Below are 132,064 nucleotides of genomic sequence, written 5' to 3' on the forward strand. Positions count from 1 at the left end.
TCTGTTTTATATGAATATGTTTGACTGTATGCATTGTGCCATTATTTTTATAGGGCAAATAATGATAGATTAAAAAGAGATTGCAAGTCTAGCTGTTATTGGAAATCGTTTCAGTGCTTTTACAAAAATTCTGGGATTTTACTAAAGTAATGGAGCTTGTACCAGGAAATAGGAATCAAAGAGAAAGAAGGAAAAGATTACTCATATCTAGCATTGTAGTGTCTCTTCCACTACATCAACAAAAATTATAAGTCACTGGGATGTGAAAGTGGAATATTTTTAACTACCAAATCAAATACAGGGCAATTCTCCTAATAGCCTTTACTTTTAAATGGGGCTTCAATGATTTCTGTAAAATGAAGTCTAGCAACTGTAGAGAAAAATCTTTAGTTTTTAATAAATTTGCTGAAATAATTGAACCTGAAAGAATTGAGCCAAACATTTAAACAATGTTCTCTATGTTTTGAGGGCCACATTTTTGTGCTTCTAGTTGGGGTAACATAATTTTCGGTCTTATTTACAAATTTTATTTTTGGAGATTGCTCATCACCTGAAAATGATAAGTTTAAGACTTTGTTTTAGCTAGCATTTTAATTGCTGACAAAAATAGTCTACACTTTCTATTTTTTCCTTTTGTAAGAAAAACTTAAAAACATGTATTTTTGGTAGAACTGAGGTTGTGGATAGGAAGTGTGTGTCATTAGAAGATCTTTAGTTACACTACAATGAATTGGTCTTGCTGGATTTTGCTGACACTGCACAGGAAGAAAGGCACTAGCACTTCTTTTCTGCAATCTTTTTTTCAATATAACTGGTCAGCTGTAAATGAAAATATACCTGGACTGTAAAATAAGCAATGAAAATGATCCCTAGATAGCTATTAAAAATTTGTCCTGTAGAATCTGTCTTGTTGTGATAAAGATGGCAGGAGCGGAATCAATTGTAAGACCTTTCAGAAAAATGACAGATTTCAGAGATAAATATGAATATCTGGAGGGTGGAGAAAGTTTAAGTTAGAAAACGTAATTTCTAGCACTTCCTTTTCATATCTCTGTAGGCAGAACTGGAGTGATGGCAGCTGTCATCGAGCTTGCACATAAATGGCAATATCATCTTATGGAAATTAGTATGTTCTGTGACTTCTAAGACTTCTGCTTGTGGAGTCTTTGATCCTAAGCTGTAATTGCAATTAATTACTTATAAAGCTATAAATTTTTAATTATTGCTTTTTAAAGAAATAATTCAGTGCTTTTTTAATGAGATTCAAGGTGATGTCTATCACAACTTACATAAAATTAATTCTGGGAAGCTTAGTTGTATGACTGGGAAAATAACCTATAAGATGTGCACTGCTAAGATCCAAAATTAAGCTTTAAGTATTGCCCTGATCAAAAATGAAGCTTGTCAGCTCTTTCATAGACAAAGAAGTGATCCATTTAAAGGATGATAAATTTAGCAGTGGTTGATAGAGTAAATCACTTGGAGTGAGGGCAGGACCAAGAGTCCTCAGGGGCTTTGTCAGCTGCTCATGGTCTATGATCCTTTTCTCCCTCTTGCTTCTGAAGCAAGTACTGCTTTATATAATGTATATCCACGTCCTCTGTACGAAAGATGTTGTGAAGCAACCAGCTAATTCCCACCTGAATTAATTTTTTTTGTGAATACTTCTGTTAGGAAAAACAGTAGAGCATGAGAAATGCTGTCTGTTAAACCTTGACATGAGCAGTGGCCACACTGCTGTGACTGGGATCATTTTCAGTATGTGTGGACTTTCTGATGTGTGAACCAAGAGTGCACTCCCACTGCAGCATCAGTACAGTTCAGTTCAGACAGCTTCTCAGAAGGCAGAAATTATAGAAGCCCAGAATTTTTCATGCCAGTGCTCAGAGGACAGCACACACAAAAGTCTGAGCACCTGATGGGGTTTGATAGCAGTGATGCATTGTACACCATTGGCATGTGCCTTCTATCTTTACCTTTTTCAAGAACAAGTAATAAGTAACTGTATTTTATAATAGTGTATTTTATACACTGCTCTGGGTTCCACATTTAGCTCAATACTGCCTGAATAACATCTAGCCAGCTGCCCCCTGTCTGTGCCTGTGTGATGTGTGTGCCCCAAACAGAAGGGAGCAAACAATATATGTGCAAAAATGGAAGTTTTCAGTTTTGAACAGGAGCAGAGGCAGGCATTCATACAGTGGGCAGCTAAATATCACCACTGAGACCTCACTGTTTTTTGACATGTCTCTACCTTTCAAGAAACCTCAGAGAGGTCACAGACAAATGCTCAGCTAATTTCTTTGAAATAAACCAGAAGATGGAGATCTGGGGAGATGCCTAGAAATAAAAATCTTTTCAACAAATCTCATTAAGAAGTTTTGACCCAAAGTACATTTCATGGACTAAAATATGTGTGTGAAAAAAAAGCTTAGTGCCAGAGGCCTGTGACAGAGCCTACCGAGACTTTGCAGAGATAGATGTCCATCACACCTTGTGATGTTTTTTGGATGGAAATTTGACCAACTGACAAACAATCTATTAAAATTTGGGATGTTGAGTCTCTCACTCAGAATAGGTAGAGTCAGAATAAGATTCAGCTTTGGGAGGTATCATTTATTAGTTCTAGGGGGCCCTGTGAGTAGAACCAGAAAAATAATTGGAATGGTGAAGAGAAGTTGCATCTATATAAAATTGAGGGTGAATTTTACAAATTTTAGCTTATCATTTTCTCCAAAAAGTTTCTGAGAACAATGATTTTCATGAAAGTTACAGTAATGATTATTGCTTGGAACCAGTTAAAAAGATATTTTTTCATTACTTCATTGGGATTTCTTGGGGGGATGATGGTTAAAAATTCCTTATCAGTTTGTACTGCTTTGCATAAAGAATGTGAACTCTCCCGCCTGCATGGCACCATACCCTCAGGGTAGGTTACTGCCTGTTATCTTATGAGGTATATTCAACTAACTCTTGGTATTAAGGCGGGAAAATAGATTATTTTTGAAGAAAGGATTGTTGTTTTCTCAGAGTTTTCCCTCCCTTTCCAGGACAGCATTTAAAAATGGACCAAATTTTGTCTGTTAGCCAAAACCTTTATTGTGTTAGTGACCAGAGCAATTGGTGAGTTAGATGTCACTGGTCAAGTGAGCTGTAGGAAGAAGCTCAGAGTACTCTGGCTTATATTTAAACCATAAAAGGAAGTGCAATAAATTACAGCAAGAGAAAAAAGGTCCATATAAAAGTGAGCTTTTAGTGTAGTTTCATGTGGCTATTCTTGGAGTCAAAAATCTCCACCTAAACAATATTCACATTAAGGTGACGTTTTTAAGGTGATAAAAAAATAGTAAAGACAAAAGTACAGAATGAGTCAGAGCTAGCCAATAGGAAAAGTGAAGGATCCACCCTGGAGGGGAATGAAATTGGTTATGACTCAAGTGTCTGATACACTGAGCTTCTATTTAAGCTCTGATTTTAATAGGAGAAAACAATGACAAGAGGTTGAGCATTTAGGCTGCAGTCTGAAACCTACTGACCTTGACAAAATTATGCTTATTAATTTGAATGCATGCTGAATTAACCTTGTGATAAATAAACATAAGGACCTAAAAAAAGAACTGTATATGAAATGTAGCCTGTCAGCCTGGTGATATGCAAATGAAGAGGACAGAACCTAGTTTACCAACTCACCATCTCTTTGTCACCCTCTTACTATTTAGATCCTTAGCTACCAGATATAATGAAGTAAATTTGTACTTAACAAATGAATTTTGATGAGGGAATGACTCATGGTTTTTAACAATTTATAGTAAAGATCATAAAGGAGGGTGCCTGATTTCATAAAGATATTACACAACTGTATGCCAAGGAATTCCTGATAATAAACCTCTTAGACATAGAGGAAAACCATTACCTGCTCTTGAGAGCTTCTAGTGCTTCCTGTGGCTTTCTCCCTGTCTTTTGACTGAAGTCTAAACTCTGAAATGTAGTTTCTTCCAGTTTTCTGGTTTTCAGCTTTGCACGACTTCTGCTTGAAGAAAACAGAAGAATTAAACGTGCTATTTGAATTTAATAATAAGGGTGCTTTCCTTTTGGCTGCTTTAAAAGCAAATTGTGTAGAAATACTTTCTGCAACCTGAACACAACAGATGATGAAGAAGCTCTCTGTGTCAAAACCTCTTTTCACAGAAAGTCCAACCTCTTTTTCTGATACAAACACTGTAACCAGTGAAGGGCACTGAATTTTCTTGAAGTGATTTATGAAAAAATGTGTCTATTAAACATTGGAATATGTGGAATGGTGAGAAATTTATTTCATGAAATAAAAGGGCCAGCTGTGTAACTTTTGGGGTTTGGGTGTTTTTCCCCCAGTTTCAATTAAAATTATGCTTGCCAATAGTAACACTGATGGTTGTTTGCAGTTACCTGATACAGTTCTTTTTTTCCTAACTCATCCTCTTTTCTCACTGATCCTCTTTTTTTTTTTTTCCCCTCTCAGGAGAGTGATTTTAAACTGATTTTGCTAAAAAAGCTTAACAAATTCTTTAACCATCAAGAAGGAAGGGATAATGAAATTGTTTCTTATATATCAGAATATATGCCTCCATTTACATTAACCCACGACTATGAAAATCTTATTCCTATTATTGACCATTGACTAAAATTTATAGGGAAAACCACTGCATGTGGGAACTCTTCCATGAAGCAGGCTTCTTCCCACCTGGCTCACAGGCAGACAACTTGAAAAAAGGCGGCCTTAACTTGGCCCCCTGTCAAACCTCTTGCTTTATCAACCATTTTAAGATATATTTTCCAAGCACATTTAGTTTGCAAAGGAAACTGGTGTTGAATTTCTCTCTCTGGGCATTTTAAACCCATTGCTTTGTTCTGAGTGCAATGTTTTCTATTGGCTATGGCAATCATTAATGTTCTATGAAGTGCTGCATTTATTTGCTTAATGTTATTCTCTAAACAGCCCTGAACCAGGCATGGCTGGCTGCCTGCCTGGAATGCTGACAAATATCAGTGTTCATGGATGGTCAGCAGAGCAATGAGCTATGCACCACCCTGTGTAGAACATACTGTATTTCTGAAAGACATAAGAACAAATGGATTTCTCTGTCAGGTGGTCCAGAATGTGAATGAGGTTTTTTAGCTGGCAATAGCAGAAATAGGTTAATTGGTACAGCAAATATGAGCTACATTTTGCTTGAGTTTTGGGCAGGGGCAGAGCAGAACACAATGACTTCCTTTCTGGCAGAAAATTCCTTTTGTACCTCATGAATTAATCAGTCAGTTAAGGCTCACTGAGAATGCACCAGAATATATAGGGGTTCTTGTTATATGTATTATACCTTCCCTAAAGCACCCATGACTCAACTGGACATGGGTAAACTGCTGCTTAACCATTTATATAAATTTCTTCTCTACTCATGTGAAAATATTTCTCTGCTTCTTCATTGGTTTGTTTGCCTGTTTTTGCAGTTGCAGCTCTAATTTGTATTCTACTGGGTAGTGATGGTGACTAAGAAATATTTTGTTAGTATATTCATTTCATGAGTTTTCACAAGTACCTGGGACTAAAAATGGGTAATGAAGTACATAATTTAAACTGATAATATTCTCTGAGATGGTTAGTCAAGGGAATTTCCTGTGTTTGTCCTGAGCAACTTATTGCTTAAAGGAAATTAATATGAAGTTTCTATCTAAAGATTTTTTTGGGAAGGAATAAAAAAAGAAAAAAAATGTAAAAGAAATGAAAAAAGAATCATATTTGATGAGTTAGCATAGTTGGCATACCCTGAAGCTTTGAGATTAGAATGGTTTGGGTTGCAAGGGACCTTTAGGATCACCCAGTTCCAAATCCCTGGCTGTGGGCTGGGACTCCTTCCACTGGATCAGGTTGCTCCAAGTCCTGTCCATGGAAACTTCCAGGGGTCTCAATTTCAACCAACAAGGCACCAGAGCTCGATGCAGCTTAGAGTAGTCTTCTCCTTGAGAGCAGACCTTCCTAAAAAGCCAGAGGAGGCAGCAAAAAGCACTGGCATGATCAGGCCAGAAGCCAACTTAATCCATCAGCCAGTGGCGCAGTGAAGGCCTGGGTTTGCCAGGGGCAGAGGCCACTGAGCTGGACTCAGGGGTGTTGGCTCTGACCCATGTGAGTGGCAGGACACGGCCCTTCACACACTAAATTCCCTGACCTCTCAAGATGTCCAAGTTTAAACTAGCTTGCTCCATGTAATTTTTTTTTAAAGAAAGGTTTATCGCTATTATTATTATGTTTAGAAACACTGTATTGACTTTGCTGCAGGCAATAGGTAGCAGGATAGCAGCACTGTGACTCAAAAAAGGATTGTTAGCAGTCAGTCAGAGTAAATGATTGCTGTTAGCATTCAGCTGGAATAAATGATTACTGCCAAGAGACAGCTATAGTGCAAGCTCTTCAGCTGTTCTGGTTCAATTGTTACTGCTTAGAGTTGGAGAGCCCTCCAAAATCCTGCATTCAGTCTTCCAGAGGAGTTAGCAGAATATGAGATTTCTACTCTTCTTGGGGACTGAATGGGGGGAAAATAAGTCTGTGTTTAGTGTTTGACATAACGAAAAAGCTGTAGTAACTTCAGCAGCCTGAGAGACAGTCCCTGCTCTAGGTTGTAGCATTATAAAGCTGCTGTCACTTATATGTTGATTAGAGGAGAAAAAGATGCTGAGAGGCTAAAGGAGAGACATGTTTGCTTGTGGATTTTTGAATGTGGTACCAAATGCAATTGGCCACCTACAGACAGAATTCATTAATAAAGAGTTTTATTTAATGTTGGAACAGCAAGAATTTACTGAAAATAATTGGGGAAAAAAAAATCCAGTCCATTTAACTCCTTTCTCAGAAAATCTTTGTTTTGAAAGCAGCTATGAATTTAAGAAAAGTGTAGGTCTCATAGTCATAGAATGGTGGCCTATTTCTAACAAAAAAAATACAAGACAATAAATTAAATCATGCTGCCATGAAGCTAGAGAGTCACTTTGTGTTGCCTCATTTACTGGGAATGAGGATTCCAATAAAGATTCCAGTGAACACACAAAATGTAATCACATGGTGCTTCCAGCTTTAATCATGCAGGTAGAACACACAGTCCTTTGCAGACTGGACTGGGGCCTCTCAAAATGCACCTTTAGCTTCTAGTGCAGGATTTAAGGACAAGGGCAGAGGCTATTGGGAGCGGCAGGCTGCCAGAGGGGGAAGATGGTTTTCTGTGGAGAATGAATCTGACTTTTCCAGCAGTGTCACCTCCCAAACAGCATCCAGCTACTGCCCATGCCCTGCTGCTGCAGGACAGAGCCAGACCCAGAGCTTGTCCCCACAGCTGGGGGGTGGCTGCTGCCAGCAGGTGCCCATGTGGCACCAGGAGCAGTGGGATTCTGCTGGCAGCTGCAGGAGGAACAAGGAGCAAAGCACTGCTCCTGATCTGTAACTATTCACAATCTAGCTCCTGTTTCCTCAGCTGTCTCTGAGCAGGCTGTGATCAAAACCCCCAGCTGTGCAGGGCTCTGGGAAGAACTGCAGGTACACTTCTTGGAACAGGAGTGTGCTTGAAAGATTATTTCAGGCTTGCAGGAGGCAAGATAGGAAAGAATAATGCAAGAAATCTTTAATAATGAAGTATATAAAAGCTTCAGTATACGATTTGGTCTGACAAGAATCTGCCAAATTTGAGGATTTACCATTACATCTAAGTGGTTTAATTTTTCTTTTGAACTCTGCAAGAAAATAACTGTTAAATGGTGTACAAAAAAGTAACTGTCAGTGTACAAGCTCATTTGACCTTCCTTACAAAAATACTTATTCCTGTTCCAGCTTTTGTTTCATTGCTGTTTTCCATAATAGTTTATTTCAACTTAAAATTATTTTCTAGCCAAAATATCTTTTTTTTTTTTTTTTAATGCAACGAATGTGGTTTTAAAGGATGTGTTAATGTATATGGCTTCTTTCTGAAACTATAAGTATGAGAAGGCTGAACTTTTAGCTCTCCTCATGCCAGCTCAAAACCACATACAATATCTAGAGGAAAAGGTAACGGTTCAAAGGCCTTTGTGAATGTACAAGATGTGTTACATATTTTTTCTTTTTCCAAAAAGATTCTTGCCAGTTATTCAGACTTAATTTTAGGCCACCAGAAACAACCTGTTTGGTTTTTGGTGGTTTTTTTTTTGTTTGTTTGTTTTGTGTTTGTGTGTTTTTTGGTTTTTTTTGTTTGGTTTTTTTTTTTTTATCCTGACAGTCAAAGAAACCTCTAATGCAACCTGTATTGGTGTGCTCTTCCCTAGGTTTTGAGCCCAGCAATTGATATTCTGAGTATGTCCTAAGTTTGTAGCAAGTGCTGAGGAAAAGAGCTGCAGAATAGAAATGAGGAGAGGGTCAGAGGGAACACTGGAGCACTGCTTTGTAGACTCAAATATATGTAGAAACCTTTTTGCATGCTGAAGGGAAGACGACAGGTTTGCAATGCCTCAGAGAGAGGAACTAAAGCATTGCACACAAAAGTAGGATCATGCATAGAGTAATGACTGTGCAGATCCTGGTGGTTTTATTAAACTACTCAAATTCAAAAACGTTAGGGCAGATTCTTGACTCAGTGGAATGATTGTCAGGAAAGGTGTTTGACTGAGGCTGGGATAGCTGTGCCTTTGGGAAGGGACTTGCATTGAACACTGATGGGAGGGCTGTAAATGTCTTTACTTTGCTCTATGACTGGCACTTCTTCCAGTATTTGTTTCCACTGCTGTTACTGCTGTTGTTTTTACCTCTGGCGGGTTGCTGCCTTCTATAATGGCAAATATATCTCAGTGTCTGTAGATGAGTGGTTTTCACTGAAAAAACATCAGGTCCTGAAAGTAGTGAGTGTTGAAGTGGCAATCTGAGATCGCACACCAGCACCTGCTGGTCTGAGATTCATTGTACCTTGTGATTCACTGTCTTAAGTAATAGTATTTCAATCAATAAATATTTGAAAACATCTTAGTCTTTCATAAAGAAAAAAATTTAGTCCCTTGAAAATGCCTTTAAATAGGCAAATTTAAATACCTTCTGACCTATTACTCAGTGCACATTGTACAATAAGATATTGCAAAGTAGTTCATGGTACATCCTTGTGTTTGAACTCACGAAAAAGGGCTTTAATAATTGTCCAGGATTCTTTGCTTCCTAGAGCATTTCAACATATTCTTTTAACAAATATCCATGATCTACATTTTTCACTTTAGAAATACTCTAGGGTGGATTGCAAAGTTAAATCACAGGCAGCTCAGTTTGTACTCTTGAGATGTACTGTAACAGCCTTGAATCAGTATTGACTTAATTTCTCAGTGTCTCATTGAAAAATGTGTTCTTTTGACATCTTGGTTAATTCTGAAGAATCCCAGGAATGAAGAGAGGAAGGACAGCTCCTACCTCTAAGCCATAATTTCTTTCCTGTGAGGCAAAACTTCATTACATATTTGTTCCTCTTCTTTCACTCTAACCTTGACCTTTTCAACTAAGTGTTTAATTCAGGATATTAATAATCTGACTATGTTCGCAATTTATGACCTTTTTGTACAGTTTGTTACACAACTTTGAGAAAATTGACTTAAGGCTTTGTGAATACATAGTCCTTTGTGCAGGAGCCTACAGTTTGTTTTTCAAGGAAACACTCTGATATTCTGTGACAATTCCCCTCTACTGAACAAATTCACAACAAGACCTTTTGGCTCCTTTGTCTGTCCTTGCTCCCAAAGAAATTCAGATTTTCAGCCAGAGGACTGGTGGCTTAACTTTACAGTTGTGTGTTTATTTCACTGGAGACTCTTTGAAGAGCCAATAGCACATTGAAAACTTTGTTAGCTTATGCAGGAAAATATGTTTAGGAATTGGGAATTTTTCAAATTATTTGATTTGTGAAGACTAACTGGATTTTATCTTTAGAAGATGTCCACAAGTTACAATCTTTTATTTGTTTTAATGCCTGGGATATTTGCAAACATTTCAGCTGTTTTATGATGCAGTGACTCAGGAAAGAGCATTCACTGGCTCCCAATGTGCATGGCTTGAGGTGCACCTGAACCACACATACTCATACCTGCCAATACTGAATATCTGAATGAAAAGAAATTGGGTGGCCAGAATTCCTTCTTACAGTAGGAATATAGGCTGCTGTTCTTGGCTTCCAGTATAGCCACAGAATTAGCTTTCCTTTCAGGTAATTCCCAGCATGTGTTTATGACCTTTTTGTATAATTTATCCTTAATTTCTTTTTATTCTTGTCTTGATTGCTAAAAATTTTTGCCTGTGGAATTTTTTTTCTTTTTCATTTTGTTTTTTCTTTATTTTTCATTATTAACTAATAAAAAACCCACACACAACCACAGTTCAGGTGGGCATGAAAAACACACTCTGAATTCTTAAAGGTTGGAGAAATTTTCAGTTGGGATCTAAGTGTCCATTTGTGTGTGGAGTCTGATCAAACTGGTATTGCATTACTGGATGCAATGGTTGAGTAATCAATCTTGTGATACAAACCCAGAAGTATGTTAAGATCATACTTAGATGATGATGAATAGCAGAACATAACTGATGAACCAGCATATTTGATTTCATCACTGTAAAAGGTATTTTAGAAAGCCTTTCAAGGCCCACAGTTGGCAATTTTCTCTTTGTAATGTTTTATGCTTTTTTTTTTCTGTTTTAAAAAGAATACTGTGTAGTATGATTAACTTGAAATTCACATTTGCAGTGTTAACAATAACTCATAGTTTTTTGACTAGAGGAAGACTACACCATATCCTGTCAAATTTTGTTTCCTGGTCTGTAACCTTTATGGTTGCTTGTTACATGGGGTGAAGTAAGACATTTGACATAAAGGGCAGCCCAAAACAGGATGAATTTGACCTTATAAATTAATGAATAGTATCCAGATGCCAACATGACATCTGTGTGAAATTCTATTCCCAATTAAGAGATTGAAGGTATTTTTATTTATATGCTTTCTGTGATTTTTTGGCAGACAGTTTTTATGGGTTTTTTAATCTGGAAGTCCTTGACAGAGAATAGGATGAAGTCTGCTTGCAAATAAGGAGGAACACCAGTTTCAATGTCTACTGACTCACCTAAATAGTCAAATGTTGAGATGCAGCATTGATAGTACTTTTGGAAATGTCAACTTTGTATTAATGAGAAAATGTAGCAGCTGTAACTGTACTGTCCTGGTATGGACAGCATAATCTGAGAGTGACACATCTCTGCTTTCTCCTAGGCACATCATGAAATATTCTAAAGCATCTATCTGTTTTAAACAAGTGGGTTTTTTAAATTCAAGATTAAATACAGTGAGCAGGAAGCCTTCAACACTTTTATAAAACGTTTCCTCTTAATAATCATCTTGGACACAAACATACTACAAGGAATATTCCATTAGGCAGACAAACTGCAGACTCCAGAGTGAGATTTTTATAGTGACAAAGTTCAGTTCCATTACTGAGAAAATGAGAACTTGGCCCTGCAATCAAATCCAAATGTGCTGACTGTAGCACTGGCCCCCAGATTTAGTGAAAGACTTTTAAAGGAGTAAGTTAAAATAAGTTGTTAGCTAGTTTTCTTATGTGGTAGTATAAGGTATGCCTAGGAATATTTACACAATTCAAAATAGATGTTTCATGTTATTTCTCAGGTATGAATTGCTTTTAATTTTAATTTGATGGAGGAGTGTTCAAGTTTAACCTGCTTGTAACAGAGGTGAGTCTTAGAAGTAAAACTTATAGTAAGGTTAATTTCCAGTTTGTGATGTCTATGGGCACTGCATATGACATAGATTTAGAACAACAACATTCCATCTGTACCATCACAGGATAAAGAATGATGGATCCAGAAGCTAAATGAGAAATTACATAACCACAATCTTTTAAGTTGTGTTAATGTAAAATGCTAGAGACGAGAGTGAATCTTTTGTTTCTTCAAAGATTAAAAGAAAAATAAAGGCTTAAACCTTGTGATGCCAAAAATAAACTTCACCACTCTATAAGGCAGCTGCGAAAGAAGAGGTAGATTTGATCTGGCAGTGAAAGCAGTTCTGTTAGGGAGCTGATTATGTACATGAATAGACAAATCCTTAGCCTTAAAAAGAGGAGGAACTGTATTTTATCTTAAAAATATTACTATCGTATATTTTTATAGAAGAAAATTCTAAATATTCTTTACAGAAGTAATGATCTGGAACATAAATGGCTGCTAACTGCACAGTAGAGTTTTCATGTGACAGATATATTGCAAAATAGGCATGGTCCTGACCAAGCAGGATTTATGGCTGTGAAGGTCAACAAATGTTGTAATAGTTTCTTTCTCATTTGAAGTTTATTGTGCTTATCTAGATTCCTGTGCCTTCCACATGGATTATAAATGGTAGTGTACAGATGTTCTCACAAGTGTTAGTGCACATTACCTCTTAAGTTATTTTAGTGTTGTTAATAGAGGTGTAAAGCTATTACAAGATCAGTATTGAAGATTCTAGAATTTCCTTCCTCATCAGTCTGGTACAGATTAAGTTGTTATTCTTTTTACAGACAGCAGGAAGACCAGGAGGGCAAAACATGCATTGATTTGTTTGAGAGTTTTATAATGTGTTTGCAATTGATGGCCTTGTTGGCAGCCAGGTTCCTCCCAGGCAGCCACAGCCTCTAGTTCAGCTGCCCTAAGCAGTTCAGTTAAAGAAAACCAACATCAAGTGACTTATCTGACTGATTGATCAAGATATCAATTTGCATATGCTTCTAAAAGAACCTGCAAGAGGCTGTTCCTATAAGCAAGAAGCACCCAGATATTCTAACTCAGGGCATCACTGGGATCTGACAATGGCTACTAATTTGCATATTGTTAAATCATGAGATATTTTCCAACCCCATGAATTTAATCTGGCATGTCCAGATATTATCTACGTATTTTCACAGTGGCTTTGTTATGCACCCTCAGAAAGCAGCTAAGGAAGTGTAGGATACTCTGCTTTGCTTCTTTTGGCAAATTACTTTGTCTGCTGAAACTGTTTTTCTGGCACCTCTGCCCCTTATGGATCAGAAAAAGCGTGGATTGTTGTACTGGCTTTGGCTGGGATGGAGTAAATTTTAACTGTGTTTTGGATTTGTGCTGAAAACAGTGTTGCTAGCACAGGGATGTTTTAGGTCCTGCTGAGCAGTTCTTGCACAGCATCAGGGCTTTTTCTCCTCTTCACCCACTGAGTTTTTTCATTTTTGATCTCCCAGTTGTCCCCCCTGTCCTTCTGGGAGAGGGTGAAGGAGTGGCTGTGTGATCCCTGGCTGCTGGCTGGGGTAAAGCTGGAACAGTGCAGGGAGCTGCACTGTGCAGGTTTTCCTTGGGATTCTGAGAGCTTTTCTGTGTCCTTCTGCTGGCAGTGACCAGAGGAGCTATGATGACATTCAGCCTGGCAACAGGCATGTCATGCTGCAGCTTTTGGCAGCCAAATCTGCTTGGACTTCCAGGGAGTCCCACTGTATTTAAATTAGACACCTGAAAAAAGAATCCAAACTTCTCAGGTGTAACCTAGAAGTCTGGCGAGCATGGAACAGTGTGACCTTCTTTTTCTATTTGGAACATAGAAGAGGATGAATTCAGACAGAATTTTTTTATGATTGAAAGATAATGAAGATTAATAGAGGTCATAGAGAAAAAGTTATGGTCCTCCTCTAATTTCTCCAATTTTTTTTACAAACAGGGCAAGGAAATATTAAAATACCACATCATGTGTTATTCTGCTAGATCTAGTAATTGCTCAGTGTCTAATTGTGCCTCAGTTATGGTGCTGGGATGGCAACAGAACTGTTTCCTATTATGCATCATCTTAAGAAAAACAAGCAAGGACTTCTGTACTTGAACTTGATATTGCTTTTATAAACGATGGAAATAGATTACTTTCATTTAGAAAAAGACTCTGGATATTTAGCTAGCTATACAGATCAATATTTTGTTAATAAATCACATTGAATAAGCAGCATAAATCTAAAAAGATCGCATATCTTCACAAAGGATGCTGTTGCACAGCAGTTGAGAAACACCCTTACACTGCTAGTGCAAAGGAAGAACCAAATCATCACCGGGAACCTGCAGGGTGCTGGTGCCTCCTGAGACTTAGCTCATGTCTGGCTCATTTCTGACTGAACTCTTAAAATGGCCAGAGACAGCTTCAAGGACTAAGCAGTAGAACAATACTTGTTTGTAAAAAGTCTTTCAGAGGGAGGTTGTCTGTTATCTCAAAGATTGAGGGGATTTTGCTGTTTAGTCTTACGTTTTTATTCACAAGAAAGCAGATTTCTTTATCTGGCTATGTGCAAGCTGTGTGGAAATTTACAGAGAATAATGAAAATTAGAATAGTTGGAGTTACATACCAGTTTTAACAATATTAATGTTTTAACAGTTTTCAAAAAAAATGAATATTGGATCCTACCCAATATAGGGTCAATATCTCTTAACTCACATGACTTTTCTTACTTATTTTCTTATTTTATGGAAGATTGGTACCATATAGGTTCAACAAAATGCAATATTTAAGGCTTGTGATCCATAAACTGCAAGGCAATTGTAATTTGAATTTTACTGATCTGTATTCCAAGCACAATATTTCTTTGTGTGACAGAACATTTGTTTGTCTGTTCCTAGTTAGCAATATGAAAAATCTGCTTCTATTCACAATTACAGTCTGTGTTGCTGTTCTGATTATAGATCAGGAACCTTGATTTGTCATGTGATAAAAGCTGCAGCTCAGAATTGAAGTTGAGGAAAAAAAAAAGTAAAAAAGCAGAAGAATGTTTGAACAACTAGAGTTCCATCTCTACTAGCTGTTATAACAGGAATAATTATACGTTTCTATTTTTGAAAGGACTGTGCTTTTTCCCAGTATTCAGCAAAAACTTTTTCCACCCTTCAGGAAAGCAGAGAAGATGAAATGCAGGTAGAAATAGGGAACTAGAAGTGATGGTACTTAGGAAGGATAAAGTTTCATAGACTACAATAATAAAAATAAAATTAAATACTTTCCCAATATTCCCAAATGACACAAAAAATACAGGATTTTGAGTAATGGAGCTCGAGTTACATGGGCTAGATCATTGCTAGGCAGCTCAGAAGTAAACACACATACAAAGAATATCCCAGGAGTCTTCATGTGAAGTGAATGCATAATATTAAGTAGATTTGGACAAAATCTACTTATATATAAGAAGCACTAATCCATTATAAGGTTTCTATCCTAATTTTTGTTAAATAGGAGACAGTACATGAAAACACCAGAATATTATCATGTGATCTGATCAAAATGTCAGAAAAAGTTATAGAAAGATTTTTTTTGTGTCTTAATTTTTGCATTCCATATCTTGTAGCTAAAGTTGATTGTGTTTTGGATCCTGCAGACATTATTTAGGGCAGTTTTTCCTGTAAGTCCTTAATACCAGCACGAATCTATTTAACTGTAAAACAGATCCAGAGAACATGCATTTTTATGAAGATAATAATATCTAGGCATGCCAGATACTTTATTGTTGTTATAAAATATTATTTGATAATTTTATGATCTTGTAAGGTTTAAGCTAATGCTGCTCTACCAGGACCCTCCTGTGTACAAAAGGAATTAGAAACTTAGCAACTTCACATCAGAGTAAATATTTGGTGAGTGAAGAAGTTTCCTGCTTTATTTTCATAATGGGTATCAGGAACAGTGGCAAAGTCCAGAATTTTCATATCACAGCACTGGAGATTATTCCCAAGCATAAACAGAGACTCATTTCTTCCTCATTTTCAAAACTTGAGCTGAGTTATAAGCTATAGAGCATAAGGAAAGCAGTCCAGGCAAGAGAGTAAATAGGACACAATGATGTGCACTAAGAGTCTGTGGGGCAGCTGTACACTGGAGCTCAAGTGGAAATAGGTTTCTGAGAAAATAACCAGAAAACCAAAACCCCAAATTGCATCATGAAGAGGGTTCTGAGAGGGATTGCAATCTCTTACTGACATATATAGATAAAGGAAATAAGAAATGTTATTATGTAGGAATAACACCATGCTGCTTCTGCAAGCTAAGTTAGAAATCAGATCTGGGCATCCATAGGCAAGAAAACACTCACAAGTCAATTGTTTTGGTGAGAAGCTTTTTCACTACAGTAAAAGCACAAAATCCAGCAACTATGAATAACAGGGAGAAGGGGAATGAATCATATTACATGTTATAATAATGCAACTCCATCTGGAATTAGGGATTATGCTGCTATTATCTCAATTAGGAAAAAATTAAAGTATGCGCTTAACTGGAATAGTTGCACTAGCAGAAAAGGTAGCAACTTTCTAGGAAGCTTCTGTGTTTTAATGGGTTTTTCCCTTTTCTTTCTACTTGGGTTTGTTCCAATGACAGTGTTGTATGTTATAAATGCCTAATTTTGTTTCATTTTATTTCATTACATTGTTTAATAGGAAAAAAAAAATCATCTAGGCCTTCATGAAGTAATTTCCTCAGATTCTTCAAATACCCAGACTAGAAACCTCCATTGTAGTGCAAAATTTGGACATGAAGAACGACTGCAAAACTTTGCTGTTTTTCAATAAGTTGAAGGCAGCAGAGCATGGGTGGAAAGGAAGAACTGAGTAAGCCACCCTAGACGTTTCAGTAAGCTAAATAAATATTAAGCAACAAACTGTTGGATTTTAACCATTTTGTATTCTTGAATAAGAACAACTGAAAAGTTACCTTGAAAGAGAAACAAACCCAGAAATATTTTCTCATCTTTTAAATTATTACATCCTGTTTCTCTTTGTTTTCTGTTTTTTCTAGTATTCAAGGTAAGAAACTTAGTGTGTTCTTGTTAGATTAAAGGGCTAAGCCAAAAGTCCACAGAAATACATTTGCAATTAAAATGTAATTTGCAGCAAAGAGAATGCTCTCACTTGAAGCAGTATTGGTTATTTATATGAATCACCTAATCAGAAACTTTAAAAAAATTACATTGCATTACTTAGTTTATTAACACCTCATACATATTTTGAACATGAAACACTTGTTATAACAACTCCAATTGATGGTCATGGATTCAGAATTGTCTGCTAAGGGATAGGATTGAACATTTCAATTGATAAAGGGAACCACAGGGAGTTTGAGAATGAACAGAGGAAAAAGTAACAGACTGTGTAGTTCAAAACAGCTCTGCATCAATGGATGTAGATGCTGCATCACTGCCAGTCTTTAGGAAAAATTAGATTCAAAAAATTTTCAGAACATGTAGCTAGGCAGGTCTGAACCTGCTTTGAGGCAGTAGAAAAAGGAATACCTTCTTCCTTAACTTCAATTTTTTGTTGCTCTAATGTTGATTTATCCATTGTTGTCTTTGTTTTGGTCAGCCTGAATGAGAGGAAGGACACTGGAACATTTTCAGCTTTGCTTTGTGCTTAATCTAAACAATGAAATGCTTTATCTGTTTGTGAACAGAAGTATATTTCTATTGAAGTTTAACAGAGGCTTGGTACCTGTCAGTAGAAGTATCAATATCACGCTATAACTTTGCAAAAAGGTTTATGAAAATGAGTTTGTTCCAAGTTTTCAAATGCTGCCATTGAGCAGGTTCTATATTGTATGAAGATGGTTTGAAAAGAGACAAGTAGCATTCCCCAACACACTCTATCTATGAAATGGGTAGTGATATTTATGAGAAAATGGAGAAATAAGATGCTTATGCTTTCTTACTGCTCTGTGTGCTGTCAGGGGGTGCATTCAGGGCAAGCACATTTGCTCTGTAGCTGGCAGCTGACTCTGTGTGCCCATACCCTGAACCAGCTGCGGTCACCTTGGCTCGAGGTGGGAGACGTGTGAGAGCTGGCACAGAGCTTTGTCTTACAGTAATGAAGTGTAACAGCTTGGGAAAATGCCTTTCTGAGGAGTTGTCTGGACTGAAAACAAGCCAGCCACATCAAAGGACCTAAATCTCTGACAAGGGGTTTGAAAAATAGGTCTGGGCACACAGAGGAGCAAGAACCTGGCAAACATAGAAGGGAATGAAAGTCCCTTAGGACTGTGCCATAGGATAATGTTAAACAAAATGTTTGAGAATGGGCACCTCTTCCTAGAATTCTGGTATCACTTCACTGAATGCTTCACTTAGAGGGGTTTCAGTCATTCCTCCTACACAGCTGCCACTTCATTTATTTCTCTCTAAAAAATACCTTTTGAGAATTAGATTGGGTTGTGTTGTTTGTCACCTTCAAGAGAATAACATCTCTTCATGAGTCAGGAAAAGTAATAAAGGATGAAGGGTTGGATTTGGAAGAGTGGCATATTTTTTTCTTATTTGTTTTCTTAGGAAACAAAAATTCAGAGCAGATATAAGTGAGCAAGGAAATAAGTAGGAAGAGTTCTGGTGCAGCAAACTGCTTTTTGACAAGGCAGCTCTAGTAAAATAATCACTAAAAAAAGATGTTTGGTTGAGTTGAATTTTGTGTAATTTTGGAGTAATGTCAAGCATTTTTGTCTATGGAAGCAGAAATAAGAAGTAATGTTTGAATTTAAAGTATTCCAACTATAGCAGTGCAATGACAAAGACATCTGAAGACACCTCCCTCCTCAAAGGCAAGCTTTTGAAATTGTGTACTCTGCATGACCTGGTTTTAAATCTGTTCCATTTGTTTATGCTAGCTCTGGAGAATTTGAGAAACAAGTAAGAAAATTGACTTGCTGTGTTTGTTGCAGTTGTTCTGACTGCAGAGAAGCAAACAGGAAAATTCTCTTTGCTAGTCCAGTATATTTTTTTCAGCTTCCATTTAGATCTACAAGCCCTTTTTTGTCAGCAGTGTGTAGCGTTTTGTTTGTTTGTGGTGATGTTTAAGGGCATTGTACTTAGTTTAGGGAATACAATTTGAACCCAAACTTCTGACATTTAAAAACTCTTTTAATTTCATATCCTTATTTCTTCTTTTCTCCACAAAATCGCAACCTATTCTTTTAATACAATTGTTTTTCAGCCATTTCCATTACATTTTAAAAGTATTTTAGGCAACTTTCCAGAGATCTTTTGGGTTTAATTGGCAGTGCTTATTAGTCAAAATTTCTCCAGCAGTTCCTTCTCTTCTGTCCTGCTTCAGTAATATTTAATACCTACCTGGTCCTGGGCACTTGGCCCAAAACTGGTTTTGATCACTTCTAATGACCTGAATTTTAAATCTGAAGGCAGTAGAAGCTGGTGGTGCTCTGAAGCTATGAAAAAATTGAAGACAAAATTTGGTAGCTTTAACATTCCTGTCTTGGTCTTTTAGTTGTGAAAAGAGTTTCGGTTTTGCCTCTGAAGAGCCCTGCAGTGACTGATCTCTCTGGCTGTGTCTGTTTTGCAGTGTGAGGTCCAGGCAGGACCAGCAGAGCTGTCAATGCTCTCCTGCCTTTTCCAGGTCACTGACAGCCTGGAACATTAGAGAGGAGCTGATTTTCAGTCCCTCTCTAATGGATTCATACACAGTTAATTACAAAGGGCCATTTTCCTGGATTGCAGCCAGAGTAAAGCTTTCTGAAAACCACTTTTCTGCAAGTGTCTGAACTCCTTGCTCCCCAAAGGTGAGAACTGTGAAGTTTGCTGTTCATCTACAGAGCAGATGGTGGCAATGCCAATTTCTATAGGAGCAGCTTGCATGAACCCTGGTGTGGAAGATCAGCTATTTGGAGTGAAATGTTAATTAAATATTGTATGCTTTGGAGTCCTTAGTTTTCTAATGATGGTGCTGATTTAGTCTCACAGTGGATTCCAATGATGCTGCTGCCTGCAGCAGCACTTACCAAGTATCTCCATGCATTATCCTTCAGACAATCAGGAGTCAGATTCTGCAATTCAGCTAGACCTATTTTTTTTTAATTTTCCGGTGAAAAATAGCCTTTGATTTTTGAAATATTCCCACTGCACGAGGCAGCTTTGGTCAGGCAGAGGTAATACTACAAAAGCATTTTGTGTCACAAAACCACTCTCTGTAGTATGAATCAAGGAGAGTACATGGTTAAAACTCTTTTAAATATGATTTTTGGCTTGTAAATGGAGAAGAAAATAATAATAGGTTTGTATTAGATTGTATTTAATTTCATAATAGGATATTGTTTTCTTATGTTAATTTCATAATATGACCCAGAAGACCAAACTGGCTATTCCCAGACCACCAGGTGTTTCATAAACACCTGAAAAGTCTCTGCAGTGGGAACAAACAATTTGCAGAGAAGCCAGAAAACACATTTTCCCAGGATAAACTTTTCCCCACTGATGAGTGTAATCCTTGAATAATCTTATGATCTTAGTGTAAGTCAATACTGCTGCTATCCAGCTATGAATTATGAATTCTCAGTAGATCCATGTCTTGAACTTCTCCACTCTAAATCAGTCTTATATTCCATTTTTCCCAATTAATTAATAATCAGGAGACTCTAGGAGCAGAATGGATTACAGAAAGCTCACAAATGAGATCAGATGCTTTTCCTAAATTAATTCACGAATAAATTTGAGATCCTTCTGTTTCTTTTGAAAAAAAAATTGTCCTATTTTTCTGTCTTCAGGAAACTAAAAATGAAGAGAAAATAGAAAAACATCAACAGTTTTAAAAACATCAACAGTTTTAAAATGAAACATTACAAATTTTTCTTCAGAGGAAAATGGAAATGTACTTTTAGATTTAGGGATTTTTATTAGTGTTGCTTCAGAACAGACAAAATATGTATACAAAATGTTTAATAGTCACACTTACTAGAAGTCTGAAGTTATACATTGCATGAAAGAATCTAGTCTAAATAGTTCAGAGGCAGAACCAATACTGATCTATATGTTATATTTGGCTATCAATATATATTGCACAATTTCAGCCTGAATCATAAGGAAAAAAAATCTTTTTTGGAGTTTGGACAAATTACTTCATTACACAAGTTGGAAAATATTACCTCTTTTAGAAAATGGGTTTATTTGTCGTTCTTGTTCTTTACAAATTACATGTTAAAAATGAGGAATATTTTGTTTCACAACTTTTAGAGTCTCCACAGCTTTACACCTTTTGTTCTTAAATTTCCAAACAACTGTAAGGGCAGGAGGATTAGGGAAGAATTTCAGTTTGGGGATTGATAATGAAGTCCTAGAAACTGATGTCAAAGATTCAGGAACACAAGTGCCAATGTTCTGCTGCATCTTCCATCAAAGTGATTTTGAGTAGTAAACAGGTCAGGGATTTGGGCTGGTGCACATATGATATAACCTGATGTGTTTCCAGTGTTAGTGAGACACTGTTCTGGTTCAGTTCTGACCTGGAGAGGATGCAGAGCTGCACTGCACTGTCAGCAGGACTGGTACTGCTGCCAGCAGGGATGTTTGGGTTTCCATGCACTGTGACAGAGCTCTGCTGGGGTCTAAGATGTGGGAGATGCTCACAGTTTGTGGGTGCATCAGTTGGGGTGCAAGGCTTCTTTATCACATTGCCATTAAGATACTTACTCTCCAGATTTGCACATTCAGACAATAAAGTTCAAATGTGCTTTTATCTACAATAGATAAAACCCCGCTTTCCCCTCCTGCAAAATTTGCTAGAGTTCTCTGTGTATCTTTAAAAAAAGGCAAATGAACTTGCCCAGTTGACATAATTGTGAATAACTGTAGGACTTGCATTGTGTCATTCTTTATTCTACAAGTAGTCCCAGGGAAAATTACAAGGGCTGCAGAATTCGTTATAAACAACTCTTTTATTCAGGAGCATTTGCAGAAAATATTTGCTGATCTGCTGTGAGGGATAGTGAGATTTTTTCACATGTTTTAATTAAACTGAATATTTCCATGTTTGCATAATAGGCTGCTTTGCTTGCTTGGTTGCTTACTGGTTTTGCTCTTTCTAATTATTTCTTATGCAAGGATCCTTTTCACCTTCTCTTTGCTCTGAGCAGTTTGTTGTTGTTCACAGTTGTATTTTCAGTGACAGCTTGCTTTGCTGTGTTTTCAGTGCATAAAGAGCAAAACATACATTTCAGTCTCAATTACTTTCATTTTAGGTTAGGAAAACTGAAATACAAAGTGAGTACAAATATAAAATCTTCATGAGAGAGAAAGCAAAGAATCTCTAAGATCTGCAGTTTAAAAAACTCTGTAAACCTTTCATCTTTAATCCTCTTATAATACTGTCACTGGCTGACAGGCAGGTGGGGAGATTTTCCATTTTATGGCACACAGAAAGGACAGATTTGTGATTAAGGCATAGATTGGGTCTCAAACAATTCTAGTTCAGTTTACATCTTTTGATATAAACTTTGTATGGGTGTCAGTTTAGAATTCACATTGCCTGTATATTTTTTTTCCTTTTCTCTGTAAGAATAGCAGTTCTCTGTCTATTTAGATGTCATAGTGTCAAAAATGTTGCCTTTTGCAGTGGAACTCAACTTTGCTGTAATGTGAAATTTAGGCCTCCAGTTCAGAGATGCAGTTGTGCACATGCCTAATCCCTCTGGGAAGTCAGACTAGCAGTGTGTTCAGAGTGTCTCCATACACCCACCTGATGCTGAAGAAGGAACAAATATCAGAGAAATTCAATGTACCAAACAATGCATCTATTAGCAATGTGAAATTTGCATAGTACAAACTTTCAGCAAATTTCAGTGTTGGGGGTGTGTTTATATTTCAGTGTATTGCTAACTCTGCACTACAAGCAAAAATGAATATTCATCTTTTTGGTGCTGCACAGACAGCAGTGGATATTTCAAGGGCAACTTCAGTAGAGTTTGAAAAGCATATCAACATTTTAAAACACTCTTATTGGAAGCTAATACTTTTTATTTATGTTGTCTGACATGAAGACAATATATTTTGATGTTCCCATTTATTTGTTGTGAGTTTATCTCATCTTTTATGCTGTTCATCTCGTCATGAAATCAGGTGCCTTTTCACCTGAGGTGAAACATGCCTTGTTTTATCTTTAAGTTTTGTACACTGGGCAGCTGTGTGATCCCTCATATCATATTCAATCTTTCAGAGTTACAGTATTAATTAAGCATAGATTTCTACACCAACAAAATAAATGAATTTGTGATGGTTTGGTAAGCAAAAAATATTTTTTTTCCAATTAGTGCAACTAGGAAGTTGTTTTTTAATTGCAAGTTAAGAAACCTTAAGTGGCTCCTTGAGAGCTATCTCATGTCCTTTACTCACAATTTTAACAGGACAGGCTAATTGTGTCTCTAGATGCTTTATCACATTTCCCAGAGTCTGTAAAATAGGTCAAGCAAGAAAAGAATCAACTGAAAGAATGGGAAAATGGAAAATCAAATGGAAAGAATGGAGAAGAGGCTTGAACAAATGGCCCTTGCATTTACCACTTCTCCCAATAGCAGTATCATCAGAAAAGTTCTTGGTAGGAGTAATTGCTTGGCAGTGTGAGGCAATTTATCCTGGTTTTGCTTGCAGATCATGGAGATTGTAGAGCAGTCTAGGTGGAAAGTTCTGTGCAGATGTCCAGGATTGCTGCAGTCTCTCCCTGGGACTTTGTCATTTTGTCCTAGACAATGCAGAAACCATCCAGTGGGTTTACATTCATTTCCTCCTTTTATTCTTCTTCAAAGGCCACTTTCAGAAATGCATTTTCTGTTCCTCGTTGCCTCCAAATATGTATTTCAGTCTTAAATGGATTAAACTCAAGGGATGGGTGTAGAGTCCACATCCTTGGTTTCTATGGTAGCAAATGGAATTTCTTCCAAGATTGCCTGCATGAGTTAATATGAGGTACAATTGAAGGGTGATCACCTGGAGGAGGATTCAGGTTTCTTGAAACTGGAAAATCTTAATTTTATGTAACATTATGAGTCAATGATTAGGGAATCAGAATGGGTACAGAGAGACTAAATCCTGGGATTTTCACTGCCCATGAGTGTTCTGTTCTGACATGTGAGATCATATTTGCCTGCTGCTGCTAAGGGACTAAAGTGATTAATTTCATAAAATAAGCTGAAAGAGCCTGAATCTTGGCTATAGGCTGCTATAGGCTCTATTAACTTGAGGTAAAGGGACATTTTAGATTCAAAATAGGAATAATGCAGTATATTTTTATAAGTCCTCCCCCAGCCTGCAAAAACCACCCAAACCAAAAACCCCTTGAGACAAAGGGGTCTGTTTCTGTCTAGAGATGGCTTTGATAGTGCTTTCCTCCTCAATGGGCTTGTGCAGTTTGCTAGACAAATTGAAAATGTAAAACAATGCTTCACCAACTCTCCAGGCAGAATGATATTTCACAAAGAATATTTGGGTAATGTTTATGAATATCATGAAATGGTTCACTTGCTCGTTTTCAATATTTACTGTAAAATATTTAGTGTGGTTAAACTGAAGATTACCTGTGAAGATGTAATTCCCAGCTGGTACTTTAACTGTTTAGTGGTAGAGCAGACATGTTAAAGGTATGAGGGAGATACAAAGTAATGAATGTTATTGACTCTTTATGCACCTTAATATTTAACTTTATATAAAAAAAGTGTTACACAGAGATGATGTATCACTGAAATGATGACTTTTTAGAATTCTGTATGCACCTGTCCAACAACCTGAGGAAAAAATGTTTGTTAACTTGTGAAGAATCTTGTACCTGTCTCCTGAATTTATCTTTTTTATGCTAATCTGTGGATCTCACTTGCCACCTATACATCTCTGTGAACTTAGGTGGAGTCAGCAAAATCCCTGACAAAATGTGACAAGTCACACCCAAGAGGTGGTTCTGCAGTTTTGGGGGTTGGTTTTGCTAACACAGGTTACAACATTGGTCTGCAGTTGTGGGCTTGTGTGGGAGATCCCAGCAGGGATTTCTTTGGTCCCTTGGGTTCCTCCACTTTACGAGGTTGGTGTTTGGGACTGAAGGCTCCTTACAGGCTTGGACACAGGAAGCAGCTCTGTCCCATGTCAGTTAAAGTCCATTTCCCCTGAGTTTTACAACATATACCAATGAAATTTCAGCTTTTTCTCTGTATAAGACCTGGAAAAAAAGTGAAGATATGAATTCCAAAGTTCCCATAGATGACTAAGTGGTAACTTGCCAAGTTACCTTTTTTGTGATCTGACTTCTCTCCTTAGGTTTTGATTGTCTAAATATACTAAGGACAGGTGGCATGAGATTTTAATTTAGAAAAAAAACTTCTGCTAAGAAAGCTTTTAAAAGAAAACTGGTGTCTTGGGCTGAACAGGAAGAAACAAAGCAAAAATGCAGATCTACAGAATTAATTACAGATGGTAACTTCACTTTTGGGTGGGGATGTATTTATTGGTAGTTGTGACATAACTCTCCAATTGTTCTAGTTTTTAAATATTAATGTATTCCAAATTAGTGGAAAAGAAAAGTGCAAACTTTGAGAATGTTAATTCTTAAAATGTGTCTAATGAGTTTTTAATTTATGGTTTCTGTTATTTTACCATATTTTCAGGGATATAGTTCTTTTGACTGCTTTCTTTTCACTTTCATTTCCTATGTAATTATTTTAATTTTTGTCTTTAGTACTCCTTTTGTATTTTAACTCTTTGAAAAGCATGTTCCTCGTAGCTCGCAGTAATTGCAGAACATCTTCAGAAACTGATGTTGTTTAGAATAAAGTGCATTGTGCTCTACTGTGGCATGAATGACTTTAGGATTCTGAATAATTTTTTTGCCTGCTACCTATGAATTAAACAGATCTTTTCAACTTAGTAAGATTTTTATATCTAAACGTGAGAAAGCAGTTGCTTTCCTTTTCTGTTTCAAAACGTTCATTGAATGCATTTTCTAGGCTACATCAGAATGTCAATCCATTTATTGGAACTATGATAAATGATTCAGATAGGATAAAATTATTTAATTGTATTAGTAATCAGAATGCTGTAAGGATCTAGTAGTGGTGCTTACAGGAATGGTCATGATGTTTCTAATCTACCTACATTAGTTTACTAAATTACTATGGTCTGAATTTTTCTAAGATGTTTACAAAGACAAAATGAGAATAAAAAATAAGCTGCCAATACTTGTATCCTTCTTTACATAGAAAAAGTTATTCCAAAGTTAATATAGAGTCTTTTAAAAAAAAAAAACTTCCTCCCAAATACTCCTTTTCCGTTCTATGGGTTTTTTTGGATGACAGAGTAAAATAAGGGCATCCTTGAAAAGGAGCATCTTCTCCCCTTGTACTTTTCCTTTCCACCACACAAGTATTCAAGAGCACTGAGATCTCATTTCTTCTGTGCCTGGATGCCAGGAGAGTGGGAGGGAAGGTAGAAGGAGCAATAACAGGGTACTTTGCATTTATTTGGCAAAATCCCCTGAAGATTTTTTACAATTATCTCAGATGTACATGGGATGTGAACTTCAGTCTGTTTACATAATCAAAACTCGTGTGTCTGCATTAACTCAGCATTATTGTCTCTTCCCCTTTGTACAGGTAGGAAAAACATCCTCTAGAGACTAAAATGCATGTTCATGCAATGAGATTGTATTCAGCTTATCCCTTAGGAAATATTACCATAGCAAATCTTATTTCAGATTTGGGATGGATTTTATTCTTAAATTACCTGTTTTATCTTAAATTCCCTGTAAAGGACCAAATTGCCAACTGAGGATAAAAAAAAAAAAGTGGATCAGATTATTTTAAAATTTCAGAGATTTTTATCAGAGCCAGCCACTTCACTGCTTTACCAGACAAGCATCCTGTGGTTTTGTTCACTTCTCAATAGCTCTAAGTTATGCAATTATGGAAGAGATGTATCATTTACACTTGGTCAATATTTGGTCCAAAATGCTGATACCAATGCTAAAAGAAACAACCAGAAGTGATGTAGAGAGAGCAAAAAAAGCTCATGGTTCCTAAAAATTACATGTAGAAACATCACTTTATGGTTTAAGTATTACAAAATAATAACACTGAACAGGTAATAAATTTTCCTGTTTATCATTGATGCTTATCCTTTCAAACCATATTACCTTTTCCACATTGTCCTGTCTCATGCTGCTCAGCACATGTGTTAGTGCACTGGTTTAGGATCAGAAGAGATAAGGGAGGAGGTGCCAATAGCATTCAAGTAATAACCCAGGCAGTGAGTGGGACCTGCCAGCTTGCACAGGCTGTAGCATACTCAATTCCTTCACAGGCAGGAGAGAAGGCTCTTTAGATTGTTTTGGAAGGAAGCCATGGTTTTGGTTAAAAAAAAAAAAAAAATCTCTGTTTTTCGGGTTCTGTCCAGTCCTACCTTCAGATGTACTTGGCATTCAGATTTGTTTCTTTGCACGCAAGTGCTGGGTATGAGGTTGACAACAGCTGGAAGGAGGAACTGCCCTACCTTTTCTTGAAAGGGAGTGCTCCAAAGGACAGAAAAGGTTTCCAGTGCCTCAAAATGGTATTTTATTAAAGCACAGACAAATGTACTAGAATGAGATGACTCTTCAAATATAGGAAGTTCTCATCAGTTATGGCAGATCATGCAGAGGAGTTTGAAACAAATGCTTTCAAGTATATTAAGAGTTTGCAAGGTGGTATTTTTAGCATAATTTTGCTTTCTATTTAACAGATTTCAGATGGATTTGTAGCTTGAGCTAATGTATTTCCCATGTGACATTCTCTCCAGGTCACCACCCATGAGTTGTTTTGGATCTGTCTGTGCAAATGCTCTGTAGGACCTGGAGGGGAGCAGAACAAAGTCACATTCACAGGCGCTCCTTCCCCTTTGTAACAAAGCCTGATTTTGGATGTTTCTACTGTAAATTTAGAAGTAAACAAATTATTTTAACAAATCAAAATTAGAGATTTGCTTAAAATTATTTATAGTTTGTTTTCATAAATTTTGGTTGTGGGTTTTTTTTTCTTTTTACTGTGGTATATTTGCAAAACAATCTGTAGAAATAAATGGGGAAAAAATCTTTTTATAACTACAAGACTGTTTCTGAAGTGGGTTTTGCTGCAGTTTAATTTTGTGGAGTGTTTTCATTTTTTACACTTATTTCTTCTCTATGCCAAATATTTGAGTTGAAGAACAAATGTTTTATCTTCATTCAAACATAACATATAGTGAACTAACTTCTGTCACGCCTGTGTTGTCTCTACCTGTGATTCTTTGATGCTGAGAATCTCCCAAGGGCCATCCAGGGTAGATTGGCCAGAGTTACCTGAGGTTTGAAAGAATTAATGACATGTGTTTTGGCATGGCCATTGTCTTGGCTTTTCCAGAAACACTCCATCTTCAGCAGCGGTAGGCAGTATCCTCAGGTGTTTGAGGGCAGCAGGACAGCTCCTACATGGGGAGGGTATGGTTTGGGTGAGTTATGCCACACCTGGAAGTTGTCAGGGCCTGCAGATTGTGCCACTGGGCACTCTGAAAACTCAGCCTAGAGGGATGGGCCTTAACATGAGCTGACATCAGCTCTCCTGAAAGCAAGTGAAATAAAGGTGAGCTTGAAGTTAGCAGTTGGTCTGTCTAACCACTTCTTTGTTTCCTGATATCAAGTCAATTAACTTTATTATTCCCTATTCTTTAGAAGAAATAGTTTTCAAATTGCAATAATTTTTCAGGGTTGAAATGGAATCACCAGTTTAGGTGAAACTGTGGGGTGGTGATTTTTGGGACAGAAGCATTTGTGCTAGAAAGATGCAGCACTGCTAAATCAGTAGGAAGCCGTCAAATTCAGGTGAATGTAACTGAGGGCAAAGGAGCTGGAAAGAGCACAAGGAAAGTGCTCTCTTCTATAAGAAGTCTCACTGTGGCAGCAGATTAAGGAGTTGTGATGGAAGGAGAACAAGAATGAGAAGCAGAAAAGCTTTTGAAATCGGAATAGGTTTGTGAGATTGTAAAAGTGCTAAGACTGTCTGTCTAGTGTTTCCCTTCTAGTCCTAAGGGGAAGCATTGAAATTAATTCTGAGAGTTGATGGATATGCATTGTTTTGTCAATAACAACATGGAGGCTTTTTTTTTATCTCAGTAAAAGCATTGTAAATGAACATAGAGGTTTATGTTTTTTATTACAGCAAAGTATCCAGCTATGCTAAATCCTCTCTAGCAGGTCTGTCTGACTTTCAAGCATTCATAGCCTGATTTGCTATTTTTATAGACATCTTGTAAATATATTATCTTTGTGGATGTCTCTGTGCTTGTGTCTCACTTTGGGAATGAAATGAAAAGTCTTGTTTTGGAGCCTTTTTGGGGAAGGGTGGTGATGTTTTTGTGGGGGTTTGGGTTTTGTTCCTTCTTTATCTATGAGTAAATTAGGATAGTTAGGCTAATAGCATGTACTTGAAAATTCTGAAGAGAGTGACGGCAGATTAAATCTCATCAGATACAGGTGTCAGTATACCAATATTAAAAAACATGTTTCTGGTGGAAAGATCAGTATTTCTAATGGTTTTCATACGGGCTGAATTAAAGCTACATTAATATTCCCTTATTTCTTGTTTTTCCTTTTCTCATTTTGATAATCAATATGAATTTTATGTGAATCCAAATGAGAATGTCCTATCCAGTCTAACATCCTGTGATCTGGGTATTTTTCCCACAGGAAAGACAACCTTTCTAATATATTTTTGTGAAGTAAATTGACATTCTGGAATGAATTATTCAAATGTGTTTGCTGACTTGTAAGCAAGCTTTTAGTTCATGTCTGTTATTCAAGATCTTTTAAAGGTCATGATCTTTCTTTTACATATTGAATAGCTATGTTTTTCATTGTAAATCTTGTCTTTAAAAAAAAGCCCCACAGTAATGTGTGAGTAGGAAGTCTAAATCTTTTCATCTACAGAATCCTTGCAAATAAGGAGGGGAAAGTGCACTGGCTCTTAATTTTTATAAATGGAACAATAGATCTCTCATGGGTATAATAAACCGACTTATCTGTGAAACTTTTCATAAGATTTAATTAAATTCTCAGCCAAGTGACTGAAATTTTGTTTGAAAGACAACACTTGCTTCTTAAAATGTTATTTTGTCCCCTGGGCTGTAATTAGGTTGCCTTTAGATGGATTCTTTGTATTTTATTTTTTTTGTTCACTCTTTACTACTGGGTTCTGCCCTGGATGTTCCCTTTGTTTAAAAGAACAGGTTTCAGTCCCTCAATTGCAGAAGCCCATGAATAGACTTTATTTTTCATGAAGACCTCATCTTGTAACTAATAATTTCCAAATAATATTACCTTTCTTCTATGCCTACACTAAATGTGGTCCTTCATGCTTGTGGATGAAGCCTTGATCCCAAAGGTACTCTATTAAAAGTTCAGAGAACTGCAACCTTCATTATTTTGGCCTTTGCAATTATTTTCTGTAGATCATTTTGCCTCTAATTTGCCTTCTTAGCTTGTTGTTCTGGGCTCCTACTTTAGTCCATTAATGTCCAAATTCTTTGGCTTGCTTGTCTAATTCAGTTCTCAGCTGCAGCCTGGATAGAGCAGGTCATCTTGACTTCAGCCTCTGTGTCATATCCAAGCCTCAGTTTCTCTCCTTAACTACCAAATTCTCCTAAAAATTCTTTTTTTCACATTGTCTTGCCTTTTGTCTGAAGCATAAACTCTTCAGCAAACCTGGAAAAGCCCTTGCTTATTGTCTTCCAATCCTTTTTTCAGCTCATCTCTACCATGGTCCTACAGAACCCAGATTTGGTGGTAAGGCAGATAATCCAAACTCTTTTTGTTCTGTATGAAACAATGCTATCCACTAAAATTTCTGCTGTTAACAGAGATTTCTTGTTCCTTTTCTGACATTATTTACTTGCCTAATGATTTTGGTTTTTTCTTTTTCTATGTGCTTTTATACTTAAGGGGTTTGGGAGCACAGATTGGCAGGAGGTCAAAATATTTGGATCTCCAATGGTTGTTGTAACAGCTGTGTCTTTGAAACTGACACATTGTTATTAGGCCAGTCCAACCACGTTATAGATTTATGTAACTATGGGAAAATGAGGTAGAGTGGATTTTAAAGACTCCTTGATTATTCTCCCCTTTTTAGTGTGTGTATTTAGCATTCTTTTTTATGCTAAAGGAGGCTAGAATAACTCCATACTTGCTTAGCAAAATATGGTTTTTTGGGGTTGGCTGACATAAAAAATATGAGAACTATTGTTGAGTCATGTGATCTCCCTGAATACCAGCTCTTTATTTACAATATGGGTTTGTAAATGTTATAAATGCATAAAGATTTATAAATGCTTTGAAGGTGTCCTGTTTTGGTGTAATCCCTGGGACAACAGTGTCTTGTCTCAGCTAGGATATTACATCCTCCTGCAATGGAAATAGCAAGTAAATAATTGTGCCACCAGAGTATACTTGATAACAACTTCCAATGCCACTCTGAACAGCCTAAGACACATCCCAGAGCAGTAGTATTTATTTGATATGTAATGAACTTGAAAACATCTCAGCAAGCCTGGTGCATCAGGAGTGAGTTTGTTCTCTGGAAAGCAACTGGGAGAGTTAGTATGTATAATGTATAAATTAGCATAATGTTTTCTTTGATATGTATACATGAACATGTCTCAAAAGCTTGGTTTCTGGGCAGTTTTCTTCTGAATAATAACACTTATCACACCCAATGTTTTGTGTACTGTGGTGGCAATCTGGCTTTACAACACAAAGGTTTTTTTCTGTATGAAAAGGTAAATAATCCCAATTGGATTATGCCAACACTTAGGTTGCACTTTGATGTCAGATCCTTTCTGGGAATTACGTGTTTTTTCATGAACAATCCTTTTGAATTTCCTCCATTCTCCCCAGAAGGAAATGACAAATCCCCTCAGTAAGTGTGGCAGGAGGGAGGTTTTTCACTGATTGGGGTCTCATTTCCTGTACTTTGTGTCATGATACACAGTGAGAAAAGTTTGTTCACCTCCTTAGGGCAGATGTGGCACACTTTTCCAGTTTGTGTGGTTTGCATTGTTTAGGTGGGGATGTATCAATTGTTAACTCCTCCCTTGCTGGAAGGAGAAGCCAAACATGCACAAGTGAGGGATTGTACCATTTGTTCGTCATTATTGCATCTGATTCATCAATACTGCAGGTTTTCTTAGGCACAGCTAACCTGTGAACTAGGCTGAGCTGGGGTAAAGTGCTTAGAGTCCCGTTAATTACACAGATCGTGACAAAAAATAATTCTATGTATGTTAACCAAAATGCACTTGGACTGAGGGCATTAAAGGGCTAGTTTGTTTCATAGTGCTTATCTGTAAAACCTATATGGGAGCAGGGAAAAATTGAAATTTTAAATATATAGCATTAGTCGCTCTTATTAATTACAAGAAAATAAAAAATATTTTTTAAATCATTGACTACTGGGGAAAAAAAATTAGACATCAGTCTATCAGTCTGGTACCAGTTAAAACACCTTCCTATATGAAAGGTTATTGGCACTCATTCAGCTAGTGGAAACTCTCTAAGTAGATAAAGGAAAGTTATTTCTCTTTGGAGTACTTCCTATTCTGTAATTTCTAATTTTTTTTTATTATAATAAGAACCTTCAAAAGAGCTAGCCTCCATTCTTTAAAGTTATATGTGAGCCATTTGACTCATACAAAATGAGACAATGCAGAGGGTTATAAGGATTATAATCACTTATATTTAGGCAGCTGATGAATCCAACTGGTCAAGCAGTCTAGTTCTTAAATCATGCTTTTAACAAACTCATCACAGAAAAACTGGAGTTGAGTGCAGTAGTTTTATTGAAAAAGTCCACAGGTGTGTGCAATTCCTTTATTAAAATGTTTTCAAATACATTGGACTAGGAGCAATTGATGATCAAGAGATATTCCTTTTTTATACATTTTTATTTCCAAAACTATACAGACATTGGAAAACTTTCCTTTTCCTCCGTGTCAATTAATAATAATTCTGTAGTGATAAGCTATAGGTCTCCCTTTTCAAGCTGCAAGCCCACTTTTCTGGAGGTGGTATTTTGCATCTTTGACAAATTAAAAAAGAAAAAAAAACAAACCATCAGTCATATTTACATGTGCTTAAGGTTGCATAATTGAGCATCATACAGGTTCTGAAAACCAGTGGTTTTCAGGTTTCACCCAGGTGGGTTGAAGGATTTAAATACATACATAACTGCATACATGTGATTTAGTAGCCGAGACACCTTCTGTTCCCTTTTGTTTTTGAGGCTATCTATAAGTTCTGTGCTAGCCATGGTAAAGGTTTGATTTAGTAAAGGTACTCACTGAGTGAAAGCAGCACTGACAACAACTATTGCTGATCAAGGACATGAATGAGCAGAGAATTGTGTGTATATACAATAGAAGGACTAATGTTCCAAAATTAACTTGAAGCTCTTATGTAAAAATAACATCTAGAATAAAAGCTATTTCCTGTACTGAATTAAAGAATAAAAGACCCCCACAAACACTCGAGTAAGGAAAAAAGTGGAGCTCCACATGGGAAAAGAACAATAGAAGCACATGGATTAAATTCGGAAGCTGATCTTGCAATGTATAATTACTGGAGATTCAGTTGAAATATAGCAACATTAACAATGGGAAATGAAGGCTACAACTGCAGAGGACACATACATTACACTTTATGAGCTATTATGTTGGCCAAACAGATTTGTCTATATGTTATTTAGTTGAATCCTTAAGGCTTCTCTAATATCTTGCATGACAGTGCTGTCTGCTTGGATCTTCCATGCATGAGGGAGAGGGGCAAGTTTTCAAGAAAAAAGAAAATTAGGTTTGTCCACATTTCAATTACAATAGCACATCCAGAGACACAAAATAAAAGACAAAACTTTATAGTACCTTTTTTCATTTATTTTGGCCCCAAAAGATGCATGCACTAGGCTTTATGTACTATAAGGTATTGAAATATTTACAGCATTGTACATGTGCTCTTAAAGGGATGGCAGAGGGAAAGGTCTGTTTTCATCTTGGTGGGAGTAGAAGTTAATTTTCCTAGCTTAATAATACCTATTCAAAGTGAGAGATGACTCTTCCAAAAAGAAAAGCCCACAGAGAATAAAGCTATAGCATAATTATAGCCAATGTTAACAAACTGTACAGCACTTTACCCGGGAATTCTCCTCTCTCTCACTCCTGTTTGGAATCCCAGTATCAACCATTAAGTGATGTTGCTCTGCTCCTCTTGTCTTGTCTGCCCTGTTTCTCTCTATTCCAGCAGGTATAGGTGTATATTACCTATCAACGTGATTTTATTTTTAAATTATTTTGGCATGTGGAATGGACATGTAATTCACAATAAGCTGATGGCAATTTTTGGACAGATGATATGACTGATATTTACGGGATTATGGCACTAAAGAATTCAGATCACTATAAAGCGCATCATAAATACTTCAAGTGGATTTAGGAAACCATCTCTCTAAGAAATTCAGTGAGTAAGGCTCATATCACTGATTTCCTGCTGCTTTTAAAGGTACAGATAGGATACCCAATAGACCAGGTTGAACAAGCAGAAGGCAGTTGGGAAGAAGATGCGGGCGTAGGAGTCCATTTTGGCGATGCGGATGTGTATTCTGCCGTGCCGCCACGCGCCCGTCCGACAATCCTCAAAGCAGCAAAAAAAACTGGCACAGTCCTTGCCATCGAGACACTCGTAGCCATACTCCTCATCCCTTTCTTGGAGGTGTGTAGCATTGTTCATTTGAATTGTAGCTGATCGGGGGCGGATGTCGATAGTAGGTGCCTAAGGTGGAGTAGCAAAAGAAGTAAAAAGATGGTAGAGGGAGAAACTTTGTTATTATCACCAGAAAAACCTAGGGAGATGATGGTCAACATGTGCATGATGGTTCTAGGGGAGGTACATGGGAAATTGCTGAGGTGTTCTAGTGGCAAAATAACCTTGAGCTTATTAAAAGCAGTTGCATCATATCCTTTAGAGGAAAGCAGCACAAACCAATCTAAAGTTAACAGCTATGGGAAATCAGCTTCAAAGCTAAACTGACTAAACATGACAGGTTAAATGAAACATCCAGGAATGTAATTGATGGTATTTTGAGTTTTTGTTTTATAGTTTATGTAGCTGCTTGATATCTGAAGGCAATTTGTGTATTGCACATGAAAGGAGCTGAATCAATTGGAAATGCAGGATTTTAAAAGGAGTGGTTCATGTTGAGAAAAAAGAATATGTATACCCAGGAAAAAGGCAAAACCTAGGTTTTTTTGAAGATTAGGAGAATCTCTGTAAGACTCTCCAATTATTTGAATATTTGCAGCTCACCACCTACTAATGTTCACCAACTAGAAGGTTCAACATGTTCTGATTTTTATATAGTAGCTGTACATGTATATATACATATATATAATTAGAATGAATTGAGCAAGTTAAGCATTTAAAATACATTCACTGGTTGAATGCTGGGATGATAAGCATTGAAATTTCATGCTGATAGTTATTAATGAAACATAACAATTCCATTCCATAAGTATGGAAATTCAATGTCATTTATTTTGTGGTTTCTTCCCCCCCGCCTCCCCACACCCTTTTTAATTTTTTTTAAAATAAAATCTCTGCATTTCTGAGTGGAGATAAGGTTTCAATATGGAACACAACTAGATATATTAGATAATTTTCTAAGTGCTTAGATCCAGTGACAACATTAAAAATCTATATGCATCTTAAACCCTTTCAAAACTCTGACTTTTTTTGCACAATGAACAGCATTTGAGTAATTGATGGTGACATTGAGTTTTTTTTCAAGTCAACATCAGAACAGCTTTGGTTTTATAATTAGGAGTGAAATCACAAAGGTTAAAAATCCAGGGTCAGAGCTGAGTTCTAAAAGGGTGTATTGCTGGTTTTAGGCTAGCTGGTGCTATTGGATCCCATGGCAAATTGAGAGAGAGGAGCAGAAATGTTTGAAACTCTCTTAATTCATGTGATCCAATCATGTTGGTCACTCCTGAACTTAGGTAAGTTCAGAACCATAGTGGTATTTGGGCTGCTGAATCAACTCTACAAATTGTTTAGCAATATGTAACCATTCTACTTAATTAGGAAGTAGCTTGAATAGTTTTCTCATTAATTAAAAGACCAGACAAAACACCACTCTCATCTAAGCTCTACTAGTTAAATTCAGCAGTCGCATGCAGTGAATTTCCATTCCAAAAAACTTTATACCTTGAAGGAAAACATCCGAAGAAGCTTTCATTTTGTAGACAGAAAAGAGAATCAGAGGGTTTTGTTTTAAATTAAAGAAAGGAAAGAAAGAGACAAAAATAATGTAAATTAAAAATATGTTTCTAAAACATGGTAAGTCAAAAATAACTAAATTTATAAAGAGATTGGGATTATAGCAATTGAAACAACTATCTGTAACATAAAATCCCCCACATTTTCAGCTTGTCACAGTCTTGTTTACATCTGGGCCAAAGACAGAAGATATCAAGCTCCTGTTAGATTTTCATATCCTGAGGGAATTCTAGTCTTTTATGCTGAACTGTTCTGAAAGAGACCACTCACAGTTTATAGAAGCACCTTTTAGAAAGAAGTCCTTTTACCTCCAGACTGTGCCCTGAACACTACTTCTATGGTTTTTAGACTCTGTGATTAGGATTTTGGCAAGCATTTTTAGTTCTGTTTCTTCCCAGATGCTCACAGATAGGCAATGTAAAAAACAAGTTATTCCTCCTCATGTGGATGCTTAAGGTGAAACAATTAAATCCAAGGTATATCTCATTTTGGTCCTTTTGGTCCTGATTGCATAAGACACACAGATGCTTTTATTTCCATCTAACACAGGACTCATCACTTGATCATTTTACTTTTTTTTTTTACAGTCTACGTCTCAGCAGATTTTAAACTTGAAATTATAGGAATATTATGTAGAGAAAGGTTCCTTAACTATTTTTTTCTTTACACATTTTTGTGATATATTTTAAAACTAAAAGAGAATATTTTCAATAGTCCTTGAATATGTTAGCAGAGTGAATACAAATTACTTTATTCTTTGTTAGATGCCTGAAATGGAGATGAAAATACTCTTTATTACTCTAAAACATTTTTCCTTTGCATTTTTCATTTTTTTTCTTTGGTTGGTTTAAGGTTGTTTTTGGGGGGTTTTTGTTCTATTTTTTTTTTAATTTGGTTTTTTGTGGGGTTTTTGTTTTATGGGGGTGTTTGGGTTTGGGGGGTTTTTGTTTTTTAGGTGTTTGGGGTTTTTTTGGTGTATGATTAGGCTAAATGTTTCGGAGATTGTAGGCAACGCATTTGTCAGCTCAGTTGCCAAAGACAAGGAGAAATCTGTCCTGGACAAAACAAACATCAAATTCTTTCCCTGTCTGGGCAAAAGCCCAAGTTGCTACTGAGGGTTTTCCCAGGATTTTTTTTACTGTTGTCATTTTTTACATTATTTTTACTATTGGGTAGCATATATCCATAGGTATCATTATAAACTACTGCAAAATCACTTTCTAAGGCAGAGAAGTAGGTAAACAAGGTAAGAAATACACAAAAAAAAGAATTTAAGGAAACAATGGAAAGGAAACAGATGCTAAGGGGAAGTTGGAGAAAGCACAGCAAAGTTTGAACATAAAAGTTTAACCGTGGTCTTGATAAGCTAGGCAGTCATGTCAATATTGTGGACATAAGTTAATGGCATAGAATATTGCTAATACTAATACAGAGAAACTGAGATATTTTCTATAAAGAGATCTCTATTTAGCATAAATAATGCCTTTTGTAGCTGTGGTTTGCAGAACACTTTGGTTGAAAAGATCATTATCCTAAAAAATTAGTTCTAGCATCCAGAAAGCTGTAATATATGAGCTTTTGATTCTCAAAGTAAATGTTTGCATTCCTATTGTTACAAAGGATGGGTATATAGGTAATAGAAAAGTATGGAAAATATGGACAGTTATTAAAAGGGATTTAAATGCTCTCTCAGAAAAACTAATTAACTTTTAGGCCTTGCTGATAAAAAGGTACGTACTGGGTTTTTCTTCTTTTTGTCTTTATCCTTGCTTGGCTTTCTGTTGCTGACAAAGTAATGCAAAGTTCCATATTCCACCAGTGCAGAGAACACAAAAATAAAGCAGACTGACACAAAAAGATCCATGGCTGTCACGTAGGAGACCTTGGGAAGAGATTTACGAGCAATTGTACTTAGGGTGGTCATTGTCAGGACCGTTGTAATTCCTGGTAAATGGATAGAGAAAAAAACAGAAATAACATTACTTCAAGTAGAAAACTGATTTTGCCAGTTATGTCTCTGAGATTGGTTTTGAAGTGTGCCTGGAGTTCAAACACACAGCAAAGGTATTCAGTAGCACATTCGAGCAGTGAAATGCCAGTTCAGTTGGAGCTCAGAGGATTAACAGGGGTAATTGACATTTTTGCATGGTCACTGCCAGTGCTGCTGTGTAGAGTACTTTGGTTAGATGAATTCTAAGAAAATTTAATTTAAGGTTTTGGTTTTGTAGTTTACTTTTGGGGAGTTTTTATTTTTATTGTAAATTGAAGTTTAGGGTTTATATGCTCAAATGCTTAAACAGAGCAAGAGAGAGACCTACAAAAGAGAGGTACTGTGTCATGCCTCACCCATTCCTTCCCTTTCAGAACATTATTGCATGTACTGTGATGTAAAAAATGTTAAAAATGCATCAGAACAGTTAAAGTCTACCACATTTTTTATTGCACTGTTGGTTTTAATTTTTTACTGGTGCAAATAGATTAATTCTCAACAGAGTGACAAGTCTGTTTTGTGTATCTAGGTAAAATTTAAAATAATAGCTGAATGCCTTTATTAATTTTGTACTTCCTTAAAGCAGATTTTATAACCTCTTTCAAAGAGGATGTGAAGAAACCAATAACATGCTTAAATCTTTTTTTATGGAAGCCACTGGTCCTCTGTTATGTTCCTTCTAGGGAGTCTGAAATGAAAATTGTGTACCCTATTTTACACTCCAGTGCTCTGTGCTGTGGTTCTGTGAAGAAATGAAAATGCAGAGGGAAAAACTGAAATAATTCTTACTTGTGTGGATTTAATGTAGAAGTAGAAAATGTGTTAAACTTTCTCTAGCTGAACGTTTCTTTGTTATTTCTTACTGTTTCAGCTGCTTTGCACAAGCAAGATTAATTTGGTCTCAGTTTATTTGTGGAGCAGTTGCTAAATGTGTAGAAATTTCTAATTCTGATTAATTGCATGACAAATATTCATGTATAAGATTTTGGATACCACCAAATTCAGTTGATTTTTTTTAGCCTGAAGTCTATACTTGATTCTTGGTTTCTAAAGTAGTCATGGTGCTACATTCTCCTCTTGTTAGCACTTGGACACACAGCCAGAAAGGTGGATTCCTTCTTAGTAATTATTTAATTTGTGTTGGCAGTCACTGTGATAGGAAAGCAGAACAAGTGAAACTAATGCACCCTGCCTGTAATCCAGCTGTGTGGCCCCATCCTCTTGATGTCCATAAAAATTCTGCTGTAATCAGAAAAAATGTGAAAGCTTTTATTGTTGACAGTCTGCAATAGTCAGAATCTGGCATGGTAAAAAAGAAGACGTGCAAATATAGCCCAGTCTGTGTTATTCTTTGGAAATTACTGCATTCCTCTAAATGAGGAGAGTTCATGTGAAGTTGTCTGTTCTCATATTTACAAACTGGTGATCTGCAGAGGTGTTGATTAAACATGGTAATGCTTGAAGGAAACAGGAAAGATCAACTCACCCAATGATGTTCTGGCTGGAACTGCATCCTTATTAATCCAGAAAGAGACCCAGGACAAGACAACAATAAGTGTGCAGGGAATGTAGGTCTGAATAGTGAAATAACCCATTCTCCTGCTCAGGTTAAAGAAGACAGACATGACTACATAGTCTCCTGTAAAACAAAAGCAGAACAAATGGAATGGTATGTTAAAAAACCAACATAAAATTTGTATGCAAGAGCTAGGGCTTTCTTGTTCCACATCTAGGGGGTGTGTGCATAAGTATTAACCTGATTGACCAGATGTGCTGATGGCAAATATACACATGCATCTTCAACACAGCTCTAGCTCCAGAACCAGTGGTTTTCCACACTAGGGAAATTAGCAGCTGTGCAGATTAACTCAGGACTAACCAAGTCATTCCTCATAACCACACCTGCCTGGTATGCGCCCCTTGCAGCAGCCCAGGGTGTGGTGGGGTCCAACCTTCCTCCAGTCCAGTGGCCCCATTACTGTGCTCCCAGCTCCACTCAAAAGTGTTGCATGCTTTCAGATGTACTTCCTAAATTCTTCATGTTCTTAACTATTCTTCAGGGCTATCTGTGTCACTAATTCATTTTTTTATTTTCCTGCCGATCTTCTGTTGTATTTTCTCCTTTAAAATGATTTGAACTCACATTTCCTAAGTGACCCCAGAAGCTGGGCTGGAAGTTACTCAGGATAACACATCTTTCTTATTCAGTACTTTGTGATTGTCTTTCCAGATTCTCTTCCCCTCTCAAATTGTTAAGTAAATTCCATCTGGGCTCAGGAACACAGCCAAGCTTCAGTTTTTGATGTGGCTTGGTTTTTGTTGTTTTAAATGCGTTTCTTGGTGTTTGTTGGTTGGTTGGTTGGTAGTTTTTGTGGGTTTTTCTGGTTTTGTTCGTTTTTGTTGTTGTCATTGTTGGTTGTAATTGTGGGTTTGTCCTAAACTAAAAAAAAACCAATTCTTATCTTTACTTCAGATTTCAGCACAACTGGGAAAAGTCTTGATTGCAAAGGAACAGCAGAACCCCAGGGCACAAAGGCTCCATTGCAATTCAGTGAAATGCACCCAGAGAAGTCTCTAATGGAAACAGGATATGGTTTGCAAATATAGAGTGAGCTAGTTTTCCAGTATTATCAAAGAGTGGCTAATGCAAGTTCTGCTTAGGTCAGTACCTTTAGTTAGCATTGAGTTCCTTCTTTTCTGGAATTTAAATTTCTCCCAGAATAATCCCTTTGAACCTAACCACAGAAGAAACTTCAGAAATATTTTTCAACTGGTGCTTCTTTGTTATTTTTTTTAATTTGAATATCCATATTCCTGGGATTGACTGGCTTTAGTTTAATTATATTATGTTATAATTAAACCAAAAAACATAAAGCACCCAAATTTTATATATGCATTTTTTAAGGTGGTACATCTGAATATGAGCAAACAAGTGTAATAAGTACAGTCTGATGATTTTCTTAGGTCACAGATAACTATGCATTGTATGTCCATGTCCTTCATATACCAAAGAAGTCCAGCCAACCTATCAAAAACCAGCACTCATCAGCAGCACTGCAAAGCTGAAGCCATAAAATTGCAGTATGACTCATTCTTCATCTCTCTGGATCATATATTAACTTCCTAAGGAGTGATTTTTTTTTTTTTCAGTTTTTGGAATTATCCCTTTATTCATTCACCTTCATATATGCTATTAATAGCATTGCTATTTCAATTTTATTCTGCTATGATATGGCAGAGTAACGTTAAGCAGTAGCTGTTTTACTTCCATGCAAACATTTTTAAAGAGAAGGATTTTGTGCTCAGTATTATTGTACCAATTTAATGAGACAAAGAATTTCCAGAAGTAAGAAATGAAATATAAACCCAAATACAGATTAGAACAGAAAAAGGTACAAAAGACCCAGAATTGAAATTTAGGAATTAGACATTTTATTGCTGTTCTTGATTCTTTGTACTGAGGTTCCAACTGCTATGGATCTTTTGGAGTAGAGGAGTGAGGTACCAGATGCCAGGCACCTACGTGCTCCTTATTTTTTGTCTATTCTTGCCCAGGTCTTTTTGCCCAGCTCTTTGGCAGCTGTAGCCCTTCTACCTTGTACTCAAAGGAACAGAAAATATCAGACTTCAGTATACAAGCCATAACTTTCCTGTAGATATTAGAGTTAAGTCCAAAACTCAGTATCTGTGCTGAGAAGAGCTAGAGATGGACCAAGGCACAGCGCAAGCCCTCCCTCACACACTGTCCTTGTTCAACAGCTGTGTGTGCAAACCTAGCCCAGGGTGCTGTGGATAACATAAGAATAAACATCTGTGTGTGTAGAGAGAGAGCATCCTTAGTCCTTCTAATTCGTAGACTATTTCCAAATACTTCTGGTTTTTTGTTTGGTTTTAGTGGTGATCCTCTGGTGTCAATGGAAAATTTTCTCATTTTTGCCTTAACCCAAGAAATGCTTTTTATTAAATTAAATTAGTAAAATTTGACAGTTATGTTTTTGCAATATTGTATGCATTATTGAATTCTTTTTGTTGCTGTTCATAACATAATCCATAAGACCTTTTAAAGCATAAACCAAACTGGCCAAAGGGATATTCCACACCCTGGGATGTCTTGGCCAGTACAGGAGCTGGGGGAGCGGGCTGGGCATATCAGTCTTTGGTAGTGACCAACTGCACTGAGCATCACCTCCTTCTCTAGGGTTCTGTCACTTTCTCCCCTTATTATTGCAGTTATAATTAGTGTTATTCCCATATTTCTAATAATAGTAATATTTTAATTATTAAGTTGTTCCTGTCTCAGCCCATGAGGTTTACATTTTGTTTCTGATTCTCCTCCCCACTGGAGAGGAGTGGTGGGTGGGAAATGAGTGAAAAGCCACCTGTACTCAATTGCCAGCCAGGGAAAACTGTGACAATAATGAGAAATGGAAAAGAGGACTAAGTGGTGCAATGCTCCAGAGAAGTATCTTGCTGGAATTGCCAAGTTTACTTAAGTGATGTTGGAACGATATAACAGCAGGTCTTCTGAGATTTTAAATAAAAAAAGAACTCTGAACATACGAAATAATGCAAGACCTGAGATGTGAGGTTTAGGGCTCAGTCTCAGTTGCCACAACACATACATCCAAAACGTCAAATGCATTAAGTCCCCTGTGGAACATGGGCTCGACAGTGCTTTGCTTTAATCACACCTTTCTTGATGGCATCTTGCCCCAGCCCTCTTTTCATCCAGATTTGGTTTATTTTCTGGCTCTATTCATGTACTTCTCAGCTCTTTAGCTGAGACCAGCTTAAATACTCAGTTATTTTCAGATTATCTCTGTGCCTCAGGTGATTTTTCACTCCTGATGTGATGCCTGCATGAAGCTGTCAAACTAAGACATTAGTTTAGTAAAAAATGGCTAGACTTGATCCTCAGCACAATGTCATTTATTAGTCCTCACTTGGCAAATTTATAATCTTTTCATTATTACTTCATCCTCTCTCTCTGAGCTCTCTGTCTTGTTTGTCCAATATTGTCTGCTGCAGCAAGAAAGCTTCTCAGACTGCCAGATTGCTGTTTGGAGCACTAATACACTTCTGGAGTTCTCTAGAAATGAATGAGAGTGCAACCTGACAGTGTCTTTGTAAGCCAACATAACTCAACATCTGGCATGGTAATCAGAAGATTTTGGATTATTTAGCCATTCACCAGAGACCTTACATTCCTATTGTCCATTCTGAGGTATATTCCTATTACATGTGTCTAGAAAATAACACATCCATAATTTTCAACTTTTAAAGAAATACAAAAATTCCCTGGAAAAAATAATCTTATTACACTGAGGAGCATAATAACTGATCCCTTATATATTTACAGTCTTCTTTTCTTTCTCTGAATGTACACATTTCTCCTATTCCTTTGTAGGGATCTGTGCTTGTATCTGCATATAGACAGACATAGTCTTCATCTGAAGACACAAAAGCAAGTTAACCCATTTCTTCATGGAAAGGACAATGACATATATTTAATGACATATATTTAAACCAGAATGCACTTCCTCAGGAAAATGTTATCCAGGTCATATTTATCCTCATATGTAAATGGTAATATCATATGTTCTACTAAGTGCATTATTTCTCCAAATTATGTTGGAAAGATCAAGAGATGCAGAGCGGTGTTCTGACTTGAGACACAGCATCTTCATGCTGCCACGCTGAATGGGAAATTGAATATTTCTCTTGAGGCACACAGAGGAAGTACATGAACCTTAAGCTGTTTCCAGAGTAGGAGGTAATTTGTAAATTAGATTAATGATGAATCAGTATTCAGTGCTTGTGACCTTAGTAAACCCTTGCAGAAGATTTTATTTCTGACAGACCTGTCCCATCCTAATTTACACAGCCTCATACCAGTCTGTATGAACTTTGGAAATTGTGATCTTCCTCCTACCCTACGCTTGTGTGACATAGTGATTTGAATACCAGGATTCTGTTCTGCAGCAGGGGAAGTGAATTCCTATTTGAGGCACCATCTGTGTATATGTGCTGGCCTAGGTCCCAAAGGTTCAATAGAAGGAATTAGTCGTGCCAGGAAGCACAGCCTGGGGGAACGTACACTATGCTTAAGTGATTTAATCAGCTCACTGGGTGTGATCCTTCATTGCTCCCTGGTTGGAGGGTCGTTTATACCTGTGCAAAGTGAATGGGGAATTACACCCATTAGTGCTCTCTTTATGCATGTTTAAGTGACTGTGCAAAGTGTAAGGTACTGGGGAAAAAAGCCTCTAATTTGTACTCAGAAGTGATTTGGTAGCTAGTGCAAATCCAAGAGAAAAGAACACCTTTATGATACCACAAGAAATTGGTGTCTTAATTATAGTTCAGGTAGCAGCACTTAGAGCTAAGACTGTCTCATGCTTAGTATTATGAGATTCCTTCTGTTACTTAAAATACTGGATTTAAATTATTGTAAGAACTGCAATATTGAAAGAGCTTCAAAAATCATATATTGGCCACACAGTCAATACTTATATGTGTTAGTTCAGTTTATTCTCAGATAGTTGTTGACTGGGGAAAATTCAGTGTTTTATTTCTGTTAAGGATATGGAGTTTTGAACAGGGAAATTCAATTAGGTGAAGGGCTGGCCTTGTTATGGGTTTACACTATTAAGCCATTCATGGCTAACTTAAAAGCTTTGGAAAACAGTGAATGTGTGCATAGACATGTCCATATGGGTAAGGTTTTTGAGCTCATAAGACTTTATTTCTCTCTGTTTCTTACAGAGCTACACACTGCTCTGAACAGCACCACGGAAACAGAGTGATGGTCCAAGTGGCACTCTTCTCCAACTGTGTTTGTTCCTTTATACATTCCACTATCTAAAAATCTCCAGAATTTCTCTGTGCTGCTGAGAGTTTACAGCACATGAACTCATCACCTCATGCTGACTCCAGGGTGCCAGGAGTTTCATTGTGGAGATCTTCTCCCCAAGTAAAGACAAGTCTTCTATCCCAGGGTCTGAACAGGATTTTCTTCGAGTGTTTAGTTACCTTAAATGTTTTTGTCAATTTTTAGTAGTATAAAAATCAATGTCTGTTTTAGTAATTCTGATAATATTTATAATGTAGGGCTTTTGTGTTTAAAATTTTAAAATATGTGGAGAAAACAAATTATGTAGGAGAACATTAGTAATGAATTAATAATTCCCAGCAAAAGCTACCAAGAACCTTTATTATATCCTTTTAAAATCTGAAGTTTTTCTCCACTACATGGATTTGTTCAACTGCCAAAAAAAGTCAGATAGAAGACTAATGCACTATCCAGACTGTCCCAGAATTTTAGCCATCATTTGCTCCTTAAGAACAGATCAAATTACTAAAAACTAGGATTGACAAGGTTACAAATTTTATGGTATGTAATAGGCACAGTTTTGCATGTTCAGCAAATAGCAACCACCTGGTTCCTGCAGACAGAGATGCATCCACTGTCCAGATTCCCAACGGGCTTTTAACCCCCAAATTTATACAGAAACCATACAGAGAGGAGCAAGCACTTTAAAATGTTTCTTTAAAGGTACATGTGAAAATAGAGATAGAAATTGAACCTTTTCTCAAAATTATTTCATATAAACAAGTATATAAATAAATGGCATGCTTCTAAATGGGAAACCCTATCCAGTTTGTCTTTCTGGATGGAGTATACCTAAGGGAAAAAGCAAAAACAAAACCTCGTGCCACAGGAGGGCACTGTCACCTCAGAATAGAAATGAGAAAAGCTTGCAAGTCTGCCAGTGGAAAACCAAATCTTAAAAATTTCTAATTATTCTTGCCATTGAGTTTTTATACAAATACTGAAATGGCACAATTGACTTGTGTGGGTCTGGTATTAGAGGAGCAGTTTTAAAGACTAAACCAAGTCTTGTGTGATAGAAATATCCCCAAAGTAGCATAATCTTTGTGCTACAAGTAATGAATATAAACTGAATCAATTGTTAATGAAGAACAACTGTGGCAGCAGAATTTATCTTCTTTTCCTCATAAATAGCTAATAGATACATCCTTGTTCTCTCTCTCTTTTGCTGTCAGCATGGCCAGCAGTCTGCTTTTCTATTAGGCAGAGAACACAGCTGTAGTGCTCTTGGTTTATTTTAAAAGGAATTGTAAATGGTAGCTTGATGGAATAGATGTGTTTCCTTGGGTTTAGTCATGGTACCTGGAAATACCATTAAAACAGTGGTGCATGGTGTCTATGAACATCCCCTGTAGGACTTTCTAAACTCTCTAGGTCTTAAAAAGTTGCTGGATTAGTACAGACTATGAAAATAATAGTAAATGGGACCAAAAGGATTCAAAACGCATCCTTCATCAAAGAGTTAGGTGTGCTGCCATTTTTAGACAGATATTCTGCAAAAAAGAAAATATCTAATTGGTAAACTTGTGGGTCACTTCTTGTAAAGCAGCTGATTTCCTTCCCACAGTGTGCCCTCCTGGCACGCTGGAGGGCAGCAAGGTTATCCAAAAGCTGCTGCAAGTGGAGAGAAAATGAAAGAAAAAGAAAGGAATGTAGACAAAGCCTTTTGTCTTTCATGTCAAATCAGGTGGTGGTGCCAGAGCTCTGGTGTTTGTTCTGCTCAGCAGTGGCTGAGGCAGATCCCTGCCCCCAGAAAAGGCAGGAAAAGCAGAGAATGGGAGTCAGGACTAAGACCTCTCTGCCAGATCAAGCAAGTATCAGACTGTGGATTACATTGTACAGTGCAACTCTAATCTAGGATGAAAAATCACATAAATAGCTTTAGATTGGTATTAGGATTTGTCCTGATGAATCTTCATTTGGTTTTTTTTGCCCATCTCTTTTCTTGCCCTGACAGGGTCTATATCTGGAGTTCTGCTGGCATTTACTGTCTTGGTGAGGGTACTGAGTCAGCCTGCAAATAGTGTTCAGTGGGATGTCTTACACTGCTACAGTGGCATAAAGAAAACATGAGATTTGTTCTAAACAGAGTTTTCCATGAGGATTCAGATATAACCTGTTCCAATAATAATCTTGTGTGAAACCTCAAGTGACTATTTTTTTTTTCCTTTTCCAACAGATCAGAAAGTTCCTAAGTCTGTCAAGCTCAGTACCAATGTCCTTCTAAAACTGGTCTTTTGTCACATGGAAAAATTATATTCTCTCTTACCGTGCAATGTTTTTACATCTGTGGCACAAAAATAATTTTGGCTGAAATATTTGATCACTGGGCACATGAATTCATTTTCTTAAAGACAGGACAGAAATTTGATCACAGTATCAATCATGTGCTGATATGTACAGATTTATTTTTTGCCACAGCCAGAAATGAGAAGTCTGGGGAAAAGGTAAAACCAGAGGGAGCACTGTTCCTCAGAAATCTCCTTATCCCATTCTTTGCCAAATGCCCTTTTATTGGTTCTGTCCTTCACAGCTTTTTGTTCTTTCATAGACAGATTTTTAGACTGCATAAGGGCCAGAGAGTTAAAAAAACTTGAGTCTCTTCCTTTCCAAAAATGCTCAATAATCTTTTTCCCTCTGAGGTTTAGCTGCAAAATACTACTAATTGTGTTTTAGAAAAGTCATGATGTGAAGTGAAATAAAATGGTGTAAATATTTAGTTTTTAGGACAAAGAAAGAAAATAGGCCATGGCATTGCAGTATTTGCTTTTAACAGACTTGCACATGGAATCAGTGCCATTCCCTACCTGACTGCTGGCATGACATGAAAATGGGGTGAGCCATGGTCATTGCTGGCACAGCACAGCAACTGTACTGAGTGATTTCCCAAAAAAATCTAATAATAGAAATTCTTAATATCCATTTCTAAGCTATGATTATAGTTTGATTATGCAATGAGGTAAAACAATACCAAGATTTTGACAAAGCTTGCACAGTAGTCCATTTATATAAGATTATCTCTGGGATTCAGATAGCTGCAAGCCTGGTTTTCAATTTACATTCCAAGGGATGAATCCTAACTGCATTGCACAGCTGGATGGAGGGCAGGAGATGGGAGGAGATTTTTTTTTTTTGGTGCAGTTTTTAAAAAGTGAGGCAGTAAGGTGCATGTCTGTGTGTTAATGTCTGACATTAAACACCTTGATTTCCTGTGGGAGCAGGCAGAAGAGAGCTGCAATTAGTTTATGTTTGTGAAATGACAATTTCAGCAGATGAAACTTCTGCAAAATGAGATGAATCATTACACTCATCCAAGCAAACGAAATTTCTTTATGTATGACATGACTTTCTGCCCAACAGTTCTGGATTTTGTTTGGTCCTTGGCCACTCATTCCACTTGAAATGCTCTTTTCTCAGTTCATTTGACAGAATGTGTTCCGTTTCTCATTAGTTTCTAATTATAGCAGGAAATAATGTAATGACACTAGGCAGTAATTAAAATCTATTACTGTTGTCTGCACCTTCTCTTTGGAATCACAGAGACAAGATTTAGCCTGAGAATTTTTTGTTGCTGAAAAATGTCAGTATGTGGAAATGTATTGAATGGACACTTAGGTGTGTTTGTTTCTAAGGTTTTATCTGTGAGTGCCAGAAGTCTGAAAGGAAAATGAACATTACTGACTGCATGTGTTTGCCCATGATAGGATTTTTTTTCTAGTTTGTGACATAATTAAAACCAATTATTTTTTTTTGCTTCTCTGTGAAGATGAATAAGCTATTACATTGGCATTAGCAAACACAGGAGGGTTTTTAGTGTGCAGGATTAGTATTCAGATGTGACAGCAGCAATATCTTGCAACTTCTGTGAGTGAACCATCATGCTCCAGTGTGAAAATAATCTACAAATTATAGTGCCTTTTGTTCTCTTTCCCATTCTTCCTTGCCCAGGAAACATCAACCAAGGATGAGAGCTCAGTGTCTCATCACTGAATTTTCAGGAGTTGTTCAGGTTCTAAAGAACCTCTTTGACTCACTGTGATAAAAAGTCCATCCATTTCAGAGGTTAGAAAATGCGAGGATTACAGGAAATATAAAGTAAAGAGAGACAGTAGAGAGTCACCATTTCCAGACAGCAGCACCAGCTGAGGTGTTGTTCTGTCAGGAATTTTGCTGTGCCTGACACATCCTGTATCCTTGGCTTTTTTGGATGTCTGGTTGCTATCTGAATACCTCAAGAAAAAGCTGTCTGCTTCCAGAAAATTATGCACCTATAGCAGGGCTCTGTGCATGTTTAAAATAATGACTTGCTCAATTTTGATTATTTAACCTATTGCTATAATAATGCAGGTTTTAATATAATGTAGTCATCAATGTAAGCAACTAAGTCTTTTATTATAATAAAACATTAGATTACATATATTATATTACTGTGGTAGCTAGGGAAGAGGCGCTGCGGAAGATTTCGCGATGTCACGGAAAGCTAGGACCCTCGGTTCCCCATAGATAAGACCCTCAGGTACTCATAGATAAGAAATTAACATAGGAATGTGGTCCCACTAACAATAGGAATGTTGCCCCACTGAAGCCAGTAACTTTCCATCCCTTACCCAGTACTTTTCCATTCCCTACTAACCATAGGTAAGAAGGACAAACCCCTTTTTGACGTAGAGACCCCTAAGACTATAAGACCCCATGAGAAGAAGTAATAAACGCCTTTTGACCGTCCACCACATTGGTGTCTGCGTATGTCATTGGCCCGAACGGCCCTAGAGAGAGGGCTGTCGAGCTGTACCTCAGAACCAGGTCGCCTGCCTTGATCCAGAAGGCAACATATTACATATATTTTATATTACTTATTTAATTGACTTCAAGGTATCCAGATGGTACAACCACTTTCTGACAGCATCCAAGCCTGCCTGCTGCAGGGATAACTGGAAATAACCTCTGTTTCTGTGCTTCAAAGCATGAAGTATAACACATCCCTGGTACTTTAGATCAAACACACTATCAGAATTATGAAGTGGCATGGAATAAGGATTGTCAAAACTATGTAAATTTGATCATGTTGAAATTTTCAGTAGTTCGTGTCTGAGAAAGAAAGCACAAAAATGTGCTTGTTTTTGTTTTTATTTTATGGGGTGGTAAAGCACAAGGTTGATACCATACCATGAGTCTACATATTTGGACTTTCTAGGCAACTCTGCAAAGGATTTGTCTGAAAAGAGAGTCTGGGCAAGTCCAGGGGTAGTAAGAGGAATATAAGATGTAAAAATGGGAATTAAATAAAAGTGGCACTGAGGTCCAGGTTAAAAACTGCAAATATAATTAGATACAGGCCTGTTTGGTGAGTGCAACGAGGCAAAAAATAATCAAGTATTTAATAATGTTGATAATGTTGGTCTAAATAACAGCAGTCCTACAGATATGTATGAGAACTCCCTTGAAATTAGTACTGTTTCATGAGCTTTGTGCAAGTCCTGGTTGCTGAAATAACTGCAAGTGACTAATGTAGCTCATAAACATCCCTTCTCAGATTTGCTTTTGTATCTTTGCAAATTGCCTTGCACGGCAGAGGTCATTCTTGATTTCCTCTGAATGCCTTTCATTTGGGGAGAAGAGGAATTTGAGAATACAGTACATTTAATCTTTGGTTTTGATGTTTCCAGTTCCTTTCAGGGCCAGGAGGCAGTAGTACATAACCTGGGGCTGCAATAAAACTTGATGTTTCCTTCTGCTTCCTCTGCAGAGGAGAGGAGGCATGACTGCATGGAGGCAACGTTCTGCAGGGGAGCTCCAGATTTCACAGACTCATTCTGTCTGAACGCCCCAGCAGAAAAATATTTATACAAGGAAATACCACTCAAACACCAGCATCTCACTTCCAGTGGGTGCACAGGGAGATGACTGGGAAGACAGTACCATAAACAAAGAGCCCAAGGGGTGCTGGGAGGGAGGGATACATCTGCTTTTATTGCTCAGCTTCCAGCATTGGACTGACTTTTTTTTCCATTTCTTTTTAGTGTTTCAATTCCATTTATTTTTAGCTTCCATTAAATATTTTAGGATACTTCATCAGTGGCTATTTAGTTTTAAACCCCCAGAAAACCAGTTCAACTAACCAAGACGAAATTTTACTTGAGTATGAGACTCTAGAAGGCAAAACATCGAAGAGCAAAAGTTATACAGACCAGACCCAAAACAGGGTGGTCACCTACCCAATGTCCTGGGCTTCAGAGAGCTCAGTAAGAAAATATCTCTGAGCACAAGGACTCAATGTGGTAAAATATAAATAGTCCTGTTGGAAAACACTGTGCACTCACTCCCGTGTGAGCTGTGCTTTTCTCCTGCTGGACATGTGGAAGGCCATATAGGAGCAGGCTGCTCCCATTAGTAGGCATGTTTCAAGAAGGGTGCCTTCCTTATAGGATTTAGAGCTGTAGTTAGATTTTTCCTTGAGCTGAGCTCAATAAAAGGAACATCTAAATTGCATGAAGTCATGTGTATTACAGAAATAAGTGATGTGTGACATATATTACTATATTAAATACAGCCATGCACACACAACTTCTGCTTTTAACATACCACAAATCCTACATAGAAAAGCTCAGAATGAAAGGAGAAATATTTTCACTGGATGCATCTGGGTCTGTGTTTAGTTTGACTTGTTTGAGAGTAAGTCATTTATTGTCAACATTTTCTAAGCATCTAAAATCTGTTGAAACCATGCTTTAAGACCATAGAATATAAAGAGATTACCAAATTCCCTAGAAGAAAGTGCTCTAGATTTCACATCTCTGACTATTAAAAATATGATGTTCTTATTTTTGGTGTTTAGAACTACTTAGAACAATTTTTGATAAAAATATTATGAATATATTTCTTTTACTATTTGAGACATTCTTCTAGAGGAGACTGTTGTGGACCAGTATTTGAGAGGCAAACATGATTTTCATTCTCCTGCTATCAGTTTGCCTGAGGACAAGGCCTGCTCTGTGTGCATATTCCAAATTGTTTCTCGTTTATTAAGTATTTTGTCTTACAGAAACCAGGTGCAAACCGTCAGCAATGTGCAAATTAATCTTGTTCACAATCAGAGGTAGCAGCAGAAACATCCACTGGCAAAAGTAGGTGTTGCAAAATTGTCTAAGGTGTGATTGGTGAGGAAATGAAATGGAAAAAAAACCCTAGCTCTAATAGAACAGTTATTTATATGCTAAGAAAGGAGATGGCAATTGTGTTTGGGTGTGTTTTTAAACTCTTTAGCTTTCTAAGAGGGTATTATTGATATTAGATAAAAAGTAGAAGTGTTGAAGGAAAAAAAAAAGTCTTTAAAACCATTTTCTCTTTAGCTATTAGAAGGGGGAAAGAAAGGATTTTTAAAATCAGAGAAGAAATAAAGACACTAAAGTAGAAGGAACTAGGTTATTATTAAAATAGTAAATAAATGTAAAGCTTGAAAAACCATGAAAGGTGTTCAAGAAACTAAGAAAGAAAGAGTGAGAAATTATGAAAAATGGCAAACAATGAGATGATGTTCTAAAACTGTACTTAATACCAAGAGCAAGGCCACAGGCCTGAAGGGAGAAACAGAGATAAAGAGGATGCTTGGTTTGAAGATCATGCCTCAAAAGAGACAGCTATGAATCATGAATAATTTATACCCAGTTTTGCCATTTGAAGTCAAATAGATCAAGCTTAGGACATGAAAAAAATCTTTAAAGACTACAGATAATCATCTTGAAGCTTTAGTTAGCAGCTCCACAGATAGAGGTAGATCTTCTAGGTGTATGTAATCACCCTAGTCAAAATCCTACAAGGTATTTAAATGGCTCTCTCTTTTCAAGAGGAGACTTTTGAAGAAGTATTTGTTTCTCAGGCAGACATATTCAGGATAAAAGTTCACAGCTATTACAAAACTGGTTCCATGTCACAGTGTGTACTGCCATCACATTGTATGTTTTCAGGCCCAAAAGTGCAACCTCTTAATATCTTCTTAAAAGTGAGGTTACAACAATGTGAACCCATTACCCATGGGTAATGTCTTTTTAAGGCTTTTTTCTTTTAACATTTTAAAACGTTGTGTCCTAGGAAGCTTTTAAAAATGAACTGGCAATTGTGGATCCAAAGCAGTGTGAGGCATGCAGAGAAGGATGGATTTGGAGTCCCACAGGACTGGTGAGGGAGCTGTGTATTGAGCTGTACCATGCAGGCTGGGCTGCACCCTTCACAGGGCAATGTGATGGGATGGCCCTGCAAGCCAGGTCTCTGGGGGGTCTCCTATGTTATTTTTTTAGAAGTTTGGGTGCTGTGTTTGTAAAAGAGAGGTAAGGCTGCAATAAGTGATAGGCATCAGAGAAGGTTGATAGGCTCCAAAGAGTCTTTCAAAATGTTTTGCATTGATCTCTCTATGGAGGTTGCCAGATTTCAGGGTGGGGCGAGAGGCTGGATGCAGAAATGATGCAGTGATCATTCACTCCCTCTGGGACAGTCATGATGTTACCTCAGATGCCATAAAGAGAGAAGGATACTCAAAGCCCAAGGCAAAGCAATAAAATTGCAAACATTAACTTCTCACACCCAACAAAAGATTTGCTTTGAAAGGGGCTAATGAGTTTCCTGAAAGTATGTAGGTGTGGAAATGGCATCCAGTGTTATTCAGGAAACAGAGATTGCCTACCAGCAAATGCAGCTCTGCTCCTCCATGGTGCCATGCCCAGCAGCAGGGGCTGATTCTGGCCCAGCTCTGCTGGCCACGTTCCCTAGGAAGCAGTTTGCTGTGCATGTGCACATTCTGCAGGTGGGGGAGAAGGAGGAACCAAAAGAGCATTGAAAACACTGCCTTCCTTTCTTTCTGAACTCAGAGGCTTAATTTGTAACATGACTCTCAGTTTTTAATGTATCAGTGATAGTGGTGATTTCAAATTGCATCCCAGCAGCTCACAACCAGATCAATTTTAAACATTTTATTATTTCTAGAAGTTCAAAAGAAGGTGACTGATGGTAGTTTTTGAAAAATACATGTTTTGCTCATGTAGCTTTTTAGGATAAAAACCTTGGTTTTTGATCCTAACATCTCTATGTGAACACATCTTTAAATTTCCAAATGAATGCTGGAAAAGATGAATACAGGTATAAACAAAGTTCTTCAAGCAGCTCTCAACATGAAACAATTCATCTGTTGTTCATTTGTATTGCCTTGAGCAAACAACCTTGATTTTGGAATACAATTCTGCTATCATGGGAATTTTATCTCAGTGAAAAAGAGTTTTTATCTCCAAAGTTTACATTTCCAGAGTAAATTAATTAAATTTCATAAAATTAATGTTCCTCATTGTGCTTTTCTGAAAAGCTACTTTTTCCTTTAAATTTGTCCAAGATTTTTTTTTTTTATGGGTAGTCTCTGATATTCTCTAATAATAAATTATTTTGATGAAATTTTCTACCTGTCACCAAAGGTACATTTTTTTTTCTCTCAGGGTGGAAAGATATCCAAAGGTTTTCCTATACCTATGCTTGATAGTATGCTAGTTTTTTCTCTAAAAATTGTCATAGAGTTGTTGACAATCCTTGTTTTTCAAAATAACAATGGGAAGAAAATTAATTTTACTAATTTTCAAGAATACTTTTTGCTTTTTCTACGATGAAATCAAATAATAGAATTATGCAAGAACATTTTTTCTTAGCTCAAACCCTTAGCACTAGAGGAAACTCGAGTCACAGTATGCTGTCATGAGTGCCCTGGTTATTGCTCTTGCATTTGTATAACCAAAGTCAATAAATGCAGTTCCAAGGTTCTGCTGTTCCACCTTAGGATTTTGTCATCCTAAGGAGGAACAATCCATGAGCTTGATTTCAGACCAGGCATTTGCTACCAAAAGATAAGAAAGGGAATTTTGGTAAATTACCAGGATGGTTGACAATATTCCAATTTGTTTTCTTCTGGTTTGGCATAAGTATTACTGGGTAGCAGCAGAAGATAATAAAATCATTGCTTTTTCTTTGTTGTGTTTTGCATTTTGCAAAAATGTAGAGAAGGAAGGTTAAGCAAGGTCAAATAGTTATTGCTGTTTGTAATTTGAATTAGTAGGGTGTGGATTCACCGTAGGACTTTTGGAGGGAGGCAAAGAAAGTGAGGTGTTGGGTGTTGTTTTTAAACTGTGCACTGAGAATGGCAGCAAGTTTGTATGGTGGGTTGTTACCTACACAGTATGATTCCACTTCCTCTTCAAAGTTATGCTCTCAGATTAAAATAGAAGAAATTGAGGTCCAATCAACAAGAGTACATTATTTGCATTAGTCAAAGTTTTTCATTATTTTCTCAATTTTTGGAACAATAGACAACTTTCATAACCCTTTCTATTCGCTAACATTAAGACACACAAAGGGTGTTGTGGCACTTTATGCATTAAATCTTGAAAAATATTTTCAAATTCTCCTATATAGGGCATGATACAAGAAAGTATTATTACATAAATTTTATCCTGCAGCTCTTTAGCCTTAATTATGCAATCTTCTTGAGAGTAGCAAAGAACTCACTTAATAGACTGTATCACTTTTTGAGATAAGTGGCATATTTTTAGCTTCTGTAATGTACATTGAAATGAGGGCAATTATGCCTTGTTTCAAAAGGCAACGTTAAAACACACACTATTTACAATTTAGAATTTGTTTTAACAATACAAAATGAGGGAGTTAATGTTTGAGAATATACAATGATGATGACAGCTATTTGAACATAATACCATTCTTACTGTTAGGCTACTATATTCCTCTGTGAGAATGTCTTGTCAGCCTTGTAAGATGGGATATGGAATTGTAGGTAATATGTATCTAAAAATCTAAGTAGAATATTTTGTAGTCACAAAGTACAGCAGAGAGTTTCAGTCGTTTGTACATCATGCAGACATTTTCATTTACCACCCTAGTGTGTTCTTTTTGTTTCTCCCATTTTATTTGATAAAAATAATTAACAATTAAAACTCACTGTGAAGGTCTCTTCAAAGTTAGTGATGTTAATTTAGTTTTATTTCTTTTTTCCATGTATTTTTTTAACATATGGCTGAATTTGAGTATTATTAGCTCCCATGGATGCTGCCTGGCTCTTGTTACATGTGACAGAGACTTGTATGTCTTATTTCCAACCAGCCTTTCAATTATATCTATTCAAATTCAGTGACAACAAAACAACATCTTAGCTAAGTAGGTTACTAAAAATGCAGTGTAATGACAGGGGTTTGAGAAACTAGAAATTGCACTTGCAAAGTGAAGGGATTTAACTGTGTAAGAAGAGCCTTAGAGGAATATGTTTATTATTTAGGACATATATGTGCCCCAGGCAAAGCAAAATCTATTTCAAATGAGCTATCCCTACTCTATACACATTATGAACACTAAGCTGTCCTCATCTTCACACATCCTAATGAATTAATTTTTTCTCCACTGAGAAATGAGGAAGATGGTGAATAACAAAATCAGGCCAAGGGAAGAAAATGTCCAAGACATTATCTTATAATTATTGTACTATAAGCATGGTTTTTTGACATAAAAAGGGTCTGGAAGTGAAACATCAGTACAGAAACTGACCATCAGTACTACACTGATCAGTTTACAGGCTACAGAGATTATCTAGTGCTCTGCAGATGAAAGGATGAATGCTCAGGAACCTTGTGATTTATCACAGGATTGCTTGAACTTTAGTTGTTTGAACAGTGCACTAAAAATATTTATTTTTATCAGTGATTTAAACATGCTTATTACCTAGTGCAAAAATGCTTAATACTCAGACTTATTTTAATTCTAAAGTAGTTGTCACTATACATTGTTCTTCACTACTATGTCACCTGCTCTGATCCTTTTGAACCAAAGATTTCTCCCTGCAATTCATTATAATTAAGTTTATCTACAACTCCAAGAGTGACATTGCAATGATTTTCTCTTGTGATGTTTCTGAAAAATCACTCAGTGGTTGGGGAGGATGATTTCCTTGCCAAACAGGAATTATAGGAGGGAGTTCAGATAATATGTTTTGTCTCAAGGAGTCACCAGTACTTATGAAAATATATTCATAGGGGCATAAGAGGCAGCACAAGAATTTTTATGCTTGGTTATGTCCAGGAAGTGTTTTAAGATATACTCACCCTGTTAACTTGCTGATTTTATCATAAATTAGAAACATTCAAAATTCTAGTTTTTCTTTCTTTTTAATAATTCAAATATCCTAAAAGATCTAATTCTTTTCTTGTATTAAATGAACAAATATTATTTAAAGGCAATGTTCTGTCATATCTACACAAGTATATTTAATGCAGAACCAATCTTGCTTGTAGCATCTGTGTTTTGTAATTACCCAGAAATAAGTTCAGTGGAAATGCTTGTAAGATCCCACATTATCCCTTATTCTCTGGTTACTTGTATATTAATTCTTTTTATCCTTATCTGACCTTTCTGAAGCTGTTTAAGCTCTAGCAGGCCATGCTTTTAGATATGGAAAACCTTATGAAGGACAGACTCAGAATAAAACCTTGACCCTCAAGAATCTTTGTTCAGTTGGGGAGTTATTATGAGGAGGATTTCAGGCCCCAGCAACCCTTTTCCTCAGGGACGGTCATGATTTGGTTTTGCTGAGGTAAGTCAGTTGCCATTGAGTCTAGGAAAAAAAAGGCTGAATTAATGTCACAGGAATTGGAAGAAATTCTTTAACCTCTCTCAAAAAATGAAAAGTAATCATCAAAAGAGCCTTTCAATTCTTTATATGATTAGGTAGAAGCAGGTGGATTTCAATACCTGAATCTCTATAGATACAAACCTGAACAGAAAAGTCAGATTCTCTCAAACTGAGTTTTTTCAACTTATTGATTGCCTAGGAGTAGTGTTTGGTTTTTTTCTGCCAATTAAACCAAAAGATCTAACCTGTCACTGTGAAAGAGATGGCAAAGTGGAGGAGTTTTGGCTCTGGGTGCTTTCTGCACCAGCTCCAGGGGTGATGTCCCTGCAGTGCCAGCTGTGGCTTCTGCCATGACCACTTGTCCCTGCTCTCCATGCAGATCTTCCCCAGGAGTCCCCCAGCAGCCAGCAGGCTGAAGGCAGTGACTGTGCCACACAAACTGGCAACTTCATTTCTGTTGTGCTCACAACTGAACACAGAGCTGAAACCAGCCAAACCCTGGCTATTAATTATCTGAACCCTGGCTATTAATTATCTGTATTGCTTGGACTCACTGGGTTTTGTTGGATGTGGCATTTGTGTTGAATTCCATGGCCTCAGCCTGTGCTGTTAAGATGCTCCTGGTTTTCTTCTTGCTCTGCTGCCACAGGATGGGTCTACAGCGAAAAGAGTCTACAGAGCAGAGGATGAACGGAGAGGTGCTTGAATGACTCAAGTGGGGGAGCAACTGTAGGTTTTTAGCCAAGGGCTGAAGCAGCCAGTACAGAAGAGACTCAAATCTGCCCTGAGCCCTTCCCAGCCATTCCAGGTCAGCCTTGTGTCCTGCTTGTCTGCTCTTCATTGTCTAGTGCCCTGGGAGGTGTCCTGGGAAGCCTTTGGTTTGTCCCTGTAGTCCTGTCTGTCTCTACAGGGATTATGTAAGGATAAATGGTACTAGGGAGTTCTGATTTTGCAGTTCTAAAAAAATATCCATACATAAATCTTGGAAGTCTGCATGATAGGGAGGATTGAAAATGCCAGTTTACTGAATTTGTTTGTTTATTCAATCATGTATATTTTATGTAAATTCTTATTTGCCACACAACTAACCAACTGGAAAAAATGTAGACCATACAAAAGTTAGGGAATGAAGAGAATTGTGTTTCAGTTTTATTCTTTGAAGACATAGTCCTGAAATTTAGATTATTTTCAGTGAGCAAATTATTCAACAGTTAAACTTTAGTAAATGTTCGTTAATTAATATGATTTGATCCATGACAGACCAGCAGGAGTATGTGGATTATTTTAGAAAAAAAATTGTTGTTCACATTTTAGAAATATCTCTTATCCATTATTCTCCAAAAGAGTATGCAAGTGTAGTTATGTTAGACTGGCTTTTATCCCCGAAGAGCAAGATCAAACTGTTGCAAGCTGTCACCATGGCTGAACTCCTGCTCACAGAAGTGTCTGTAACCCTTTTTAATGGTATTATGCAAAAGTCAACTCCTCCTGTGTTTTCTTTCAAATTATTTTATTTGGGTGCAGTAATGTGGTGGTTCAGGAAAGTTAAAATAAGGGATAGTTTGAATAAAAAACTAAAGAATTTATAAGCAAAAATACTCCCTGTTGACTCTCTTACTAGGATAAGTGGCTATTCATAACGGGAGTAAAATCTGAAGGTGTAGCTATTAAATGTTTTAGGGTTATCTTAAGGTGATTAGCTTAGAACTGAGGATTTGCATTGAGGCATCACACATAAAAGTAGGCCTTTCAGTTTATTGTGTCTGCCTTCTGTTTTAAGTGTTTCACTGTGCTACAGAGATGGCATTCTTCTAGCAAGCATGTTTAAGGTAATAATTTAATAAAGCTTTTTCAAAAATAAGGATATTGAGATAAATACCTTCCCATACCATAAAGACAACAATAAGAATGCATCGAACACTTTAAGTCATCTGGGTTTTCTGACTTGCAGCTTATGCCATTATTTGCTCCTCTGTAAGGTGAATTCAAACGTGTTTAAGTTCTGCCAAATGCAAGATGCAGGTAGCAGTACCTTGTACCCATTCAGTAGCTCAGCATCTTCAGACAGGAAATGTTTTGGGTTCTCAGACAGATCTCCCTGGCAATGCCAGATGCTCCAGTCAGCCCATGCTAGAGCCTGAGGCTGTGTGTGGGGCTGGCAGGGATTTCTAGGTGCACTGGAGATCCACTTATGCCCATTTGTAATGTCAGGACTATTTCCCAATGCAGATCTACAAATCTGATTGCAGCTGTCATATTTTGCCTTAATAAAGAAACAGAAGACGACTCCTGGGGTTTTTTGAGCATTATGAAACCTCTGGGGACTGCATATCTGCCAACAGTTCAATTCATTAGGAAACAAAATTGAAATAAAGTATAAAAGCCTGAAAATACATCCTCTTCCACAAAATAATAGCCCTGACTATATTTTCTAGATAAAACAGAAACCAGACCCAGATTTACTTATGTGGTTTAACAGTTGCATCGCAAGGGGAATATTTAATTACCCATTTATCAATTCTGAGCAATGCACCATCTCTAGTGCATAGCTCCCATTAGCTCTCTAAAACATAGAAAAGGAAGAAAATAAAAGGTATTTACAAATACTGCCTGACCAGTCTTGTGGCTCCTCTGCAGTTTATTGAATTGCTATTTATTAGTCTTCTAATGCCTTTGTATCTAATTAAAAATTCAGGACAGGCTCTGTAAATAAGCAGTAGACAATATCTGGTCTAAAAAAAGGAACTACCCAGTCATAGAAATGAACTGGGAATACCAGAAACTCCATCTGTCCTGAATAATTACACATTTACAAACTGTTTTGCATAGTACAATGTTTTATATGTTGAAAACAACTGGAAGAGTGAGTAGAAGTGCAATTTATGTAGGACTTGTATTAAATTAATGGAAACCTATTGATACAATTTCAAGATTTAAGCTACTTCTTTCCTCTTGATCTGTCCTATGATTTCATAAACTCTCTGATTTCAGGGTTTCCACTATTTTCCTCTCTAGCAGCATTCATCATTGTTATGATTTAAAAACAGTCTGGTTGTTTCACTCCTTTGCTCATCAATATTCTTCCAGACTAGTTCCATACTTCCAAGTATTTCTATAGGTCATTTTTTTCCAAACTCCTTACTTGCTATATTCCCCTGCAATACCCTGTCTTTCTCAAAGTATTGCACTTATATAACTCAGATGATATTAAGTCTCAACATGTACTCTTATTGGAAATAATCTAAACTAAGCCAATGCTGTTTACAAAAGGTAGATTTTAGTGTAAAGGCAAAAAACAATGCAGATAATGTATATGGACTATTTGATTATTTTAATGAAATGTCCATAAGGCAGACGGTTTATAGTGAACTTTTTTTTAAGAGTCCCCATTATTAGTGGGCTCTTAAATTGGATTCCATTTGCTAAATTATGTCTTACTGCTTGGTCAGTGACTTTCAAAGAAAAAGTTGCATGTAAATGTTCGGTTTGGAGAGAAACAAACTGGTACTTCAGGATGATTTACTTCTGATAAGAGAAATAGAGGGATGTTTTTAATATTCCAGTTGGGTTTTTTCAGCTGTTGCTGGGATTTCCTGGGATTTGCCAACTAAGGGACAGAATTCTGACATCTGGACCTTTGAGTTAATCTTGTATTTCTGCAGTGCGTGCAAAGGAAGAGCAGCAGATAAATGTATTAATTTCAGCAAGAGCCATCAGGTCTTAGGAAGCTCACACTCAAACAAGCCTTGTCCTTCTCTGCCCATAGCCCAGCCTATAGCTCAAAAGTGCAGCTTTGACATGACACAAAGAGAGTAGTGGAGTTGGTAATGGCCAAATCTCAGCCTTCCTGATTCTCCCTCCAGACACAAAATAAGCATTGCCCTTAAGGATGAGAAGGTGTTGGTTGCTGGGTGGTATAAAGCTGGAAACAAGCATTTGTTTTGAAATTGTGTAGATAGAGACACTGAAGGTTTACTCCAGTTTCAAATGCCTTAACACTAGCCCCAAGATCCTTTTGTTCTCCAACTGTTCGATTTTGCATTCTCTAACACCCCTTCTTTCATTCTGGTTTCTCTGGGGTTTTTTTTCAACTAAATTTAATTTTGGGCAAGAGTTTGTGGGAGTATATTATAGACCACTTTCCAACATCTCATTAATTTTCCATTGCCTCCTCCACTTTACCTGAGATTTTATCTCTACCAAAACATTGGCATGAGTTTGTACTGAAATTCTGCACTGAAAGTAATTGCATGAAGTGTCAAGATTATTTTAGCTGTATGGGTACTCAAACTTTTAACTAGGGTACTCTGGCTGCACCTAGGTTGCTATTAAAATTGGAATTTTTTTTTTTTTTGTTCTTACTGTTCATGAAACTTTTGAAAATATGTTCATTCTAAGGTTGTAAGTATAGGTAGAGTGAGGCTCTGGCAGAGGGATACAGGACTTAGTGTAGTTTCCAGCATGCTAATAAGTCACTTAAGGAAGCCGTGAAGACCCTTTAGGCTCTGCTGGCTTTAAGAAAATATTTGTAGGAAATAGACCAGATTCATGGCAGCTGCTATATTATTAGGGTTTTTTCCTGCCTTCTATTATTTAGATGCCATACCTAGATCAAAATAAAACCTAGTTTTACATATCTGTGGTTATAAAAAGTAGAGGAGCAATGAAAATCAAGCACAGGGTAACTGCAGCAGAAGAAATGCATACACAGGATATTTTTCCAAATTTTTATACTCAGCAGGCCCGTGAATGCAGCAGCAGGAGGCTGAGTAACTTCCATGTGCTTTTTAACTTAGGAATTGAGTGACAACTTTTCACTGCTTTAAAGTGCATGCTAGCTGCTAATTATTTTAGTGCAAACAAAATGGACTGGTGTGTGTCATCATATTAAAAACTATGGAGGCTAAATTATGAGAGTATTCCAGGTGAGTACTAACAGTTTTAATGACTATACCCTGAAAGAAGAAAGGTTTGCTTTGCATGAGAAAGTAAAATACAAAAGGGCAAAAAATTCCTGTTTATTTCCCAGGATGCACCTCGTGCACATTAACAGAACATTAGAGAATGTTTTTGAGTCACCAGTGCACTCAATCAGGGTATAGGAAGCTTGTAGCATGTCAAGATTTTATTATTTTCTATCTCTGGTCAAAAATAAAAAGAGTTGATTAGAGAATGGCTCAAGCAGAAAATTAAAGAAAATAGCAAATAGAAGAAACTCAAATTAGGGGTGAAATATAGATAGTTTTCAATGTGGGCAGGATGAGACTGCAAGCACACTTGGGTGCAATCCTGTCATTTGTGCTGTCTGAGGGGAGATGTTTTTATTGCTGCTGATATTTTTGCTTTGAGAGCCCTGTGTAATGGTGGTTATTAGCAGCTATGGTTGGCAAACATGCTGCTCTCCTGTCCTCTTTTGCACCTTGATGTTTGTTTTCCTGAGAAAACGAGAAAAGTTAACTGCTTTCTTCAATGCTTGACTAAATACCTTCCTTGGCTGCAGTGGCAGCAGACTCCATGAGGCATACATGGCTGCATTCTGGTTTTGCCCTGCTCATGAGACTGAACACATCATTGGTGCTTAATGTCCAGAGATTAAGGACTTGGAACTTGAATTAATTCTCCATCTCTTTGCTTGTTCTCCTGTGTAATGTACAGCAGGCTCCTCTCAACTCTAGAATATCCTACTTTCCTTTTTGAATAAAACAGCAATGCCGGCCTTGTAGAAATAAAATGGGTGGGGGTATTTCTGAAGTCAGAATAAACACAGATGCCTGAATTTAAATTGAGAGATTTGCCAGAACTGTAAAGTAAGGTAAAAATTAGAAGCAGATGGAAAAATCACCAACCTGCTTACATTTCATTGTTCTTTTTGAAATTAAGAAAGACAAGATATATCATGCATATACAACAACATTAATACGCAGTTCCTCTTTACATCTCTCCTCATAGTAACTGCTTTTGTTTCCATCAAGAAATAAAACAAAACATATAGAAAAATGTATTTTTCTGTTTAGTTAGTAGGGTTAAAATTGTATTTTTAATAAACACTGAGTACATCCTCATTTATAATTCTGAATCCCATTGCTTGTTTCCAAGGAGATAGAAATATGAAGGAAGGCCATCTGAGACTGATTTGTAAGGCTGTTCTCTTTAATGAAAGTTGAATGTGCCTTATTTTAGGGAAAAAAATAAACTTGGAGCCTCTGTAGTAAAGAAGTTGGGACTTTGAGTTTCACTTCTGTGCAGGCTTACTTTCTGCGCCTGGCAGTGGGAAGAGGATTGTAAAGTGTTCAGTGCAGAGTCAGGTCATCCTTTAGTGGCTCAGTTCTGCTGTTTTCTGCAGTGAAGCAGTGCAAGCTCTCTCACCCATCCACCCTTTGTAGCAGTGTCTTCCTCCTGACAGTCAGAGGTTTTTTATGGAGGACAAGAATGGATAGCAGACAAGAACTAATTTTTCTTCCTGTGAGGAATTCAGAAATGCCAAAGGCTGGATGGTTGCATAGATATTGAAAAACCTGTAATTGTTCAGTGCAGAGTATAGTGCTAAGTTCTAACCAGACATATCTTTCTTGGTTTTATTCTGTTAATAAAATCCTTACTGAGCCTGGAGGCAAATCCTTCAGTTGTCTTACCTGAAGTAGTCCTCACCACCTCAGATGTGTTTCTGAGTCCTGTGAAGGCAAACTGGTAGAGCCTCCAGGAGCGGGTGTCCCCCACCTCCACCGAGCTGCGCTTCCACTGGTAAATGATCTCTTCTCTGGGGTAGCCATCTTATTGCAAAGGAAAATACACACAGCTTGGTTTCATAGCCACTGCTAGGCTTTAGGGTGCTTTGGGGAGTAAAAATACTACTAGCTATTTCTGGAAAACCTGGGGAAGCATATTGCAAGTAAATTATAGATATGTTTTTCTCAAGTTACTTACTAGTGCCTTTTACTTAATGTCACATTTTATTAATTATAAATTATAATAGCACTTGAGATAAATTTTTCAAAAATAGGTTTTTCACTTTTGTGGACCTAATAAGATGCAGTTTTGCCCATCCTCCAGATGTATTTGCAGCTGGACCAGGAATTCACACCTTGGTCTAACCACAAAATGCCAAACTCTAGACTTCAACTAGTACAATAGTAGTTCTCTCCATGCACAGAGAGGAAGTGAAAGACCAGGACACCTTGATGCTGAAAGTAAAAGTTTCTTGTTTTATGGTCAAATATAAGCAGATATTAATCACATAGGGTCCAGATATTTTATAATTTTTCATAGCGGTCCTTAATGATATTTGTGAACATATATAATACATGAACTGAAAAAAAAATCAAAATAAAACTAAAAATCAGTAGGGTATGTCTAACTAAGAACATAACCTTCACTGACTCTAGGTATGTAAAAATAAATTTATATTAAGTTTAGTGTGGGTCAGAAAAAGGAATATTTTTAAGCGTGTTACTTACAGCTTGAAAATTCCAGTGGGCAGGAGTGGACATCCATTGGGAAGTTGTGTAACTGTAGCTGACACTCAGCATCAATTGTCAGCCTGAGGAGAAAGAGATCAGGATATATATATATATATATATGTAAAGTAAACTATTGCTATCTATGTAATTACTGGAATATTCCAAGCATAGGAAGACATCATGGTTACTGATAAGCAATATTTCTTTTTTGGTTCCATAGACCTTGATCATCTACTTTCTGGACTGTGTAATGGAAGAAGGTATTAAAGTTCTGTTCCTGTGCATCTGAAATGGCAGCATTACTCATGACTGACAAATCCATAGGTAGGTAGATATACAGGTCATCTCATGAGCAGTGACAAATCTTTGTGTCACAACATGCCATAAAGCATTAGGAAAATGTATTTTATGTGACAAAAATTCTATTTCAGAAATGATGGATGGGAGTCCAAATTTAGACATCTGCATCCAAGACAGCCATCCAGACTCCCTTCACAGCTAGTGCAGAGGCATTCTGAGGATACACTTCCTCTCACTCCAAAATAAGACATTCAAATTTAATCAGAAGAAAAATGTACCAAAAGGTGTTTGTCTCCACTGAATATTAGGAGAGTCTCCATGATAACTCAGGTAGTGTAGGTGCTAAGTTCAGGTAAAAACAATTACTCTAAGAAATGCCAAGTAACATGAAATGTACCCTCTGGTGTTCCTGCTAAAACCTCCACCATTTTTCACTCACTCCCTGCCCAGCCATGAGCTGCAGGATACTTGGACTTTGGAAGAGAGGGAAGAGGTGGGGTGAGATAAGGAAAAAGGAAAAGGATGGGGTACAATGTTTGTTCCACAAGGTGTCTCTAGGAAAGCTGCAGATTTCTGGTCTTTGCTGATTCTGGGGTGTCCAAAGGATGAGCCCTGGTTTGTTTCCATGTTCCTGAATGAAGGTGTTATGGGCAAATGACCCTGAGTCTCATCCTGTGGGATGCAGAGGAGTGCTGGGACAACCAAGTTAATGGTGGAGTCCAAAGACAACCTTTCTGTGTTAGGGATTTGGGAAGCAATCTAATTTCCCTGTTTCTCTTCCTCTTGTCATTTTCATCATCTCCGGTACCACGGATACTTGGTTTCCTGCTGGGCAGGTTGTTCTTAAACCTGGGTGAGGTGACTGAGAAAACTCAACCAGCCCTTCTGGATCCCTCTTGAGGACAGAATCCCAGCTGTGTGATACTATCACATTTCATTTCTGGGTTAACTGTGGTTAAATCCTTGGTGCTTGCTGTGACTCACCAGCACAACTAAATATACATTCAGAGCAGATACCTGTTTGCAAGTGCTACCAGATACATCTCTTTGTAGTGAGAGAAACCAAGGAATTTGAAGAGAAAGATAAATTTGGACTTGTAGCCAAGTCCAAATTTAACATTTATAAAGTTGATCTAGGCTCATCTTTATCAGATTAACTTTGATTTGCATTGGATTTCAATTCTTATTGTTCTAATATGCAATAAAAGTAAAGTAGCTATGAAATAAAACTCTTTTATAATTCAGACAGTTGCAACATTAAAAGGTTGTCTTAACCAATGCTTCACATCGACTCAGTAAAATTATGAGTGTACTTTTCTTCAAAACTTTATTTTTGGCCACCAAGAAAGTAAAAGCAAAATAAAACTTTGACAAAATGTAGTCTAAACCTGAAATGTCTATCATCTGATATACTTATGTCTATCATCTTTGATTGTATAATCTCATTTTAAATTATAAATTCTCTTGAAACAGTGCTATGTTTATCTATATTTTACATAAACCCAAATATTATATCACATGTTAGAAAAAGTATAAAAAACACTCCCACAGGATTTTCACATTTACAAAGTATATTATGATAATTTGGAATATGATATTTGAGTTGTTACCTATGGCATCCACATAATTATTGAAAAGGTACTTTGTCTTAAAAGAAAAACTATGCACACGACTGAGGAACCTGTACAGGTTGAGTACATCAAGTTCAGTTCCATGAAAATTTTGGTGGAATGGGGCATATCCATAGGCTTGAGTTAAGTACTGAATGCTGGGATGGCAATCTTATTAGTCTAAGATATTTGAGGAATAAATTGCTTTTTCAGGGTGGAGTTTCATCAGGTTAGATTGTAATCAATTCAGAATAAGAGGCCTTTGATGTAAGTAGCAGCTCCTTTTATACAATCTACTTAATTCAAGGATATTTCACATTTTTCAGTTTAAAACAACCAAAAAGCAGAAGGGACCAAACCAAAGGTAAACAATAGAACATACTTGAAAATGAAGACTAATTGCTATTAAAATGTCTATGTTAATATTAATATAGGAAGGTGATTACTGTGGAGCAAGGCAGTACAATCTATAAGAAGAAATAAAACTTCTTATCGTGCCAATATAAAATAAATTTCATACAATTGATGTCTTCTAAATTCTTCCCTTTTCCAGGGTTGTTTGCATAAATTTATAGGAAAACTCAGTATTTTTTCCCTTCTGGTTAACGTCAAATGACTTTTCTCTTTGGCTTTCCTTAGCGAAAATGGAATTAAATTAGGTATAAATACCTCAAAGTGTACAAGACTCTGCCGTCATTCCAGATCCTGAGCATCCTGTTAGGAGTTGTTATCCAGTGAGCATCAGCCTTCTTGGAATTTCGGAAAAATGTGTCTGGTATCCAGATCTTCCCAACCATGTTGCTGTTTAATCTGAGCACTTTTATAGTGCTGTTGAACTTCAGACGTCTGTCATACCACGTTTGGGCGAAAAATATATCAATTGTATATTCCTGTTGTGTTAACCAGAAATACTGATGAAAACATAGCACTCAGCATTCCACATAACTCCTGATATGCTTTCCTTAATTTCATATGAAAAAACTGGAGCTACAGAAGGTGATACTAGAACTGATAAAACCAATTTCTTTTGGGGAAGTTTTGAGGCAGGTTTTACCAAAGATTGTTTTAGAACAATTTATTATTTTACCATTGAGTGTAAAACTAAGGTGCAAGTGAGTGTTATATGCACCTTGCTAATTCTGTGCCCCCACATCTCAGCCCACACCTGCTCAGGTCAGAGAACAATTATTATTTCTTTGGACCTAGGACAGGAAAACTTGAGCTGACTAATTGCCCGTGCCCCATGGTTGATCTCAGAAATGGTGAAGTCCCTGCAGAAGTTCTAGGCCTTTTACTTATTATCTCGTGGTAATATCACTCATTAATGGTTTTCCTAATTTTGTAGCAATCTGGAAGATTGGTTTTTCTGGAGTTAAACTGTTGCAAAGCATTTGAAAGCAGAGCACATAAAAATGTGAGGATAGGTTAAAACAATTATTTTTGCATTTACAGCTTATAGCTCAGTTTTCTGACTTGTACAGATTTATAGCACATCAAGTCCTCCCATCCATAATTAAAATGAGATTTAAAAAATAAAATAGGTATGACACAACATTAAGAACTAATGGAAGCTTTGTAATGTCAAAATGATGGAGACTTTGTAACAAGGCAAATGGGCAATTCTTTACCTACCATATTGATAGCATTCACGGGGCCAATGCTATTTACGTACATGTCAGTGTGAATTATTGTCGGTTTAACTGCAAGAGAAACAACAAGAATCAGTAACCAATGAAGGTCAAAATCAACTACATGAAAGTCAAGCAGGAGCATGTTACTATGGCATCTCTCCTCTGTGGTTGCCTCACATTTAAATGTGCATATAAACTAAATACAAATTTGCAACCATGTCTTCAGTTCTAAATTAGTTGGAGATGCTTTGGACAAATTCTTTTATCATTTATTCTATCAAAACCAATTCCCTTATGCTATGAGAACAAACACTGACACTAGTCCTTGTAGCCTAGAGAGGCTCATATGACTGAGAGAGTCTACATTTTGTCTCAGGTCAAAGCAGAGCATCAAAACAAAACACTATGAACAAAAGCAAATTTATTTATCTTATGATGCTTTCATCACTTGTTTTACATTGCAATGCCAAATGCAACATGACTGCTGTGGCCTGCATAGGTGGCTGTAGAAAAGTAACAATTTTGTGAGACCAAAGCCAAAATACTTAAGGCTCTAAAGCAGAAAATAAGAATTGTTGTGTTAATTTCTTTTGAAATCACTCCATTTCAGCTTTATTATTCTTATATATCTTGGCTACAGCATGATTGTTTTTATCCCAGATGATTTAAGGAATGCTTTACTTCTTTTCTGTTTCTAAAGTCTTGGTTTATGTGAAGACAAATTCTTTTGCTAATTTACACTGTATACATACACTGAAGGTTAAAGACTCATGTTATCCTTCACTGTGAAAAATTCCTTATTTTACAGGCCACTATAAACTTGTTAGCTTCCTTCGTTGACCTTGCTGCTCTCTGCTTTCCTCTGTCTACCTCATCCATGAATTCTGTGCCTTTTTCCATAATCTTCTTACTGCTGTATCCTCCTATCCTCCTCTGCAGAGGTATTGTCTGCCTGCTCTGTGCTCTCATGGGGCTTCTCAAACTGACTTTCAGCAATTCAGGGAGATTTTTTTCTTGGGGTTACCTCAGTAATCAGTGGAGAGGAAGATCCCTCCAAAAGGTGATTGAGTCAAATAAGATTTCCATTCTGAGTGCAGGCTCGGATCTATTTACCTGCATTGGCTGTGGGAACCATATGGGCAGACTGGCTTTGCTTGACTGCAGTTATCTTTTGTGAACCTCCTCCTCTGTGCCCAATTCTGTCACCTCCTGCCCAGGCTGCATAAATCTGTGCAAGCCTGCTGCTGTTGGAGGCTCTGTATCCATCACATCATAAAAGGATTATGCTGTATTAGCCTCTTTTTGGCCTTTCTTTCCATTGTATTATTTGTGGTTCTCTGACAAAATCTCTTAGGTAAAAAAAAAAAGACAAAAACTTGCTTTTTCTTTCCCCACAAGTTTAATTCTGAACATCATATGCAGGTAAATCATCACAAGCTGCCTGATTCAGCAAATTATAACACTCTTATTAGATGACTTAGGATAGATTCAGCCATCTTAATTTATGTCAGCTTCCAAAATCATTACTAATTTACATGCCTCTGATGTTTTTCTGCATTGCATTTTAGTCTTGTAACTACTTTGAATTGATTCTGCTTCCTGAGTAGCATAATATGACATGAAAATTCTTTCTCTTCACTGCTTAATCAACAGTGATCTAAAACCAAAACCAACATACCTCCTATGTCAGGTCTCAATTTGTTGTCATATCCTTCCAGCAAACCATTTAAAATAAGAGTCACATCACTTTCATGGACTTTGGGAGTCAAGACCCAAGTCTTATTTGTAGTGTAATCTTCATAATCATCATCTCCCTTTTGTGTGGAGCTATTAAAGAGACAAAAATGAAAAGAAGAAAAGCCTTGAAAGATACGAATTTGAAGGTAATTTCTTTGGAAGACAACACAGACATATTTAACATTTTAATAATACTGTAAAAACATTTTAGAAATGTCTCATTTTCAAAATTAGACTCTCAGTAAAGATGCCAGATAACAGCTGAGGTTACAGTTCATTTTATTAGCATTTCCTTTTAGTACAGTTGAGATCACATTGTCTGTTCAGAGGAACATCAGTGCTTATCACCTTTGTCATGGCTATTTTTTCTCTCATTGACTCAGGTGGGACCTGTTATGAAACAAATCTGTCACTTAGCTTATGCAACTCTCCACCAAAATATCACTTATTGTGTACACGTTGTTCTTTACTTCTGTTGGACAGAGTGATTTGATGAAACACTTTACTGACAAGACCAATAATTACATTTATTCAGACAAACTTCTGCAGCTTTTCTCCACTCCGATGAACTTGAGTTTATTGTGCATTTGAAAAGTTGAGCACAAATTTTTGCCAAGGGTTTTCCTTTTCCCTTTTGCTAACCAGAATCCACAGTTGGTGAAAAGTTTGTCTGCTGGGCTTTTTTTGCTCCTCAGAACTATGACAGCAGTTCTAATTCAACCTGCTTAGCACAGTAAAAAAAGCAAGTTCAGAGTCAGAAATGTGCAGAATAGTCTTAATGGATGTTTTGTTTTCCCAAAATCAGTGCCTCGAGTTCTAGAGGAGAATATTGAAGCTACTTTAGAATATGACATAATCAGATATTTTCATTTCAGAATCTTAGTGGTAATCAGCTGAACAGTGCTAGGCAACTCTATGGTTTTTTGCATAATATGCCAGTGCCCTTCTTCCCTGCCCTGCTTCTGTGCAAAGTTTAAACACTGCTGGCTAGATATGGAATATCTTAATGATACTACAAATGTCTAAAGCCAGTGTATAGTGTGATAGGGTGAAAAGCAGAAAAATTATTTTCCAGTTTCAGCTAGAATCTGGAGTGGGAAAGAGCAGAGAGAAGCAGATTCTCATGGGAGCTGGATCTTCTGCATGGCACACAAGATGGAAAGAGGCCCAGCTGGCCATGGCCATGGGTGTGGTAAGGAAGGGACCACTCCTCCCAGAGCCTGAGAGCCCCATTTTGTTAACAGCAATCTTTGCTCAGCTGAAGTTGTGCCTGCCTTTCCCTGTAGTGCTCTCCTGCTGCATCCACCTTGTAGCGCCCAGAGTGGCCCAAGGCCCACAGGTCTGGGACCTGTAAGCCAACAGCACAAACAGAGTCTCACTAGGAAAGAGGCTTTGGGCTCTCTCTTCCCCTGGGCACAGCCTGACAGGAGAGCTGCAGCTCTTTCTGCCTCTCAGTGTGGGATGCTTCCTCCCAGGAGGTGCTGAAGGCACAGGGACAATTGAAGCAGCCTGAGACTGCACAGAGCTGTAGCAAATAGCAACGTGCAGCATGGAGAGAGAGCTGGGCTTGCTGCGAGTTGAGCTTGGAAGCTGCTAATGAATCTCATCTCCACCTTTGTTAGGTGTGCTGGGCACCAGGCACTGACTGAGCCTCCAGGCACCACCTCACCCACACTGCACCAGCCATGGGAGCCTGGGGATTCCCAGATGAACAATTGGCAATGCAGCCTCTTCATTCTGGCTGCACAAGCCTGGACTTGCAGTGTTTTATTAGGAATCAAAAGCAAAGTTTTAATTGGCAATATGGTCCGTAGTATTCTGCTGGTACTGACAAACAGGCCAATTTAATTAAATTGGGAGGATTTTTTTTTATTATTCAGTTGTCTGGAGTTCAAAGATCTAATTGTAATTCAGAGAAACATAATTGAAGCCAAATTTTCTCTCCTGGAGGAAAGGAAATACTTCTAAATAAAGTCTTTGCAAACAGAAGGCACTAGATTATATGTTTTCAAACTATGCAAAGTGAATGAAGAAAAACAACTTTATTTATAAAAACCTTATTCCTGTTTTATAACCAATTTAACTACCATTCTCTCAAAAGAATATGTTTTTTCTGAATGGAAAAGAAAAATAAATCAAATGCATTCTTTCACAAAGGCAATATGTTACTGTATGTCAGTGCAATGAGACAGCTTCAAACCTCAAACCAGCTGAGCAGTAGAGTTTGGTCCATTGACAGTGCAAGATTAGAGGTATGTTTGGCTAGAAGTTTTCTCAGATCTAGAACAACCTAATTGAACAGCAGCCCACAGGAACTGAAACTTCGGTTCCTTCTTGGGAATTATTTGTATGACAGAAACAGCTGTTTGTTTGCTCATCTCTCATCTCAAGCCATTTTGGCAGTTCACATCTCCAAAACCAGCAAATACTTTGTGAAATTAGTGTGAGACACAGGAGGGAAAACACAGCCAATGTAGCTGGGGGAAAATGCTACTGAATTCCAGCTTTTATGCGAATTCCACAAGGATCAGAAGTGAGCATGGGTATGCAATTTTCTGTGTAAACCTTCTTTCCAGCCAGAAAAATCAGAGATGCTTCTCTATCCATATGAGCAGAGCTTTAGCCATCCAATGCCATTAATACAATGAAAATTATAATGACAAAGCCCTTTTCATCTCCTTAAGATTTTTCGGTCCTTCTGATTATATGGCTGAAATTTTGCAAGTGCTTTTATGTCCAACCCAAATTTGTTAAAGCCTAGATTATACCCAAATGCATATTGAAATCTATTTTTATTTTTCTGACTGCTAGAAATTTTCAAATCTAGTAATATAGACATGAAGAGAAACACATATTTACCTATTTGAAGATTAAACTTTAATTTTCTGAAGGTTGAACTTTTCGATACTGATACAAGATTTCGCCATTTGAGATATTCCCAGCGATATTAATGCCACTGCAAGATATCTGCAACCCTGCTTTACCTAAATCCATAAATCCATACATTTCCTTGATGGAAAAGAGATTACTTAGGAAGGTTAGAACCCAAGCTTGAAACTTCAAGCCACAGAGTAATTAAAGTTGAAGGCACTTTTGGAGGTCATCTGGTCCAATCCCTTCTCAGTTTGCCAGCTGAGTCTGCATGTGGTGGCTCTGGTGGTGATCACTTAAAAATATGGATATGCATATGTGTAACACAAGTGTTTAATATTCAGGGGGATATTTGTATGTCTCAATTTATTTGAAATATACCTTCACAAAGCAGGAAGAGGGCAGAAATTACTGGTGCTAATAAGCCTTTATTAATTTAGATCTGATTTTTTTAATAATATTTGCAAAGATCTATAAAATGGCTTCTCATTCTGCAATTATATAAAAAAATCTCATTTTGCCAATGAGATTTTTACCATGACAGGGGCTAAACTAACGGTTTTTATCTTCCTTCCTAAAGCAAACACATACGAATCCTTATCCTGCATTGAAGTTGTTGCTTGGTTTGTAACATTTATAAAACTCTTTTGAGTGCTCCTCATTGGTGAGGAGTAACTCTAGCACAAACTGAGGTTGATGCAAACTAAGTGTTCAGGAATTTATTCTTCAGATCTTTGCCAGTGTATTTGATCCATACATGTCTTTGCAATACTCACTGGGCAGCTTTTAATCATTTTGGTGCAAGTGTAATCCCTGTGGGCAGAGGTACCCACTGCAGGTGGAGCTGGGGTCACCAACCAAGGGAAAAAGAATTAATTAAATGATGCTCACTTCCATTGTTAAAGCTTCCTTTTTGGGCCACTTAGCACTAAAGGCATTATTTCTATATGGAAATGCATTAAAATTGTAGAAAATGGTATCTCTACTGGGAAATCATTGATACATTAGGAAAACTTTTTTTTCATCTTCTTTATTGATCCTTCTTCAGAAGACATGGTCAAACCCATTACTTAAATGTTTCATTAATGTGCTGGTACACCATTCTCTTAGCAGCCCAAAGCCACTGAAGTCCACATTATACTTTGGGAATACTTTTTTTTTTAATTAGATTCAGCATGATTTCTTTTCTTTTGTCCTTTCATTTCTCTGGAAGTCAGTTTGACACCTATGTAAACATAATCTTCAGTTTAGTAAAACTTAAAAAAAATTATATTAATAGTATAAAACTGTCTTACATTATTATGCTTTCAAGGCTTTTGGCTTAAATCTTTAGTTCAAAAATTTAATCTAAAGCATAGATTACCCATTTCAAAACTAGTGTGCTTTAGTTAATTACTCACATAAAGTCAACATTATAACTTTGGATCATCTCTGCTGTGATCTCTATATCTATATATTAGAGACACTCTAATGTGAATCATATATAATGCTTCTTGGGAAGACACTACCATGTGTTGGTAGAGATAGGCCATGCATTATTTAATATCACAGGCAGCAGAAATAATTTTACAGTGTAAAATGGAGGACAGATTGGGCATATCTTATTTAAGTAGTGAGCACTCACTCTCAAAGGATATCCTTTTGAAATAAGGTGTTATTTCCTAATAAAATACGTGATTTTCACAAATTTCTACAAAAGCGTGATTTTCACAAATTGTTACAAGGAGTAGAAAGGAAAGGAGCTCTTCTCTGGCAAAGAAAACATTCCATGGCTGGTCAGTCTTTCAGCTTTCATATATGAGGTCATATATAACTTGTCAAAATCTCTGTAGTTCCAGTGACTTTAAATGAGTTATACCTGCTTGTACTTGCTGTGGCTCTATCCTCTAATTTTTCTAAATATACAAAATTAATTTTGACTATAACCAAGAATTTTGTTGTGAAACCTCACCTAATTAATTGCTAATATTGCATTGTTGTTTACAAGCAGAATCAGAGAAGACATTTAGTGCTTCAGGGAAAGACCTGTAGCAGTAGTGAATAGCCAATGACTAAATAATTTAGATCTAATTTAAAATTTAAGTTTATTTATCAAAAAATCTGGGCAATTTCATCATTTATGCTAAGTCGGCTGTAGAGCTTTCAGCCAAGATTTTATAAACTACTTGAACATAAACTGGTGAGTTTTCCATTGAAAACACCAATGTTTTCTGCCTCTCAGGGAAGAACTGAAACAAGGCTTGCCAGTTCAACTAGCACTGTTTAATTTAATGAAAATTCAAGTTCAATTCATTCTCTGATGTGCATAAAAAATTACCTTAATCTATAGGTCATACATTATTCATGGTGGTGACAGGCTCAGTGGGAAGGCAAGATGAATTCCAGGTTCCACTGTGGGTACAGAGATGCTGTGTGCGGATGTGATGTTTTAGAATGTGGAGATTGCAGATGTGGAAGAGAATGCAGTGTCTCTGGAAATCTAACTGTGTCCAAATTCTCCCTTGCTGGCTCACATTTTAAGTAAAGGAATCTTGATTGAAGCAGAAAATGTTTTCACAAAGCTGTGCCATGGATTCTCCTGTCCTGTTTGTGTTTCTGTTCTGTCCATTTGCGTTGTTTAAATCCCAAGGCTATGTGCAGGACTGAGTTTCTGCTCTTGCTATAAAAATGGCACCTATTTTCTCTTTTACTACTAAATGTTCATCACAAATACCCAACCTTTGATTTTATTAGGACTGCAAATTAATCTCTTCCCAAATCATTTCCCACATCAAAAATGGAAACTCAGATGCTTTTCTCAGAGAGGAGAAGATCCAGTCAGTTATCAGACGCTCCATAACAGAAAATGAAGTTGAAAAATTTGGGCTAAGAAATCACTGAGAAACTGTCTTGTAGTCCTACTCCCTTCACCTAGATTTGTGGTGCTGCTGCAACTGCAGTTCTGGATGAAGCTATAATGTTCCAGAAGAGGCTGAAATGCTGGATTCACAGAGTTTTCAGCAAAGGCTACAAGGGTGCATAAGCTGTATTTTGGCCATTTGTTGTAGTCATGTAGTAAGGGAGGCTGAGGAATTTCACAGGAGGAAAGAAAATTATTTTTACTTCTATTCAGTGTTTTGGGTGGGGTGGATTTTAGGTAGGTCACCTGTAGAAGATAGGTTATTTCCTAGACACTGCTTCTGCTGCAGCTATCATTCCATGTACTGCTCAGATTATGTGATGTAGTTAAAATCTTGGCATGAAATGATTATTTAAAACAAAGCAAAGCTAAATTTTTCTGTGGTCCCTAAGTCATAGAGGGACTGAAGTACATATGGAAATAATTATTAAAAGAATATTACAGTTCTCATAAAGAAATAGGTACAGCTGAAATGCTTAGATTTTTTTTAAGAGCCAGAAATTACTAGAGGAGCACAAATGAATGCTCCCTGCAATGACTTCTCAGTCATCTTTACTGAACATGAAGGCCCCAAACTGCCAGCAATCAGTCATCTCTGTAAACTGTGCCTGCCCTGAGATTTAAAGTCTGCCTGGATTCCTGTGAGCGTTTACACTCTGTTCCCCTGAAGAGATGATATCTCGCAGCACAGCACCTATGGATCATGCTGTGGATTTTTCCAAGCTTTCCTGTAGTCATTCAGCAACTCCAGCAACCTCACTGGTGCTTCTCCGCCATTTTGAGTAAAGCAGGCCAGTTCTGAAACCTCTTCACAGATTTCTAAAATATTACAAGGCAGTGGTGGTTTTGTATCAGTGTCTATAGAACTGTCAATCATAGCAGACTGGTTTAACTTCCAGTCCTTTCATCTCTTGCCCAAGACATGCGCTCACATTAACCATTGCACTCAAGATGTAATAAGTTTTAGCTATTTGTAACTATTGTTAAAACATTTATTTTTCCATATTTTCAGATTCAGCTGAATTTGACTACAAGTCTTTATATGGAAAAGTTTAAAATGAAAAATTTAACTTGTTTTATGTTTTGTTTAATTTCTGTCAGTTCATGAAACACTTTTTTAAAAAGCCCTTTAGAGTGCATTTATTGAGAGTGCTAACAATAAACCTTCTGCTTTGCAGTATTTACAGTGTTTTCTAGTTCATTGTGCTGAAAAATTGTAGTGCAATTCTTGCATTGCACAACTGATTGGATTCGAGTCGTGAGTGACCATGAGGGTTATTGTGCTTTTTAAAATATTTCTAGTTGCAACAATATGGGCTCACAGCCAGTTGTCACAAAAATTACCAGAAACAGAGAGCAGTGTCAGCAGTTCTGGCAAAGAACCAAAAGCTGGAATGTAGCACCCAGCCTAGAATCTGTTTCTCCAGCAGACCATTGAGGTGTATTGTTGAATAAATTGGTAATGGATGTACATTTCCAGGTCTGCATGAACAGATTGGTGTTATTAACCAAAGCTGAATTACACCACAATGTAAAACTTGTGGGTAAGGAGAGGAATTGTATGGTCCCCCGAGGGAGGATAGCAAAGTGTAAAGAGATGAAGGAAACTTTAGGCCAGTAAGGAATAGAAAGATAATTATAGAAACAAGCATACATCATTCATTTTGAACAGCCTGAGCTTGAAGTGCAGCATTTATAGTTACTAGAGCTCTGGAGGAGTCTCAGATGTGATCAGATGATTCAGATAAGCCTCCGTAACTTAAGATGATTATTTCAAATTTTTTTTTTTTTTTTTTTTGAGCTTGAATTTTGTAGGACTATGTTTCTTTATATTTTATTTACTGGAGGTTATATAATCTACTTCTGTGTCTGTTTTCATTGTGGTTATGGATATTCGTGTTAGCAGTGAGCAAAAGCAATAGAAAGAAACAGAAAAGGGAGAAATAGCTACAGCAATTCTTCTGCATCTGTGTAGGGTTAGCTTGAGTTGATCTGCTTTATTAGAAAGTATCTAGCTATATCTAAGTGTAAATTGTTTAATCTTGGAATTATGTGAACCTCAGAAGGTTTCTTTTTTGTTTTGCTTTCATTTTTTGCCACTCCTCTCCCATTCCATCTCCTCCTCTCCTTTTCCAAATTTTTTTAACCATTCTATGCATCTCTGAATGTGAAATCAAAGGCACTTGGAGTAGGATTTTTGCCTGTTGTTATTACTCAGCTCCTGTAGATTGCCACTATAGCTAACAAATCTCAAGAGAAGGAGTAAATAACCATTACTGAAATGTGATTTGACTAGGTTGGTTTTAGCTTGAGCTCACTTCATTTTTTCTGGCTGTTTTATTGTATATAATTGTCATCTGTTAGTATTGCATGTGATATCTCTTCCCCAATGATGTACATTGCTTTTTTAAGTGATTGCTCTAGACTCTCACTATAAATTAAAAAGCTAAATTCTCTCCTCAGTGAGTAAGATTAGGAAAACATAGATGCCCTCCAGCCATCTATTTAAAAAACATTAACTCAAAACCCCCAACCCTATTGCTCAATTAGACTTGAGAAATGAAAAACACAGGTTCATGTTCTGTAGTACCCTACAAGGAACTCATATTTTTGTTTTTTCAAAAATCTTGCACGGTTTTTTTCTCTATTTTGTTTGCATGGTAATTTCACCCAGAAGGAAGTCACTTCTGGAATCACTCATGATGTAGTCATCTTCTCATCACTATCTGTCAATGTTTAAAAACAAACATGTGAGGTGCTAGAAATGTCAGCAGTTTCACTTATTGAGTAGCAATCCTGGGCATTTTTTCAAATTTAAAATACTTTTTTTTTCTTTATTGGTCTACTAGCATGAGCTGTAAATTCAAGTTAGGCTGAACATAAATTCATGTTAAGCTAAATATAAATCCTTCTTAGAATTAAATCTATCAGGGAGTGTTTTCATTCTCATCTTCTCCTTCTCAGCACACAGAAGAGCTCTATAATGAAGTGTTCCTGGTGTTGGGCTGGGAGCCAGGACCATGGAATGCTTACCCCAGCTAAAGGACTGGTGTCCTACTTGCTGTGCTAAGCCAAGTGATATCTTCTCTGCATGTGAGTGTAAACCATTTTTACAACTTTAATAAGCACATAAATGTCCCTTATTATTTGTGTTTGATGAAGACTGATGAATGATGCTGAACCATCTCATGATGGAGGAGGGAACAATCACTAATCATTCCTTAAGGAATGACTTTGCATTGTGCTTACCAGCAACATTAAAGCCCTTATTGTTGGCAAAGCGAGTGGGTCAGATAAGTCCTCAATGTTTAGGGAGCCAAAAAAAAAGCGAAACTAGTATAGGTTTATTCTGAGTGTATTCATAATTCTTATTTCTCTCAGATCATGGAAGTATCATTACTGGAATGTTTTTAGACACAAATGCATCTAAAGAAAGAGCTGAATGAACAGAAAATAGCTGCTCAATACACATGTCTGTAATTACATCATGATGTAGCTAACTCATTCACAAAATAAGAGTAAGCAAATGGTGGAAATTAAACTGGTTTCTGTTGTTTCTTTTTTAAACAATGGTTCTTATTTAACTTCATTTTTAATGCATGGTAACCAATAGTAACCCATGTGTTCCCACATAAACCAACTTATATCATGCAAGACGCTGTTTGCACTCATGCTCATAAAACAGACTGTGCAGAGGTGGATGTGGAATTTAGTTCTGATAACAGGGTAGATGTGTGATACATTAAGAATGTAAGTGGCAAACTAATGTCTCTATGTCAGCTGAGTAGGAAAATCGTCAACAAGTGTTCTGCAATTCCGCTATGGAATTTATTTGTTTTGATGGACTTTCTTTGGTGGTTGGTACTATCAGGATGGCTTCATGTCAGGGTCACCTTAATCCCGTGGAACATATAAGCATGCCAGCCTCTGGGTAAGCATCTGTGCTCTAAGATGCATCCAGGCAGGGTCTCCCAACTCATCCCATGCCTGTTTACCCTGGAGAAAAAGAGCTTAGGGGGTGCTTTATCCCTCCCTCCATCTCCCTGACAGGAGGTTGTAGCCAACTAGGGGTCAGTCTCCTGTGCCAGGTAAAAAGGGACAGCACAAGAGGGAACAGCCTCAGGTTGCAGCAGGGGAGGTTTAGGTTGGATGTTAGGAAAAATTTCTTCACTGGAAGGGTTGTCAGGTGTTGGAACAGACTGCCAGGGAAGTGCTGGAGTCACCAGCCCAGAAGTATTCAATTCATGTGGATGTGATGCTTGGGGGCATAGTTTAGTGGTGAATGTGGCAGTGTGGGGTTAATGACAGGACTCAATGATTTTAGAAGCCTTTTCCAGCCTTAATGATTCCATGATCCTGTGCCTTTACCCTGCCATGCTGCATTCTAAGTTCACTTCTCAATGCCTCTGCTGTTGTAGTATTCTATGTATTTCTGTGCACTGCAGAGTGATGTCAGTAACTCATTCCCCATGGAGTCATGGCTTGTTATTATTGTCTAAATAAAACTCTGGTTGTACCATACAGAAAGTCAAATAAATTAGCCACAGATGCCTGGTCAATTAGATAAATGGCTGTGGCAGCTAAACCAAGTAAAACAGAGCTGTGGGCAGGTCAGGAGGAGTTCAGACGCTGACAAGCCTCTGTCCTGAGGCCGTGCAGGCTCAGGGCAAAGCAGTGCCTGTGGTGTGCTGCTGGGCTGCAGCTGCACTTCACACATGGTGCTTCCAAAAATCATCACAGCAATTGTGATGCAAAGCTGCTACATCTTGCTTGCCTATTTATGCCCCGTTTTTCCAGAGACAATTTCCAAAAGAAATGCTGGGGTCCTGAAAATTTTTTGAAAAGCTTACTTTGGATACATAATCCATAGAACAACAATCTCACTATTCAACTATATTCAGCTATCTCACTATATTCAGCTTTTTATGCAAGAATTTCAGAACCTTTTCTCTGAAAAAAATTTGAATTGTTTAAAAGGTCCTAAGTAAAAAATATAATGGTGAATCTGTAATTTTATTTTAGTGAGAAGAAACTGTGTATGGGCTCCCTTAGTGTCTTATCTTTTTATCTTTTTTAAATCAATCTCCAGTAAGTAAAATGTAAGGCACATAACATGCAAATTCTACCTAGCTCTGAAGTTTTTGACGTTTGAGTGGGCTAGGCATAATGATCACTGCAAAGCCAATCTTCCCATCCCTTGCATTTGAATGTGACTATTAAGGCTCGTCAAAACACCAGGAAAGTAGGAGCAATTTCTATTCCATACACATACAAACATGTATCTCCCAGAATTCTTTTTTTCCTCCACAAATATTTTGGCATACCTTTTTTTACTCTTGTCAGCATTATAGAATTTTACTTTGTAAATTGTCATTGCTCTGATTAGGGTCGGAGAAGTTTTTCCTTGTAAAAAGGAATGAAAATTTTACAGAGAAAGGTACTAGAAACTTCTTTTATAAGTAGATGTTATTGAGAGCTAGAGAAAGCTGGATGCCTCATAACTGGAAAAGAGAGCAAAAATAAGAATAAAAACCGAGTAAAAGCAGAAGATATGAGTGGGTTTGATTAATGTGTGTAACTGGCTACAAGGGTCAGTAGTAGTATGGATGCAACCATAGACATATTCCAAAAGCATTCTTTTGAAACACTGCATTGGGAGCCAAGTTTATCCAGCACTATTACCAATTTATTTCTGAAATTTCTGGAGAGAAGAAACCATGCTAAGGTCTAAGAGATGTAGATTCATGTAGCTAGAGTTTCAAAATGGGTTTAGCAATGGAATAATACAGGGTGCTGATGATGCTACAGAGAATGATACAAAGTCCAGAAAGACATACAGTGATGAAAATATTTCCTTCAGCTTGAGAGATTATATAAGAGGATTTTCTTTTCTCTTTGTCTCCTCATCTCCTGCAGCTCTGTACTGTGGCTAAGTCGAAGGATCTACTAAATGTGCTGCAAGACTGTTTCAGTTGAAAACCAAAGTGTCCCTGTATTCAGGCCACAGCGTCCAGTTCCTCATCAGCTCTGTAGAGCAGCCACTCTGGCCCAACAGCAAGGAGCTTTAAAGACCAAGCAGGGGTAGGCAGATGTTGCCATCTGGCATTACCAGGTCATCTTGGATTAGTCCATGGCCAGCTGTGGGGTCTCCTCAGAAGAGATGTAAGCATCAGCTACATGTGGGGTCATTTATGGAGGTTGTACTTGATGTGAGCATTGTAGCAGGGTCCACACAGGAATTTAGGGTAGCTGCACAAAGCCTCATGGCAGCTCAGAAAATGCTCATTGGCAAAATGCAGGGGGTTTCAGACCCCATTTTCTATGATCAGAGGAGGCACCATGAGGCTTCAGAGATTTTGTTGGATCTTACCCAAACTGCATAATCAGAAACTCTTTAAAAACAAGAGTCTTTTCATGACTTGAGCAGATGCTGATGGGATCATCAGGTGAGGATGGACACCTGCAAACCCCTAAAATTAATGGGAGATGAGCAGAAGCTAAGGATGAAGATATTTCACTAATCGTAGCATATCTCCCACGTGGATAAATCCATCTTCAGTTTTCCCTTGCTACAGACCCAGCAGCTTTTTATGAGCTACAGACTTGCAGAACAACTGACAGAGTATTGATAAAAAGAAATTCCACTGGAAGCCACTGAGGTAAAACTCTGCATGCAATTTATCCCCCTGAGATCCTGGGGAATTTGGCAAACACACCTCAGGATAATTTGTTTAATAAAAAACAGGTGCTATTCTAAGCTCTACAGTTTTCCAGGACAGATTACCAAAGAAATAATTTAGAAGAGAGGACATAAATGGAATACGTGTGCTGGCAAATGTTGCATTTTTAGCTTATATCTGTCAGATTTTCCAGGATAATGTTTTCCATACTGCCAGCTGCTCAGTATTCCAATCCTTGTGCAGAAAACTATGTTGGTAAACATTTAAACACAAATGAAAGTGTTTTCCTGGATAAAGGCTTGAATGCTTAAAACCTTGCAAAACTGAAGCCCAGCTTAGCTGCCTCAGCCTATTTTCCATGGTGTCATTGCAGACATGACATCTTTGTTAAAGAAATATATTGTTTACCTACCACTTGGAATTGCTGCTCGTTAACTAAAATGAGAGGTCCTATTTAAAATATACACTATTTGTGACTGGAGGCAATTTGACTATTAAACTTCTGGGCTTTTCATTAAATCCTTTCATTACTATTTTATTGAGGAGCTCAGAACATTGCATATGCTGGTAATGATTGCAGATAACAAATGTTTCTCATTATTTAGTCTGAATATATGTTGCATTGAATTTAATCATGTCTGTACTTATCTACTATAGAGAGATGAAGAGAGATAGAGCCTTGGGGATGGTAACAAAAGAATTTATTTTATAGATATAGTACCTTTCTTCTTTCTTTTTTTCCTTCCTTAACAAATTGTATAATTAAAGCTGCTCACAGTTTTCCCTTCTAGTATTCACCATAAGCCTTCACATACTCAGAACTTTTTCGAAGTTACGGTAAGAGATGAATTTCTTGGTTTCTGGCCAAAGATTAATTTTATTGCAAAGGCTAAAATAAAATTCACTTTTTTAAATCAGTAAGGCTAAAATTATTCATATTCCCTTTTAATATCAAATCTATTTATGGGTTGTTTTTGCACATATAATCCCTAGATGACAGAATAGTAAATTTTGGAACTCATTATAGAAATAATCCTTATTAAGAGGTATACCAGAGTAAAAGTACTTGGCTATTAAGTGGTTAAAATGCATTAAATGGGTAAAACAGTGGTTGAAAGTGGTTGGATATTAATAGCAGGTAATTGGGAATTTCTTAATTTAATTTCAGAGCAATGAACTGTCCCTGAAGGTGCTGTTGGCATGTGGTGAAAGATAACTGTCCTCACCTGGACAAAAGAGCAATACCTTAGATTTACGACCTTTTGACATAAAGGAGGCAGAGCTGTGGATCTGGATCATAATAACCAGTGCAGAGAAGAATATTTTCATGTTGTTCACCATTTAAATATGGCTTTCATGCCTTGTTAGCTGGGCTGGACATGGAATTTAGGAATTTCGCCCAAAAGATTTGTCGTGACTTTAATCTCATGTGCTACATTAGAGCCTTATTAAGGTTTTAAATAATTTTTAGTGCATGCTATTAGTCCTTAAAGCAGCTTAGTGAGGTTTTTTAGCATTTCCTTTATAAACCAGGAAATAAAATGAGAAAAGGCATTATTAATGTATTGTTGATTGTTCTTGCCTCAAAGAGCTTACAAATATCCAATATGTTTATTCAATACAACATGGTCTGTGATAGTGGTTAATTATTTGGCTTCATTAAAAGGGCAGTAATATTTGTAATTGTATTCTAAGGACCTCCAAGTATTTTACTGCTGGTAACCTTCCCCTCTTCCAAATCCTCACCTTGCCAGAAAATAGCGACTTCCTTACTCCATTACAAAACAAAACTTTAACACTCAAATATTTTTGTTCCCTCACAGGCTCAAGGAGCAGAATCCATCATTTAAGTTACATATAGAGAAGCCAAAAGGTCTTTTCAGTATTCAAGTTCAGCGACTAAGACAGTTCTTGGCAGAGTAAATATTATTACATGGGTCACACACCCCATCTTCCTTCTGAAACCACTACCAGCTTTTCTCTTGTGTTCTTCTTCAAGTGTGGAATGGCTCTGCTCTCTGACTCCCAAAACATATACCCAGGCTGTCTTCACTTCATGCAAATGGCTGCTCTGCATTTCTCATCTTTGTTAATTTGAACATAATAACTCATCTTCCCAATCCCTGCACTTGTTTTCTGTTTGAAGCACAGCAGACTTCTTGTCACCATATTATAAATGTTGTGTAATTCTGCTCTTCGTAATTCACTTCCAGACCAGGTTCAATTCTGCCTCTTATTCATACACAGCAAGTGTACAACCTTCCTGGACTCATAGCTCAAGTCCTTTTTCCTTGAATTAAGTAACTCTAAGGGCTATCAGTAATTCATCTAAGAAGATCGAGCTGACTGTAATTTTAATTGTATATCAATTATTTGTTGGTGTTTTTCATTCACTGACATTTATGTGCTTGTGTGCCTTTCCTGTTTTATCTGTGTGGGCCATGGTACCACAGTTGTCTTGAAAATATTGTCCATTCACAAAAATGAGCTGATGATTTACATATGGAATTATGTTGTTGATTTTTGGGAGATCAGGTGAATATTTTTCTGAACAGACAGTCAGTTCAAAAGCTTAAATTTTAGAAGAATGAGTCTTAGGGCTATAAAAGTAGAAACATTTGGCATTGATTAGAGTAGCAGAGGGAAAAAATCATTGCAAACTTCTTGATAAACTGTTTTCCCTTGTCTGCTTCAGTATCTTCTGTCCACCTGATTGAAGCCCTTTTAGTGTTAATTTGTAGTGTGAAATCTCTTCTGTCTTCACCAGTTTTTGGTGAGGAAAAGCAGAGTACAAACTCTGCCACCCTTCAGTGGAATGTACACAAAATGCCCAAGAGATAACTGATCTTGGTGCCTGGTTATCATGGGCACATCTCATTCTGTTTGGTTGCACCCTTCTCCACCTCTGGCAAACATATGTGTGGTTCAATAGGTCCCAGAAGTGCATCACTTAATAACACATTGACTAATACATTGATTAGTTTAGTAAGGCTTTCTAGCATTATCTGATTAATTTCTCTTAATGGTTTTTTTTCCTCATTCTTCCTCCTGCTATCTCTTTTTCTCTCTCTTGGAAAATAATCTAAGGGAATTAAATGAAAGTGGAATTTAGTGGATAATCCTCAATCTGTTGCAGCAGGCAGAGTTCTCTTTGGATCTGAAGATATCTTGCTGTGGATTAACAAAAGCTTCATATGACCAGAACATGCTATTTGTGTTACACAATATAAAATTGAGCCACTAGTGAAGGAAAACACTCATTTTCTCCACTTTTTGGGGGGGACAGGAATTCTGACAGAAGGTTATTAGAGGTATGTATAAGATCCCCTTTAAGGTGCATTTCTCATCAACGTATAGAACAAGAAATATTTTTGAGCAGAACATGGAGCATTCAAAAAGTTGAAGAAGATAAATAGCTCAGAAAGAAAGGTGGCCTTTTATCTCAAGGGTTCACATCAAAGTCCAAGATGACATTCAGTAAAAAATACAATTTCATACATGACTACCTGCATCATCTAGAAAGAGCTTATGCAAGCATAAAAAATAAATAACTTCTTATTCCATTCCTTCCAAAAGATCATTATTATCCTTCATTTATTTTAAATAGATTTTTACATATATTGATCTTTTATTTCTGGTAATAATCTATGTATGTTGGTTTAGGTATGGTAAAAATGATATTTCTTTAACGTTTTGCTTAAATTTTGAAAGAATGAGTCTTAGGGCTATAAACTGCAAATGGATGAAAGTTCTAACTTGTAAGACTAATATTTATTTTCATACACAATGGCCAGATTTCACAGCTAGGCCTACACATTGTGTTGTTCTTTACTGAATATGTGTGAAAATGTCCTTCCACTAGATCCGAAAAAATAGAACTGATCCTCAAGATATGAAAATGTTTTAAACAATAGTGATTTTCTTTTTTAGAGGTGATCAACTGTTGCACTAAGATTCTTGCATGATTTACTGACTTTCTCTTGCCTGCTATCACTTTGCTGTAACCATAATGCAGCCATTATTCTGGGTCAAATCAGTGGTGTTTTGAGCCATGTATTTGGCATCTGGCAGCTGCCAATAAAAGAGGATAAGAGCAAAAGATAAGGGCAGAACTATCCCTGGTAAAATCTCTCCTCTTTCAGAAACATGCAGCTAGAGATTTTCTATAATGGAGTGCTATCACTGAGTTTAATGAATTTTAAATATTTTTCTTCTCTTTGAATCTATATAAATATTTGGGCTCTGCATCACCCCCCTTATTAAGAAGAAAATTTTTTTTTTTCAGGGATAATATCATTGCATGCTCTGTGTCCTTTATGTAAGACAGAACAAGTAAAGCTGCTGTAGTCAACTTTTTTCTGTGTTGCTTAGGACATCACATGAAAAAACATTATGCAGCTGAGGTACTCATTTACATGGGAAGGTATTTGTTACATTTCTCTTCTGCTTTTGCAGTCACTGGTGGTTTTCATCAGCATTAAAGCCTCCTTTTTTGACAGCAGTTGTGTTAAAAATATTACTGTTATATAAATAAGAGGATATCACCGTGTGTCAGACTGAATACCCAATATTTAGTCTGACAAGACTTGCATATTAATTTTTTGTTGCAACTATACAAATACCCCAGAATGACACTAGATATAATCCTCACTATTCTCTCAAGAGTTTTCTTCAACCTACCACCATCACCCCTCTTTTACCTCAGTTTGGCTGAGCTAGTTGGCAGGTGTTGGAACTTGTGAAAATATGTATCTCCCTTCACCCACTCTTTTTTCATATGGAAGAAAAAAAAATGTATAGTCCTTTTGTAAATTTCTCACATTGAAGGAGATGGTTGCACATTCTGATAAAAATTATGTTCTAACCACTTCATATGAAAAATTTAAAAGCAAATAATCTTATTTTCTGTTTTACTATTTTTTTCAGTTCTTAGCTTAATGCAAAGCTAATTTTTTTCTTCATTAGAAGAATCAAATAAGCAGGTTACTTCTGGACATTAAAATAGGAAACCTGACCCAATTCAAACAGCTTCTACTTACTGCAAGCTTCTACTTACTGCACCAGAGCTCTTCTGAGGTAGGAGCTCACCTAAATAAAATGCCCTTAAAGACATTATACCTCCACAAGAATACACTCTAGGTGAATTCAGACTCTCACACTCTACTCCTTACAGCACCATGACAATTTAGGCCAAAATCCATGATCACAAGGAAATGTGCAGTGAATGCTAAGTTTAAAGTCATCAAAAGTCACTCACCAAATTGAGTCTAAAAAGATCAGTGCATCTGCAGTGGACACTTTATACTGTTCCTTTCTCATCTCTCCATCACCTAAAATATCTCTTCACCCTGGTTTTTGTGTGTTGGATGTTTTCTTTAGGGGCAGTTGTAGTCCCTAACTTCATTGGTGCTCAATGAGTTTTAGTCTCATTCCATGAGAAAGGATCTTCCTTACCTAATAATAGTTGTAGATACCTGACTGTGGTGGTTGGCTCATTTTTTCTGGAATTTATGGTTCTTTCCTGGTACTTTCTGAGGTCTTTTTATTCATTGTATCTTGTTCTAAGTAAACAGCTTCCTCCTTTGAGCCCAGAAAGTTACATCACCATCCAGTGAAGTTATCTGGATGTCCATTGCTATCATCAGCTATCATATCTTTTCTAAAAACAAAATGAATATTTCTCTTTCTCCTATATCCTCAAAAAGCCTCCCTGGTGCTTGTTCAGGAGTTCCATTCAGAGAAAGCAGCTCTTTTTCTAGAATGGAGAAATTGCTTTTTGTCCATAAGGCCAGGGAAAGACTTATGTGCCATTTAAGATCAATTTACATTACAGTCTGTGGTCTGAAGTGGAGTGTGAAGTTTTAGCTGATCATCTGTATAGAATAAAAAAGAAGAAATGAAGGAAAAAATGTTTAGAGGTATTGTAAATCAGCTGGAATGTAGGTTGAGAGCTTTCTGCAAAAGCATTATGCAGTGTAAGAAAGCCTTTTTGAAGATCCTTACTGAGTTATAATTTAACTTTGGGTGATTTCTGAGTTCTTAGATAAGCACAAAACTACCTGTATGAATCTATACTGGATATGCCCTGGCTTTCCTCAGCAACAGATTGACTTCAGTGGGACAGGAATTACTGAGAGGATAAAATGAGGCCTTGCCATGTGAGAAGATTCCCAGAACTGCTGAGATTTTCAGCATTAGATGTTGGATATGATGTTGGTTTCTTAGTAGGCAAAACTAGGAAAATGGACAATACTATCTTATCATTCAAGTTAAATCTACATTGCAAAAGAAATCTGTTTTAAAAAGTACAACCCTAAATAGGCTATGGAGTATAACAATGAAAAAAAAAAAAAAACCTCTGGCATCCTGTATCAGGTTTTGGGGGTATTTTTCTCTGTGTTTATATGTATGTGTCCAGACTCTTTACAATGGTGCCCAGCAATAGGACGAGGAGTTATGATCATAAACAGAAACACAAGAAATTCCACCACAACATGAGGAAGAACTTCTTTATGTTTAGGGTGGCAGAGCCCTGGAACAGCTGCCCAGGGAGGTTCCTGGAGTCTCCCTCTCTGGGGACATCCCAAACCCACCTGGACACGTTCCTGTGTCTCCTGCTCCAGGTGACCCTGCCTTGGCAGGGGAGGTTGGTCTGGATGATCTCCAGAGATCCTTTCCAAACCTAATGATTCAGTGATTCTGTGATTTTCTGAGCTTGAATTCACATTAATTCACCCCCCATCTCCACTTTGTTCTTCACTTGCAGTCTTACCCAACTCACTGCCAGTCTCACACAAGCCACCTCTCCCTCTGCATTAAAGGTCTCTCTGTGTGGGGTGCAGGGGCCATGGTTTGCAAAGCCGCAGTTCAGAGTGCCCCAAGAGAGAACCCCAGAACACTCCAATTATCCCCATGAATGCTAAAAAAATAAGTAATCAAATGATCACCCTAATAGAATATAGGACTATATATGTAGGAATATATATATTAATAGTATCTATATTTTATAGCTGGAGTGGCTGACACTCCCTGTGACAAGGGGAGGGCTGAAGGGACAGAGCCAGCTCCAAATGAGCCAGTGCATCTCTCTGCAGGACAGTGCCAGGCACAGCTAGTGACCTTAAAACTGCCTCTGCTTTGGAGCTTACTGGAATGTATGTCTGCAAGGTACTGTAAAAAAAACAACCATCCTATGCATGTGCCTCTGTTACTGGTCACCTGTGTCTAATGCTTTATCTAATAATTTAATAATTCATTATTCAATTGACAATTCAGTTCTCTATTGGAGAAAGTGGTGGTCACTACTTAAGCATATAGGAGTTTAATTGTACTGGGACTGAGGCTTGGAAAGAGTTCCCCTTGACCAGACCTTTGCTTCTTTCCCTTTCATCCATTCACTCCTCTTCCGTTTTAAACTTTTGTGCAACTGCTACAGAATTTAGTGATATATGTCAGTAGACTGAATGTAGTATAAATAAAACCAATACAAACACAATCCAAATCAAGATATTTTTTCCAGTTTACCATTAATCACAAACATTTTAAACCCTAAAGACTCTAAAGCATGATTTGAATGGCCATGAAGAAGACACATAATATGAATAATATGGGAAATATTATATTAAAAGAGCAGATCAATTTTCTAAGATATTTTTACTGTAGTTAGTTTCTATAGTTTTTTATTAGCAGCTTTCACTTTTTAGATTTTCAAAGATTCAAACTTTCTGAAAGAAATAACATTGCTTTCCATACTCACTGGAGTATTTTGGAGTACATGAGTTTTGGCATGCAGGTTATATTTAGGTGGTTTAGTCACTACAACAGAAGTTAGTCAAAGAGTTTCATCCATATTTCCGAAACATATATTTTCAAGTAGGGAAACAGTGTCTGTAATTTGGTTTTTTGCCCCATCAAGTTATTAACAATAGAATTTAACCTAATTTTCAAATCTACTTTAGATCAGTAGTTTTGGTACTGTGTTTATGACAATAATAGCTGTTATAATAGCTATTATGTTATAATATGGCAATAATAGCTGTTGTGTCTCAGCACTGCAGCTCCCAGCAGTCAGGAATGCAGCATGGCCATGAAAAACTCACAGACAGGCCTTGCTCCCCCTGAAATGCTCAAGTAGTGCAGGTCCTGTGTCCACACAGTTTTAGCTCTGCTGATACAAACACTGGAGTGTACGAAATATTCACTTTCATGGCATCATAGATAAGGATAAAGTCATATTTTAATAGGACTTAGATCCTCATCTTCTATCACAACACTTCTTCAAAAGGGACTAATCCTTGTGAGGTGAAAAATTGTCTCTTACTGAGCAACTCCTTATTCCAGTTATGGGACCTCTGGCTTAGTGTCAGTGAGAAATTATTGGAAATGTATGAATAACTATGGCTGCAGGATTAACACCAAACTGATATTGCTAAGTTTTACAGTTATTCTAAGTGACTGTCCGTATGAAGAATATTCTTGTTATTATATCACATCACTTTACATGAGCAAAAGAATTTTATTTACACTCATGGTCATTAATTTTCTAATATAAATACATGTATTCACTTAGGCACCAGACTATTTTGATGGGAAATTATTGCTTTGTTTATGGGGTTTTTTTGATCAGTCTTGACAGTCTTCAATTTTAGGCATCTAGTTGCAGCATAAAAATGGTGCCATGAAACTACTTGGGCACAAACAACTGGGAAAAAATTACCCATCTGAACATTATTTTCCACTGTATTGTGTAGGTTTTGGTGGCAGTTTGTTAAAGCTCTGCAAAAATAATTGATAAACCCCATATATAAATAGTGTGCAGAGTACAGCTTTAAATAATTTTGAAACTTTGCTCGTGATTTCTATTACATGTAATGTTTTAAATACATGTTGTATGTTTGATGAGGACCATCAGATAATTAGTTCTGATTAAACCCCATCAGGTGTACAAATATATTTCCCTAAATAATTTTAAGTTCTCTTGATCCGGGGATTTTTTATGTACAATTTTCAGAAATTGGGAGCTTGATCTGACCAATATTCACTGAACACAGCTCCAAGCCCATGTGATGGATTGCTCACTGCTGTGACACTGATCTGAGGGGTGAGAGGAGGAGGGAACTTTGTGCAAGAAGTTTCCAGTCCAGTTAGGAATGTTGAGAAACCAACTGGTCAAAAACACTACCTAAAACTTTAGTGTGCCCAGTTGTAAGGATGTACTTTGTGCGTTTCATAAAACTGATACAAATTCTCTAAAGATAAAATACCACAGTGTTGTAAAATGAAGGTTTTTTTGAGTTCATTCATGATTTACTGGAGCCAGTGCTAGAATTTTAGCTACTTGCATTAATGCCTGAGTGGTATCTCAACTTTCCTCTTCTTTCTTCAGTCTTCTAAATATTAATGATTTTACAACAATAAATTTCTCTATATAGTTTTTTTTTTTTTTTTGTATTAACAGGGTTCAGATTTCTGCACAGTAATGGTAATCATTACTTTGATAAAATTCTGCAAATACCTAAACTTCTGTGTGTGTTCTGTTTGATGTCAACACAGTTATTCAGATGTTCAATGTGGAGCATCTTTGTTAGTGTTGAATTGGCCTTTCTAAATTTCAGTCTCCTTGAAAAGTGACACACAATACAATAATAATCCCCTTTTTCTGAAGTGTTTGACGAGTTTTTAACAAAGAAAACCTTTCATCTTGGCTATAAATAAATGGTATCTAAATTCAACTTTTATAATTCTATCTTGGTCCTTGAGTTTCCAAAACTAATAACAAGGCTTCTTCCACAATGGGAGGAGGAAAATGTCCTGATTGTTAGAATTAAAATCACATATGCATATTGACTCATTTAAAATGTTTCTGTAAAGCAGTGAGAATAATTTTCCCTTTACTTGCAGCTATTATTTCTCGGTCTATGATTTATTCTTCAAAATTATGAGGTCAGGAGGCTTTCAAAAGAAACCATCTTGGCTATCAGATAGCTGTGAACAGAATACAGAACATTTTGTTGAGATAAAACTATAAATTGCATTATGAAGGGTTTCTTTTAAAGCTTATGAAATAATTTTGGCAAAATTCTTCTCAGGCAATGCTTTTCTGAAAGATGAGTGAAAAGAAGGAAGTGTGCTAAAATAAGTATCTGGGATTATTTTAGTGGAAGTTTTATGTCAAAATAATATGAAAGCCCGTCATAAAATGGTGTAAAAATTGACTTTTCCATTTCTGTATTCAGGTAGTAACCATAACTGGTTTCATAAGAGTCAAAAATACCTCACACCTGTCTTATTCCCAACACCAAAGTACCCTCACAGTAGGCTCATCAAGTTTTTCTCATTTTCTGCTCAATTTTCAACCAGTTTTACTTTCTTCTCACAGGAATTCTTTACAAAGTTCTTTTTGTTTGGAAAAAAAGTTACTTGAAAACCTAGCAACTTTTCATTTCCCCAGCCAATCAGTTTGGCCTTTAATTTGGCTTAAACTAAGATCGTACCATTGCAGGTATGAAGCCTGATTTTACTTAAATTTAAAAAATAATTAAAAAAAGGAAAGAGAAAGAAAAATAAACCAAACAATACAGAAAAGCAAAGAGAATGAACCCACTTTTTGGTATAGTAACATCCATGTAAAAGGAAGGAAGGGGAAAGACGGTAAATTTGAGAAGCCTGTGTGAATCTAGCATTAGTAGTAGCAGAGTGGCACTAACTTCTCGAAGGTATCAGTGACAACATGGCTTGTGCAGCTGTGGGGAGGGGTCTGTTGCCTCTTGGAAGGCCACACACTCTGCCGTGCAGAGATTTTCCCTCATCTAACCTGTTAAATGCACAGTCCACACATTTTTGCAGGGATGTCTGCTCCAGCGCAAAGCTTGGCACTGCAGCAATTCTCCCGCCCTCCACTTTCTGCTCATCCACATATGAACTCCTGCTTCCTGTGCTGTGGGATTTTCACCCCTTTCCCTTTGGTTGCATGATGCACACACATGCAGCAGAACGAGCCGGGTGTGCTGGCAACATTCAGCTGGAAACATTCAACCCCAAAACTATCGCATCCTCTGGGGAGCCGCGGCCACCCGCACCGGAGGGATGCTGGGGCCGGGGGCTCTGAGGGACCCAGAGGGGCTATGAGGGACCTAGTGGAGCTCTGAGGGACCCGGGGGAGCTGTGAGGGAGCCGTGCGGAGCCGGGAGGAGCCGTGCGGGACCCGCATCCCTGTCCTTGGTACCCAGCCCTGCCCGCGCCCGCCGCGCAGCCCCGCACAGCCATGATGGGGCTGCCCGCTCCGGGAAAACAAGCAGGAATGCACGGACATTGTGCCCGCAAAACGCAGCTCCATGCACCGGAGCAAGCGATTAATTCAGAGATAAAAGGCTTCATTAATATGGCACCAAATTCTATGAACAGCCCCGGCATGTACCACCATCGCACACACCCGCCGCTCACCCTCCCTCTGTCCATGTCAGAGCGACAACAATTGTAAGAGAAATAAAACATTCTAAGATCTCAGCTGCTAGAGATGGATGAATGCAATGCCACTATCCAAACCTCTGGCATTCTCACGACAGCTCAGCAAATTCGCAGATTCTTCACCCCCCCCCAGCCCTCCCTCTCCCCCCACCCTCCCAAACAGAATCAGAAAGCACATCTTACCACTGGATGAGAGAGAAGAACAGAAGTGCCCACACCATCATTTTGAGAGAAAATGCAGGATTCAAGAATGCAGTGCTCCCCAGGCTTGTTGGATTTGGAGGAATCATCTCTATTCCAGCCCCCCCACCCCCCCCCCCCAAGCTTTTTTCCCCCTTTCCTCTCGGTTGCAGATGGATCCGTCCCCTTCTTTAATTTTTTTTTTTTTTTTGGTAGTAGTTCTCCCTCCTCCCTACCAGGTCCCGTCAGTGGGATGAGACATTGCGCCCAGCTGCGGGAATTAATATGCAGGGGGAGAGAAATTAGATCTGCACAAGCCCTTTGCAGATATAATCAGAAAACGTCAGCTCTGGCAGCAGGCAGCAGCTTCCAAATCTAGGGAAATAATATAATTGGGAGAAAAGGAAAAAAATGAAACCCAAACAAAAAGAGAAAATCACAGACACTCACAGAATAAAAACATCAAGGAAAGGAGCACATACACATTTACGGAACCGCTGACACACATGCAGGAAAATCCAATAAAGAAACAAAGAGTAAATGAGAGGGAAAAAAAAAAAGAATAAAGCAATGGAGCTTCTGCCTGAATGCAGATTAACTCTGAGGTCAAAGTGGAAATGATGCACTCTGCTGCAGCACAGATTAACACATGCGTGGTGTCAGCCAGGGTGCTTTTTAACCTTTGATTACACATATGCAGGCAGCCTGGATTTTCATTTTGGAGCTGAGAAGGATTTGGCAGGCATAAAAAAGGAGGTTGGAAGGAAAAACTCGCCCTATGCTGCTGAGCATCCTCATTTTTCTAAACAGCGTGGAAATCGTGATTGCAAAGGGGGAAAAAAATGAAAGGTTGGATGGGGGAGTGGAAAAGGGAGGGATGGTTGTTGCTAAGTAACTCAGGAAATGGGGAAAGCAGCATTGGTGGAGTCAGTATGAATGAGGTGATTTAGTGTGTGATAGGATCAGGGGGAATATGCAAGGATTTTATCTCCCCTCCCCCTAATAAAAGAGGCTACACAGACGCAGGAAACACTTCCTGGCCAGAGGGGAAACACTAGAGGACTATGGAAGATGAATGCTGCCAAATTTTGGCACCAGAATTGCAAATTCTGTTATCCAAAAATGCAATTTAGCAACTACTAGTGGAGTATATAATTTGGGGAATCTCGTGATTTCCTAAAGTAAGAGTGCTTCAGTCTAAAATAGGTACTTGGACTATGATCTACAATAACATTTTTTACCTCCCCTATTTTTTCTGTCTAGATCCAAGTAAATATAGACAATAACAAGCCTACCCAATGACATTTATGAACTGGGAGATTGGGCAAATTCAATCTCCAGGAACATTTTTTTTTTTTTTCATCCCAAGCCCACTTTTCTAAAATTTCAGGGACAAATAAATAAAATTTTATCCTAAAGAAAATTTCAATTATGGAAAAGTGAAATGTTCCCAATAAAATAAAAGCATCAAAATTTTCTGCTGGACTTAGTCTTGTCTGAAACAAATTTGACATTTGGATTCTGCTCGAACCTCCTAGTACCTTGGACAATCTGTTAGTTCCCAATGTCCAAATGCAGAATGAAATTTATCCATCAGAATTAGATACAGTAGTTGCTTTGTCAGAGTCTCTAAAAACACAGATCCAGCCTTCTGCCATCAACTTAATTTTTTTCTGTTTCCAAACAAAATGCATTTAATTTTAACAATAATCAATAGATCTATATCATTAGTTCAATTAAATACACTTTGGTTCCTGTATAGTTTGATGATTATTGGAGCCAATATCTAACCCACTGTATTTTTATCAGTGTTTACAAACAAAGTAACAAGTTGCAAACCTGTTACTTGATATTTCCAGTTAATGGTCTTATTGTTAATTAATCTATCCCACCAATTTTTGAAATACAGCCTCTTCAGTGATAGAAAGCTATAAAATATTTTAAATGCTCTCCCCATATCTCTCTTCATCTCAGTGTTTATATATATATATATATATATGTGTGTGTGTGTGTGTGTGTGTGTGTGTGTGTGTATGTATATGTGCATGTTCAAATATCAACATTTGCTGATTGTTCAATTCATTACCTGCATACATGACACTTCTGTGATTTTATTGCTGTAATCTCTCTCATCAGTTATCACAACATTCCTTTGAAGGATGAAAATGCTGTGTGTATTTTGGTGAGGGAATCAAAATTGTTGATAGCTAAGAATTTGAACTGTGCAAACATTTATTGTCTTGGCTACTGCAGCTGTGTCTGCACAAGCATGGCAGCTTTACTCTGCACTTTTTTTACTGAAAATTTGTTCCATTAGCAAAGTCTTCTTGTCTGAAAAGAGCTGCTGGATTCCTACAAAATTCTTATGCACTTTCATTCCAGAGGCTCAGCTTGTTATTCTTGCAAGAGGTCTGCAATAGAAGAAAAACAAGCAGGTGTCAAAGCTTGAGAAAGTTTTCCAGGCTCCCCCTCACACAGATGGTAAGTCAAAAAGAGTTGGATGCTGTAATACTAATCCTGGATTGTTCAGAGATGTAAAAGTTGTAGAAGACCATTGATAATATTATTCCTGTGGGTACTTTATTAGCTGTACATTCTATTCACGTTCTTAATTGGTTATTAGCGCGTTCTGATAGACAAGCATACTCTGAAAATTGTGTGGACTTTTTTGCATATTAAAACTTGCAGCACCATATTATGATCAATTTTTCATCCCAGACACATCAGCTTTAATTTTTATCTCAGCTGCCTGCAATTGGCATTTAGGCATTGACTTAGGTAGTGGGAATTAGGATCTGTGGCCTCTGTTACAGTCAGTGGACCACACAATGGCCAAGTCAGGCTTTTGAGTGCCCCAGGATAAAATCATTTCAATGCTAAAATACTTGACCCCAATACATAAAACTTATCTACCAATAATCAAGCAATACCAATTTGGCTCTAAGTAATTTTAAATGCAAATTTGTGCTGGCAATTCTTTGCAACCTCAGTCTGAAGGAAGGGAATGTAACCCCACATTTTATGCTTAAAGAATTTCAATATTATATTATTATGCTGGTAAGCTCTGCTAGGAATAACTTTGTTTATCTGTAGCAGATAGAGCTGCCGTAGAAAACAAAAATGTACCAGGCTGTTTTCTCTCTGAACACACATTGTCTTTGAAGCACGGTGTTCTTTTTTCTGTACCCACAAGCTCTATCAGACACTGATATTTCAGGATTCCATCATAATAAATTATCACAAAGAATCAAATTTACATGAGGACACTGCCTAGTGTGAAATGTTTTCCTGCCACCTTTGGTGTGATAAACCAATCCCACATAGTAACTTGTCCCTGGGCACAAATGTGATATCTTCACAACAAATCATTTCAAGTTCTTGAAAAAATTGTCTTATGAAGAATAATTAAACACAGAAGTCTTTGTTCCAAAAAGATGCATTCTGTATCAGACTAGAATATTATAAGAGTATCTTAGTCAATTTGGCAGACACCTTGTTTTTTTGCAAGGGGTTTCTCAGCTCCTATGATTTCCCTGTGTGTCCAAGGAAAACATAACTTTTTCTTACCCTAAAATTATTTATTTTCTGTGTATCAAATGTTAGATCACACATCAGAAAGGAGGAAGAAAAAGATACAAGTGAAAAAGCAAATACAAAAGTAGGTGTTACAAAAGATGCATAAAGTATAAAAAGGACTCTGTCAATGTCAATATCTTGCCAGATTGTTTTTATCACATGTTCCTATCTGGAAATTCTTTCTGCTTCAGCTTGTTGTTCCTTGTGTTGCTTTAGACAAAAACAAAGCAAACCACCCAAAATAAAGTGCTGATTTCGCTTTCTCTCAAATGGTACATGATTTGGGTAGAGGTAACTGGTTTATGTGGGTCATGCTGAGGATGCTTTCTTAAAGGCATAAGAAGGAAATATGTAGGTAGTTAAATTTTCTATTATGAAGCTTTATGAGACTATTTATTACATATCAAGTAACATTTTGATGCTTAGAAAAATACATAACTACTGTTTTAAATTATTCTGAAATAAAAGATCCTAGTTATAAATAAAAAAACTTTTGAACTGCATGAATGCACATATTTTTAAAAATAGCTTGTATAAAGCTTCATATAATCATATATTTTATAGTAGTAGTTACAACATTGATAACATTTTGCTTTCTTCAAAGAATCTCCTAGCATATTTTAGCCCTGGGTAAATGTATTAATACTGAACTCCTGAGGAAAATAGAATCCAATAGAAGGCATTTCTTTGATGGGATCTAGGATTTTATATAATCTTTTTTTTTTTTCCATGATCTATCTTCTAACACATTTTCTGGTCATCAATAGGTGCATAAATGCATATTGAAACATGGTAAACCTACAAATTAATCTTGAAACACTTCTAGGAGAAAGGTAGGTCATGGTTTGATACATTTATTACTGTACATGTGTGTTCATGGTTGTGCATGGGAGGATTTCATTTAGAGCACCCAGACACCTAGTTCTCTTTTAATCCATGTGCTGAAAATACAGTGAGTCTGTGAAGGAGGGGAATGGGGGTGGGCTGAACAAAAACTGCACTAGATAAGTGCTAGACTAAAATTCTAGTTTGGAGATGATTATTGACTGAATCAACATAAAATCTGGACCTTTCAAAGAGCTTTGTCAACCAAGCCCAACAAAATTATTGCATCTGCACAAATACATACATTCATGTCAGTACCAAGTAGATGAACTCAGAAGTACAGTGCAGAGTGTATCCAGCCATAGTTCTGTCTATTTTTCCAAATGTAACCCAAATATAAGAATTTTTTATAGTATTAAAAATTAGTGCCATCTTAATATTGAATCTTGCTGCTGCTTTTCCCTGGTAAATATTGGACGAAGTCAGAAATATTACCCATCATTGTGGAGAGTATGGATGCCACAGAATTTTGAAGTAGGACTCTAAGGTGTATTTATTATTTAGCTGGAAAATTATTGTTTAAGCATTGTTTCAGTCCTGTTAATTTGGAAGATGATTCACTTAAACCGTCAGAATAAAAGAAAAATAAAAGACTAAATGAGTTAAAAATAGTAATTCTCTCAAGAAACCTTTTGAGCTGAAGCCACCTTCTCAGAGTATTCAACCTACTGCATTTTTTTAAAAAGTCAAAATCTTATGCTGCTTGGAAAATTATTTTTAAAGAATTATTTTAAAGCTTAGTGATTAAAATTGAGAAGTGTTTCCTAAGACACTACCACATACAGTGGTACTTCAGGATTTAATGCAAAGTGAACATTTTTATAGATAGATATTATTCAATCTGCATCACCAGGTTTCTATTCAAAGCAATCACTTCCCAAGTACTTGACTTAAAAGAAAGAATTCTGGTAGCCTAATACAACCAAAGCACAACCTTAAAATATCTGTTTGCTTACGTGCTTTGATCTTGTGCTAAAACAGCAAAGAAAACAAGTTGTTGGCTAAGAGCTCTCACACTGTGCTTAGATGTACAAGCTCCTGCCAGGAACAGACTTACCAAATGCTATTTTGTGCTGCAAACATCTAAGATTCTGTTATCATCAAACTCTTGGAGCAAACTGCATTCCCATCTGCCTGCACCTGACCTGATTAAGCTTCTTTACCCTGTACCCTTACCTAGAGGGCCCAGCTCCTTCACACTAAGTTTTTATGGGAAGAAATCACCATGCTAAGGTCCTTCCTGAGGAATAAATTAATGGAGTTTTTTCTGAATAGTCTTGTTAATGCCTAGGAGAAGTTTCTGTTTCACAAGACTTTCAAAGAAGGATGATTTTGAGGAGTCATTTATTGATATGCATTCACATATGTCAGTCTTGTGCACAATATTTCACATGTTTATACTAAGAGCATAAATCAAAACCCTGTGCTCAAACTACAGCTTCCTCCCCATGTTTCCCTTGTGCTGAATCTCTGAGTTTAAGACCACTTTGAAACCATGCCAGGAAGCCAGACTCTGCTTCCTGTGCTCAAGCACCAGCCAAAGGGGAAAGGAGAATGCTGGAACTGTCCAGCTCTCACTCCTGGGGCTGAGAGAGGGTGGCAATGCTGGGCTCCTTCCTGGGGTGATGACAGAATCTCTACATGAAGAACAAGGGAACCCTTTCTATGTAATTTGCACTTTCAGTGGGGCAAGCTGAATTCTATTGCTCATAAATATGATTATTACCCATGACCACTCAACCAACTCGCACCTTGTTTTGGATATTTACCTGCATGGAACTTGTAACTGCACATATTGTCTATTCAGCAATGAGAAAGGAAGAAATACCCAGTCAGCACTAAATACCAAAGGGAAAAACACATTTGAAATTTTGAGAGGATGCTTTTCCATAACTGTGTTCTAGTACTTGAATATATGTGTATTGGAATGAAATGAAACAGGTCTTCTTCAAATCAGCTATGAAACAGCACATTTCATGGACCAATATGCTTGAAAATGTAATTTCATCAGTGTATACTCACATTTGGCAGGATTAATGTGTTCTGTAAATGATATGTTTTTGTTCTAAGTCATTGTATATATAATTTTTTCTTATTTGCTACTACAAAGAAATTGTGCTCTTGAGGTTGCTAAATCTGTTTATTTAACTGTGCACATCTACAGTATTATTTTTATTCCCATATGAAGAATGAAAATTCTCATAGACCAGGAAATCATGGTTCATTCATTTATTAGTTTTTCACAATATATAATGCCACAAGAACATCAAAATCAGATGCTTGCTTTCTGCCTGATAAAAATAGCTTGGCTACCTTAAGAGAATGATTACTTCTTTCAAAAAGAAGTGAATTATCAGTTTTCCTACAAATAGATACACTTTTTCAGAAAAGTAGTCTAGAAATCCTGACAAGAGGCCAAAGGAAGCAGGTGGAAATGCATGCTTAAGAAGTCTCAACAAACCTTAATGCAATTTAAGAGTATATATAACTGCTATCTGAGCTCAGGGCTTTGCACAAGGAGGTGCAACCTTCTTTTTCATTATTGCAGGAAAAGTCCACTGCTTAACAGAAAACTTAAGCCTCAGAATGTCACTTTTCACAACTTTAATCTCTATATTTTCAGTAAAGATATTTTTGCTGTTTCTGTTTTTCTTTCTTACCAAGAAAGTGAGATCTAAAAGTAAAAAAGGTGAGATTTGGCAATATAAATCCTGAATTTGTTCAGCAGTGAATATTTTAAGACAGCAGGCTCCAAAGCCTGTGTGATAGCAGACACTGAGGATGCCACTCCTTCTATCAGACACAGCATCACTGACTTTCTGTAGCTGTTATCCCTTTTGTATAGAAAATCTGATTTGATATGTGTTGTTTGTCTGGCATTTTGCTTAGTGTTCACTAACACTGATCCAAAAGCTCTGTATTTCCAGGCCAGATTTGGTATTTCCTTTAGGCAGTTTACATAATCTCAAGATCTATTTTGGTGTCTCATTATTTCCTATGATTGCAATATTCAAAGTCTATTTCCAGCAGCAAAGCAATATCTGCTCCCAAAGTAACTGAGAGGAAATCTTCCTGCCATTTGTGTAGGACCACACTGGGACACAAATATGGTTCCATGTAGGCTGAGTGGAGAAGGAATGGCTCCATGGGAATGGATCCAGGGTGCTGAGCTCTGTGAAAGCCTTACAGCCAGCCCTGCCAAGGCTATGTTATGTCCATTCTGTATTATCATTGCAAATGGGTTTCGATTCTCCCTCCAAAAAACAGGAAATAATGGAAGTAAAAGGGCATAAAGAATGTTTTCTTCATGCAGAAGGAGGCAGCCCCTTGTGTCTCTTTGAGAAAGAAGATAAAACAGAAAGAAAAAAGTGTATGCTAACTCGTTATACTAATTCTGCAATGTAAGGATACACAAGAGCAGAGTTTTCAATACAATATTCAACAGCTGTTTTTCATGTCTGCATTTGAGCTATAAGTTTGGTTTATTTTGGGTTAATCTTTTTAAATTTACATAAAGCTGAAGAAGAAATCTCATGGTTTGGCCATGTTTCTGTTCAAAGTAAGCTCTTTTGATCTTGCAGCATTGGGAAGGATCACTTTCTGTGCAGTGAATGTAAATGCACTTTGGGAGTGATAGCTGATAACAGTCCCTGTGTGCTAGCAGGAATACATTTCTTGACTCTGGACTTTTGATACCATGCTATGACATTCTCATGGGCAAAGTAAGTGTATTTTATATAGTTCTAGAAATCTCTCCTCAGTAATTTTTAGTGCTTTGCTTTTCAGTGCAGTTGGGAACTGAATAGGATTATTTTTTTTTAGTACTAAATATATTAAATAATGATCTGGATTGTAGTGTGAACAGTATGCTTACTACATTCAGTAAGGATGCCAAGCCACAGGCAGGAGGGTGGCGGGAGGAAGATTAGACCTGAAATCAAAAGCTGATCTGAAAAAAACAATAAAAATTCAGAACATTCAGAAAGTCTTGAAAACTGTTGTCAAAGGACACATGAGAAAAGGGCAAAAATGCAGTTTAGTCTGAGGAATTATGTCAAGTTTTCAAATGTGTGCAGGTATAATTGGGCATGAATAGCTGTTAGGTGCTTTGTAGGGTGATTGAGACTTATCACAGCTTCTTAGATTAATTATCTTTGGATAAGTCAAAAAAATGCCCTATGGTGGGAATCCCAGAGCACTGAAACAGTTTTCTGAGGTCAAATATGAAGTTGCTTCAGTGTTGCTTTCTATGACTGATTGGTAAGTGCTCTGTATAGGTTAAATAATGGGCTGAAATTAAACAGAGAACTGTTCAGTTGAGCTTTTAAACAAAAAAGAAAAAAAGACAGTCTCATACATATATTTTTATGTGAAAGAGCTAATGGAAATTAATTCGTTTAATAGGGGCAATGAAAGCTTTTGTTGCCACAAAAATAAAGGTATGCAATATTCATTATTTAGATGAGGGAAAAAAGTATATTGCTTGCAAGATCAAAAGAAAATGGAAGCAAAAAAGTGATTTCCAAGGATGTTTCCAAGTTCATTGTCACTTTCCATCTCTGTCTCTTAAGTTCAGTTTTGTGACATGAAAGTTCACCACTAAGCAATGACTTCCAGGAAAATATTCCTAAGAAGGACTTGAACCCTGTTACTTTTCATGTTATTTGATCTTGTATAACTTACAACATACTCAGAACAGTAACTGCATTGAAAATCTCTTCAAACTGCTTGGACTACAAGAGACAAGTCTTTTATTCTTCTTTCCTGCTTGCATATGGAGTGGATTCTTTTGCAGCTCTAAGTGACGTGGCCCATATACTCATGACAACAAAATGCACCTGAATCATCCCTTCTCCTCTGAAATGTAGATTGTGTGATGATCTCAGTTGCAGAGCACATCCTAGCTTTTACCTATGTTAACAGATTTCTGCTTCAATGTCTCTCTATGATTTTAAGCTTTCAAGAATCCTATTGCCCCAAAATATAAATTTCCTAATATAAGCAATGACACATCAAGGGAAAAGTGCTGAAGTGATGTAGTTCCATATATTCCACTTAATAAGTCAAGCTCGTATTGAAAGAAACTGTGAAGGGTTATACTCCCTTCTCTGCCCCTAACTGGCTACCACAGTTTACTTTTTCAGATGAAATAAGCTTCAGAGACTGCTCTGAGACCATACAGTGACAGCAAGTATAGAAATTGTAGGAATTTAGTATTTGACTCTTTTCAGTACTATAAAGCTCTCAGAACTGGGACAGAGAACACAAAATCTCTCTAAAAACCTGTCATAGAAAAATGTAACATCATCAGGCTGAAGCCTGAGGTCTGGGTTGGGATGTACACAGGGAATCAGGCAGGTAGGCAGGGCCAGCATGATATCCCTCATCCAGCTCCTACTCAAAAGAGCTGTCAGTGCTGATTGAATTTAAACCAGACCTTGCTGTTCAGGTCTAGAAAAGCATCAAGGTTAGAGATTTCACAGCCTCTTTGTGCAATTCATTCTAATCTTTAATTGTGCTGACAGTGAATCAGTTATTCTCCCCCCTTTGATAAGAATCCTTATCTCTGACACTTCTGACCCCCTCCTGACCCCAGGGAGATGCTCCATGTGCAGCCCCTTCCGTGGTCCTCTGGGGGCTCACTCATGTTTAGCAGTTGAATAACTGTACAATTTCTTGTCTTGAAGCCCCCAAATGACACAATGGTCCAGATGTGGTCTGATGAAGGCCAGGTAAAGGTGAGTGATGACCTCCTCCTTCATCCCTGCCATGACTCCTGTTTCCCTGCCAGTCAGTCCCCAGCACTATTTGGGGAGGGATTATTCTATTATCCCATTGCAGTATTTTATAGCTATTCTTACTGAGTTTCATTTTATTCCTTCAGCCAAATGCAGCCTCTCTGGATGGCAGCCCTACTCACCAGCACATTGACACCATGCCCTTGCTGCTGTCATCCACAGACTTGAAGGGGCTGCATTCAGCTTCCATAGTGCCCAATTTTATAAACAACAAAATGCAAAATGTAAAGGCTCTAGCTAAACTAGAGGGATAACAACTATGTTAATTTTCCTGTTACACTAAAAAATTAAAATTAAAAAATTACTGTAAAGTACCATAACTGGGAGCTTTCCAGGAGTTTATTTTAGTTTATTTATTTGTGCCTGCTTTGAATGCTTCCTGTTTGTACATCTTATCATGGAAAATTTCTTTAAAATAATCAATCTTAACTACCTTTATTTTCAAAGGGTGCTCATTTAGTTTCCTGATTCTTTTACACTAAAGGCTTTATTATCAGAGAGGCTGTTACAACTAATGAGGCCATACAGTGCTATGCTCCCGTTTCAATACAATCCTATTAGCACTTCAGTAAATTAAACTGCATTTTGAAGCAAAAATAACTAAAAAATGTTCAAAGAAGTTTTAGCATATAAAACATTGTAATGCATAATCAGGTGAGGTTATATATTATCATTGCAATGATAATTATTTAACAATTGCACTATTTTTAGAGTTGATCATGTGATAATCATGATGAGGCAGCATTGCCTAGTTTGAAATTATGTTTGTGCTATCATTCCAGGGACTTGGACTAAACTAAATATCAATGTGCATATTAATAACAAAGCAAATGTTGAAAAATTTAATTAAATCAAATAGTATGAGAAAGCTTCATTTTGAATATTGCTATATCTATTGTCACTGTCAGGTAGAACCAGGTAGAAGTGAAATTAGGAGAATCCAAAAATGTATCCACTGAAAATGAAGTGTCCTCTCTAACACAGCAGTGAATCCACAAGTGAATTGATGCAGCAAGAGACCATTCAAAGGAGGCTTTCGAGTGCTTTTTAATTATTGGTTAGATGTTACACATTTCTCTTTATTTAAAATAGTGTCTCAGGAGCTGTAAACCAAGATTTATTTTACTGAAACTTTTGATCTTTTTCCATTTGGCAAATATTGATTTAATCTTTTGTATTTCTCCCAAAGAACAAGCCAAGAAACTAATGGACTGCACACTTTGATCTTTGTCAGATGATGTCAACAGCAGTGAATGTCAGGGTGAATCCAGAAATAGAGATTAACCTGCTGCTTTTCTGCCTGAAGTTTGCAGTGGCACCTGCACCATCATTGCATCATGACCCAGAAGTCAAATGGAGATTTAATTGGTCGGGGTTTTAAGAGACACTACTTAACTAAATTTTGTATTGTTTCATAGCAATCCTGAGAAAGAAAATGCAATCAGCTTTTTATACCTCTGAATTAACAAGTTTGCATGATTACAAGCACAACATTTGTTTATGAGGTATTCACCAGGGTCTGTGTTACAGCTTATGGGAATACAGAGAGGTGTGGTGAATATTACACGTTTAGAATCAAAACTGAAATTGCACAGACCTCCTTCTCAGAGATATGGGAAATCAAAAATTCAGAAATTTTAACTTGTTTAAAGCTGATTATTTTACTGATCATGGAGCTTGTTTTAAAGGTGATAATCCTACTGGCCATCTTGAAATAGATGAGCTCACTCCACTGCACAGAGTTTGGCTTTGAAATACCCAGGAAGGGAAGGATGCACATACTGTCACTGTCATATTTTCTAAAAAATCCTCTTTGCCTAGAATTCTTCTCCTGGGAAGCTGAGAAGCCTCAGAGAAAAAGGAAAACAGTATTATCTCATTTACTTCTCTTGTGTTTTGCTGCTTTGGAATGTGTTTGGAGATTGTTCATCCAACATGTGAATTGTTTTGACTTAATGACCAATCATAGTCAGGCTGTGTCAGACTCTGAAGAGAGAGTCACGAGTTTTTCATAAGTATCTTGTTAAGTCTTCTGTAAGTATCCTTTCATATAATATAATATAATATAATATAATATAATATAATATAATATAATATAATATAATATAATATAATATAATATAATATAATATAATATAATATAATATAATATAATATAATATAATATAATATAATATAATATAATATAATATAATAATCTTCTAATAACATGGAGTCAGATTCATCTTTCTTCCCCATGATGGGAGAATCCAAAAATACCACACACCTGCTCCAGGGTTATGCATGGTTGGGGTGTGGAAGGATTGCAGGCTCAGGGTTCAGTGCACTTTTTGGATTAATGAGCATCATGTTCTATGATGTAAAACCACCCTTACCTTCTGTTAAACAAATGCTGTTCTTTGAACCTGCTCCACTGAATTGCACCTCCAGGTGTTCATTCCAGGCTGCTGCTGCTGCTGAACAGCAGGAATGGGATATGTGGACAGTTTTTTTCCAGGGAGGCAAAATACTACTTAACAGAATTTAAAAGAGACAACAGATGGGGAGACAGTTTCTCAAAATAATCCTCCCTAATGGACATTGCAGTGACAATCCTGCAGAAAGAAGGAGGGGAAAAAAAATCTCTGCAGCATCTGTGAAAGGAAATCCTGGGTAAACAAATAAATTAGGCTCTTTTAAACAGGCAAATGACTGCCTGAAGTTATTTGTGCACAACAACATTTGCTTAGTTACTTCTTTCATTTTGTTTATGGATGGTTTAACTGAAATTTCAGATGGGTTCTGTCAGATCATATTCCCAGCCCTGGTTCTTTTGCATTTCTTCAAAATATGGGCAGAAATTTGCTTAATCAGCTGGGGAATTCCTGGCATCAGGATCCCAAAGGTAATGCCAGCCAAGGTGATGCCATGTATTTTGCCACTTTTTCTCATCCTTCTCACCAATATGGAAAGCAAAATGTTGAGAGAATTCTCCCTTTTCTTGCTTTCAATGCCATCCACATATGCAAATACATCTCGTCACTTCTGTTCTCCTTTTGGCAGTGAATAAACTATTAATATGTGAAACTTCACAGAGTTCTAGTGCATTTCTCAAACTTTTTTTAGTGCAACTAAACCATATTTTCTCTATTCTATTTATTGATCTGGGCAATGACTCATATTCCTTTGTATGGTCTAGAGCCTAATCATACTCCTTTTGTTCTATGTTGTAACATCCATTACAACTGCTCGCTAACATTTTGTTCTGTTTTTATAAGCCAATATTTTCCTCTTTTTTCAAAGCTATTTTTCAAAAATCTTGCTATTTTTGGAATTTGCATATTCATTGTTTGATTTGGTCTATTAAATTGTATGGAAATAAACATGGATTTTCCCTGTAGCAAAATGTCACAGAATGAGCTCCAGTGCTGCTAAAATCAGTTTAACTAGGGGAATGAAACAGAAAAAAAAAAAAAAAAAGGAGTGGGCTGGAAATAGGAATAAGAACAGATGGCCTAAGTTAGCATTTTTAGATATTATATTACATAAAGTGGTAGGAGGGAAACTAAAAAAGGTAAATACCAACCTTTATAATAGTAGAAGTTTTCTGTTGATACTCTCTCTGTATTGTATGGATATGAAAACTGAAAACCACACTGCTAAACAGTACAACTTTCAACATTAAACTGGTTAATTGGTTAAATTGGAATTGTAAGGATACCTACAACATTTATGAGTATCTCTGTGGTTTTTTAAGGTTTTTGCATTTCTTTGAAAGGAAACATTTATTGTTTTCTGTGATCAGATCTGCACAGCTGATTTGCAAATTAAGTGCACAATAATATTCTTCAGAGGCACTCTGCCACAGTGTGTCTTCAAAGGAGTGTCTGCAGTCTCTGGCTTGAAGCTGTCTACCACACTTAATGTGTGACTTCTCCAATGCCTGACTCTTTATTTAGGAGCTCAGTTACTACCCAAACTTTTGTAACATTGCCAAGAAACTTTCAGGTGAATGCTGGCAGCACTTCTTATTTTACTGTGTGAAAAGAAAAACAGAGTAGATTCACTTGCATATTTTATTTTTTTTCAGAGAAAGGTTGTTCAACATACTGGCTGGGATGAGACAAAAGCCAAAAGCTTTTTTTGTTTCCGTGTGAGTATGTGGAACCTGGTTACCTCCTCAGGGGATTGTTAAATTTTCATATTAGAACATATATTAGAACACAACAATTTGTATATAAGATTAAAGAATGTAGGTCATATCTCAAAGTGTACAGGAGAATCACAGAGATGCAGTGTTTCTGATCTGGGAGAGTGATTAATCATCCCATCATTGCTGAGAAAGTAGCAATCCAAAACCCTGAGGTATTTTGAAGTACTCAGCATTTAGACAACAGGTTAGGATATGATCTTTGGAAGTATGCAATGTGCGTTTCAATTTATTTAGGTATAAGAGGCCTTGAACCTGTAACAGAAATGAATTTTTAAACCTGGAGCATTTTAATGTCAGAGAAGAAATCAGCCAAATCTGAGATTGTCAAAACACCCTTCCAAACTCACTCAGCAGTGTGATTAGCCAGGATGAGACTGGGAGCAGGACACAAGGTGCTGCTCCTGGTGATGCTGAGGAGGAGCAGGGGCAGCCTGGTCAGCCCTGGGAGCAAAGGCAGAACCAGAAACATCAGAGATCTCCAGCTGACAGCAGCTGGGCCCCATCCCAGTCACACAGGAGCAGAATGACTGCTGTCACAGTCAAAAACACAGGTGCCTCCACATAAAATCAAAGCTCCTTCACGGTCCTTGAATTCTTTTATGAGTCTGACAAAATACACAGAAGATATAATTAAGAACAGAGGACAAAGAATGGGCAAAATTAAAAAAATATAATTCTATGATAAGCATATACCTACCAATGGTTGTTCATTTTAGTAAATCCTTTAAGCTCCAAACACATTGTAAGTTACATCTTTAGATGGTAAACTTGGTATTGAAGTCAGATGTTCTTCACTAATTTATTAGCTAAGAAACTTTTTCTACTTATTAATTTAAGACATCTGTCTACTCCTGTGTAAAGCAAATTTTAATGCAACTATTGAATACATTTCACTGAGCCATTGAGTTTGGCCACAATGCATCTTTCCAGTTAGATAACACCTGAATAGCTGGTCAGAATTTAGCCATAAACCTCTTTATGAGTGTACCTATTTCATATCAAAGTCAGATAGTGTCATTATATTCATGGCTTTGAACAAAGTAATGCTCTCCTACATTATAACAAGTCATTTTCCTTTACCTTTTGATGTCTTTGCCTTTCCAAGAATTTGCCATTTGCAATGATAGTCAGAATGTTATGGGAATCCAAGTTCTGTGAGAGGCTCTGTTCATCTGTGCAATGAGAATGAATGCATAAATAATTTATTTGTGTCATTTTACATTTTGTTTTTGAATTATGTTTAATATGACTCTCTTATTATATATTTCCAAGAAGTATTTTCAAATAGAAAATGGGTAATAAAATTACATCATTTCTTAAGATAAGATTATTTTAATGAGTGCTGTGAATGAGGCTCACCATTAACATTTCTTGCTTGAAGAAACCATCTCTTCAGGCATCATATGAAGAAAGAACTTAGGAAATTACCTTTCAAAATACATCTCTCATGACGTAAACTCAACCAAAGTTTTATTCTTTGCAGCTTTTTGGAAAGCTTCTCTTTGTTAGAAAATATTTTACTGCAGCATTTAAATATCTCTTTTTTATCAGTGATGTCTCAGAGTGATCAAATTTAATCAAATGCTAGATAAATCTATAAACAAATCTGACCATAATAAATTGTTGTAGGAATTAAATGTATTTTCACATCTGGCTTGATTTTTTTAGCTGTGTGCCATATTTATTTCATTTTATTGTTGATATTTTTTAACACTAAGAGTAGAAATATATCATAATTAAAACAAATGTATTTATTTTCAATTATTCTTTTATCAACATGTGCTCCCCTCCAAGAAGGCCATAATAATGGTAATGACTTATTTACAGGGAGACCAATTTTAATTTGTTGCAAAATAATTCCTATCTAGGCTAGGGGTAGGGGAAAAAACCTGAAGTCAAGAGACAGTCAATATTTTTCCCATAGCAATTGAACAAAATAACACTATCTGTTAAATATGACTGGTTTTGATTTAAATGTTCCCATAAACTTTTTTCAGGCTCTGCTGAGCCTGCAATGTATGTTAATCCTATCAAAGGGAGGAAAACACTTGTGGAAAACAATAAACAAGCCTTAAGGCAAGGTGAAGAATCTACTTTTATATTATTGATCCAGCAGTGGGTCTGAGCAGAAAAAGGGCTTTAACTGTCAGTTATCATCCACCATCTGAATTTTGTTAGTTATTGTAGTGTGCTTTTCTTTTTGAGAGGAGTGCCTCACTGTCATAGACCATCCATATCATATTATTAAAATAATATTCAAAGTTCTTTTATGAACTGTCTTATAGTTTAGGAACCATACACTCTGTTCTTTAGTTTTAGTTAAGTTTATTGTCTTTGATTGGACAGGCATTGCAAGAAAACTGATGAAATAAAGCTGGGTAAAAAGCACGCTATGAAAGTTTTCAGTCCTGAGCATATTTGGTTCCTGTGGTTCTAGAAACTTTTAAAACTTTTAGCTCTGTGCAAATCCATCACACAGCTGCTGGAGTCATGAATCTCTCTTATGCCAAATCAACTCCTTTCTTTTTTTCAGTCATGGTTAAAGGGTTTGTAACACAGTCACAACAAATATGCAGCTCTGTACCTGCTGTTTGATGATCAGGCCACACCAGCAAGAAAAGGGAGACTGATGTATTGAGTCTTTGCATATTGTTGGATATCAATATCAAATGTAACACCGCTTACATTTTTCTTCTCTAGTTGCTTTTGAATTCCTATTTGTATTTTAGTTTTATTTTCACTCATATTTTTTATTTCCCTTTGTAATAATTCAGGTTTGTTAGAAATAGCTTATTTTCTGCTATTTTGTATAGTTATTTTCAGTAATGAAAACAAGGGAGATGTGAATTAACTGCAAGGATTTTTCATTTTGGACAACTATAATGGAACTTAGCAATAACACAATTTTTTCCCATTATTACTTCCGTTCTCACATGAACTCCATTAGCAATTACAATGCCAATAACAGATTCTGTGCAGGACGGTAAGAATGGAAAGTTTCAAAACATTTCAAAGTACAGTAAATCACAATTTAAAAAAATTAGTAATATGAATAAACTGGTAATAAACTTTTTTGTGAATGGGAAGAGAAATTTGCTACAGAAATTTTCATGACAAGTCATATGCTTCAAGAAAAAATATTCCTACCTACTGCTAAGATTTTAGGCATCAGAATACTTTATGAGCCAAATCTAAATCAATATTAACATTAAATATTCACAATGAGTACAAGGGAACATGTGAATTGATATAAAACATTCATCTGTTGAATAATTTACAGTACTTTTTTTCCTTGTTCATCTATCCTACTATCACATTATGCTTATCGTTTTTTAAACATCACTTTTTCTCAGCAATGAATGGAGAACACTTTTGTATACAGGTTTTTTATTAGAACTGCATAAAAAATGATGGTTTCAGTTCAGCTATTTAACAGAAAAGGAAATATGAATTAGTGCAAACCTTCATATAACCCAAATGTTTCTTCTTTTTTTTTTTTTTTTTTAATTATCCAACACTTGAAGCAATAGCAAGGCAACAATTCACAAATTGCCAAAAGCCAAAAGCCTAGGGAAGAATCTTTTGTTTTATTGGGGCAAAAAAAAAAAAGGGAAATAAAATTTTTTTAAAAAATTAAAAAGAGGATCTCAAGGACCCCAACCTATGACACCTACAAAATTCCTCTGTCCAGCACATTGTGGGGTACAGAGAGAAAGCTGCTCAGCATTTCCCCTGTGTTATGTTACTGATTGTGGAATATTCTTTTAAACAAGGAAGAACTAAGGAAGAACAGATCTGTAGTGTTGTCATCAGGCTCTTTGCTTCTAATCCCCATTCTAATCCCCAGATAAAACTAGAAAAATTAATATAACTACATCTACCTCCTACAAAAGAATCTAGTAAATACCAGTTTATTATATTAATCAATGGAAATAAGGCTGGTGTACTTTCATAACAAAAGATGGAGAGGGGTTTACAAGTAGGGAGATAATTTTGGTTATCTCTTCTGCCACAAACTTGGTATCTCTCATTTCCCTCACTGTAAGGACAGTTAAAGATCACATGTGTTTTTCTGTTTTTTCAAAGTATATTGTAAAAACTCAGAAGGAATATTCAGTTCATGATATACATGTGAACTACGTGTGCCACTTCTGTTCTCAGTTCTGAGTCCTGCTGCAGTAGAGATAAAATAAATAGCAGGCATTTCAATCAGATTAGGCTTATAAATGTCACAGAAATCTTTGTTCACCATTTGAGTTTTCCTCCTGTGCATAGGATCACACTGGCTCTCCCTTAAGGTCAAAACCAAGCTGGATCCTGTTAATAACACAGTGACATCATGACAGGAGTTACTGTATGCAGGTTTGCCACTTATAATCAAATCACCACTTCCTCTGTCAGTTTGGTTGCATTATTAAGTGACACTTAAAAGTAATTTTGATGATTAAATGAGCTCTTCTTCACAACAAGCATGTAATTTTCTTTTTTCCATGAGGCTTTCAATCAAGACATAATATTCTGCACTTGGCACATCTAAACCAGGTGTAAGAAAATTAGTCTGGAGTTTTACTTCCTTCTTTACCTGCTAAGAGGATGTTTCCATCACTTGTAGTGTGTATTTCTCTCTGGTTTTATTTCCTAGGGAGGAATTATTTTGCTCACAGAAGCAATTCTGACAATAACTGTGAATAATTATTTTTTCAATTCAGACCAAAAGAAAATGAAGGTGAATATGCTGAGAAAGTTGGTGGTATTGGTACCTTTTGGAGTTATCAACCATCATTGTGATATCAGGTGGTATCTAAATTTTTAAAAATTTATTTTAAAAGCCTCATGTGAGCAAACAGTAGCATTACTCTTTTCACTCAGGTCTCAGATGTTTCTCACACTAAATTAAATGCCATTCAGTGTAACAAAAGTCTATCTTGTTACCCCTCTTGTTCAATCCTGATTGAAGATCTCTAAGAAAACATAAGAGGCAATTGATATTATGCCACCTCTAATACATCTTTTTATTATGAATTCTAATTAAATACAAAATATATGGTCTCTAAACCCTCTTAGTAACAGGCATGTGTGAGAAATAGCAGCAACTCAGACTATGAAGGACATTTGAAGCACAAATTTATTTGTTTTCCTCTGATGGAAGAGAATTGAATTTTAGTCTCTGCAAATAAACAGCTGTAGCTGCTATAATGATAAATTCTCTTTATTAATTTGACAGGTAATATTTAATCATAGAAGGAGGGAAACCAGATATTTCTTTTATTAGCAGAGAACAGAGAACAGCTTCATCTGTGTCGATTTTATATTATTTGAGCAATATATTCTATGTTTTGTATGTTGCTTTACTGGAAAGGCTGGAATTTTTGGTTTTATAAAAATTTCTTTAAAAAATCATTTACTCAAATAAAATAAATAAAATAATGAAATTAAAATAAATAAAATAATAAAAATTATTTATCCAAATTCTCAATTCAAATTTCTACTAAGAAACCTCACACTGGAACACATGGAGGAAAATTCTGGCCTTGCTTGCCCTATCAGGGGTTTGACTTTGATTACATTTGTTGCCCCTTTTCTCCATGTCTGGCACACCAGTCACATCCTACAGGAACATTTACACAGGCAGCTGTGACCATGACAGCAGAGCCAGCTCACAGTACCTGCAGCAGGTGGCCAGAGAGCTCCCAGCCCATCAGCTCCTGCAGCCCCCAGGGCTGGGAGTGGGGCAGTCCTAGCCCAGTACAGCCACGAGCAATTCCAGCTGTACCCAGTCAAAGGCTTACACAAATTTACACACAGCCTGAGTAACAAGTGAAAAAAAATGTCTATCAGGCTGTAAATACATAAAATTTGATGGATTTAAGAAAATAAGTGATGTGTTCAATTTATCAGTGAGATTTTTCTTTTACATCACATAATCCTGAATTATGCATTAGTCTGAATATTTTTACTCCTGTTTATACATTTCAATTACAATATGTTTGTATTTCTGCTGCTTACTCAGCCTCTGTTAATTTTGCTATGTCTATTTAATTTTATTTTTAGTAATGTAATTCAACACAAGCTTTTGGAAAAGTCCAAAAATTATGGAAGGAATTTCTAAAATGACAAGTTCTGTCACACTCATCAGAGAAAATTTCTATCTAAGTGCTTTATTATGTCTGTGTCTTCAGAACTGACTAGTCAATATCTGATTTAATCAGTTCTTTTAAAAATTAGAGAAACATATACATATTAAAAATTCTGTTCTGTTGGCTGAAAACATAGTATTATTGTTCAAATGTCTGCAGCAGTCTGTTACTTGATTGTTCTTTTTGTAGCTCAATTTCAATTTTAGATTATGTTTAAAATTATCTGCTGTATTCTTGGTATCAACTGCCAAGCACATGATATTCTGGAAAGCTGAAACTGCTAAACTGCTTATACATATTTTTTTTCCTAAATGTTATACCTAATTTTAGCAATGTTAACATTGTCATCTTGCAATTATATAGGGGCACATACATCATGACCTGCAAATAATGTATCAGCAAAGGGTTTTCCCTCCTACAGGCTTCTATTCCAAATGCTTCATGAAATCAGAAGGTATGTAAAAGTTATTCTGAGCCACTAGCCCACCTACAGCATGTCACTGTGGATTGCTGAAAAGTACTATTTAAAAAATGAATTTAAGATGGTGAAGAAGATGGGAGCTGTTACATTTGTTGTGACGGAATTTGTAAGATGTTCAGTTTTATGTGTCAGTTAAAAGCAAAAGAAATCAAGGATGTCATATTTCCATCCACAGCTTCCCCAAAGTAGTTCATGAGTTATTACATTGCCAGCTGCCAGATGGTCAGTGACTTATCTGAAGGCTCAGATCATTTATCGACAATGAAATTCATTCATTTCTCTCAAATTGTAATTTAGGAACAACATGTGGTTTTTCTGTCTTACTCTTTTTCTTCCTATGGAGTGGGTGAGGAAATGAAGAAATTAGAGATGTTCTTCTTGCTTTGCCCTTTCCTCAGGCAGGAATTCATGGGGGTAGGTTGAGCCTCTTCTGGATGGCAGCTCAGGATTCCTTAAATGCACAATGGCTTTCCAGTTTTGAGTCATTAGGAGATGTCTGGCTGAGAGTATGGAAGAGACTTGAGCTGGGCCAGCTGCTACAGAATTCAACAGCACATCATTCAGTGTGTATTGACAAGATCCCACATTTGCAGTTCAAGGAAAATATTCCTATTTGCAAGGACAGTTACAGTGTCCAGAGGACCATGTGAAGGATAGAGGGGACAAAGAGGCTTTATCTGACCACTGACCTTATTTTCCCTTCTGCCAACTTCCTCCTTTTTTTTTCCTAATTTCACAGCTCTTGTTGCTGAAATTGCTTGTTTTAATTCCTAAGTATGGGACCAGCACTATTCTACAGACACCAGAGGTCTGACACAATGGTGTAGTAAAAGGTGGCAGTTTGGAAATTTTACATAGCTGAGATTTGAAATCCTGGACTGTGGATATGCTTTGAAGATTTGTGTACAGCTGTGGCAGAACTGGCAAAACTCCTTAACTTTAATTGCTTCAGAGTTCACTCACAAGTTCTTTCTTAAAAATCCCACTCTGCAGTAATAAATGAGTGAAGCATTCTACCTGAATACCCTGAGGTATTGCATTCCTTTAACTGGAGGGTTTGAAACAGAAATAGGAATTATTTTCACAATGCTCTGAGGTGAGTCCAGTCTGCAGAAAGTGTAATTTCATCATACCCTACATAGTTTTTCTCTCTCTCTGCAATGTCCTTGTTGCCTGAATAACTTGCCCAGCTGTACTGCACTCACATGATCTTCTTGCTGGAACTTGGGGGGTGATGTACAAGGAAGGCAAACGTAGCTTTTGGTAATGGTCTTTAAATTGCAGACAGTTTCTATTAACTGCTTGCTTTAGGATTCCACTGGGTAAATAATAATTCTTTTTCTCATTAAGAAGAGGAAGAGGGGGGAAAAAAGAAAATACTAAAATGGTATTATCAGGATTAAAAAAAACAGAAAAGCAGCTAACAAAATAAAAAGGAAGGCTGAATAGTCAAGGGATAAGATATAAGCCACATTAATGAGGAAGGTGAACCTGATTGATTTAGAGCCATTATTTAGAGCTGGGGAGGAAGGGAAATTAGAAATAGACCCTATTTTTATATCATTGCATAATAACCTCAATGAACAAAGTGATGCACTGGAAGTTACTTAGGAAATCTAAAAATCTGAGGCACTTCAAGCTCTTAAAGCCAAGTAAAGGCATTTCAGAGCATGCTATCTTCCTGTTAAGGCAGAACCTGTCTTTTGTTATTCATTGTTTTGGATTTGAGATTAAGATCTGACCCTTGGTCCCAAGTACTAATGGAACATGGGAAAAAATAAAGACCTGAGAAAGTAACTATCTGCAACATTCACTGGGGCTCCAGAGCTCTAATAAATTGTGTGTCTGGATGGGATGTACTGTCTGTCACAGGAAAAATGGGATATTTTAAAGTGTAAATCCATATTAATGGAGATACCATCATCTGGTAGTCTATTAATCTGTTGAAATCAATAGGAACTAGACAACAGACTGGGTTTTGATGCCTGTGTGTTGCCTTCATCACCAGCAACTCAATAGCAGAGGATGTAGTTGAGATCAGGCTCTTCAAGGAATAAACTGATATCCTGCCTGCCAGCTCCTTCCTCTGAATTTAAACAGTGACACTGGAGGGAAGCAGCATAGAGGAGAGATGGTGCACACTGTTAGTGACAACAGAGACAACCTCTGAATATTCAGCTGTGGTGGTTTATTTATTTTAGAGCCTGTTACTTGCTTCAGTGGGGTTGTCATTCCCTGGGACTCCCGTTGGCTTTGCACATGTGGCAGCAAGGGTAAGAAACCTGCTTATGCTCTAGAAAATTAAATCCTTACTTAGCACAATTGAGAACCAACTGAAAAGTGGAATAGTTGAATTTGATGAGCTCCATTGAATATTTCATATCTTGGTAGAAAAGTACAAGTAACCAGAAGAAGAATCCTGCAACCTTGACTTTAACAGAAAAAGATAAGAAGGAAAAATGAGATGGCTCTAAAATTATTTTTCTAAGGGCAGGGGCATAAATGGAAACTGTAGGGTGTTCCATAGCAATATCACATCCTGTGTGACAGTATTATGCCCAAGGTTAAAAGGTACATACCCTTCTTTAGATATGTGATTAGTGGGACACACTGATAATGCTGATCTGTCTATCATATAAAAGGGAAAAATATTAAAATTAAGTTATTCAAATGAATGAAGAAAAGTTTAAAAAGAATCAGCTCAAAATAATATATTAATGTATCATTCAGTTTAATTTGTATTCTAGTACTGATCTTAGAAAAGCACTCTGCCAGTTTGGGGTATTTAGTGTAATATTTAATTTAAAGCTGTGATTGAATTCTGGAAAATCTAACAAGCATTTAGCTTCATTTATTAATATCTAAAGATGCAGTATTCATCATCAGTGATTTTGATTAATGTTCCCCTTCAGCAACGATACACAACAGTGAGGTGACCTTGATGAGAGAACATTCCATGCTATTAAATAATAGACATCCAAAAGATTATTTTGATTCCTGAGTCTGCCTGATTCATTCATTCCTTTGGCAAAAGTTGTTCTTGGTAGAGTAAAACCATGCATGCAATGAGACAATTCTTTAAATTTTAATTCATTTTTCTTTAACTTTTAAAGTGAAATTTAGCTTCCTTTGGGGGCCATCATCACTTGATATTAAAGGTCACTTGCTGATGAATTGGGTTTTTTCCAGTGATTGGCTTATGCTCTGGAATTTTTCTTCTATTTTCTGGATAATTCTCATAATACATAACCATAAACTTAAAATTATTAATTAAATACTACATATTTATAAGACAAGTTGCATAAGTGCTCCTCTAGGCTAATTTGGATGTAATTATTCACTGAACTTAATGAAAATACTTGGGGGAAAAATACTTTTACCTGCCACAGCATAGAAATGATCCAAAGGTAGGCAAAAGTTCAACAAGACTGAGAAACAAGAAATATATTTTTATGGATATGGATTTCATTTATAAATAATGTTTAATAATACAGAAATTTAAGGAGGGGTAAATGATTAAGTATTATGAGAAGAAAATAATTTATCTTGAAAATTTATACTTCAATGTTCTACAGTTTCAATGCAGGGTCAGTTCCAGTCATGAATAGTATGGGACAAGTTAAGTTTAGTTGTGATTGCTGTGATAGACACATGGAAGAGAGAAATCTTATTCTGGACGCAAATACATTGGGCATAACTTTCTTCTTTGAGGGGACTCTCTTCCGCATTTGAGTCCATTGAAAGGTCTTCAATAACAATACCACAAATGTGTCACTCCCTCCTTCTCATTGAATTATAAGGTCAATATAAGGTAAGTATGAGCTGGTTTTTCTTCTAAGCTCCTGAAAAGTACCTTTAATTAGTATCACTTGTCTGCAATTAGCTGCATATCAGCCCTTGAATTTGCTGATGGCTCGAGTGATCATGCACCACGTGAGGGGAAGTGCTTTGGAAAGTGCACTAAATATATATTTGTGTTCAGACTCCTAAATACCTTTGAAATCCAGCCTCTGGTCTTTTGCAACAAATCTAATTCTTGTAGAGGTTTGGTTTATATGAATACTTGTGGGAAAGGCGGAGACTGTCTCCTTAGGAGCAGTTTGTATTCAGGAGCTCACACCTGCAGATGGTTGATTGTGCCCTCAGTCAAAGTGGGCTCAGGTGTGGGCACTTTGGGGAAGCACCAGAGTCTATAAAAGACTCGTACCATAGCAAAGGGGTTGAAAATACTTGAAAAAGTGTTTGAAATAGTCTTTAAAGTATCTCTTAATTCTTTTTTCTCTACTGTTTGTAATCTACTGTGACTTCTTTTGCTCCTCCAACTTCATATGGAGGCATTCAGAGTATATCCAAATGCCCTGAGTCCCACCCCTTGGGAGATGGAAGCTTTTCAGGTCAGGATGCTCTTTTATATCAAGTCTTTGCTCAGGAATGAATGTCCCGTTGGGTAATAATGGATATCAACTTCCTCTGAAATTATTTAAAGTTTCTTTCTCTTTAAACTTGTGACTAAAAAGCTTAAGACCAAAGCAGCTAAACTTTAGCATCAAGGTGGTAAATCAAAGAATGCTTAGAAAGGAAAATCATGTTGGAGAATTCCTTATCCTGTGGTTGAAAACAGAATTGCCAAACACTTTTGCTAAAGAGAAAGGAAATAGAAAAATATCATAGAAACCAATGCAAATTAGACTTATGATGTCTCTTCAGGGATTTAACAGCATGGTTTGTGGTGATTGGGAGTGGGCATCCCTAATGAGCTACAGCTGTGAGGAACAGGTGAGCAGCATGGACAGTAATGAGCCATGAGTGCCCAGGTGCATTTGGCAAAGGGAGCAGAGGGCACACAGGTGTTGTGCATCAACAGGAGGGGGTAAAAGGTTGGGCTGAAGAACAAGAAAGGGCAAACGTTTGCAGTCTTCTGAACTGAGGTGATGTTACTTCTCTTTGGAAGATGCTTGAAGTTGTCTGGTGATACTCTATTGAGTGTGGCTATCTTGACTGTGACATAATTCAACACAAAGTAAGTAAAATTTTACTTCTGATTTTACAGGTGTTTCATTTTCCATGGTTGGTTTGAAATAGCTTTTGTTCTGGCTATAAGAATAGTGACTTGTAGTTTTATCAACCTTTGCAGGTTTGGTGAGATGCATAATATTGTATTTCCTTTTTCTTCTACTTAAAGAAATTATAGAAAAAAGCCCAAGTTTGCTGGAGATTTAAGAATCCCTTGAAATCTAATGTCTGTAAACAGTCTAGCACTGGTGCTGTGTCTGTTATGCTGACTACCCTGAAGCCACCCAAATTTATGAATGTTGAAGTCAATCTGTAATTTTGCTGTCACTCTTAATGTAAACACCATGGGTGAGATTTCTTTTAAACCAACACCCTTCCTGCTCCTGTTCCTATAATTTCACTCCTTTTTGAGTATCTCTTGTTTGAGTGTGACATGCTTAGAGTCCAGCCTTTTCACTGCCACAGACTCTGAAGTTGGATGTTTGAAGGGCATGTATGAGCTTTTTCTCTATCGTAACTTATATACTTAGAAAACTTAAATAATTTTCAGTACAGCACAAACTAACCATCCTTTTAAGGAAAATCTGAGCGAAAAGCAAACATAGAAAACAAATCTTCTGATGAGTAGGTAATTTTTGAGTTCTGTAAATGATGTACATTTAGAGACCATAGTTACTGAAAACTTGGTTCCCATATAATGCTAATCACGGCTGTCTTCAAAATTTGTGGAAATGCACCTTTTTTTCCTTTTTGACTGCTTTCTGCCCATGGTTTTGCTATCACTCTTAATTTCTTTTTCTGGATCCATATGGTCGTTTCTGGCCTCTGCAGTAAGATTTTTGTCTCCAAGGTGCACAGTGTCATGGAATTACACTTTCCAAAGCTTTGTGTTGCTGCCAGAGTTAGGTTTAGGATGAGGGAAATTCACAATATAAAGGCAGGGTCAGCAAATTCCTACTGATCCATCACTGCTGTCTGAGGATAGTAGTGGTCAAGGGAGATGCAACTCAGCTGCACCTGATCTGATCCCATTCATCTCCTTTAGGTTCACAAAGGATTACATTTTGCTGCTAGAACATCTAACATTCCTTTTGCAAAACTATCTCAGTGTCTGAAGTCTCTATTCATGTTTAAGAGTGAGATCAGCATTTTGCAACCGAATTCAAATTGGCTTGCTCCAAGATTGTAACAAAAGGGATTGCTGAGAGATTTCAAGTTTTCGTGTGGTTTTAAGTACTCTTTGTTTGCCTTTTCATATTTTTTTATAATGGCATTAAATTGTTCATGAGGATTTCTTGAAGAGTTAATGGCTTCTCTTTTATTTTAGCTTAACTTGGCAATTGAATTTATCAACATTGTTTTTAAAGAAATTAAAAAAGTCTTAGGGTGTAAATATATGTTTCAAAGGATTAATTGTTCTAGTAGACTTTCATGAAAAATGGTTCTTGAGTTCTCATCTAATTGACTAACAAAACCTTTCTACAGAATGCTGAGGTTGTCATATGGGATTTTTGTTTTTAAAAAGAATGTGAAATCACTAAATATGAATATATGTTAATACCCTCTGTGAATATCCCTTTGGGTGAACAGATTTGGAAGGTTTTTTTTAAAGCCTGGCCTGCCACTGCCATTCCCATTTAATTTGCAGTGTATGTCCCTTTGGCCATGTCCCTTCACTTCTACTTGAAGACAAACACTTCATAGAATAATCAGAAAATTATTTCCTGTAGATGTTGAGGATTAGTGAAATGGTTTGAAATAATTAGTTTGAAGGTTTCTGTGTCTTTGTCATGTACATGTCTGCTTATCTTATATAGGTGTTAAGTAGCTTGTACACACATCTACAAGAATAAATGATACTGTGAATTTTCACACAGGGACTGATGATGCATTTTACATCACTGTTTCATGTAAAAGCACAGCATAAAATGTTTAATGTCACAAAAGAAGGTCAAGTGAATTCTTTAATTAGATTTTTGCAGAAATTGGGAGATCTGGCTTGGAATCAGAGTCATTCAGTAATAATTAAAGAGTGTGGAAAAATTAAGTCACTCACTAAGAAGCAACTTGTCTCATAGTCAGCATAGGTAAGCATCCCTTTAGTAAAGGAATGTTAGAGAAAAATTTCTATTTGTTTCTGGTTTTCCAGATACTAAAAATGCATTATGCTATTTGTCATTGTCTTTTCTTGATCTTTGATCTGCTGCCACTCATTTCCTCAATATTTTTTTCACATTTCCCAGAACTTCTGCTATTCGATTTTCTAGCCTCATGCCAGATTTATGGAGGTTCTTATTTACAAGCACAGATGTTTCAACCCACCTCTAGAATGACAGTGTGACATGATTCCACCTGTTCAATGGAAAATCATGACATGTTTTTCTGACTTGTCCTCACACACAACTCTCTCTCCTCTTTAGACAAAAAACATACATGTTTTCCTTTTGCTGTCTCCTTTCTCAAAGACAGCAGCTCTTTGATTTGTCTCCTGTGCATCACTGTTTTGCTCAGGCTTTTATCAAGGCATTTGCATCTAGGTTGTTATGATTATCATGAACCAAGATCTGTTTGGTAGGCTTTCTTATCTGTACAATCAGTAAGGCTTTTCTCCAATCCCTTCTTCCAGCCTCTAGTTGCTGTAATTTACATTACTGTTGGCCTAAAACATTTAATGGGGTTATCCAGAATACCACTGTGAAAAGTAATTTGCCTCACAAATGTTTTTCCTTACCCTGTAACTTTATTGATGTGCATTTCCTTCCCTCTCACATCAAACACAAGCTGCTTATCTCTATCTTCATTTTACAGTCAACTTTTCCATTAGCAGTCAGTCAGAACCAAGAGATCAGTCATCACATCTTTCACTTGTGATGTCAGACTCTAATCCATGTGTTCAAGTGAAGAAATGCTCTATTGATTGTTGGGTGTGATCATATTTGCACAAGTACTTCAGACAGACCTTTCTGGGCATCTCTTGCCTCTAAGCTCAGATTTTGTTTGCATGATTTTTCAAATTTTTCATAGAATGGTCATGATAGACTTGTCTGTCATATATTGATTTTTAAATTTTACCCAGAACAGCTCTGAGGTATGAAAACTTTTGTGAAGTAAGCTGTCATGGCTAAATATTCTGAATTTACTTCAGAAAATGGTTAACAGGCATGGTTTTCTAAAATACTGTGGCTACTGATGAACTTGCAGGGTAATATTATATCAGTTCTAGTTTGTCTTCCAGCATTTCACACTCAGAAATATGATGCATAGTTATGTTAATTTTTTTAATTATATCTCAGAAGATTGTCTATAACCATCTCCACCTTTGCTCTTTGAGACAAGAATTGTCTTAATATTTCCAGTTGGTTGCTAAATTGTTACTTACTTATATTAGGTAACAATACCTTATGGCACAACTGCATTAAAATTTTGCTTTGAACGCACAGGAGTAAATTAATTCACTAGGAGAGTTAAAGTTTAAATCATTCTTTGTCTTGTTAGCCTAATAGTTGTTGTCCTTTGAAAAAAAATTTAGTTGTGTTGTTCTTCAAATTTTGGTATGTGTTCTTCAGGGTTGTTTATAGGTATTTGAGATAAACTATAAAAACCCTTGCCTTGGAAATTAAACCTTCAGTGTTGCAGACTTTGTTTTTACAAATTCCTTGAGGTAAATATCACTTTTCCTTTAGTCTGTAGAAGCTGAAGAAATGTGCTTAAAATAGCTTTTAAAATGGTGTAAATACAGAAAAAAAATCCCACAACTTTTGTACTATATGCCCATATGTCCATCAGAAAAAAGAAAAGTACAGTCAGAGATTGGGAGAAGCTGTTGACACAAAATTTGCCCTCCATCACATTCCTTTTTGAAATAAAGCATTGAGATTTGTGAGCTCTGTGGAGGTTTTGTATAATACAGCAGATGGCAGGGGTTGAAGAGGGTGAAAACTGCTGAGAGACACTTGATGTAATTTTTCCTTCCTTAGCTTAGCCTGTAGATCTTTGCCAGTAACTGTGTAAGGCATCAGTTTGAGATGGTGTGGAGGGGCTGCTGGCAAGAATAAAGGACAGTAGACCTTTCTGCATTGCACAGAGAGGATTTTTTGTATCCCAAGGTGATATTGTACTATGTCTAAGCCACTAACTTCTGAGAAGAAAGTGACTGGAGAATGTAGCTTTAGGTGTTTGTCCATTCATCAGGTGGCAGCTCTTTCTTTATCAGATTATACTTTTGCAATCAGGGAGAAATAAGAATAATACTAGAAGTCTTTTCTGTAGAATTATAACAAAAACAAGCTTGTGCAAATGAATCAGATATTGCCTATGGGAACTCCTCACATTAAGGCTGCTAAACTGCTAAATCAAGTTGAACTCTCAGTTTTCTCCACTTATGCAGCATTCTGCTAATCTAGCTGAGGTCCATGTCTCAGTATTTATGATGTGGAAAGAGAATCCTGATCCTGAGACTGAAATTAAACTGTCTGTTGCCTTAAAAACTTTGTATGGACTTGGATACAGTATCAGGGCTGAATGAAAAAAAAAGAGTAAGAGACAAAGAAAAAGCTTGAGCAGACTTATATAATGCTTTCCAGAACTGACAAATGTTTATTTCACACTATTCTTCCTTCCTATTGATCCCTATTTTGGCAGACTTAAAATGTAAGCATCTTCAAATGAGATAGTTTGAAAAAACAAGCACTAGCTGAAACATCCCCTTATTAAATATTTTCATCAGACAGAAAGGTTTATGACACACTGTATCCTACCTTTCTCCAAAAAGTACAATAAATGTTATTTTACTGAACAAGCTCATAGTTCATTTCTGTCAAGTGGAGTTACATAAAAAGAATCACCATGTCATTGAATGTAAGCACAGTCAAAGCCAAAATTTTTATGAAAACTGCTGTTAAATTATTAAATCAAATTTACCTTTAAGTTCCCTTGCATTGGAGATTTTTAGATTGGACTCAGAAAGAGGTTTACACTGCTCTGATAATATGTTTAATAGCATCTGAGCATGTGATTGGACATGTACATATCTCCCATCTTTCTCCTTTGATTTACACACAGTCCTGCATCAGAAACAACTTGCAGTAGGTGCTCAGCAGCTGAACATTTTGTAGAGGAGTAGTGTTTCCTTCTTCAAGAAGGGTGAGATTCTGTGTCAGTCAATAAGTAGAAATACACACCCAGGGTAGCCGCACCTGTTACTTAACAATTTAAGTCAGCTGAAGTCAGTAGTGCTGAAATCAGCAGTTTTGGAGCTGAATGTTGTCTCACAAGCCATCAATATGTGGAGATCCTGTGTGCTGTGGTTAGTGTGTGCAGAAATCAGAGTTTTCACATTAGTTCCTTGTCTTTGTGTGGTGGGAGCTGGATGAATTCCATTTCATTTCTCAGAGCTGGATGAATTCCATTTCATTTCTCAGAACCACCTTTAGAGTGCTGTCCATTGAGTTTTGTCAATTCAGTGCCATCAAGGAGTACAACAGTTAGCAAATATACCAGAAATTAGACCACACAGTGCCTTAGTATTTGTTGCAATACCAGAATGTCTTGCTACTTTTCTGTGAAGATTTATTTTCACTCTTGTCATGCAGAGGGTGTGCTTTATGAGTGACTGTTCGTGTATTTCATAATTTAGCATTTATCCATGTTTCCAGAATATATATACATATATAGAATAGATATCTATAGAATAGATCTGTGATGCTGTTTTAAGGCTGATATGTTGTGGGAATGTCTGAAGGTGTGCATATGTCCTGAAATACAAAAATGTTAGCACTGGGTTTTTGCTTTTTACTGACCAGTCTGCTGTCTTCAGGTAATGTTAGTGAAAACTGTATGGTTGAAGACGTACTTCCTGCAGTGTATTTTGTATTTTAAACCTCAGTGTGTCCCTTTCTACTGTGTGATGATCAATTTGGATGATACTAGATAAACCAGAATGCCATCCAGGCCAAATATTGCAAGAGCTCCTCCTAATGGAGCTAACAGAAAGAGGAAAAAAAACCAAACAAAAAACAAAGGGGGGAGAGGGGGGATGTGTGGAGTGGGGGGGGGGGGGGGGGGGCAGAGGGAGGAAAAACAAAAGAGAAAAAAGAAATGTTTTGGAAAAGGAAAATGGGAAACATTTCCTGCATTTGCTGCTCTGTGTCTCCTAATTTGAATGGTCTCACCATGTCACTGAAAGGCTTTGGTACACTTTTGTCTGAGACAATCATATTTGGAATGTTTCAGAGCCAAGCACACATTTCTTCTGCACATTATTTTACAGTGAAATCCGTACTTAGATACTGGAAACAAGAGTTCTGATACTCTCAGGTGCATGCCATTAGGAGGAGCATCTTTCTTTTGAGGGAGTGTCTCTGGAAGCACTGAGTGCCATCCTAAGCTGCTCACAAATGCATCCTCTCTCTGCCTGCATTAGCATGCAGGAACTTGTGTGCAAAGCTGCTCTTTCTGCAAAGTCAAATCTCTATGCAGGGAGCATTTACACAATGAGAAGATGGCTGGACGAAATCGAATATCTGGCTTATAATAAAGACTTCTAGATTCCAGTCATATAGATCCCAGTGCTTTTTCACTTCAGCTGAATGTGTGTCTCCACTCACTGGTCTGGGTAAGGAGGACAAAACAGAATCTTAATTTAAGATGACAAAATGCTCTCCACAAACATGGAGAACGTGTTTTAATTCAAGCTGTCACCAGTAAAAGAATGGGCTGGCTGGGTACAACAGCCTGGAGCAGGTTGATAGGGAGAGACTGTTGGGCTTCTCTTCTATTTCTTTGCTTTATTTATTTTTAACATTGAGCAGAGTCACCTTGAAACAAATTTGAAATAATCACATCTTGTTAAAATAAATAGTTATTGTAATCTAATGAATTATGATTAAGTGATTTCTACAAGCTGTGACTAAACACTCGTATTTTGTACCAAAGTGTGGTGAGTTTTAGGGCCATTTGAATCAGTGGGACTACATTTGGCAAAGAAACAGATGGCAGTTATGGCAAAGGCAGTTTTCTATCACAACGTTACTGCTGGGCACTTCAATCACAGGTGTAAATAAGAGCTCCCTGGCGACTGCTGTTTCACATCCAGCTGTGATAATCTCTGAGGGGCTATTTAACAGATGGACACCATCACAAGCCTGCTCATACCTGATGTCTTTCTGCTGAAAGCTGTCAAAAGAACCGTGTATGGCTTTATATTGAGCTTCTCCACCCTTTGGAATCCTGTGATGTATATCATTATTTAGATAATCGTTACCTAATTTGCATACTGAGAGGACTGCAAGGTAAAAAGCAGGTTTAACACAAGCCAAATCTGTTCACTGAGTTGTTCCATGAGTGTTTTTAGTTTCCTGGCCAAAATGTGTACATATGTTTGGTTCTTACATATTCCAGAAGGGTGGCTGTGATAAATAAAAATGGCATATGTTCCTAACGTCAGAGTTTGAAGACAGCTGGTGGTTTTGAGCTAAATCACAGTAGGCCCAATTCTATTTTCAGTCTTCTTTGAAATCCAAAGCACTGACTGAGCTAGAGCAGTGTAACAGGATCTCTAATGGTCTAATATTTAAATAAATAAATTAGTGGACCATGTGAGAAAGAGACTAAATCCAGATCAGGGAGACTAGAGCACTGCATTTGAATGTGGCTGCTCAGCAGCCATGCTTCTGTGTCTCTGAGAAGTGGTGGTAAACATTCTTGACAATCTGAGTCAGAAATGAGTTAAAGGGTAGTCATGGAGTATCATTTTTCTGGTGTTGACAAGGGTGTGTTACAACTAATATTCATTTTTTGGATGTTTATTCATACCAAATTTTAGGTCTTACAGCTTGTTAGATCTCATACCTGCTGTCTATAAAGAAAAAGGCTCTTCATGCTTCAATCTCCATTCATGCATAGAGGGTCTTGGAGTAGAATTCATTTATCTAATTATCTCAGTTTGAAAAATATATAATCTTCCTCTTCAGTAATTGTACAAGAAGGCCACTTTCAACAATCAGGGTACATTTGTGTCATTCTGTTTACACAGTCAATATGTTCAAGGTATCTAGATGATGAACTTAAATATTTACCTTTATCCAGGATAATTATGGTGCATAAATCATTCACTAAATAATTTTAAATGAGCAAATTTGCATAGCTTAGAAGTCAGTTCAACTAATTATTCTGTTAAAATAATTTAAAAGAATGAATTAAACTAATGTTTGCTACAATTAACTTGTCCAATTCTAGTATGAAAAGGGTCACTTAAATTCTAGAATGATGCAATAGATGACTTATTTTGATTTCTAAACTAATCATATATAGTAGGACCTACTAATTATGTGCTTCCATCAATACTTAATTACTATGTGCTTCTCACTTGCCAGTTTATTCTATGAACTTGGTATCTTCTACTGAGTGGCATAAAAAGGGGTATTTTTTTTTATGATTTCCTGTTAGGACAGTTTACTTTATGCTCTTCTGTTCTCTATTTGGGCAAAGGACCTTTTTCTGGTCTGCTCTTTTCACTTGCTTGTGTCTTTGTTCTCCCTTTGTCATGTTCCTCCTCATCAAACATTAATTATACCTCCCCATTTTCAAAGCACTTGTACAACTGATTCTTAGACCCTTGCAGCATAATTTTGGGGGAAAGTGATTTTCTGCAAATGTCACTCCAGACTTTGCATTAAGAACTGCATAATCGAGAGAAAACAGTTGATGACTGTTCCAACAGCATCTAACAATCTGGAAGTAAAATAAGATCCTTTCCAGTGCAGCCTGTAGGTGATGGTGTCTTTTCTCAACTGGTGTCCTAATTGCAGAGGAACTGGCTTTAGGCTTTTCTGTTCTTTAAAGAATAGAATTCCACTGGAAAGGAGCTGAGACAAGCAAAATCTCTCAATTCCCACAAGCAGTGTCAAGACAAGGTGTGCTGCATAATAACTTCCTGCATGACAATAAACAACATTCAATGTCTAAAAGTCACTGCTGAGCCATTTTATAAATAGTGGCCTGAATCAGGCTGGTCATTGTCTCAGTTTTCAATACAGTAGAAATAAAGCTTCAAATTTTGACTCAGAGGATCTTTGCAAAAGGATTCTGTGGAGTGGGGTTTCTATCAAATGCCTTCTTTTCCTAGTTTCATTTAGTAGAAATTTCTGCAATAATTAATTGAGGTGGGCTTGGTTCATAAAGGGCAGTGCAATTACACTGGTTTAGATATATGAAAAAGATCAAATTATCTGATTGATTCTCAAAAACCCAGAAGCTGATTAATGTCGTTGCAAGTTTCATTGCTATTAGAAACACTTTTATTTAAAATGTGTCATTAGCTTGACTAAACCAGTGAGCCTTTTAAAGACTCCAGGTCTGTGTTAACAACTCTTTTCATGAGTCTGCAGTTTACCATATACTCATATCATATGCATTAATTTGCACTATTTCATATCCTGTTTGTTCTACTTCTTTTACTTTTGCAGATGACCCCTCCTCACACCCTGGTCCTGTTTTGCTTCACCCAAAATTTTCTAAAAGTGAAATGTACAGGACACAGTTTTTACAGAACTTTCAGCTAAGCTGTATTTTTTTTTACCTATCCCTAGAAGAAAGTGCCAAAAATAGAGAATTAAAAGAATACAAGGAATCTGCTGAAGTTGTTGCTTGAGACAGCCTGTCAGACTTCATGGTTTTGCTGCTGGTTTTTGTCCATAGTGTAAAAGGCAGCATAGTTTAAAGAGCAGTGGATGGTGATAAGGACACCACAAGCTGAATTCTCACTTGTCACTTGATATACTGAGACCTGTCCAGATTTCTCAGTTTTCTGTTCATCTATTCAGACACACCCATTGCTTCTACTTATTTTGACAGTCTCAAGCTGGAACCCTTTAGCCATGTGATTAACTAGCAAGTAGTGTGTTATTCTAGCTTGCTTCAGTTTTTAGGAGTTAATTTATTCTCTAGATGTTTGTGGTGTGCTTTCATAAGCATGACATGTCCCCATATTTCCATAGATAGATCTCAGTTATCCCACAGCAGAAAGTTTCATGAACATTAAATTTTACACGATTGCCTTTTTTTTGTGATGAAAGTGTCTGTGCTAAAACTCAGTTTGGGCAGAACTTGAGTGGGAGTCCCTAGACTTTCTTTTGCAGTGAGAAATTTGGAATGTCCAAAAAGGTGTGTAGGCTTCAAAAGAGGGATTTATGAATACTGAATAGCTCTTTTGGAAACTGCGAGCTTGGAGTAAGGCATGGCACATCCTTTTTTGCACACACCCTCCCCTGTGTCTCCTTTAAATGTCATCATCAGACTCACACTGCTAAATCAGTGGTTTTCTTGGTTAAAGCAATTCTCTCAGTCTGCTCTTAGGTCTCCAGGGAAATTCTAACCCTTTAAAGGTAGGCCACGTGTCTGTTCTTTTCTTCCATGGCACACTTAGAGCTTTTGAGCTCACTGAGCCTTTTTTCTGAGTCTGGAGAGCTGAAGCAGCACCAAGCTGACTTAGAGCCAGTCCCACACCCGTCCCACAGCTTGGCTGGGAGGCAGATCGTGGTGTGCCAGTTTGCTCTAAACACAGCAGCCATTTGTAGCTGAAGAACAAGTATGGCCTGCAATATGCAGGCTCCTCAGTACCATGCATGATAATTGGAGCTACTCCATACAAAAATTCTGGTTTTTGTTGTACTTAGGTGTTGGGAAGAATTTTCTTTAAATATCTGTGCATACTTATTTTAAATAAGTATTTTATAGCAATAAAACTCAAAGAAAAACTATGATTTGCAAAACAGGGTTATATATCAAGTACAACTTATATTAAAATATGAAATATAATTTTGAAATAAATTCTAATAATTTGTGTCTTGATCCTGTTCTTGGGCATTCCTAACACTTCTGTGCAGCACCACTACCAGGGCAAACCTGTTTCTGATCCCAGTTAGCAGCTCACATTAGATTAAGCAGATACTTCTACTTGTAAAATAAATGCGGATATGATCAAATTATATCAATTTACCCCTTCTCAGACCACCTTCCTTAGTTTTAGAAACAACATGTTTACAAAAGAGCCAGGCATGCATGCAGAAAAGTACGTCTTGGAAATCATTGGCAAGCTATAGCAATAGCTGTTTCTGGAGTGCCACACTGTAAGATTCCTGGTTTAATCTAGAGGGGTTGGAGTATGTGATCCAAAAAGAATGGTTTTTTAGAAGCTCATATATTCTTTTGCAAAAGTAAAAACTTCCCCTTCCTGCCAAGTTCTGCATTTTGTCAGGTTCTGCTTTCATTGCACTAAGCTAAGGAAGGTGAGCCATTCTTATTTTAAAAATTAACTCTGAGACTGCATTCAGCAAAAGAAACTGCTGGCTCTTGGCGTTTCAGATACTTCAAAGAGACAAATTAGAGCAGCAAGAGTGGTGACTTTACTGTGTGTCTGAAGGTGG

General features: G+C 36.9%; 1 protein-coding gene across 2 annotated transcripts; it reads right to left on the reverse strand.

The window, feature by feature from the left end:
- Positions 1 to 32,677: 32,677 nt before the first annotated feature.
- Positions 32,678 to 94,681, reverse strand: GABRG2 (gamma-aminobutyric acid type A receptor subunit gamma2). 2 transcript variants are annotated; one of them, XM_063168612.1, is made up of 10 exons: positions 94,563 to 94,681; positions 70,405 to 70,553; positions 68,728 to 68,795; positions 67,765 to 67,985; positions 65,183 to 65,265; positions 64,361 to 64,498; positions 39,659 to 39,811; positions 37,921 to 38,126; positions 36,111 to 36,134; positions 32,678 to 34,676 (listed from the first exon to the last, which is right to left on the reverse strand). In XM_063168612.1, exons 1-10 carry the CDS (start codon positions 94,667 to 94,669, stop codon positions 34,401 to 34,403), a joined length of 1,425 nt encoding a protein of 474 aa, XP_063024682.1. In that variant the 5' UTR covers positions 94,670 to 94,681; the 3' UTR covers positions 32,678 to 34,400. The 2 variants fall into 2 exon arrangements, with proteins under 2 accessions (XP_063024682.1, XP_063024683.1); XM_063168613.1 differs by lacking the exon at positions 36,111 to 36,134.
- Between the last annotated feature and the right edge of the window lie 37,383 nt (positions 94,682 to 132,064).

This window comes from Melospiza melodia, chromosome 14 (assembly GCF_035770615.1).
Source record: "Melospiza melodia melodia isolate bMelMel2 chromosome 14, bMelMel2.pri, whole genome shotgun sequence".
Lineage (NCBI taxonomy): Eukaryota > Metazoa > Chordata > Aves > Passeriformes > Passerellidae > Melospiza > Melospiza melodia.

Excerpts from the sequence above, each read along its gene's own strand:
- GABRG2 (XM_063168612.1), bottom strand. The coding sequence starts at position 94,669 with ATGATTCCTCCAAATCCAACAAGCCTGGGGAGCACTGCATTCTTGAAT. Across the intron at positions 68,796-70,404 it reads ATTGAGACCTGACATAGGAG|TTAAACCGACAATAATTCAC; the intron begins GTATGTTGGTTT and ends TTTCTCTTGCAG. Across the intron at positions 65,266-67,764 it reads AGAGTCTTGTACACTTTGAG|GCTGACAATTGATGCTGAGT; the intron begins GTATTTATACCT and ends CTTTCTCCTCAG.